Genomic DNA, 143371 nt, shown 5'->3' with positions numbered 1-143371 from the left:
TGGGCCCAGGCCTCGGGGCTCCTTGGGTTCATCTGCCCGCCGGCGCTGGGAGAGCAAGGCTGGGCTGAGTCGGGCACTTGGAGGAAAGTGGACAATCAGAGCAGAGTAGGTGATTTTCCCTCTCCTTCCAGAATCCTCAGACGTGCTGGGTGCAGGGGTGTGTGTGGTTTACCAGGTAGAGGTGTGCCCTGTCCCGTTCCAGGGGACACCTCCTCCAGGCTGAGCAGAGGGCTGAGGGCGGACTCAGCCCCACCAGGGCTGCAGGGAGCAGCCCCAGCCCCGCCCTGTGCTCTGGGCCCTGCCCCTCGGCCCCGAGGTTCTGCTGGTGGGGGGCGGGGGTACGGGGTTCAGGGCTTCGCTCTTCCCCGCCCGCCTTGGGCTCAGGCCCGGTGGTGATGGGAAGCAGACCTCCGGCACGTGTGTTCCGAGATGCTGTCCCTGGAGGGGAGTTTCCTCCTCCTCCGGCTGCGGCTCCGCCCTCAGCGGGAAGGCCTGCGCGGCAGGTTAAGCTTGGCCCTGAGCCCCTGCCCCGAGCAGCTGAGGTCTAGCAGTGGCCCGAGCCTGCCCCCGTGCGGGACCTGTCACCCGAGCCCCTGCGGCGGCCGCAGCCTGGCCCCTGGGCTCCTGCAGCCCAGGCCGCTTGGTGGCGGTGGGCCACGGGGAGCCCCGGCCGAGGAGACTGGGCTGGGGGGCCGGGCGGGCGCCCGGGGTCGCGGGTGGGCGTGGCTGGCGGGTTTGCTCCGCAGCCCCGGTGACCTCATGTGTCTCAGCAGGTTTTTTATCGGCACCTCGGTCTCCACGTTCTCTTTTCGAATTCACGAGGAGAGAGAGATCCTGGGGTTGGACCCCAAGACGACATACAACCGGTTCTGTGGGGATGAGGAGAAGGCGTGCGAGCAGCCCACGCACTGGAGAATTGCGTACTGAGCCGGCCCACGGGCGCCCCAGACGCGGGCTCGCAGCCGCCCTCAGGACAGCAGCAGCTGGCTGGGCAGCAGGCTGTCCCCTCTCCGGTCTCAGGCCCGGGAGCCCTGCGGAGCCGCGCTGCGTCTGTCCTGCCTTCCCCAGGCCCACCTGTCTGCCGTGACCCAGCGCCGCCGCTTCCCCGGGTGCGGGCTGTTGGCTCCAGATCCGGAACCGTGTGTCCGCGGCCAGCGAGGCCCCCGTGCTGCCTCGGAGGTGCCGGCTTGTCCTTGTTGACCTTGGTCTGGAGGGTCTCCCACAGCGCCGGGCAGGCCTGGCGCCTGGGCTGCTCCTGTCCCGGGCGGCGGACACAGTGTTGACGCTCCCTGTGCCACAGAGCAGGGCCCTTGGTCCTGCCCTTCTCCCCACGTGGGACCCCGTGCCAGCTGGACGGCGGGCGAACCACCACATCACAGGGCCGGTCTGAGGCCTTTGGGGGCCTGTGATGCCCTCGCCCCGTCCGCCCCGCACTGCCTGGGTCAGAGCATCAGAACGTTCCTTGGCGAGTCCCGGTGCTTTGTGTGCTCACGGGGACAGGGGGCCCCCGCCGGTGGTCTGCAGGGTCCGTCCAGCTGTCCAGGCTGTCTGGTCTGTGACGGCCACAGCAGTACGAGGGGTGGCCAGATGCTCGTCCTCGGAGCCCCTGTGGTCCCCGCGCGAGGGCAGGGTGCAGCTGAGTGGAGCAGGGTCACTCCAGCCTCGGAAGGCACCTTGGGGACCAGCTGCTGCGGGGCAGAGGCCGGGCTGCAGAGCCCTGTGTGGGGACTTCACGGCCGCCACGAGGGAGCTGCTGTGACGGCACTGCTGGGGCCCCGCCCCGTCCCCTCCAACTAGGCGCCCAACTTCCCACGACACCTGGGGTGACTGGCGACCCTGCAGAACCCATGAGTCTGGGCTGCAGCCGCCCCGTGTCTCCTTCCTGAGCTCTAGAGAGGCCCTGATCATACGGCGGGGTCCTGCGGTGTCACCGCCGTGCCGGGTGAAACCGCGAGATATTTATTCTTTGTCTGTTTGTACATCAAGTATTAATAAAATACATTTTCTAGAAACGGTGCTTTTTCCCACCCTGCGTTCTCTTTCGGCCGAGCGCTGGTCCAAGCATCTGGACTCGGCCGTTACCTTCCTCTTTAAGAAAAGCTGCGTTGTCGTCGTCTGTGTGTACGGGTGTGCGCATCGTGGAGGCACCGGCCGGCCACCGCCTGCCCCGCCGGCTCTTCGTTCCTTGCACGTTGGCCGCCAGGCTTGGTTGGAAAGAGCCCGCGGTTCTGCAGGTTTGAGAACTGCTGTCGTCTGGGTGCCGAGGGGGCAGCAGTAGAGCCTCCCTGGGGGCTGCATCCTGCTGGGAAAGACCAGCCAGCGAAACCCCACCCTAGAGGGCAGGGCGCGCGGCAGGAAGGCAGGGAGCTCCGGGAGGGGGTGCGGGCCACGCCGCGGAGGGGGCGCGGTGAGCCTCAGGGGGCAGTGAGGGTAGGGGCCGCTGGCGGTCTGCGGAGAAGCGGGGGACAGCCTGGAAGCTGGGCTCCAGGTGACGCTGTCAGGGCCGCCGGACGTGGGGCGGGTGGTCGGGAGGTGGTGTCTCAGCTGCTGGACGGACGTGGCCCGGGGCCTGTGGTCTTGGCCGTGTGAAAGGGCTGAGGGGGAGGGGCCGCAGGTGGGGACCGTGACGGCGGGCAGGGCCGGAGGAGGAGGAGGCATCTGGGCATCGCCGGGCATCGCACCCCTGTCCTGACGGGGAGACACGGGAGGAGCCGCGGCCTCGTGGGCCTCCCTGGCCCCAGGCCTCCCTGCGCTCTCGGCTCTGCCGTGTCTGACGGGGCGCCGGGCAGGCCACAGGAGGGCCATCGTCAGAGCCTGTCTGGAGCGTGTCGTGCCATCGTTGGAATTTCAGAAACACATCGAGGGTGAAGGAAGGTGAGCCGGGGGGTGTGGGGTGGGGTCTCTGTCCGCCTCAGTGGGGGCACGCGTGATAAGTGTCCCCCGAGGGCTCCGGAGGCAGCCCCCAGGAACAGCAGCCGTCCTCTGCAGGCCGGGGGGCCCGGACGCGGGACCACCTCCCTACATCTGGGGCCGCCCCCACCCTGCACCCTGATTTAGTGCCTGACTCTGAGGTCACAGGGTCAGCGCTGCACCAGGGCTTATACGTAAACCGCCTGGTCACAGCGGGCGTCCCTGCATTACTGGGCTGGACAGTCCTGCTAGATCAGGGCATCAGGTCCTGCAGAGAGTGGGGGAGCCTTGCCATTGCGGCTCCCTGGGGACCCCAGCTGTGCGGGGCCGGTTACCCTGCACCACGGGCCAGGCTCCGGGCTCCGAGGGGAATCACTGCGAGGTGGCACCTTTGTCCCCATCCCTGGGCGAGGAGTGTGTCGTGGGAGATTGTTTTCTTATGATGATCAGTCTGCTGCTTTCAAAGCCCAGGGGCCTCCAGAGACCCCATTTCAGCAGATAACCCTCCCTGTGAGCTGAAGGAGAACGGAAATCATCCCTCTGTGAAACGATGATTCTTAAAATTGTCTTTTGCTTCCTGTGGGCAGCAGGCTCTCATCGGGTGGGTCTGTTGTAACTCCAGCAGTCAGGGGGTCAGGGCGGTGGTTCTCCGCTCGCAGGACAGCCTGGACAGGGACGGGAACATGGATGGGGAAAGGCAAGCCTGGCTGACCTCGAGCCAGAAGGCCCACGCAGGCCCTGCGTCTCGGCCGGGCCCTCCCAGGACGGAGGGTGGGGTGGACGCGGGCAGCCTGCAGCCTGGGGGCCTGGCCTTCCAGCACGAGGCCCTTCACCCGTCCAGGTGGGGGCGCCATCACGATGCAGTCTAGGTTAGGAAAGCGGTCACAGAAATTGCCAGCTTCACCTGGGGACTGATTCTCTGGGTGGTGGTGGTGCTGTCATCCTGCTTTTCTACTTCACAGAGGGGTCACTGACGTAAGACCACCCACGTGATCCCGAGGTGCCCTCTGGGCCGCAGGCGGACCCCTCATTCACCCCGTGGGCACTGAGTACCCCCCAACCCCCCGCCCCAGGGCTGGGTGTCCTGATGGAGTCGGGAGAGTGGGCGCTGGGGAGGCCTCTGCTCGAGGGCAGACCAGGGCCTTAGGTGATGGTCAGGGAGCGCGTCCAGCGCACAGGGCCAGCCAGTGCCCGGCCTGGTGGGAGAGCCTTGGAGGAGGGCGGCAGTGCTAGGCCTGGAGTTTGGAGGGGCACCCGCCTAGCTTGTTGGAGAAGCAGGGGCAGGTCCCAGCCCGCTCCCAAGGTCTCAGAGCCCCGAGGCCATCAGCAAAGATTCCTGCTGTGGAGTGGGCTCGGACGGCTGTGTGTGGGTGGGGGCAGGAAGGACCCCCCGCACGGGCCGGGCCAGGCTGGGTGCCCCAAGACAGACCTTCGCAGGTGGAGGGCGAGGGAGACCCAGATGCCAGAGGTGCCTGGTCAGAACGTGGGGAGGAGCAGCTGGGAGATGACCAGGGCTGACGGCTGCCCTGCGCTGCTCCAGCCCACGGCCGCCTCTCCTGGCGGGACTTGTGGGCTGTCACACGGTGAGGAGGGGCCTCAGCAAAACCCCTCCCAGCTCTCCTCTGGACCCCTCAGGCCTGTTCCAGCTGACCTCTGACAAACCCACTCATAACTCATCGTTAACCTTTTATAAACAAAGGGGAAGTGTCGAACCCGGACGTTTGAACTTTCAGGGACTCGTCTCCTCATCTGCAGAGAAGGTCAGGGAGGCAGGCGCGTGGGCAGGAGACAGCGGCTGACGCTCTAAAATTGTTCCCCTGACCTCGAAGGCAGGCGGCAGCTCAACCAAGCAGCAAGGCCCGGCCCCAGACAAATATTCACGTCCCTCCCCGCCTGCCTGTCATCTCTGTGACTAAGCCAGGTCCTTGTTCAGTGAGGCGATGACACAGCCAATGAACTCTTGCAGCACCGTCACCAGTGCTCAGAGAAACCCAGGACAGTCACTTGGTCCTTCCCAACCAAGCAAGGAAGGTAGGGGACTGGAAAATTCAAAGATGTTATTTATTTAAAGACTGACTTCCAGAGCAGATTGGCTCAAGATGGCGGAGTAGAAGGACGTGCACTCACTCCCTCTTGCGAGAGCACCAGAATCACAACTGCTGAACAGTCACCCACAGGAAGACACTGGAACTCACCAAAAAAGAGACCCCACCTCCAAAGACCAAGGAGAAGCCACAATGAGATAGTAGGAGGGGCGCAATCACAGCAAAATCAAATCCCATAGCTGCTGGGTGGGTGACTCACAAACTGGAGAACACTTACACCACAGAAGTCCACCCACTGGAGGGAAGGTTCTGAGTCCCATGTCAGGCTTCCCAAGCTGGGGGTCCGGCAATGAGAGGAAGAATTCCCAGAGAATCAGACGTTGAAGGCTAGCGGGATTGGATTACAGGACTTCGACAGGACTGGGGGAAACAGAGACTCCACTCTTGGAGGGCACACACAAAGTAGTGTGCGCATCAGGACCCAGGGGAAGGAGCAGTGACCCCATGGGAGACTGAACCAGACCTACCTGCTAGTGTTGGAGGGTCTCCTGCAGAGGCGAGGGGTGGCTGTGTCTCACCATGAGGACAAGGACACTGGCAGCAGAAGTTCTGGGAAGTACTCCTTGGCGTGAGCCCTCCCAGAGTCCATTAGCCCCACCAAAGAGCCCAGGTAGGCTCTGGTGTTGGGTCACCTCAGGCCAAACAACCAACAGGAAGGGAACCCAGTCCCACCCATCAGCAGACAAGCGGATTAAAGTTTTACTGAGCTCTGCCCACCAGAGCAACAGCCAGCTCTACCCACCACCAGTCCCTCCCATCAGGAAACTGGCACAAGCCTCTTACATAGCCTCATCCACCAGAGGGCAGACAGCAGAAGCAAGAAGAACTACAATCCTGCAGCCTGTGGAACTAAAACCACGTTCACAGGAAGATAGACAAGATGAAAAGGCAGAAGGCTACGTACCAGATGAAGGAACAAGATAAAACCCCAGAAGAACAACTAAATGAAGTGGAGACAGGCAGCCTTCCAGAAAAAGAATTCAGAATAATGATAGTGAAGATGATCCAGGACCTCGGAAAAAGAATGCAGGCAAAGATCGAGAAGATGCAAGAAGTGTTTAACAAAGACCTAGAAGAATTAAAGAACAAACAAACAGAGATGAACAATACAATAACTGAAATGAAAACTACACTAGAAGGAATCAATAGCAGAAGAATTGAGGCAGAAGAACGGATATGTGACCTGGAAGACAGAATGGTGGAATTCACTGCTGCGGAACAGAATAAAGAAAAAAGATGAAAAGAAATGAAGACAGCCTAAGAGGCCTCTGGGACAACATTAAACACAACAACATTCACATTATATGGGTCCCAGAAGAGAGAGGAAGGACCCGAGAAAATATTCGAAGAGATTATAGTTGAAAACTTCCCTAACATGGGAAAGGAAACAGCCACCCAAGTCCATGAAGCGCAGAGAGTCCCATACAGGATAAACCCAAGGAGAAACACGCTGAGACACAAAGTAATCAAATTGGCCAAAATTAAAGACAAAAAAAAAATTATTGAAAACAGCAAGGGAAAGACAACAAATAACATACAACGGAACTCCCATAAGGTTAACAGCTGATTTCTCGGCAGAAACTCTACAAGCCAGAAGGGAGTGGCATGACATATTTAAGGTGATGAAAGGGAAGAACCTACAACCAAGATTACTATACCCGGCAAGGATCTCATTCAGATTCGATGGAGAAATCAAAAGCTTTACAGACAAGCTAAAAGCTAAGAGAATTGAGCACCACTAAACCATCTCTACAACAAATGCTAAAGGAACTTCTCTAAGTGGAAAACACAAGAGAAGAAAAAGACCTACAAAAACAAACCCAAAAGAATTAAGGAAATGGTAATAGGAACATACATATCGATAATTACCTTAAACCTGAATGGATTAAATGCTCCAACAAAAAGACACAGACTGGCTGATTGGATAAAAAAACAAGACCGATATATATGCTGTCTACAAGAGACCCACTTCAGACCAAGGGATATATACAGACCGAAAGTGAGGGGATGGAAAAAGATATTCCATGCAAATGGAAATCAAAAGAAAGCTGGAGTAGCAATTCTCATATCAGATAAAATAGACTTTAAAATAAAGAACGTTACAAGAGACAAGGAAGGACACTACATAATGATCAAGGGATCAATCCAAGAAGAAGATATAACAATTATAAATATATATGCACCCAACATAGGAGCACCTCAATACATAAGGCAACTGTTAACATCTCTAAAAGAGGAAATCGACAGTAACACAATAATAATGGGGGACTTTAACACCCCACTAACACCAATGGACAGATCATCCAAACAGAAAATTAATAAGGAAACACAAGCTTTAAGTGACACAACAGACCAGATAGATTTAATTGATATTTATAGGACATTCCATCCCAAAACAGCAGATTACACTTTTTTCTCAAGTGCGCATGGAACATTCTCCAGGATAGATAGCATCTTGGGTCACAAATCAAGCCTCAGTAAATTTAAGAAAATTGAAATCATATCAAGCATCTTTTCTGACCACAACACTATGAGATTAGAAATCAATTACAGGGAAAAAAACACAAACACATGGAGGCTAAACAATAAGTTACCAAATAACAAAACGATCACTGAAGAAACCAAAGAGGAAATCAAAAAATACCTAGAAACAAATGACAATGAAAACACGACAATCCACAACCTATGGGATGCAGCAAAAGCAGTTCTAAGAGGGAAGTTTATAGCAATACAATCCTACCTCAAGAAACAACAAACATCTCAAACAAACAATCTAACCTTACACCTAAAGCAACTAGAGAAAGAAGAAGAAACAAAACCTGAAGTTAATAGAAGAAAAGAAATCATAAAGATCAGAGCAGAAATAAATGAAATAGAAACAAAGAAAACAATAGCAAAGATTGATAAAACTAAAATCTGGTTCTTTGAGAAGATAAACAAAATTGATAAACCATTAGCCAGACTCATCAAGAAAAAGAAGGAGAGGACTCAAATCAATAAAATTAGAAATGAAAAAGGAGAAGTTACAACAGACACTGCAGAAATACAAAACATCCTAAGAGACTACTACAAGCAACTCTATGCCAATAAAATGGACAACCTGGAAGAAATGGACAAATTCTCCCAAGACTGAACCAGGATGAAATAGAAAATATGAACAGACCAATCACAAGAAATGAAATTGAAACTGTGACTAAAAATCTTCCAACAAACAAAAGCCCAGGACCAGATGGCTTCACAGGTGAATTCTATCAAACATTTAGAGAAGAGCTAACACGCATCATTCTCAAACTCTTCCAAAAAATCGGAACACTCCCAAACTCATTCTATGAGGCCACCATCACCCTGATACCAAAACCAGACAAAGATACTGCAAGAAAAGAAAATTACAGACCAATATCACTGATGAATATAGATGCAAAAATCCTTGACAAAATACTAGCAAACAGAATCTAACAACACATTAAAAGGATCATACACCATGATCAAGTGGGATTTATCCCAGGGATGCAAGGATTCTTCAATATATGCAAATCAGTCAATGTGATACACCATATTAACAAATTGAAACAGAAAAACCAGATGATCATCTCAATAGATGCAGGAAAAGTATTTGAAAAAATTCAACACCCATTTATGATAAAAACTCTCCAGAAAGTGGGCATAGAGGGAACCTACCTCAACACAATAAAGGCTGTATACGACAAACCCACAGCAAACATCATTCTCAATGGTGAAAAGCTGAAAGCATTTCCTCTAAGATCAGGAACAAGACAAGGATGTCCACTCTCACCACTATTATTCAACATAGTTTTGGAAACCCTAGCCACAGCAATCAGAGAAGAAAAAGAAATAAAAGGAATACAAATTGGAAAAGAAGAAGTAAAACTATCACTGTTTGCAGATGACATGATACTATACATAGAAAATCCCAAAGATGCCACCAGAAAGCAACTAGAGCTAATCACTGAATTTGGTAAAGTTGCAGGATACAAAATTAATGCACAGAAATCTCTTGCATTCCTATAGACTCATGATGAAAAATCTGAAAGAGAAATTAAGGAAACACTCCCATTTACCATTGCAACAAAAAGAATAAAATACCTAGGAATAAACCTACCTAGGGAGACAAAAGACCTGTATGCTGAAAACTATAAGACACTGATGAAAGAAATTAAAGATGATACAAACAGATGGGAAGATATATCATGTTCTTGGATTGGAAAAATCAGTCTTGTGAAAATGACTATACTACCCAAAGCAATCTACAGATTCAATGCAATCCCTATCAAATTACCAGTGGCATTTTTTACGGAACTAGAACAAAAATCTTAAAATTTGTATGGAGACACAAAAGACCCCGAATAGCTAAAGCAGTCTTGAGGGAAAAAAAACAGAGCTGGAGGAATCAGACGCCCTGACTTCAGACTATACTACAAAGCTACAGTAATCAAGACAATACGGTACTAGCACAAAAACGGAAATATAGATCAATGGAACAGGATAGAAAGCCCAGAGATAAACCTACGCACCTATGGTCAACTAATCTATGACAAAGGAGGCAAGGATATACAATGGAGAAAAGACAGTCTCTTCAATAAGTGGTGCTGGGAAAACTAGACAGCTACATGTAAAAGAATGAAATTAGAACACTCCCTAACACCCTACACAAAAATAAACTCAAAATGGATTAGAGACCTAGATGTAAGACCGGACACTATAAAACTCTTAGAGGAAAACATAGGAAGAACACTCTTTGACATAAATCACAGCAAGATCTTTTTTGATACACCTCCTAGAGTAATGGAAATAAAATCAAAAATAAACAAATGGGACCTAATGAAACTTAAAAGCTTTTGCACAGCAAAGGAAACTACAAACAAGATGAAAAGACAACTCTCAGATTGGGAGAAAATATTTGCAAACGAATCAACAGACAAAGGATTAATCTCCAAAATATATAAACAGCTCATGTAGCTCAATATTAAAAAAACAAACAACCCAATCCAAAAATGGGCAGAAGACCTAAATAGACATTTCTCCACAGAAGATACACAGATGGCCAAGAAGCACATGAAAAGCTGCTCAACATCACTAATCATTAGAGAAATGCAAATCAAAACTACAACATGGTATCACCTCACACCAGTCAAAATGGGCATCATCAGAAAATCTACAAAAAACAAATGCTGGAGACGGTGTGGAGAAAAGGGAATCCTCTTGCACTGTTGGTGGGAATGTAAATTGATACAGCCACTATGGAGAACAGTATGGAGGTTCCTTAAAAAACTAAAACTAGAATTACCATATGACCCAGCAATCCCACTACTGGGCTTATACCCAGAGAAAACCATAATTCAAAAAGACACATGCACCCCAATGTTCATTGCAGCACTATTTACAATAGCCAGGACATGGAAGCAACCTAAATGCCCATCGACAGACGAATGGATAAAGAAGATGTGGTCCATATATACAATGGGATACTACTCGGCCATAAAAAGGAATGAAATTGGGTCATTTGTAGAGATGTGGTTGGATCTAAAGACTGTCATACAGAGTGAAGTAAGTCAGAAAGAGAAAAACAAATATCGAATATTAACGCATATATGAGGAACCTAGAAAAATGGTACAGATGAACCGGTTTGCAGGGCAGAAATTGAGACACAGATGTAGAGAACAAACGTATGGACGCTAAGGGGGGGAAATGGCAGGGGTGTGGTGTGGTGGTGGGATGAATTGGGAGATTGGGATTGACATGTATACATTAATATGTATAAAATAGATAACTAATAAGATAGATAACTAATAACTGCTGTATAAAAAAATAAAAAATAATAATAAATTAAAGAAAAGAAAAAAGACTGACTTCCAGAAAATCTTCCGTCTCAGCTCGTGTACGTCCTTCTGGCCGTGGATGTCCTGGAGGTCAACACTGGTGATGTGCTGGTGTGGATTTGGGGAGAGTAGGAGCCCCTCTGTGTGGACCGAGAGCTGGAGACAGGGAACTCCCATCCAGGCATCCCACCCTGGGTGACATATTTGGGAGAAAGAACCAGGGACTGAGCTTGTCCCGGAGGGAACAGATCTCTGCTGAAGGAGTGTGTCTCTTGGCCCTGAAGACGTCCCAGGGGAGGGTAGCAGACAGCTGTGGCTGGGCCCTCTCCAGATGGGATTCTCTTCTCAAGGCCGGGCATCAATCAGGAGATCAGAAACCCAGCCAGACTTCTTAATACATAAGAAGTATTAAAAGTACGTAAAACGCCCACCACTCAAAAGGCCAGGGGTGACTGCCCTCAGGCACAGCTGGATCCAGGGGCCTGAACAGCCTCGCTGGGCTCTGGTCCATTCCTGCTCCCCCTTCTGCTGTCTACTGGTGACCCCAGTCTCCGCAGGGCCCCCACCACAGTGACGAGATGGACAACGTCTCATGTCCCATTTCCACCTCCAGCGGGTGAGAGTGTTACCTTCTAGATGCCCCACAAGCATCCGTCACACCTGACCCCAAACATGACCTGTGTGGGGGTCAGCCCAGCCCCCACAGGTGGGTGGAGCCCCTCCCAGCCCAGCTAGGAGTGGGGAGGGGAGGCCAGCCCCCTCTACCTGAGCAGGTGGGCTCTGCACCTCGGGACTCGGCACTTAGTCCTGCAAATGGTCCCGGGCGATAATCCGGGAAGCCCTTTTCATGCCCCCCAATGCCACACATACGCACATGCACACACACACATGCACACACACACACGTACACACTTGGGCAGGAGTCCTCAGGACACAAGCTGCCCCCTCTGCCCTGGGCACCTGGGGTGGGGGCCTCAGGCGTTCCCCTGGGTCCAGCACCCTCCCTGCCCAGGTGCCCAGTCCAGGTGTGGCTGCCCAGGCCCTGCTTGTGGGACCCAGGGAGACTGCTGCCACCAGGACCACTGACACTGACGGCTGGCTGAGCGGGACCTATAATGCCCACTAGCTAATGGCCACACCGTCGCCCTGCCGCTGTTACACCCTGACCCCTTGGGTTTGCTGTGAGCCCAGGAGGGTCCCAGAGTGGCCGAGGTCCATGCTGCCATCAGCTCTTTCCACCTCCCCCAGGGCCTGTATATGTGAGATCACTTTCTGCACCAAAGTTCAGAACTGTTTCCTAGAACCTGGCTGGCCTCCCCTCCCCCACCCTAACTGACCAGCCCTGGTCGTCAGGCACCTGTTTACCTTGGAGAGGGAACACTCCCCAGGGTTCTGAGCAGTCAGTCATGGCCACGGGACACTGGCGCTCGGAGGCAGAGGTGTGGCACCCTCACAGCCACGGAGGGCCTGCCACCTGCCCCGGGCCCACGTTCCAGCTGATCCTGGAACGGTTGTGGGGCGCTCTGCTGTGGTCTCGGAAAGCTGACCCGAATGGGGTCCTCATTTGTGCTGCGGTGCTGCTTTTGGGAGTAAGCAGAGGGCACAGTGTCCAGAGTAGGAAGGTGCCCGGCAAGAGGTGTCCTGCCCGTGATGAGGTCTGTGGGAAACGTAGTGAGATGACCGGCCCCCAGCGACACAGGCCACCGGAGGTCTGGGGCCGCCCGGCAGGGAGGCCAGTCTGCCAGCGCGCCAAACCTTGTGTGTGCCTGTCGGCACTGAAAGCTCATCGTGTCAAGACAGTGTGGACTTTCTGGAAAAGGCACAGGAGAGCCGGCCCCCTCCACTGCCCCACGTGACCGATGAGAGACCCGTCCCCAAAGCATCAGAGAACAGCGGGGAGCAGCCTCAGCAGAGAGCAGGGGCTGATTTGAATGGAAACACTCTTGTTCCAGAAAGTCCAGAGCTGCTGGCCCAGGAGATTGCGAGATGGAAGCAGAAGGAGGAGAAGAAAGCAAGGTGGGGGGAGGCGAACGCCCGAGGGAGCAGGACCTGGAAGCCGAGGTCGGCCATGTGGAGTCCCTGGCTGAGCACCTGCTGGGGTTTTGCCCGGTCCCAGGCCTCCCTGGGGGCCGTGGGGGTGACGGGGACGTCGATCTGTCCTGCCATCCGCCTGTCCACGGGCCAGAAGGTGACCTGAAGGGGGTGAGGGGTGACGCGGACTTCAACGTGTCCCTCCCGGGCCCCGAGCTGGAGCCTCAGGGAACAGCCAGACAACCACGGGAAGAGAAGCAAAGGATCGTGTGGGACAACAGCCCGTCTGCAGAGGGAAGAGGCGGCTGTGCAGGGCGTGGCCTCCCGGCTGCTGAAGCAGAAGCTGCAGGTGCTGCTGAGGCTGCACGGGCGTCACTTGGCGCGGCCGCAGGAGATGCTGCAGGAGAGGCACTGCTTAGAGCTGGAGAGGAGGCTGCCCGCCGCATGCGGGGACCCGGCCTCCGCGCAGCACACCCGCAGCCTCTACCGGGAGATGGCCAAGCACCTGGAAGCAGCTGGGCCAGGAGATGGAGGCCAACGCCTCCTTCCGTCGGAAGGAGACCCTCTTCCAGGAGACAAGGGTCCGGGAGAGCTGGATGGCAGCCGTGCTGATGGAAAGGAAGCTCCAGGAGCTCAGGAGAGAAAACGCCGTCCGCAGGCAGGTGCTGGCCGGTGACCCGGCCCCCTCCCGGCCCTGTGCCCCTCCCCACCCCGGAGCCCCCGCCGCTCCGCCCACAGCTCCCCCCCGCCCCCTGCTCCTCGGGCCCCGCCGGGGAGGAGGAGGCTCGGGGGTCCCGGGTGACCTGCAGGGGTGACACAGCTCCCAGCAGCCGGGCCCAACCCCCCACACCACACACAACACCCGCGTGTGGGTCTGTGACGGAAATGTGCATCGCGCTCTCTGCGGAGCTCCTGGGACTGAGTCGACGCCTCAGTGACTCCGGCTCGTGTAGCGTGATAACTCGAGGGTCGTGGGACTGAGGTATGGATTCGTTCGTAGAGTTCTCGTGATGACATAACTTCCCACTGAAGCCTTTAGAGATGTAGTCTAGAGTCTTGTTTTCTGGTTTCAATGAGATGTCCACTATGAGTTAAGAGTTCTCTAAGTTTGGCCTGAATAGAGAGAGGGGTTTCAGACGATGAGAACTCTTCTGCGCACTGTGGCTGGTACTAAAATTGACCTGAATAAATTTTGGTGGGTTTAAAAACCAAAGCAAAAAACAAAAAGCCAAACTTAAGGAAAACAAACCCCATGGAAACGACTTAATATTTGCATTAGTGTAGCCTTAGTTCATAGTTTAGTCCTAGATTTATAGACTAGAGAAAGTGAGGGTTTTGCAACCACTGTTTCATGGTTTGTAATTTTTTGTTAACTTTTGTTGTTTAAGATACTGTTTTTGTTGTTTTTCTGAAGATATGCAGTCAAAATTAAAGTTTTCTGGGCTTCCTTGGTGGCGCAGTGGTTGAGAGTCCGTCTGCCGATGCAGGGGACAAGAGTTCGTGCCCCGGTCCAGGAAGATCCCACATGCCGCGGAGCGGCTGGGCCCGTGAGCCATGGCCGCTGAGCCTGCGCGTCCGGAGCCTGTGCTCCGCAACGGGAGAGGCCACGACAGTGAGAGGCCCGCGTACCACAGAAAAAAAAATTAAATAAAAAAAATAAAGTTTTCTTTTGATGCCACACACACACACACACACACACACACACACCCACCCACCGGCAGATATGAGACCCTTTAAGTTGTTTCGTGTACCTGAAAAATGGAAAATACGCGTCGCAAGTTTCAAAGAAATTTTAAAATAAATATGTGTATGGGAAGAAACAATTGTGTGCATGTAATTTTATAGAGATACGTCTCCTCTCTGATATGTAGAGGGGGAGGGTTCCCTGTGACCTGATACCAAATGGAGACACTTCCCCCCAAATGGTGCAGTTGGAGACACTGAACTGAAGGCCCTGTCCCGAGCAGTGTCAGGAAGAAGGGAAGGACCAAGGACGGGGCCCCAGCTGCCAGCAACAGGGCGGCTGCCCCCTTCCCTGGGCCTGGAGGGAGGAGGGGAAGAGGTGTCCTCTGAGCCACAGAGGGACTTCTCAGGAGCAGGGCAGGTGCCCCACCCTGGGGGCTGTCCCCGCATTGACGCAGGAGCAGCGGGCAGCCCCTGAGGTCTGGGTACTGCCGGCAGAGGGAGCCTTGGGGACAGAGCTGGCCCAAAAAGGACCCCTACATGATGCGGGGAATGACCAGCACCCTTGACTCTCTTGGATCCAAAGTGTGTGAGTGTGTGTGTGAGTGTGTGTGTGAGTGTGTGTGCACGCGTGCCTGTGCGGTTTCTTGCCTTTGTTTCCGTTCGTTTAGTTGACATCCATGGGCTCCTACGATGTCCTCAGCACTGCTCTGGCTGCATGTTTGGATCCAGAGATGGAAGAAGCATCATCTAAGCTGAAGAGTCCTGGGGACACAGAGGTCATGCCCCAGTGAAGGTCAAGGTCAGGTCATAGGACCTTTACAAGCCTTAAAGACGGTCATATCTGCTCTGCAGACAATTCCAGCAGGGTGACGGCTGGGGTGACAGGCTCACACCAGGAGGGACATTTGTGCTGCTGAGGTCGGAGGAGTTTGCCTGGAAAGTCGGGGCACAGTATGCCGGGCAAGAGAGCACAGGCAGTAGGAATTCCTAAGATCCAGTGTCAGGGGCGGAAATGGGGCAAAGATGACCCGGAGGGAGGGGGTGGGGCAGGGCCTCTGCACAGATGTCCCTCTATTGCGGTGACCGACACCATGGAGGGTGCAGACCCGGAGGGAGGGGGGTGGGGGGAGGCGGGGTGATGGGTGTTCTTTGCAGGTCCCCCTGGCTGTGGGCAGAGTGGAATGTGTGGGGGAGGGGCCGCTCAGGGGTCTTCGGGGGGCTCTGGGGCAACCCTGGGGTGGTTGTCTGGATGGAGGAAGAGGAAGGGTGGGCTGTTTGGGGCGGCTGTGGGGTCAGAGAAGAGGGGAAATGACTCAGAGCTCTCAATGACCCTGTCGTCATCGGGCCCTAACCTGTGGTGACATCTCTGCAGGAGAGCCTGGGGAAGCCCAGGGAGGAGTGTGACCCCGCGAGAGCCGCTTCCCCGGGGCAGGCGTGGGGCAGGACGCATCCGTCTGGACTCCACGTGGTCCCTCCCGCCCTGCATCCCTAGCATAAGGGTCTCCCCTCCCAGGAGCTTCCACCACAGGGGCCTCCCAGGGCAGGAAGGAGGGGCTGGAGTGCAGGGTGAGGACCCCCGCGGTGATGCCCTTGCCCCCCGAGTGTAGTGGGTGACGCTCCTCGTGGGGACACAAGATGGGCCAGGTGTCCTCCAGCACGTGCACAGCCACGGGAGAGACAGACTCAGGGACCACAGGTGCCCACGAGCAGGGCCTGTACCCTCATTGCTGGGCCTACCCATCTCTCCACCTGTCCCTGCAGCAGGCTGGGCCAGGCAGGAGGTCAGGAAGGGCTCCCTGGGGGAGGCAGCCCTGAGCTGAGCACTGAAGGAGAAGCAGGAGTTCTCTGCAGTGCTTTTCACCCCTTAGGGGCACAGGGATCGCCTGGAGAACCTGCTACCAAGCAGCTCCTGATTCACAGGTTCTGGGCTGGGCCTGACCCTGCACTGCTCCCTGCTGACACCCAGGCTGGTGCCAGGCAGGAATGACAAGGATCTTAGGGGATGACGGGCCAGAAGGGGGAAGTGGAGGGGCTGGGACATTTCTGTCCGAGGGCGGCCCGGGCACAGGCTCGAGGCAGCAGTAGCCTGGCAGACCAGGTGTGCAACATGTGCAGGTCAGCCCCTCCAGTCATCCTCCCAGGAGCTCCCCTCTACCCTGGGCCAACATGGTCCTGAGGACACGGCCTGTCTCAGAGCAGCTCAATGAACCTCAGACCCCTGGTCATCCCTGGGGAAGCCGGCCATGGATGCCCACTTCCCTCCGGATCCCCGTGGTCGGCAGATGGACCAGGTTCACTGGCTCGCTCAGCCCAGTCCCCCAGGACCCCTCCTGACCTGTCCTTGTCCCTCCCCCTCCATCTGACCCATCACCCAGTCCATAGATTATCCTTCCAACTCCCCATTTTCTCTCATCTCAGCCACCAGCCTCCAGGTCAGACCATCCCCTCCGTCCTCTGGGTCCCTGTCCCCCTGTGACCGACCCTCCTACTGACCCCACTTCACCAGGCTTCCTCCCATCCATCTCCTCCTGGCAGCCAGAGAGGACGCTGTGTCCCACGACCTAACCAAGGCAAGAAGGAAACCTGGGCCTGGGCACGCTTGGGGTGAAGGTCAGTTGACCCCTGCCCTCGGCCACGGTGTCCTGGCTCTGGGTCAGCAACAGCAAGAGTTAGCATCGCCCCTGTGGGCCCAGGACACTCTGGTGGTGCCTGGTGTGAGCCTGTTACTCATGGTCCCTTTTCACTCAAAAAATTGTTCAAGTTAGGGCAATATATGGTCACAAAATTAATGGGCCACCTGTGTTCACAATTCCCAGAGAAAATGCAGCATTAAAAATATATATACGCTCCTAACAAGAATGAAAACACGAGGTATTGAATCGTAAGTGCAGCCTCGGACAGTGGAAGACACACCTCACCGTTGCCAATTTAACCAACGTGAGGACAGTACTTTTTCGGTTGAGATGATCCACATTCTTTTTTTTTGCATTTTTTTTGGCAGGGGGTGGTAGTACGTGGGCCTCTCACTGTTGTGGCCCCTCCCGTTGTGGAGCACAGGCTCCGGACGCGCAGGCTCAGCGGCCATGGCTCACGGGCCCAGCTGCTCCACGGCATATGGGATCTTCCCAGACCGGGGCACGGACCCGTGTCCCCTGCATCGGCAGGCGGACTCTCAACCACTGCGCCACCAGGGAAGCCCCGCCATTCATTTTTTACCGTCCACTGTCCTCCATCCTCCAACCACCTTCCATCTCCCACCACCCACATTTTACAACTCACTGCCCACTGTGCCCCATCCCCCAGTCACCATCCGACACTCAGTGTACACCATTCCCCATCTTCTATCCACCTGGTACCATCCACCTGCCACCTTCCACTTTTCACCTTCCATGGCTCACGTTCCACCTTCTCAAACCCATCTTTCACCATCAATCACACAACAGTCACCATTCACCATCCACACACCACCTTCCTTTCAAGCATCAGAATCCACCTTCCACTAACCACCTGTGATCACTCATTATCCACCTTCCCCCATCCTCCTCGACTATCCACAACCCGCCATCCACCCGCCACGTTCTACCCTCCATCTGCCTCCTGCCACCTTCCACCAAACACCATTTATCTTACATCATCCAGCCCAACCGTCCACCATCCACTTCCTACCACACACCATCCACCATCCACCATGTACCTCTTACATTCCATCCACCATCTACTTCCCACCATTCACCAGCCACTGTCACCATCCATTATCCATTTCCACCTTCCACCATCCACCCTCCTCCACCCCAACTATCCACCACCCACCCTCCACCCGCCACCTTCTACTTTCCACCATCCAGCATCTTTCATTCTCCTTCACTTATCCTTCCTTTTCATACCCTCTGTGACCAACAGACTTTACTTGTTAACAATATCTCCTGGATTGTTATTTTTTTCAAATACTCTCAGTTCACAATTATTCAAACAACATAAATATATAACAACATTGATAGGTAACTATTACACACAAAAGCAACATTTTAGTGAAAATGCTTCTCCTAAGGAGATGAGGAAGCCTGTTCTTGCAACCAGACGGTTCCCACATGCAAGGATCAGGGAGAGTCTGCTGCAACGAGACCAGCTTCATCTTAGTTATGTTTCTAGTCTTTTTAAAATAGAGGTACATCCAGGACACACTGTTTGCAGAATACATAGGTAAGGAGGTATATTGTAGCAATGTCCCTCAATTGTTTATTGAACTCCTACATAATACCCTTTAATCAGAAGGTGATCTGTAATAAAAATTATAAAAATTTTAAAATGTTTTATCAACTGTCAACAATATTACACTTTCATTCAAATTTTTCTGAAAGCAAAGGATTAGAAACTATGTACTTAGAGGAGGACGTGTTATCCTGTCACTCGCAATTTCTGGGACATTACTGGAGAGGCCTCACATCGACTTATCAAGGGACTATGATTTACCCCCGCTTCTCCGTCACCTAGCGGTACCTTGTTGAACCTGATATATTCTGAGAGGGTTGGGAAAGTTGAAATGTTCATTCCATTGCTTTTTAGCCCCTTCAGTCTTTTTCAGTAAAATGCTTTTGTCATACTGTGTTTTAAAATATATTTTCATCAAAGCTTGGAGCTGCAGGTCGAGTTCATTCCACTTATGGCCAGTGTGTCCTTCACGCAGCCTGACCCTCCTTCTCAAACCAGTGAAGAAATGAGACTTATTTTCTGCCAGACAAGGTCTGACCCACTTTTCCATTGAAATAAAAGTGTTAACATGATTTTCCAGGGATTTTCAGAAAGAAAATCGTGAGAAATAAAATTATAGGACACACCTTATAAGATAAATGGCTGAAGGCAGTGAAGTCAAGATTGAAAACATATAGATTTAATTAACTGACCCACTGTATAATATGCCGGTAAAAGTAAATGCGTCTATACACTGCTTTTCTAACTTAATTTGTAACAGTTTAATGAAGTATGTAGGCAAATGTTCAGGTTATATACTGAGTGCGGAGAATGATGATAAAAAAGCGTGTGCGTATGCATGCAATGATCACTGTTCCCAGGAGCTAAGATTAAATAAGAATTAAGTATGGGGCTTCCCTGGCGGCGCAGTGGTTGAGAGTCCGCCTGCCTATGCAGAGGATGCGGGTTCGTGCCCCGGTCCGGGAGGATCCCACATGCCGCCGAGAGGCTGGGCCCGTGAGCCATGGCCGCTGAGCCTGCGCATCCGGAGCCTGTGCTCCGCAACGGGAGAGGCCACAACAGTGAGAGGCCCGCGTACCGCAAAAAAAAGAAAAAAAAAAGAATTAAGTATAAAAATCATTTGAAAAAGCTCTTCCTCACTAATTCTGGCAAGCATCATGATCAAAGCCTCCTTTGTGTTTAATGAAAAAGAAAGGTCGGAAAGGTATGAAGGCTTAATGAAAAGAAAGGCAAAAAACGAAATCAGTCTCATAGCTGACACTTTGCAATGTGTGTTTGCAGTATTATTTAAGAATATTCAATTCCTCCATATAAAACAAGAAATGAGTAGAGAAACAAGTGGTCTATTTAACTCGTGAAACTGTTTACAGGTCAGCCGGACGTGGGGAGGTACCGGTATTCGTAAGACACTCGTCTTCAAGAGGCCAGACATTACCCACCCATAGCTGGCTTCCAGTTCAGCCCCAGCATTTCCTGCCCAAGGCAAGCAGATAAAAGGCCAAACACATTGCATCCAGCAGCGTAACTCAAACTCCCAGTGGAATCGGGTTTAACGTCTTATTAGTCTTGTCACTAACTAGAGTTAACTAAAGTCTTTGACATGTGTTCATATAAAGATAATGGACTCTCGTATTCCAGCCCAGTAAGACAAAGACCTAAATGTATTCTCACACCCTCTACCCTTCCCATCACTCCAGGCTTCGCCACGTTGGCACAAACCAGACCTCAAACTCTGGGTTTTCAGGGCTATGTGTTCTCTTACTTTCAGCTTAGCTTTAACAACCACCATAGACTTACCACCGTACTGATGATTTTTACGTTGTAGGCCTCTTGCGAGATTTCTCAAATGTTGTTTCTCTATTTAAGCACTTCATCAAAACTGCTTTCAGTGCCGATTTTTCTGTGTCAAAGCTCTGAGGCACCATTTTTAACAATTAATCATTTGCTTTTGTTAATTCAGTGGGTATTTATCGTCTGCAGCAGGGCAGGGCTGTCCTAAGTGACGGGGAACAGCCGTGAACTGATGCCTCTGACCTACAGTGTCAACGTTTCGCTGGGGACAGATAAACAAACCCAAGTTACATCAGAGCAGTATGTGTCAGGAAGGAAACTCAGGCAGGGTGAGCGGTGTCAGAAGATTCAGCAGATGCAGGAAGTCCTTATTTCCATGAAGATACCCTTAAAACGGCTCTCCAAGGAAGTAAATGATGGCGATTTAAAAACTGTTCTATGCCCCGCCTCCATTTTTAAAACTTGGAAAGTTCACATTTTACGGTGGTAAAGTTTTTTGTGTATGAGTTACCTGCTTTTGTGTAAAAAATCCCAGAGCACTTGGAGTACCATCAAATGGTAGCTTTAAAAGTCTATGTTTGAACTTTTAAAATTCCTTATGAAAAATTTTAAAGACATAGAAATAGCGAGAAGAGTATCCTGCATTCCTGTGTGCTGGCGCCAACAGTCGCCTCCACTCGGCAATACTGTTCCAACTAGACCTTTTCTCCATTGACAGTCCTCTTGTTTTGTTTTCGTTTTTTCTTTTAAGGAAGCCCCAGACTTCCCATTTCATCTGCAAGGGCTTCACGGTGCCTCCTAACGACGCCCTTGCAAGGTAACAAGTGGCACAGACGCCCCATTCGCCAGATGGGACACTTTACTGCTAGCGTCCAGGCATTTTAGGTTTTCTTTTTGTCTCTTCCTCTTTCCATCTGGTTTTCTATTATTTAGCCTGTCTATTGTGTTCACTGTTTCAAATTCTGCTTGGTTTCATTTTGTCTCTTTGAGAATGTTCATTAAGCTAATTTTAAATTCTTGGGCTCTCTGTTCTAAAATGTTAGCATATATTCTGACGGAATCTCTAATTCAAGATTCTAACTGTCAAATAGCTGTACTCTTCAGACGTCTTCTTTCTCCTCAGGAGGTCATTTTCTGCGGGCTGTTAGCTACTTGGTCAGCTGGCCTCAGAGGCCTCAGTCCCAGGGAGCTGAGGGGCGGGGAGAGGCGGGGAGCCCCGGCCCCTGTAGCCCTGCCGCTCTGGGCTGTGGGCAGACGCTCCGAGAACAGGGCCTTTGCCCGCCCGGAGCTGCCCTACAGACCCAGGCCAGTGGTGCCGGTCGATGCTTAGCCACGCGCCCCCTCCCCGTCCTGTGTGCATGTGTGTCCATGAGCTGACGGTCAATTTTGTGGCTGTGAGGACTGCAGCCCACGCTGCATACAATAGATAACAATAAAACACATGATACTCCGGCAAGTCCCAGGGCCCACTGCCCCTGCAGACGCCCGGTGGGTCCATCGCTGCGCCCTCGCACCCACAGCCCGTCCAGAGCGGGGTCGCCATCGCCCATGTGTCTGGCGCGGGAAGCAATGGCGATGCCTCTCGTCATGGGCGTGACAGTTCTCAGAGGCTGCACCAACACGTTCTCAACTTCTGGCGCCCTCACAACCTGGCAGGCGCGTTTCAGGTACCATCTGCACAGCCTGCGCCCCTTTCTCGGGCCTGGGGACAGCAGGGCAGCAGAGGGGGCCGGAGCGGGGGCGTCCAGCGTGCACAATTCCCCCGCGGGCCGACGCCCGGGCCCAGAACAACACACACGGCGAGTGAGGGGCTCTGGGGATCCAGTACCTTGATCTCGATGACCGTGAGCTCATACGGTGTGATTTTAACTAACGGCTGGGTTCGACCTCTCCCCAAATTCCCGCACCTTCACGGCTGGGCCAGTGCCCCGACTCGCCAGGTTCCCTCGGCCGGTCCCTCTGCCTTTACTAAAGAAATTATTAATAATATGACTAACTAAATGTTAATTAATATTAACAACTGAATGACGGCAATTTACGAAGTAGCTGCTTCCCTGCGCCCCCCGGCTGCAGCCCGCCTGCCCCCTTCCCTCCTCCTCTCTCCACCAGGACACCCACCCCAACACCCCTCCCATCCCAGGAATGGATCTGTAGTCTCTGCTGCAGGAGAACAAGAGCTCCGTGTCACGTCAGCCCCGTCGCGGAACACGGGGTCTTGCCCGCCCCCTCCATGGAGCCACAGGAAGACCCCACGAGGAAAAGCCCTTCTACAGACTGAACTCGTAAAGAGGAGACTGTCCCCAACCTTTTCTCTGAAGCTTAATCTGCCCTTTTTGATGACACATGTTTTCATCTGAATGTTGCTTTTATTGTGGGGAAAAAAATGAAAACGGAATCAAAATGGATGCAAAGGACAGTAAATTACTTGTCTATAACTGTGCTGCTTTTTGTTTGTATGGGACTTTTGACTTTTCTAAAGGTTGTCCTGTTTGCTTTTCATGTTGATATAGAAATGTTGGACAAAGAGATAAAATTTTTAAAAAGGAAACTAAAATTAAAATGACTCCCAATCCCATCATTCACACACGGTGACCAGACTCGGCCTCTTCCAGATTGTTCCGTGTGTGCTTGTACCCTTCTCACATAAAGCATCCGAACTTCTCTACAACCGCGAACTTCAATACTGCCTTGCAGCCAGGTTTCCACTTTACTGTGAACGGCCCTCCAAAACGCCAGCCCTGAACACTGCCGCTCTACCCCGTAACCAGGTAGCTGCCTCACTGTGGCCGACACCCAGAGAGTCCGGCCAGCGACGAGCTGGTGTGGGCTCCCCCTCTGCTGTCCCGTCCACGGTGCTCCACACGCCTCACGCCACGTGGGCTCACGTCATTCTCCCTCTCTATAGCCGGGCAGGAGCAGGGCCAGCTACGCAAGTTCCACTCCTCCGCCTAACGTGTGGGAGTGGCCGGCGTGTGCCAGGAACCCACGTGGGGGGGGAGTGGCCGGCGTGTGTCAGGAACCCACGTGGGGGGGGAGTGGCCGGCGCGTGCCAGGAACCCACGTGGGGGGGGAGTGGCCGGCGTGTGCCAGGAACCCACGTGGGGGGGGGAGTGGCCGGCGTGTGCCAGGAACCCACGTGGGGGGGGAGTGGCCGGCGTGTGCCAGGAACCCACGTGGGGGGGGAGTGGCCGGCGTGTGTCAGGAACCCACGTGGGGGGGGAGTGGCCGGCGTGTGCCAGGAACCCACGTGCGGGGGGTGGGGGGGAAATCAGAGGGCCCAAGCCCCAGGGGAGGCGCTCAGAGCCACGCACAGATGACAGGAGTGGAGTGTCGGCCCAGTGCCCTCGGCTGGCGCCCACCCACACCTTCCCAAACACTACTCTGGACCAAGGTGGGAAATAACCAGGGAGGAGAGAGAATCTCAGCGAGGCTGTGGTAGTGAAACATGGTTTTATTGAGAACGTCTCAAGTCCTCTGTCTGAGTCACAGGGTCTCATGCTCGGTGCTGGCTGGTCTCAGTGCAGGAGGAAGCTCATGCAGGGGGTCACGTGTGGCCTGCACATCAGTGGACACACAGGGGGCACCGAGGAGTGCGCCTGGGTGACAGCGCTCTCGGCGGGATTACATTCATATGAAGTGTCCGAATTCTAGAATAAAATTAACAGCATATAACCCAAAGTTGGAGAAGCAAACAGCTTTCGGGGCTCATTCCACGAACATTCCACAGACCGCCTTTAACTGTTCACGACTGGGTCCGCAATGCAACAGCAGCCCAAGCCGTGGCCAAGATGAGAGTCCTCGGGGCTGGGGGCGTGCACCTCCAGACACTGAACGAGGAAGCGCACACGCGCTGCCGGAAACAGGAGCTCAGAGTCCAGATCGCCAGAGCCTCCCCCTCCCAGCCATGTGGACACAGAACCCCAGTGCCCTGGGCCGGCCTCTGGCCAGGGAGAGACAGTCACAGGACACGCCGAGGAAAAGGACACGCGAAGCTGGACTCACACTCTGCTCTTTCCATTCATATAGTTTTGATAAAAAGAAAACCTTCTGAGAGATTCACTAATTTCACAGAATTTAGAGATGGGATTTTACTTCTCATGCTGGATCAAATTTATAGTCGGGGCAGACCTTACATTTTGGTGTAAAATATTTTGGAAATGGAAAAATCCCATCTGTCTTTATTTGTTCCTGGAGAAAAGGGGCAGGGCGTGCTCCCCCTCCCAGCACCCACCAATTCCATTCTGGGACCTGGCTACCCCAGGAGACTGGGAGGCTCGGCCACGTGAAATTACAAGGAAAGCAGGGATTCTAGAGTCTGGAAAGCAACAAAATTATTCAAAAAAAATAAATTCCAGAGAAGTTAATACCTTGTGAAATGTGGGCTTGTACATTTTAAAATAAAATAACTGTTTTTGATTATAATAAAAATCTCCAAATAGAAAAAGATGACGAAAAGCCCCATTAAGACTCAGAGTCAAACTGCAGGGAGGAGGCGAGGCCTCCCGACCCCGAGCAGGGGTGAGGGCTGAGGAACCAGCGATCACGGCCCCCACCTCGGCCACCCTCTCCACAAGCCCTGGCTCGGGTCACAAAATGAGACTTCTCTATGGCGGACCTTCCCGCCAGCAGGACAGCTGCCCAGTGGCCCCAGGCACCGCAGCAGGGCCAGTGTCTTTGCAGAATACATACTACAGGCTTGGCTGCCGAGACAGAACAGAAACCCTCCCAAACCCCACCGGCCAAAATGTCCTCAAAGTTTAAGATTTTTCTCAAAAGATCAAGGGCTTGGTTGTGTCAGATTTCCAAAGTTTCTAAAACCCAGATTAAGGACCCTGGATGCAAAACGACACCTCAAGGAAATGCCTACGTGGTGATGCACGGCGGGCTGCGCGCCCTGATTTGTCTTTTGGGGGGTGTGCATTTCCTCCTTTTTCCTGCTTACAGAGGAGTGTGCCAGCTGCCCTGTCCCAGGAGCTGTGCAGGCCTCCTGCCCCAGCCCGACTCCCCGCAGCCCCGCCTGGCCCTGCCGCCCAGCGGTCCCCGACCCCCTCGCCCGCAATCCTTGGCTACCTTCCTCCCCGGGCCTGGGTGCCCTCGGGGCAGGAGCCCCGCGTCAGGTCTGTCCTGGACGGTCGCACAGATGTGAACCGGGAGAGGCAGCGGGGCACAGCCACGCGGCACGGACCCACACAGTAAGGCATTCGTTTACCTGGGCTGGGGCATGGTGGGGGCATCGTGCTCAGGTCCACAGTCGGCTGACAGAGGGGGAGCCGGGCGTCCTGGCCTGCTTGTGTGCACGTGCAGTATCATTCCTCTGGACTTTGTAACCAAAATCCACATATTTTTTAAAAACTAAGTCCATCTCCCAATCCCCATTAGAAAAAATACCATTTATAGAGAGAAGAATAAAAATGCAGGGACTCACAGATGTCTTTTCTGAGTGTGCAGGAGACTGCTGTGGTCGGGGGGCGCCGCCAGACACCTTTCTTTTCTCGGGTGAAACCACAGCAGGCCCCGTGGGCCACGCGGGCCCGAGCCCTGTGCCGACGGGGTCGGGACAAGAAAACGCCCTGCAGAGATGGTGGCACGGGCAACCCTCGTCCTCTGACCCGGCCAGGCCCCGGCAGTGTGGCCCCCTCCCCCCCTGCCCTGCACGCGCCCACGGGGCGCAGCACCTCAAGTCTCCATGCAGACGCGGAGACACCTGGAGACGTGACCTTCTGGGACCACGTCTCCCACTCTGAGCGCCCGGGCTCTGGGCCAAAGTGCCAGTGGCCGTCCTGTTCCTGCTCTGAGTTTTCTGAGCCCATAAAGGACACGGGACACCCAGGCACACAGCTTGGCGCCTGGACTTGGCTGGAGGGCCCTCTCTGCCTATGGTACCCCCAAGACCCCCCGGAACCAGGAACTGGTGCTGACTCAGCAAAGGGCACAAGCTCCTCTCCGACCCTCCATGGAAGCGGGAGGAGCGTGCTGTGACCTTTGCGTCAGGGCGGGGCGGCCTCCCGGGGTCCCCACCTGCCCGCCTGCCCTGACCCCCGGCTCGCTCGGCCCGCCTGGGACTGGCCTGTGTGCTGTGGGGTGCCGAGCAGTGTCCCGGGCACCCCCAACTCCAGACCACCCCCCTTCCCTGCCGTGACACCAACATCCCAACCTGGTCGAGACCCCACCAGCAACACTTTGTCTTGCCAGCTCTCAGCCTGAACACTTGTACTTCAAACATGTCCTTGATAAAGCTGGAAAGATTAGAAAATATGCCTTACGTGGCATTTTCCAAGAATGAATACCTACTTCCTTAGCTCTATTTCCATCCTGTGAAGATCTTGGGACAGTCATTCACATCCAGGAGGTTCAGAGGAAGGACCAGAGGGAATTCTAGGTGATTTACTGTGCAGTAGCCCCTGTGGATCCCTTCTAGTCCCTAAAAGTTAAATACTGCTTAAAAAACCCAAATGAATGGCCAGGCCTACTGACCATGTTTGACCTCTGATTATTTAGAAGTCAACCGGGAGACGATTTTCCATGATATGGTCCTACGAGGAGCACAGAAACTTCTAGAGGACACTGGAGGCTGCAGGGACCTGGCTGCGACACCATGCGCCCCACCACGGGTCGCTGCGCTGTGGACGTGGGCTCCGTGCGGGGAGTCCTCTCCCAGGGAGGCGCCTACGGGGAACAGGGACCTACATGTGGACAGGGGTACAGTTTCTTTAGGTTACTGCCTCCTATCTATTTCCTCACTCCCTCCGTATATAAATGCTTCTTTGCAATCAAAGTAATGTGGCGTAAGAGTGACCTGACATAGTTACTTCTTATTTATAAACCATATTCCTAGTTCTGAATAAATTAATTATTCAAGAATTTCACACAAAGTAATTCCTATTTTTCCTAAACTTCAGGAAGCCCTACTCAGTAGAACTCAACTTCTAAATGTAAACTGAGGTTGAAAGCAGTCACTGGATGATTCAAAAGGGGGAACACTGCTGTAGAGAGATGCCAGGTGGTGACACGGGACCCAGACGCCAGACCCCGCGCCCCGCGCGCCTGCCCCGGGGACGGTGCCGCGCGCCCAGCTCCCACACATCCCACACCTGCCCCGGCTCAGCTGCGAGGTTTGGGGCCGCGCTGCACACCCGTCAGGGTGTGAGTGAGAACTGGTCCTGTTCCGTGGGCTTCTCCACCCAGGCGCCCAGCCCGGCCTTGATGAAGGCTCTGAACAGACAGGCCTTGGCGGCCTGGTACTCCTTGGCCACCAGCTTGGACTCGTGGTACACGTTGGGTTTAGTGATCTTGGACCGCAGTAAGTTGGAGGGAACCTGTAGAAAGATTTAAAAAAAAACAAGTGCAACTGTTTAAGCAATAACGGTAGAAAATGAAACTCAGTATGATGTTCAAAAAACGGCGTTTCAAACAGTGCTGCTTCTGGGGGGGCCAAGGGACAGTGCCGTCCCCAGGGACCGTGTCACACGAGCCACGCTGGACACCCCGAGGGTCTGCGTCCTCAGCCCCAAGTGACCCCAAGGTCGCGTTTCACACCTGCATGTCTTTAACAAACAACACCTCTGCCGTTTGGTCACAGGGAGAACTCGAGCCCCCCCCCCCCATCTCCTCCAAATTTTTTGCGCAGATCTTAGAATCAGCAGGGCAGCTACCCAAGGCCCCCTGCGCGGGTGAGGGTCCCGCCACGGGGACGCAGCAACCTCTGCCCATCACAAATAAAAGCTACTGACCCGACTTACAAGTAAATGGAAGCTGGTAACGTACTGACTCACTAGAGGGCAGTTTGTGTGGGGAAGAAGGGCCGTGCTGCTGCAAAGCCCCAACCCCCAACCAAAGCCCTCCAAACACACGGGGGGGCCCAGGGCGCCCCGAGCTGCGGGCCCCGAGGAGGACTCCGCGGGAGTGCCGAGCCCCAGGCTCCAGCGGGCTGGGGTGGGAGTCTGGGGTGGGGGGGCTGAGCCTGCTTTGAATCTGAGGAGCCAGGGCCAGACTGTCAGCCAAGAGCACCCAGAAGAGACCAGGCGTGGGGCGGCCGCCCGGGCAGGCTGGTGGGGAAGGGCGCCTCAGTACCTTGCCGTGCACACGCATCCAGCGACAGTACAACGCGTGCTTACACAGGCGAGAGGCGCGGCCCAGCTCGTCCTTCCCTGTGGTGGCGTTGATGACCTCGATGGCCGAGTCGCCCACCGTCCAGTTGACACTGAAGTTGGGGGCCTTCCCCGGCTGCCGCGCCTCCGCGTTGCTGATGCCTAGAACGAGATGGGGGCGGGTGACGCGGGGCCCGGCGTGCGTGCTGCGGGGACGCGGCCCGACAGCGGTTGGCCAGGCGCGCCTGCCCTCCCAGCAGCCCGCCCCAGTCCCTGCCGCCCAGAAACACACCTGTCTGTGCAGGGAGGCGGGTGGGCCCGTAGAAACCCCCAACCCCGAGACTCCATGCGCTCCCGAGCTCACTCGGGGCCAAACCCCTAGACACCTGGGTGGAGGGGGCCCCACTTCCAGGAGTGACTCAGGGGCCCACACGGCTGTGCTCCTGTTGTTAGCGCGCCTGGCGCTCAGATGCTGGCCGCCGGGGCCAGGCGAGTTCAGCCCCCGCCTCACACGCAAGACACGAGCGATCCAGGAAACCCGGCTCTCGAGGGGCGTGTACGAGCGAGACAGTGCCTCCTCAGCAGGGTTCAACCCTCCTGTCTTGACCAACCGAGGCTCACGTCCTGGGGCTGAAAGTGGGACACGCTCAGGTCGCCGCCGGGGACTGAATGCACACTCCCCGCCCCCCCTGCGTGTAGAGCCCGGTCATTCAACCCCGCAGACGGCAGACACAAGGCCACAGCGCCTACGACAGCAGCTGGCCTGCACCTGGACCCTCCAGGGGGCTTCAGCCCGGCCCTCGCTCTTGGTGGCCATCTACTCCTCCCTCGCACAGAACGTTACAGCCAGGACAGCAGGTCCAGGCAGCCCCCAGTTGGCGCCCAGGCCTCGCTCAGAAGCCTCACTTCCTCAGGGCAAAACAGCAGCTCCTCTGAAAGCGGCAGGAAGAGACAATAAAGAAAATTCATGTTTACAGCCACCAGCCTCGGGGAGATTCATTTAAAGGGACGACGCACGCTTAACGGGATGTCCATGCTCCCCTCCCCTAGGGCGTGCGGGGGAGGGAGTGGGCACCCGCTCTGTCCGGCCTCCCCTTTACCCCGTCGCTGGCTGGTCGCAGGAGGAGGGGGTGGTTGGTTCTGAACTAACATCCGGACACGACGGAGAAGCTTCTTGTTAGCAGCACTGGCCGGGGCTTCTTAAAGGGTCCTGACATTCAACACAGACCCCACCCCCACGGACACGGCGGGGAGCTGCTGCCCCACGGGGGCACCTGCGGAGGGTCGCCCAGGGCTTCTTCCAGGGGCAGGCGGAGGTGGGGGGCCCCCACGCAGGCGAAAAGCCTCAGGCACCGAGCGGAGCTCGCTCGGGCCGGGGGGACCACACGCTGGATGACCTGCTCTAGCGCAGCTCCTGAAGGGAATCACAGGGTGACTTCGGGCCACTAAATGGACACTTTAAAAATGATGATTTAGGGCTTCCCTGGTGGCGCAGTGGTTGGGAGTCCGCCTGCCAATGCAGGGGACACGGGTTCGCGCCCCGGTCCGGGAGGATCCCACATGCCGCGGAGCGGCTGGGCCCGTGAGCCATGGCCGCTGAGCCTGTGCGTCCGGAGCCTGTGCTCCGCAACGGGAGAGGCCACAGCAGTGAGAGGCCCGTGTACCGCAAAAAAAAAAAAAAAAGATGATTTGTCCACAGGAGGAGTGCAGATTAAGAGATACATTCTTCCCTGGTGTCGCGGTGGTTAAGAATCCACCTGCCAATGCAGGGGACACGGGTTCGAGCCCTGGTCCAGGAAGATCCCACGTGCCATGGAGCAACTAAGCCCGTGCACCACAACTACTGAGCCTGCGCGTTGCATCTACTGAAGCCCACACGCTCTAGAGCCCATGCTCGCAACAAGAGAAGCCACTGCAACAAGAAGCCCGTGCACCACAACGAAGAGGACACCCTGCTCGCCGCAACTAGAGAAAGACAGCGCGCAGCGACGAAGACCCAACGCAGCCAAAAATAATAAATAAAAATAAACTAAATGTATAAAAAAGAAAAAGAGGTGCCCTGCCTTCTACTCGTTCAACCACAGAACTGCCTAGCCCCTACTAATCTTTTGTTCGGACACCTAAGTCCTCCTGGCCACAGTGGCCTCCTCTGAGGTCTTCTTCCGAGCCCCACGGAGGGGGTCCAGCTGGCAGCCAGCTACCGACTGGCTTCACACCATCCCCCGAAAGACAGAGAAGAGTCTGAAGGTGGAAGGGGTCGGAGGCCCCCCAGTGAGGCTGGGTGGAAAGCACACCCCGTGGACAGAGCAGGGAGTGCAGGTCCCCCCCGCCAGTGCCGACCTCTGGCTGACCTCTGCTCCGGACTCCAGGCCCGGCCATCCGCCTGCCCTCTCAGATGTACACGACGCCCGCCCACGGGAATCCTCCTCAGAGCAAAGCCAGCACCCAGGGCAGCCCCTCTATCCGTGCCCCAGGCCTGCCCCTTCCCCAGCAGCCAGCCTCGGGGCTCAGCGCAGGGACTTTAGAAACTACCCCTAGGGAGACAGACCCAGTTCTGAGAAAAGCTTCAGGGTTCCTTCCAGGTTTCTGCCTTCTCCATTAAACTGCTGAATCATTTTTTCATTCCAAGACGTGAGCGCTGAGTGATTTCACCTTCCGTGAATGTTTTAACTGAAGTATAACAAAGTGTGCAACTTTTCACAGAGCGAGCAACCCGCAGTCAGCATCTGCTCAGTAAACTGAGCCTCCAGCCCCAGAGGGGCCCCCCCGCGCCCTCTCCTTGTCACTGCCCCTCCCCCGTGGCAGCCACCGTGCCGCCCCCCCGCCCCCACAGCACTGACCGGTGCTGCCTCCCTCGATATTCATTAAATGAGTATTTCTCAGACCCTCAAATTAATATTTGATTTCTATACTTGCTAAGTACTCTCCCCAAGTTAGTGAGGTTTATTCTTTCTATCCTCTTCTGTTTTCGGAATCACTTCCTCTTAGTTGTTCTATTTTCTTACATAGATCCCCTCCTTTGTGTTTACTTTCCTCAAAAGCTTGACAGCGGCTGTTCATTCGTGTTTTGTGAGTAAACAGCTTGGGGGCTGAACAGAGGCAGTCGGCATGGCCTCTTGTGCCTCCTTCTGGGATGGGCCTCCAATTCCAGGGAGAGCCTGGAGGAAAAGCCAGGACCCAAGTCCCTTCTGGACCGAGAGCCCAGAGCCCAGCCTGGCCCTTGCCTGGGGGCCTCACCACGGGCCGGACTCCAGTGGAGGAAGCTCCGGCCTCCTCCTAGATGTCCCCAGGGCATGGGACAGCCAGCCTGTTAGGAGTTCAATGCAGTCCTGGTTTCAGCATCTCCTCGTTTCACTCTGCTGCCAGGATACGCCTGCTCTGAGCTCTGGGGTTTTCCCCCCCGGCAGTTCTGTCAGGTGTCTGGGTCGTGGGTGGCTGTCACTAGCCCACCTGCCTGGTGTGCAGTCGGTTCCTGCAGGTCACCAAGCTGCCACTGAGCTTATTCAAGGCCACAGCCTTTCAAGTACGGAGTCAGGGAGGGGTGTGGGGGGAAGGGGGGGAATCTGTTTAGGTACAACTGGTGGGGGAATCTTCATGAATAAATGGATAATGCTCATATTACATTATTTTCCTTTGCAATTCCATTACTTTTCTACAACAGGGTCAAAATCAAGGGTTACTGTTGAATGATACTTAAACCTTGGAATTACAACATTTTGCATTAAAACTAGAAACGGTCAATTAATTGTTCAAGTTTTTAAAATTTATTTTAAGCTGAGTAAACTACCATCTTTAACAAGAATGGAGAAAATAAGGCAAAGAGAAAACAGCTAGCCCAAGGTTCCAACACTAACCATACATTTTTCCTGGAGCAGAGAGCCCCAGATGGGCCCAAGAGCTTATCTCTATGAGCCTCCGGGGCCAACACTGCTGTAGTACGGACACCAAGAAGAGCTTATCTTTCCCGGGCTGCAAAGCAAGAACCAGGGTAGTAAGTTAATCACAGACCATGGTGCAGAAAACACTAAAAGAAGAACAACTTTGTCTGGTAATGAGAGCCCCTCTGTTGCTGTAAATTAAGTGTGCTGAATCAGAACTTTTCGAGCAGAAGTACAGAGAAACTGTGAATTGGCCTAATAACTGATACAAGTAAACACTTAGGAAACTCAGCGGGCACTCATATTTTTCTTACTTCCCTTGTAAAGATACTTCCTACATTCCTCACACAGTAACATGTAATCAAATGCATTACACACAGAACGAAGAGTAACAGACATCCAGGGCGACTATGGGTTCCCGTTACAGGAACTGCTACACGGTCAGGAAAATGTGCAGTTACAGTCTGGACTGAAAGTGGTCTTTGCTCTGCACATACACAAAGACCTGAGTCGAGCTGAAGCGGAAGGAAACCGAGTACACAGCACCCGACAGCGATGGTGACACGGGCCGTGGAGCCGGGGCCGTGAGCCCCGAGCCTGCAGCCCCTGGAGCAGAGCACCTTCGAGACTTCCATTCTGATTTTCGTTCAAAAAGGCCCCCTGAGCTGACGGAGCGGGGGTGGAACCAGCGGGCAGCACGAGCCTGTGAGGGCGAGGTGGCCACACACACCTGTCCTGCTGTCCTCCCCAGTCCCAGATGGGGCCACGGCTCCGCGCAGAGGACCTCGGGCCGAATCAGACTCCCTTCTTACACGAGCCCAGGGTGGGGTGGCTAAACACCCACTCCGGGAAGGAGCCCAGGCACTCTGGTCCAGAAGGTGACGTGTGTGCTGCTGGCGAGCCGGCCGGAAGGCGGGCCCATCGCACGGACAGGGGGTCAAGCCGGGGCACCGCACAGGGCTGGTGCGCGAAAGGGAAAGTCCCTTCCCCACCAACGCGCCTGGGGGGCCAGACAGGGACTCCACCTGCTGGTGCAGACGCAGGGAAAGGGGGACACCTGGGCGGCATGGGGGCGGCAGACGCCTGGAGGGACACGCGGCGCTTGCGCCCTGCGGGCGGCACTTTGGGCCAGGTTCATGTTCTGAGCGGCGCGTGACCTTCCGGGGGCCCTGCTGCAGCAGCACCTGGAAGGGGGTGGGCAGCGGTGACGGGGAACACACCGCACAGGGTGGGGAGGATCCAAGGGCAGGTGTGAGGGGTCGGGTTCCATGACAGGAAGGAGCACGTGCCTGCCCCCGAGATACGATTTGAAGACGGTGCTCAGTGAAGCTTAGCAATTATTTTTGAAAAATCCTCAAAAGTGTCATCAGTGAAATAGGTAAAGACACCCACACAGAGAGAATTTTAAAAAGCAACAGGCCAATCACATCCCATAGGCGCTCAAGTGTTTAGAACACACTTTGAGGTCACGTGTATCCACAACAGGCAGTGGCCATCCACTCCACCTGGGACACCTCGTCCTTCTCAGGAAGCGTCCCTAGACAGTACAGTTACCAGAAGGTTTCTCTCTTTGGCCACCAACTGAAAACCTAATTGGAGACGTGGCGCCTTCTCTCAGAATGGGGATCAGAGCCAGGAGAAGGCGACTGTGAGTGAACAGCTGTGACAACGCCCGGTGGGTCCCGGGGCACCGGCCTCCACACGGTCTCGACAGCTCCCCCCATCAAAGGCTGGTCCCTCAGAGCGCGAGGCCCCTGGCACGGCCGTGAGCGAGCAAATCGGGGCGTCTCTAGCAGGGCAGACCAAAGGACACAGTGAAGCAGGAGGCTCGGGACGAGACCTGTGAGCTCTGCCCCAGGAGAGGATGGAGAAAAAGGCAAAGGATAAAACGGAAGAAAATCTCTCTGACCTGAAGACTCCATTACCCAGATCAAAGTGTTCACAGTCGTCAGCAGGAAAAAGGAAAACCGGCCGCACACCTAGGCTTTATCTGTTGAAACCTGTGAATTTTAGGGGAAAGCGATAAATTTAATGCTCCAAGGGTAAAACAAAAGGGGGTCCCAGGACGGAAAGAAAATCGAGGTGGCTCAGCGACACAGGAGACAGGAGGACGGCTGGGGTTCTCAGCGCAGGGCCAGGCTCGAGGTGTCTGCGGTCCTCAGACAAGCGATTGAAGGCACGTTCCGATGCAGAGCACCGCACGCGCAGGCATTTTCCCAAAAATCAAACAGGAAGCAATCAACAAACAACTCTACTCTGTCCACTAAATTAAGGACATATTTCAGCAAAATGAAAAATAAACCTGAGTGTGGAACTGAAGAGAGGGGAGTCCACGGGTACAGGAAACAGTGATTAGAGGAGGACGTGTGCCGCTTCTCCTGCTGTCCAAACAACTGTTGATAATAGGTCTGGAAGGCTTATTAGGAAGGGCTTTTTGAAAGTTCCTAAAATTCAAGATGACATCAGAATCTAGAAGGATGAGGGTGAGAAGAATGTGGACTGAAAACAACCCTGAGGTTGTAGTTCTTCTCCAGCTGTGACCTTTACAAATACTGATTAATTTTTCATGCTAAATTTTAATCAAATATATTTAAACCACTTTAAAAAATTTAAGGGTGGGCTTCCCTGGTGGCGCAGTGGTTAAGAATCCGCGTGCCAATGCAGGGGACACGGGCTCTAGCTAGCCCTGGTCCGGGAAGATCCCACATGCCGCAGAGCAACTAAGTCCGTGCACCACAACTACTGAGCCCACGCACCTAGAGCCAATGCTCTGCAACAGGAGAAGCCACCGCAATGAGAAGCACCGCAGCAAAGAGTAGCCCCCCACTCACCGCAACTAGAGAAAGCCCGCGTGCAGCAACAAAGACCCAATGCAGCCAAAAATAAAAAAATAAAATTTAAAAAGATAAAAATTTAAGGGTTATCACTGGGGAAAACAAAATAAGATTTAAAACTTCCAAACCACAAGCACAAAAAAAGAGAAAAAGACAATTTAATCAACTCAGCAAAAGTAAGGGGAAGAAAATAATAGTGAGAAGGTATAATGGCCAGAAAGTATAAGAGACAAAAGGAAGAATGAAGAATTCACACCCTGGGTCCAAACCTGGTCCCTCCTGCTTCCTCGGGGGTCATTCTGTCCTAGAATGATGCGTACATAGCATGCAGACCCCTATTCTAGACACCGGGGCAAGGAGAAAAACACCCACGCCTATTCCTGCCTGGAAAACACATACACACGCATTCTTATTCACATTTATATTCTCTCTCTCATTTAAGGCTTCACTGTCTTGACACAAAAGCAGCTCTTTTCACCAATTATCAACAGTCACGTGCTTTCCCCTGGCAGGCGGTACAGCTTTCTGTCCTGGTCTGACAGCACCACACCCCGCAACCCGACTCCCATACCATCTCCCCAGAGACCCTCGGAACTCAGACCAGATCCGTCAGGATTCGCTCCCCGACGCTGCCTTGTTTGTTACTGTTTTTTTAAAAACATGTATTTGGTTTATTTAAGAAAGATGTCGGCTCTTATTTTTAACTCTAAAAAGTTTTTTATAGATTACTTTTATTTATTAAATTGAAGCATAGTTTATTTACAATATTATGTTAGTTTCAGGTGTACAGCATAGTGATTTGGCATTTTTGCAGATTATACTCCATTACAGGTTACTGCAAGATATTGGGTATAACTCCCTGTGCTGTGCAGTAAATCCTTGTTGTTCATCTATTTAACACGTAGTAGTATGCATCTGTTAATCCCATACTCCTAATTTATCTCCCCATCCCTTCCCCCTTTGGTAACCATAAGTTTGTTAGCTATGTCTGTGAGTCTATTTCTGTTTGTGTACAGATTCATTTGTATTATTTTTTAGAGTTCACATATAAGTGATATCATATAATATTTGTCTTTGACTTACTTCACTTAGTGTGATAATCTCCAGGTCCATCCATGTTGCTGCAAAAGGCATTATTTCATTCTTTTTCATGGCTGAGTAATATTCCATTGTGTGTGTGTGTGTGTATAGACATATATGTGTATATACAGCACATCTTGTTTATTCATTCATCTGTCAATGGACATTTAGGTTGCTTCCATGTCTTGGCTACTGTAAATAGTGCCGCTATGAACACTGGGGTGTATATATCTTTTTGAATTGGTGTTTTGGGTTTTTTTAATATATACCCAGGAGTGGAATTGCTGAATCGTATGGTAGTTCTATTTTTTTTAGTTTTTTGAGGAACCTCCATACTGCTCTCCATAGTGGCTGCACCAATTTACATTCCCACCAGCAGTGCAGGAGGGTTCCCTTTTCTCCACATCCTTGCCAACATTCGGTATGTGTAGACTTTGATAACAGCCATTCTGACAGGTGTGACGTGATACCTCATTATGGTTTTGATTTGCATTTCTCTAAAACCTAGTGATGCTGAGCATTTTTTCCTGTTAGCCATCTGTATGTCTTCTTTGGGAAAATGTCTATTCAGGTCTTCTGGCCATTTTTTGACTGGGTTGTTTGTTTTTTTGATATTGAGTTGTATGAGCTGTTTATATATTTTGGCTATTAGCCCCCTGTCAGTCATATCATTTGCAAATACTTTCTCCCAGTCCATAGGCTGTCTTTTCACTTTGTTGATGGTTTCCTTTGCTATACAAAAGCTTTTAAGTTTAATTAGGTAACATTATGTATTTTTGCATTTATTTCTTTTGCCTTAGGAGACTGATCCAAGAAAATACCATATAATTTATGTCAAAGAGTGTTCCACCGGGCTTCCCTGGTGGCGTGGTGGTTAAGAATCTGCCTGCCAATGCAGGGGACACAGGTTCGAGCCCTGGCCCAGGAAGATCCCACATGCCACGGAGCAACTAAGCCTGTGCACCACAACTACTGAGCCTGCACTCTAGAGCCCACGAGCCACAACTACTGAGTCCATGTGCTGCAACTACTGAAGCCTGCGCGCCTAGAGCCTGTGCTCCACAGCAAAAGAAGCCACCGCCATGAGAAGCCCACGCACTGCAACGAAGAGTAGCCCCTGCTTGCCGCAACTAGAGAAAGCCCACGCACAGCAACGAACACCCAACACAGCCACTAATAAATAAAATAAATAAATTTATTAAAAAAAAAAAAGAGTGTTCCACCTATGTTCTCTTCCAGGAGTTTTTTGGTTTCAGGCCTTACATTTAGGTCCTTAAACCATTTTGAGTTTATTCTTGTGTATGGTGTGAGGGTGTGTTCTAACTTCATTGATTTACATGCGGCTGCCCAGCTTTTCCAACACCACTTGCTGTAGAGACTGTCTTTTCTCCATTGTATACTCTTGCCTCCTTTGTTGAAGATTAATTAACTGTAGGTGTGTGGGTTAATTTCTGGGCTCTCTATTCTGTTCCACTGATCTATGTACCTGTTTTTTGCACCAATACCACACTGTTTTGATTGCTGTAGCTTTGAAATATAGTCTGAAGTCAGGGAGGATGATTCCTCCAGCTTTGTTCTTTTTTCTCAGGATTGCTTTGGCAATTCAGGGTCTTTTGTGGTTCCATAAGAATTTTAGGACTATTTGATCTAGTTCTGTGAAAAAATGTCATGGGTATTTTGATAGAGATTGCATTATATCTGTAGATTTCTTTGGGTAGAATAGCCATTTTAACAATATTAATTCTTCCAATCCAAAAGCATGGGGTATCGTTCCATTTCTTTGTATCACCTTCAATTTCCTTCATCAATATTTTATAGTTTTCAGGTCTTTCACCTCCTTGGTTAAGTATATTCCTAGGTATTTTATTCTTTTTGAGATGATTTTTAAATGGTATTATTTTTTAAAATGTTCTCTTTCTGATATTTCATTATTAGTGTACAGAAACACAAATGATTTCGGTATAGTAATCTTGTATCCTGCAACCTTACTGAATTCACTTATTAGTTCTAATAGGATTTGGGTGGAGACTTTAGGGTTCTCTATAAAAATTATCACATCATCTGCAAATACTGACAGTTTTACCTCTTCCCTTCCAATCTGGATATCTTTTATTCCTTTTTCTTGTCTGATTGCTGTGGCTAGGACTTCCAATACTATATTAAATAGAAATGGCAAGAGTGGGCATCATTGTCTTGTTTCTGCATTTAGCAGGAAGGTTTTTAGCTTTTCACCACTGAGTATTATGTTGTCTGTGGGCTTGTCATAAATGGCCTTTATTATGTTGAGGTATATTCCCTCTATACCTACTTTAATGAGAGTTTTTGTCATGATGGATGGTGAATTTTGTCAAATGCTTTTTCCTGCATCTACTGAGATGATCATGTGATTTTTATCCTTCATTTTGTTGATGTGGTGTGTGGTGTATCACACTGATTGACTTGTGACCTTTAAACCATCCTTGTGACCCTGGAATAAATCCAACTTGATCATGGTACATGATCCTTTTTATGTATCGTTGGATTTGGTTTGCTAATATTTTGTTGGGGATACTTGCATCTATATTCATCAAAGATATTGGCCCATAATTTTCTTTTCTTGTGGTGTCTTGTCTGGTTTTGGTATCAGGTAATGGTGGCCTCGTAGAATGAATTTGGGAACATTCTGTCCTCTTCCACTTTTAGGAATAGTTTAAGAAGGATAGGTGTATGTTCTTTGTATGTTTGGTAGAATTCCCCTGTGAAGCTGTCCAGTCTTAGACTTTTGTTTTCTGGGAGGTTTTTGTTTTGTTTTGTTTTGTTTTTTTTGTGTGTGTGGTACACGGGCCTCTCACTGTTGTGGCCTCTCCCACTGCGGAGCACAGGCTCCGGACACGCAGGCTCAGCGGCCATGGCTCACGGGCCCAGCCGCTCCGCGGCATGTGGGATCTTCCTGGACTGGGGCACAAACCCGTCCCCTGCATCGGCAGGCGGACTCTCAACCACTGCGCCACCAGGGAAGCCCTTTTTTTTTTTTTTTTTAATTACAAATTCAATTTCACTTCTAGTGATTGCTCTGCTCAAATTATCTGTTTCTTCTTGACTCCGTCTTGCCAGGCTGTATGTTTCTAGAAATCTGTCCATTTCTCACTAGATTGTCCAATTTGTTGGCATACCATCTCTCATTAGATTGTCCAATTTTTTGGCATATAACTATACATAGTACTCTCTTATGTTTTTTTTTGTATTTCTGTGGTATCAGTTGGTATTTCTCCTCTTTCATTTCTTAATTTGTTTATTTGGATCCTCTCTCTTTTTTTATTCTTGATAAGCTTGGCTAAAAGTTTATCAATTTTGTTTATCTGTACAAATAAACCAGCTCTTGGTTTCATTTACCTTTTCAATTTTTTTTTAAATCTCTTTTTTATTTATTTCTTCTCTGATCTTTATTATTTCCTTTCTTCTGCTGACTTTGGGTTTTGTTTGTTCTTCTTTTTGTAATTTTTTTAGATGGTAGCCTAGGTTGTTTACTTCAAATTTTTCTTGTTACCTGAGGAAGGCCTGTATTGCCATGAACTTCCCTCTCAAATCACTTCTGCTGCATTCCATAGGTTTTGGGAAGTTGTGTTTCCATGTTCATCTGTCTTGAAGTATTTTCTGATTTCCTCATTGATCCACTATTTTTTAGTAGCATGTTGTTTAGTCTCCACGTGTTTCTTCTTTTCCTGTTTTTCTTTCAACAGTTGATTTCAGAAACAACATTGTGGTCAGAAACAACTCTTGGTATAATTTCTATCCTCTTAAATTTGTTAAGGCTTTTCTTGTGACCTAGTATGTAATCTATCCTGGAGAACATTCTATGTGCACTTGAGAAGAATGTGTATTCTGCTGGTTTTGGATGTAATGTCCTATAGATATCAATCAAATCCAAGACCAAGTCTGGTCTACTGTGTCATTTGAGACCACTGCTGCCTTACTGATTTCTGTCTGATCTGTCCATTGATGTGAGGGGAGTGTTAAAGCCCCCTACTGTTATTGTATTATTGTCAATTTGTCCCTTTATGTCTGTTAGTATTTCCTTTATCCATTTAGGTGCTCCTGTATTGGGTGTGTATATGTTAAGGAACAGTATATCCTTTTCTTGTATTGATTCCCTTTATCACTATATAATGCCCTTCTTTGTCTTTGTTATAGCCTTCGTTCTAGTCTATTTTGTCTGATATGAGTATTGCTATCTCCTCTTTCTTGTCGTTTCTGTTTGCATGGAATATCTTTTTCCATCTCCTCACTTTCAGTCTGTGTGTGTCTTTTACCCTGAAGTGAGTCTCTTCTTGGCAGCATACTGAAGGGTCTTGTTTAGTATCCAATCAGCCACCCTATGTCCTTTGATCAGAGCATTCAGTCCACTGACATTTAAACTATAAATATTGATAGGTATGTACTTATTGCCATCTTATTGTTTTCCAGTTGTTTTTGTAGTTCTTCTCTGTTCATTTCTTCTTTTCATTTCCCTTGTGTGGTTTGATGATTTTCTTTAGTAGTATGCTTGGGTTCCTTTCTTTTTGGTTTTTGTGTACCTGTTGTAGGTTTTAGATTTGTGGTTACCTTGGGGTTCCTATATGTTGACCCATGATCATAACTACTTGATTTAAACTGAGTCATTTAAGTTCAAATGCATTCTAAAAGCTACATTTTTTACTCTCCTCCCCCACATTTTGTATTTTTGATATATTTTACATCTTCACGTTTATCCCTTTACTGTATATTGTAGTCACAGCTGCTTTCACGTTTGTCTTTTAATTACATACTGGATTATTTAAGTGATCTTCAATCCTTGCTATATATTTGCCTTTCCTGTTGGGATCTTCTCTTCCTACATATTCTTACTTCTTTTCCATTTAGAGAAGACCCTTCAACATTTCTTTTAGGGTAAGTTTAGTATTGTCAAATTCTTTTAGTTTTGGCTTGTCTAAGAAATCCTTTATCTCTTCTTCTATTCTAAATGATAACCTTTTTGGTTAGAGTATCCCAGGTTTCAGCACTTTGAATATATCATGCCCCTCGCTTCTGGCCTGCAAAGTTTCTGCAGAGAAATCAGCTGACAGACCTATCAGGGTTCCCACGTAACTGACTCCTTGTTTTTCTCTTGCTGCCTTTAGAATTCATTACCTGGAACTTTTGCCATTTTAATTATATATCTTGGTGTGGGTCTGATTGGGTTCATTTTGTTTGGGACCCTCTGTACTTCCTGTACCTGGATATCTGTTTCCTTCCTTAGGTTTAGGAAGTTTCAGCCATAATTTCGATACCCTTCTCTCTCTCTCCTCCTTCTAGAACCCCTAAAATGTGAGTGTTGGCATGTTTGATGTTATCCCAGAGATCTCGTATGTTCCTCATTTTTTGGTTTTGTTTTCATTTGTCTTTCTGTCTACTGTTCTGACTGGGTGATTTCCATTCTTCTATCTTCCAGATCACTTATGTGTTCTTCTGTGGCATTTAGCCTATTACTCGTGGCTTCTAGAATGCTTTTTAATCTCAGATATTGAATTATCTATTTTTGACTGGGTCTTTGTTATATTTTCTAGTTCCTTATTAAGAAGATCTGTGTTTAGAGCAATCCTCTTCCCTAACTCAGTTAGGATTTTTGTTACCAATGTTTTGAATTCTTTGGTAAATTGCTTATTTCTGTTACATTATTTTTTCTGGGGTTTTCTCTTTTTTCCAATGGAGAGTAGTTCCTCTGCCTTTCATTTCATTTAACGTTCCCTGTCTCTGTGCATTTACCTGAAGCAGTTACCTATGGTGGTCCTCAAGGGATGATCCCACGTGGGGGCATCACTATGCAGACTGTTTGCCCAGTGTCTTTGCCGTGAGGGCTGGATTTGACGTGGACACCAGTCACATCCTTCCTCAGGGTATGCTGGCCACTGTCACCTTGGGAGGGGATGTGGCTGGAGATGGAGGGGCTAGAGCCTGTGCGGGGCAGGGTATGAGGTGGGACTTCCTCTCTGCTCAGTGGCCATCGCCACCCTGTCAGGGGTGAGGTCAGCAAACAAGCTGCTGGAGCGGAAGCCCTGAGGGTTGGGCTCGAGTTGGCTCTGTGCCCTTGAAGTGTGTGTTTTTCCGTCTCCTGCACTGAGTACTTTGCCCCAAGGGAGGGGAGTGCTGAAGCCAAAGGGGCTTGTGTGCTTACAGAGGTCTGATGCTGCCTGTGTAGGCGTCTGCAGCTCTGCTCAGATGCAGCCCATGGTCACATCTTTTCCCCTGTCTAGTGCTGTGCTGTGGAGTGGAGTAGGCAGGGCTGGGGTGTTCACTCAGCTTGGGCTGGGACATGTGCCGAGGCAGTTATGGGAATTCAGGTGGCCACCTGAGTAAGCACCAACAGTGGCTGACATCACCCCACCCAGACCACACCCCAGGCCTCTGGGTCACCTCTGCATCCTCAGATCAAGTCTTTTCCCAGGTCCTGGCTGCCCTAGGTCCAGTGCCGAGGTGTGGGGTGGGGTGGGCAGGGCCAGGGTGGTCACTTCGCTCAGGCTGGGGAGAGCAGAACAGAAGCATCACTAAGGCAGACCTCTCCCCTCCCTACGTGGGGTCAGCCAGCACCCGTGCTCCTCAACAGCGGGGAGTCCAGGCTTCTCTAGCCCTTCCATCTGTCCCAGCGGCTCTCCGAGGAACAAGAGGCTTGTCTCCTACATGTAGGACCCCAGGACTAGGATGCCCTGTCTGTGGCTCTCACGACTCACTCCCCAGGGCTGGTGTCGGCCCTGCGATCTCCCTTTTCCTCTGAGTCTCCTCCCGGGGGCACAGGTCGTGACCCGCCGCTCTGCTTCCCGTCCCACCCAATTACGTGTGTCTCGTTCTTGCAGCCTTGGTTGTACAGCCATCCTCCTGCCAGTTTGCAGCTAGTGTTCAGTGAGGAGTGCTCCGTGTGGAGGTATCTTTGTGGAGCTCACGGGGAGGTGAGCTCACACCCTTGCTTCCCCATCTTGGCCTCTTCCTCTGCGTGCTCCTGTTTTGTGGCATCGCTGGCAGTAAAACCAGCACTGGGGGGAGTCTCATCCCGTGACCCCAGGCAGCCTGGCTGTGACCACGGCCCCTGGAGCTGGGGCACTGGGCCAGTCCAGCACCTTGGTCTTTCTTCTTGAGTTCTCCCAGTGCACATGGACAGCAGACTGGGCCAGTCGAGAAGCTCAGACTCAGGGGTCCAGTGGAGAAGCCAGAGCTGTCCTGAAACGTGCAGGTGCTGGATTTGAAACTAATCTGAAAAGGATAAACGAGAGAGCTCAGGAGGCCGGGGAAGAGCATCACGTGAGCGTCCAAGGCAAAGGCTCACCACCAGGAAATTCTTTCCGAAAGTAAACGCATGCTGTTTATGCTGAAATTAAAATAAAATTCTCATTTTAACCTCGACAGCATCTTCAAAAACAGCTCACTGCTAAGTCTTTAAATCAGTCCACCGAGAGTTGCTCTGGTTTCCAGGAAACCTTGTTTAGTTACGTCAGCCTCTCTCTGCACGGCGTTCAGGTCCGTTTTCCTTGCTCCCTTCCAACACTATGGTTCTCTCGCTGCTGTCACATTTCATTCTCTTTTCAACGTGGGAATGATCTGTGATAAACCGTGAAGTGAAAAAGGAACGACAAACACGACGCGAACTGTTAAACACACAGATGCGCACCACGTGTGCACGGCCAGAGGACGAGAACGGGGCAACTCACATGTGCTGGGTGCTCCCCTGTCCCGGGCACTTACTAACTGTGGGACCCACTGTGAGAAAGTGCTGAGGGCTTTGCTGTGGGACCCATTTCAAAGGAGTGTGACCTCCCAAGACCTTAAGACACTGACACCCCCCCACCTCCAGACTTCTGCTGTTCGAATCCTTTCGTCTGTGACGACACCCGCAGTGGTACCTGTGGGCCCCAGGCTTTGGGGTCAGAGATGATACCGGGGAGGAAGAAGGAAGAGCAGATTCTTTCCTTATTTATAATTTCACGTTTTTAACAAACATATGTGGTGCAGCGCCAACTGAAACACTATTTTTCCACGTTTTCACAGATACAGATGCACTTCATATACCTATGATGTGGTGAAACACATCTGACTTTCACAGGTGAGCTACCCTTTCAACACCTTGGAATAGTCCTTTAGCGAAATGGTCCTGTCTTCTTAGGTCGCAGTGGTGGAGCAACCCCGCTTAGTAAGCACCACGCAACAGGGCACTAGTCAGCAACGACTGCTGAGCGCCTCCTGCATGCCGCGTGTTTCACACACGATGCTTTCGGTGGCTATGAACGTAAGAGACAAGCGACGGCTGTGATGAAACAAAGCACTCTCTCCTCAAATGTAGAACACGGACTAAGCAGGGAAAATTATTTTCTGACTCGTGAGAAATTTACACACCAACACACACCAAAGTACACTTACGTCGTATCTACCAGTGGAAGTTCAATGGGTGTGGATGCTACAATTTCAACCACCAAATTTTATCAGTTTTTTTTTTTTCTTAAAAGACAACGGTTAAAGTTAGAGAGCTGTAAAATTTGATCCAAAACAACTTTTGTTTTTCTCGTTCCTGTGTAATTCATGTGCTCTAAGAGATAAGCTTTCAAATAAAGTTCCACGTTGCTTTGCTTAGTTAGAGATGGGCTAGTAGCAAGACCACAGACCACGGCAAAACACTCGCACACCAAGAGGCATTCTACTTCAGGGTTACGGTTTTAGTTCTAGCTTAAAAGAGTAGGTAAAGCGATATTTCCAAAAGCATAAAAATACCTTAACTGTGTCCTTTTAAATAAAGGTGACCTGAGCAGTTAGGACCCTTGAATTCAAAAGCTCTTGTTCACTTTACTGTTAGCCACTGACATTCTAAAAGAGAAACAACAAACAACTGGTAGCACAGGGCACGCTGGGTAGGGGCAAGTCCCCACTGAGAGACACCACTGCTCGTCATGGGCACACACACCCCATCGCCAACCTCTGCGAGCAGGCCTGGGAGTGTGGCGCCGGCCGCCTGCAGGGCTCATCACTGTGCTGACGTCACCCGCCGGGCCCGGCCCAGCTGCATCGCGGGCGGCCGCTGCCTGCGGGATCTTCACAACATCTGTGAGCCTCTGCTACTGACACAGGACTTGCACACACCAGTACGGGTGAAAGAAAAGCACACAGGTGCCGAGCCTGGGCTCTAGTTTCCCCATAAATGGCAATTTCAATCAGCTAGAGAGAGTAATCTCGAGGGACTCACTCAAATGACCCATCCCTTCCGCTCTGGCCCGGGCTCCCCCATAGCCTCAGGGCAGCCTCCCTCTGGTGCTTCCCTCCTAAGACTCAGGCTGCAAACTCAGGTGCTGGGACAGAGGAAGGAGACCGCCCCCGAAATACTTGCCGCTGAGCAGAGGCTTGTTGAGGGTGTACAGGGCAGGCAGGTCCTCTATGTTGGAGATGCGCTGGTACATGGCCCTGGAGAGGTGGTCCCCGTGGTACAGGCTGCCCAGGATGATGCTGGAGAAGTAGATCGGCTCCACAAAGACGCTGAGCAGGGACCCCTGGATGCCCACCACGTTCCACCTGAAGGCAGAGGGACAGGCTCCTCAGTGCGGCCCCCCCGGCCCGCGCCCTCCACAGCGGTGTGCTTATGCGGCACCGCTCACCCTGTGCAAGTGTCAGCCAACTGCAAGAGGGCAGCGGTTAAAAAGAACCCACTTCGCAGTTTGAAACTTTAAAAAATCTGCTTAAAAATTATCTTCTGCAGGCACGACCTTTGCCTTTATGTTTCCCACGATGACACATTTACTTAAGATTATTTAGCTCGGAAAAGGTATCAACGAGCCACGTTTCTGGTGAGAAAAATCAAAAGGAAAAATAAATCTTTATTTTATTACTTCTAATAAATACGGAGGTAGCTGTAGACGAGCCCCCGGAGACCGGGAACGGATTCCTTCCTGCTCCCCGGCAGCGGGGCCGACCGCCCTGACCCTGCGTTTGGCTGGCGTGTGTGAGGGTCCCCCACCCCGTCACACCACCGACCCTCCAGGGCTTCGCTCTCCACACCACCAGACACGCCGCTGCCCGATCCCTACACACAGCAGGGGGGCCGCTCTCTGGGCCTTGGGAGCCCACGTCCAAGCACCCGCACCGCCGGGTGCTGAGTCTGGGCAGCGGAGGGGCACAGCCCACGCGCCCCTGGAGCCAGCGGGCCGTCCTACGGGCGCAAGCGGCAACAAGGCAGACATGTGAACCAAGAATTAAAACTCAGGGAAATCAACCTGAGGGAAGGCAGAGTCCCCGAGGAAGAAGGTGGTGCCGACCTCAGGGAGGGTCCCGGAGGGGACGCGGCCAGGCAGGCAGGGAGCAAGCGGTGGGGAGGCCGGCCGGTCCTGGGGGAGGGGCAGCGGGGGCTCTTCCAGCTCAGGCGGGGAGCCCAGCACAGGACCCACCGGGTCCGCACCCCAGAGCGCGGGTAGGAGGCCGCAGGGGAGCTGCCCCCGCACAGCACGTGGGGACAGGGCTGGGGCCTGGGGGCCGGCAGACCCTGAGAGGACTGGGGACGTGAAGGCAAGGCCCAGGCTCCGCCCTCAGAGCCCCGGCCCGGCCCTGCCCGGCTCCACTCTCACCAGCTGCACCGCGGCGCCAGTAAGCAGGGCGGGCGGCCCAAACTCCTGAGCTGCCCAGCCCGTGCTCCGTGGCTCAGGCCAAACCCCTGTCAACGGCCCGCGGCCAGCAAACCTGTGCGACCTCCTCTCGGAATAGATCAGGGGCCGCCGCCACGGCCTCTGCTGGACCCGGGTCAGGTCACCTCCCTGCCCCCCTCGCCGCCCCCTCCCACGGGGAGCCCAGCAAACACGCCCCCACCCCCGGGGCCCCTCCCGGACAGTCGCGCGTGACCCTGTGGAAACCCAGGCCAGGCCACTCCTCAGCGCAAGCCCTCCCACCCACCCCATCTTTTCCCCAGGAAGCACCACCCTTCCGGTGCCCGCCAGCCTGTCTGGCCTGGTACGTCCGCCCCCACCCCACCCCGTGCTGGGCTGCGCGGCCTTAGTGCCCCCACCTCGGTCTCTGCAGACAGCCCCTCTCGCGGCGGACCTCCCTCAGCCGCCTGGGCCCCCCGCCCGCCCCCCGGACCTCCTGCAGCACTTACCGTGCGCCACCACCCGCCCTCCCGTACATACACTCCACGTGGAGGGGGACTGGAATGTTTAGTTCACTGGAAATACCCCAGCACTTAACCTACACGCCTGGCATACACAGATCGATAGGAGCTGAATGGACAAATCCTCAAATTGCTACATCCCATCCCTCCCCCGCTCTAAAGAGGAAATTAAAACACACGTTTTCCCATCTAGGGAGGAAAAGCAAGAAACATTCGGTGCTTACGAAAACCACAGGGCACCCTTTCTAATGTAAATCAGAAGATTCTTTGTGGGTTTAGGCCTTACTAAGCTGCATTCAGACCCCTGGGGCAAACTTGAAAACAGCGATCCTGCAGAAACCTATACTCCTTACAAGCCGTTAGCTCTGAACACATGCTTCGCGAACTCTAGGCACGATTGCTCTGCGGAGGCCCTGGTGGGCAATGGTCTGGCACACCAGCCACTCCACTGCATCTCCCGCCAGTGAGCCTTCCGGGGAACAGCGAGGATGTGCACACTTAGGGTGTGCGCTGCAGCCCGCCGCCCCAGGGCAGCCCTCTGTGAAGACTGGAAACTGGCCCCACCCCACGACCCCGCCTCACAGGGGCTGCAGTGCTGGCGCCCCAGCACACAGGCGTCTGCACACAGGCGTCCCTCCTGCTCTGTCACTTCTCAGAGGATGGGCTTCAGAGCGTGGCCGTGCTGTCACGCACGTCCCCAGCCCAGCTCCCCTGTGCCGACCTACAGCCTTCCCCCCGATCCCAGGGGGCACAGCCAAAACCCCCCTTCGCCCTCCTGGCCCACCTCTGAGTCTGCGCCCACACGGTGAAGGTGGCGGCCCCCCAGCGCTCTGAACAGTCAAGCTGCTGCCCTCCGGCAGGTGGTCTCTGCTCCCCTCACCTCCGGGCTCAGCAGTGCCGAGAACTCCCTCCCTCCCTCCCTCCCACGCCCGGCGCAGCCAACAGAACTCACCCAGAGGCGGGGAGCCCCCCGCGGGCCCCTCCCACCCCGCGCCCCACGCCGCTCCCAGGACTGCCCTCCAGATGGACCCCGGCAGCAGGGCTCACCTCCCCCACCCCAGCCCACCGTGGCCTCACTCCAAAGCCGGCCCACTGCCCTTGTCCCCATCTGGAACCATCTGTGGGAGGTGGCCCTGCCTCTCTCTAAGACCCAGGTCAGCCCTCCCCGTACCTGCTGTGGGCCTTCCGTAGGGACGGGACGGCCCAGGGGACCTTCACTCCCCCACGGCAGGGGCGGGAGGGGCTTGTGAGGAGCTGGCCGCCTCGTGGCACCATCCGGCCATTTGCTGGTGTGATACGGAGCGACTAGCCGCTTTCAACCATGCCGGATTCATGCTGACCAGGTGACTCGGGAGGAAGGGGCTGGTGGCCAGGGGAACCAACCACAAGATTAGAGGGTGGTTCTGGGAGGACCAAGGATTCAATCCGTCTGCACAGAGACCCCTGAGGACAGGGCTGGAAGCGCCCCAGGCTGAGGGGTGGGCCCCTCCTCCCACGTACCCCTTCCATCTGGCCGACCGGTGAGCCTTCCTAGCGACCTACTGAACCCACGGATGGTCGACCTGGGACCCTCGATTTGCAGTCAAGTCAGGCGTGTGTGGGAACCTGACCCCCAATCCCAGCCCCCGTGTCTGAGTGGGGGCAGCTTCACGGGCCGAGCGCTAGCCCTGGGTGGTGGAGCCACAGGGCTGGGAAGGGGGCAGGCCAGGGCGCTTGTCCCCACGCTGTCCCCTTCCTCCTGCCTTGCGTCTGCTTATTTGAGATGACGACCATTGTACACGGTGAAAGGCACAGATCTTAAGGGTTTGCGTCCCTGAGCTTTGACTTTTCTGTGCATGGGTGGAGCCCCACTTCAGGAAGATGGAGTGTTCCCAGCGCCCCAGCAAAGGCCCTTCCAGTCCATGCCTCTGACTTGCTGAGCTGTGGGAATTCTCTTTATAAACCTTTTGCTGGTTATGTGAGTCAGATCTCTTTTCCCAGCGTGTGGCTTTTCTTTCCAATAGATCTATGGGGGTTTTGGTAAATAAGTTTTAAATTTTCAATATGGTCAAACTGATTCATGGTTCTCTTTCTCATTTGGGCTTTCTGTGCCCTGCTGAAGAAGCCTCCTGAGGTGGAGGCCCGCCAGCAGTGCCGGGCACCTCGGTGCAGCCCCGGGTCTCCATCTGTCGGCAGGTGCCTCTGCGCACATGGCCCTGGCTCAGGATGGACGCCGGCAGGGTCACCTCGTCCACGAGGCCCCCACGTGGCACAGACTGCAGCTGCAGCCCCGCGTCCCTTCCCTTCTGAGCAACAGGGCCTCCATCCCCCTCCAGACGGCAGCTAACCCAGGCTCCTCCGCAACGAGATGCGGCCGCACACCAGGTCCCCGGTGGTGAAACGCAGCTGCCCTGCCAGCCCGAGCCGCTGGAGGCCTGCCCATCTGGCCCTCCTGCTGCTGGGGATTTGGCCAGCTCTGGGCACTGGGGAGACCCTGAGGACAGGCGACACAGTGGCAGTGCAGGAGGATGGAACCTGGCCTCAGGGTGACCAGCCGACCACAGCAGCTCCGGGTGACCTGTTCCCAAACTTGATTTCCATGAGAGATCAATAAACTTCTATCCAGTTACGTTTCCTCCTCAGTGTAGGCGAACCTGCTCACAACTGGTGCACCATGTACCCGGATGTCCCTCTCCAGGTCTGTGCTCTATGACACCTCCCTGCTGCCTTTACCACTCAGCTTGACGCGGTTACTTTTCCACTTGAGTGTCAAGTGCTATGAAAAACGAGATTTTGATTGAAGTTATAGATTTGGAAAAAACCGATCAAGCTATTAAAAGTACGATTGGAGCTTCCCTGGTGGCGCAGTGGTTGAGAGTCCGCCTGCCGATGCAGGGGACACGGGTTTGTGCCCCGGTCCAGGAAGATCCCACGTGCCGCGTAGTGGCTGGGCCCGTGAGCCGTGGCCGCTGAGCCTGCGTGTCTGGAGCCTGTGCTCCGCAACGGGAGAGGCCACAACAGTGAGAGGCCCGCGTACAGCAAAAAAAAAATTACGATTGGATTCAGTGTAAATGTGAACGTTTTTATAATTGAGGATGGCTTGTCACTTTGTTTTCCTTCCTGGTCTGGTTTGGGATAAGGTGGCAGGCAGCCCACAAAATGAGCTGCGGTTCCTTCCCTACTTTCCTATTCTGTAGAAATGATTATATAAACAGGAATTGCTGCCCCCCCGGCCCCCAAATGCAGAGCCTCTCACAGAAAAGCCTCCTGGGAGACCTGCGTCCTCTTTCTCCACAGCCACCTCTTTGACTTGCTTCCATTTACCTGTTTCTTGGGAGTGGGGGCGACTGGTTAATTAATGGCTAGAATTCCATTCAAATTTTCCACCTACGCTTGGGTCAATTTCACAAATGTACACTTTTCTAAAAAGTTTTTATTTCATCTCAGTCTAAAAAGATATTGGTAACGCAGTGTCCGTAATTCTCACCGTAACTACCTGAGCACGTTTCCGTTCCTCTGAATCCCTGACCACCCGCTTTTCCTCCCCTCATCTGGCCTGGCTGGGCCTTCTATCTTGGTCAGACTTGCCCAAGTTCTGCCGATTTCATTACCTTTTTCAAAGAAGCAGCACTTGGTCTCGGTGCTCCTCGCTGCTCATCTCTGTTGCGTCTAATAATAATTTCCGGTCTTTATCGTTTTCTTTTTCAACTTATTTGGATTTGCTCTACTGTTCTCTTCCTGACTCAGTAGCTGTGGGGCTTTCTGTCACTTACTTACAACCATTTCCTAACTTCTGTGAGCTGCTGAGGGGCAGACAGGGAATCACACAGTAAGCACTCCTCTGGTTTCCCGTACTCTGCATAGCTATTTCGTGATGTGCCCATGTTGCACTGACTGTACGTCACTGTTTATTCTGTCCCTTGCCTGAGCAGTGCCCCGTGGCACAGACACACCCCCTGCTTACCCCTGTTTATAGACTGACAGCAGTTCGGGCTGCTTCCAGCTTTTGACTTGTACAGGGAAGCTGCTGTGAGCACTCCTATGTGAGTCTCTGGGGACACTGCTTCCCTTTCCCTCGGGAAACAGGAGTAGAATGGCTGCGGCACACGGCTGCCAAGCTGTCCTCAGAGTGGCTGCAGCATCGGTCCCCAGCCTGGGAGGCTGGCGCTCCAGCTCCTGGGGTCCCCGCCGCGCCGGGCAGGGGTCTAGCCTTAGAGCCAACACGTGCCTTCACAGCCCTCCTGCACGCCCCGTGATTAACGGTGTGGAGCGTCTTCTCGTGTGCTAATTTGACATCTTTTTTGGTGAAGTGTCCATTAAAATATTTTGCCCATTTTAAAAATTGTTTTTCCCCCTTGTTGGGTTTAGAGGGTCTTTATATATTGTGGATACAGGCCCTTTATCAGATATATGATTTGTAAATATTTTCTTCCAGTCGGTGACTTTATTTCTCATTCTTTTAACAGTGTCTTTCAAAGAAGTAATTTTTAATTTGATGAGGTCCAACTTGTCCCTTTTTCCTTTCATGGACAGTGCTTCTGGTATCGGGTCTAGGAAACTGCCTATCCCAGTTGCCAGGATTTTCTCCTGTTTTCTTCTAGAACTTTTACACATTTAGGTCTGTGACACATCTTCAGTTAATGTTTGTATATGGTGCAAAATATCAGGTTCATTTCTTTTGTTTCTCCATAGGGATGTCCAATTGTCCCAGCACCATTTGTTAAAAAGACTGTTCTTTCTCTACTGAATTGGCTTTGAACCTTGGTCAAAAATCATTTGTGACCGACAATGAACATGTAGAACTTGAAATTAAAAACATAATACCATTTACATTAACACCTCCCAAAATCAAATATTTAGGTACAAATCTAACAAAACGTATTCAAGACCTATATGAGGAAAACTATAAAACTGACAAAAGAATCAGAGAACTAAGTAAATGGAGAGATATTCCATGTTCATGGATAGGAAGACTCAATATTGTCAAGATGTCAGTTCTTCCCAACCTGATCTATAGATTCAACACAAACCCAATCAAAATCCCAGCACAGGATTTTGTGGATGTTGACAAACTGATTCTAAAGTTTATATGAAGGAGCAAAAGACCCAGAACAGCCAATACAACACTGGAGAACAAAGTTGGAGAACTGAGACTATCTGACCTCAAGACTTACTATGAAGCTACAGTAATTGTGATATTGTGATTCATCAGAAGAGTATACTCGGTCATTCAGATGACCAAAAATATTTTTTTCTTATATGTATTTGGTCTTCTTCTGGGGTTCCTGGCTCATAGCTCCCAAACCCTTGGAATTTCCTAAGTGATTAGAGCCATAAAGGTGTCTTATGTTAACGAGGTGAATTCTGTCACCCACCTAAGGATGGGGGCTGGTTGTCTGTGGAGCCAACTATGTGATTATAGAAGGTGGGAACTTTCAGTCCTGCCCCCTGATCTCCTGGGAGGGGAGGGGGCTGGAGGTTGAGTTCAAATACCAATTGCCCATGATTTTAATCCACAGTGCCTTTGTAGTGATGCCTCCCAGGGCTCAAGAGCCTCTGCCCACAGAGACCCCACCTTTACCCCCTCAAGGTGACCCCCGAAGCACCTGTTTGGAACCTTAGTCCTTCAGAGAATCTGTGGAACACATGAGGTGGGAAATGGGGGCGAAGCACCGGTGTTTCTGGAAACGGCAGCACGCCCCCCAGGTACTCGGCGGGGTGGGGGGTGCTTACCGCGCCATCTTGTCACTGCAGGACATGGTGAGCAGCCGCTCCCCTTGCAGCACCCCGTCCCACGTCTGGATGCTGGCGTTCGAGCGGACTGGGATCGTCCCCTCACCAGACTCTATTTTCGTCCGCAGCTGTCCTCGGGCTTTACGATTCGGATGTCTGTCTGCTGGTTCTAGGACAGAAACATAAGATCCTCCTGAGAGGGTCCACCGGTAGTTGACCATATACTTAACTCACTGAAAAGCACGTCTAACAACACCCTATCGATTCAAAACACACTTTACACTTATGTGTGCGTATGTTTACGCTACATACACATAAGATATGTGTGTACCATGTAAGTACATAAAATCTGACAGGAGGGTATACTGCAAACCAAGTTCAAGAAGGTGGTCTCCTTAGTGGCTGGGAGAAAAGAGGGCTTCCATTTTGATCAAAATGATTTATTTCTATCATTAGAAACGAGCTGGAGCAGACAGGACAGGATGCTAACATTTGCTAATTCTAGGTGATGGATATTTGGGTATTTGCTGTATTTCTTTGCTGTGTATTTAAATTTTCAAAAATAAATCTATAATGATGCAGAAATACATTCACAGGAAGCATTCACACACATCCAGAGTGATTATCTCCAGGTTATATGAATATGGAGTGATTTAAATTTTCTTTTTTATGTTTTAAAAATATTTAGCAACTTTCTACAGTGGGTATATGTTGCTTTTATAATCAAATGTTCTATTTGGAATAAATAATGCTTACGCTTGTGAAGGGATGTGGGTACAAACTCCTGTGAAACAAGAGCCCTAACAAACGTGAGAACGAGGGAGGATGGGGGCACGTGGTGGCCACCAGCCTGCACCTGCTTTTCTAATTCGATTACACACTCATTACACTACGACTCCCCAGAAACATGGCTGATGACGTACACTTCCAATTCAGAGACAGGTATTACCCACATTTAAAAACTGATAGCAATTTTGATCTAATATCCTCACTCTATTCTAATTTCTCATTAGAATCCACATTTTCCTTCATTAAAATTTCAACTTACTGAGAAGAAAAACCTCGTGTTTCTATATGTTCCTACCAGGTCCACATCCAAGGTTGAAGTTTTTAAAGAAGAAAGGATATTAATGTAGGTTTATCCTTTTCTCTGTTCTACACAGTCATGAATTTTCTCGAGACACTGTGGCCGTGGACGAGCCTGGTGCCGTACCTTCCAGGACGGGCTCGTGTGGCGAGAAGATCCTGGCATCTCCACAGGGGGAGGTGCTGATGTACAGATGGAACCGGACCTTCTCCTTCAGCTTAAATCCTCCCCGCTCGGACTTCTCAAAGATGGATCTTTTTTGATCATCTTTGCTACTGAAAGGAAACAAGTTGCAAAGATAAACTTGAAAGCTGAATACAATCAAAATTTAGTCTGTCATAGCTTACGATGATTTGCAAAGGCCAGTGTTTTCAACGGGGTATGATAAGCTTGGACTGGGGTATTTATTTTATATGTTAATGATAATTAGCACAGTTCCTGTCTGCTCACCAATGGGACAGGCCATCAATACGCAAGTAACCTCTCCTCCTCATTCATGACCTCAGAACAGAAAGGAAGCGTGTCCGATGTGGCCTGTGGCGAGAAGCAGTCAGGTCCACGGTCAGCTGTTCCGGGCACAGTGACTGGGGCAGCACTGCCCACCTCCCCAGCACTTACTTCTGCATAAAATGAAAGCTCGAGGTCTGAAACACAGACATGGCCCCCCTGACCACACGTGAGGCGTGTATGTACATGCAAGTGTGTGTGTTATAATTCAGCTTCACGGGGAAATGGGATCCAACCTCACTGTTACCCAGAAAGTTACTAGGTTGAGAATTTTTCAGTGCTTACAGAAGCAGTGGAAAGTGTTGCAAAATATTCTGATGAGAGGACAATTAAAAAAAAAAAAACAGCTTCCTTTACTTATTTACTTGCTAAACTTACTTTAAGTAAAGCTCAAGTTGTGCGTAAAGAAATCTAAGCAAGGATCTTCGAGATATGATTTCTGCGTGGCAGTCGTTCAGCGCAAGGCCACGATCACTCATGTACTCGCCGTTAATACACTTTGTTCCTGTGGAAACACTGATCACCTTGGCATCCTTCACATCTGTGCCTGAAAAACAGAAGAGAAATCGTTCCTCGCTATTCCTTGCCACGCCCGGGCTGGACCCGCATTCCCAGGGACTGACCCGGGAGACGTCAGCTCGTTTTCACACCCTGCCACTGACCCTCACCTGGGCGCTGCTAACGGGCCCCCCGAGCCTTGCTTTGCACATTCTGGGAGGGTGACCCTCCCCACTCTTGCGTGTAAAGATTCTACTTGGAAAGTTACTTCACCTGGAACACACTAGTCTCTTCTTCAACACTCCCCAGTGGACACGGGGGAGCACTGTGTAGAGGTAGACAGACTGGCCTGGTAATGAATCCTGGGAGTAACATCAAAGCACTGCAGAGCCTGGGAGGACTGCCTGACACTCACCCCGGGGGCCCAGGAGTCATGCAGGGGGCTGTCTGGCGGTCTGGCCCCGTTTAACTGCACGGGGAGTGAGTGCAGCCGTCAGCACTGGGGAACCTCGGGAGCCACCACTCTGATGTGCAGGTGTCGACAGACAGACCACGTACGACGGGTGCAGGTCCTGCGCGTGGCCTGTCGGGGAAGGTACCTCACTTCCGTCCCATGTCCTCCGAGGCCCATCCCACCACTGTCTCCATTTGCAGGTGTGGGGACTGAGGCACAGGGCCATCAAAGTCGGCCTGGGGATTTGAACCAGGTCCCCTGACGTCAGGACCACATGCCACGCGCAGTGTGGTGCTGCCTTCAGGCGTAAACCGTGGCTTCGAGCGGAGGGTCCCAAGTGCAACACACACTATGGGGCAAAATGCCCCCACGAGGTAACGTGCCCCTTCTGAGGCGGTTAAAACACCTGGATGAAAAACCACAGGCTCGCTCGCTCCCGTCACCGGGAAGGGCAGCGCCTTGCTTAGGAAGCTACGTCATCCAGCGGCACACGCATTCACCTCTACGTGTGTACAGGATGACAGCAAGGAGATGGAGGGAGCAGAGGGACAAAATACAGGCAGCTCACATCGGAACAAACACTGAAACCCAAGTTACTGCTCAGAGCATTCATCCTACCCGTCAGACAGCTCTCAGCCGTGCCAAGGTAAAGACACAGCAAGAAAATGAGATCCTGTCCTCTAGGGCACAGAGCGTGGTCAGCGCTGAGGGTCACAGAATCGGGTCCTGTCCACGATCAGAGGTGAACCACGTCTCAGGAGACAGGGACGGGCAGTCGCCCCATGGGAGCTGGGGTTGCCCCTGCCCGCCGGGTGTAGACAGATAACCACCCCCGCCGCCCCCTCTCTGGCCTCTGGCTGGCTTCCTACACACGGCAGGCCAGGCTTGGCCAGCTGGGCTGAGCAGATGCCCCGAGAAGAAAGGGACAGCCCCAGACTCAGCCCCAAGGAGCAGAGGGTCCTCCGGCCACCCAAAGATGCAGGCACTGGCCGAGGCCGTGCTTTCCCGTTCCCAGGAGGGATCCACGGAGACGCTGCCCGGCGGGCTCACTCCTGGGATGTGGCAAGAGAACTCAGGGAGGGTTCCCTTCGCTGCTGGGGACTTAGACACAAATTTAACAGGGCTTCTTCTGCTACCCCAAAGCGTGCTTTACCCCCACAGATCTTCTATTCTTGCCAGGGCTTCCTCTCTCCCCCGTAAAAGTCACACACAAACTTATCTGGCAGCGTTAACATTAACGGATAAATCAGATTAAGTCCTACTTCCAAGTGAAGTAAGAACTAACAGCTCTCCTGCAGGTTTCCAGGGTCGATCAAGGCCATTCACATAAGATTACAGGGATTAAATATTAATACAGGACTCTTTCTCCAGATGAAAACCTTAGGTTAAAAAGATGAACCTGTAGGGGAAGAATATAAGCACAGTTCCTCTATTTGCACATGGTAAACATTCTGAAGGAGAATGAAAAAGTGACCTCCTGCTGGTGTCACAGAGATTTTTCTAGACTGAAAGCATTTCACCTTTATTAAGCATGAAAACAGGCAGGTGGACACACCGCCAACATGGTTACCTGTTGTCATGACGATTCCAGCAAGAACTTTCCTGCGTGCGTGGGGGGCGGCGAAGTTGTCCGTCAGGTCCCCAAACTTCTCCAGAACCAGGCGCGCCACGGCATCGGCTAAGACCTGCGGACCAAGCAGGGGTTTAGTGCTCCCCTTGGGGCCACGTTCCGGGGCCTCTCCTCTGGAACCACAAAGGTAAGTCTGGCAAACGAGTGTGTGTGTGTGTGTGTGTGTGTGTGTGTGTGTATGCACGCGCACACAATTTTTCCTCCCAGACATTCCTTGGAAACAGACGCCCAAGGGGCGTGCGAGGGTCTCTGCAGAAGGACAGTCTGGAGCCCGACCGCATGGGAGCCAGCACCTGAGCAGGTGAGGCCTCCTCACAACAGTCCTGCCCCGGGGGAGGGACCCAGGCCCAGAGGCGAGAGCGCCCGCCTGGTCACCCCCCTCCCACCCTCTGCGGCTCCGAGTCCCGCGGCCACAGCCCCCGAGGGGCAGGGCTTCGGGAAGAAGTGAGATCACAGGAGGTGCGGCCCAGTCAGCTCAGGGCTGGCGAGGCCCCATGGGGGACACGTGGGAAGAGAAAGGGGAGGTCTGAAGGGCGGTCACATTGCAGGATCACTAAGCTCACAGCACCTCCCTCCCAAAGGCGCCCAGTCCATGTGTGTCTCAGTGATTTCAACATCTAAAACTAATTACCGTGGCCCAGTCACTCAGAAACCAGCACCGCTTAGAGCCCGTAAGGGCATTTGTCACTTAGATCGAGTGACACCAGAATGCACCAGAGGCTACACTCGTACAGGGCAAGTGTAACGTGATTTTAGAAGACTTCTCGCGGTGCATTTCCAGGCCAGGGAGCCACTGGACCGAAGGGAGTGCTTCTCAGAAGCGAACACATCGGTGAGATTTCGGACACGGTCCTACTTCACAGCTTATGATTCATCTTGGATAGAACGGACCCTCGGTGTTCTGGGAAACGATGCCTGATGGGAGGTGTGTGCCAGGAGCCACGCGGGACCCACATCCCACCAGCTCACGCTGGTCTGGAGTCCCCAGCTGGGCCCTCAATTAAATACTCCCAAATGAACAGATAAGCCACCTGTCCTAAACGGTGGCCTCTCTGGGAAGAAGAGTCATCAGGATGCTTTCACCTGCCACTGCACCAGCAACAAGCCCCCGGAGGCGGTGCTCAAGGCCAAGGGCACAGAGTGTGGCCAGAAGAGCAGGGACGGGGCCCCACTCTGCACCCTAGACAGAGGCACAGAGGGCGGAGGTGTGCAGGCAGGAGAGGCAGCGAGGCCACGGACAGAAAGTCAGGACGTGCAATCACACGATGGGACGACGCCCTCCGGTGGGAAAAGAGCAGCAGGAGGGAAGGGGAAGCCAGAGGAAACAGAGGCCGCTCCATGCAGGGTGAGGCGGGGCTCCGAACTCAGAGCAAAGCAGGAAAGCGTGGAGTCGGGCACTTGCACCGACATCTCCCTCTAGATTCGGGGCAGATATGATAACAAGGCACATGCGCTCAAAGTCAGCTCGAGGCTGGGCCCCGCGGGACAGCTCGGCCCAGCCACGTCCACCAAGTTCACTGACAGACCGCCCTGCACACACCATGCGGGCAACGCTGTCTGATTTTAAACCCTCTGATGCCGCCGTGAACGCCATGGAGGCAAAAAGTCCTGAGACCAGGGATGGCCAACCCACGCCCTTCCAGGATTCCACCCGCAAGACAGCACGACGTTTCACCCCCTCTAGACCATACGTCTGGAAATTCCCAGGGGAAGAGTAAGGACTGACCCTCTGGAGGCCGGCACAGGTCCTGCGACGAGGACACGACTACTTCCTGAGGTACCGCTCGGGGGCTGGCAGCCACCTGGGGGCCCTGTGAGCGGGGCGGGCTCGGGCGGGGGGAGAGACGGTTCCACCTTCCCAGACCTGGCTGGCCTGGGCCACAGAGGCCACCTGGGCAGGGCGGAGACGGCCCCTCCCGGGCAAGGCTCCACCAGCCAGGGCTCTGGTCACTGCTCCCCACTGACATAACAGCCCGGGTAGAGGTAGGCTGCCAGCGCACGCGCACACACCCACGCACACGCACACGCAGACCTCCGCCCGCCTCCCCGCCCCCCCCGGGGTGTCACCCACGCAGAACCAAGCAGCGGGGGTCACGGCATTTGACGAGTCCAGTCTCTTCACATGACTGCCAATGGGAAGGGAAGACAGGGCCACCGTGGCTCGGGCTGAAATACTCTAACAAACAGTAAACCTGAAAATAAAAATCCCTTGGGAACTAGTGCCACCGATGTGTAAAACGGTAAATGGACTAATGGTTCTTATGAATAATATTAACAAGGAGTTAATACACGGGAAGCGGTTACTTGGCTCAAAGAGTAGAAAAAATCAGCGAAATCCTTTGAATATGTTACTTTATACTGATGCTGTATTCGGTTGCTTTAAGCGAAAGAAAATAAATTTCGTTTTTTTAAAACCGAGAACTACTGGTCCTCTCGGGTGACAACTGCACAAGGTCACAGAAAGGCAAGACGGAAGCCGAGCTTCCTGAGGGAATGTGGGCTGTCCTGTCAATTCGGAGTCCTTCATTTTTTCTCCTCAGATCAGTGTTTATCTTCAAAGTGAATAATATTTTGACAGAAAGAAATAGAGAAGAGGGTCAGACTTTCTCCCTGAAAGAAACATTTTTACAATAGACCGGAATAATTTTGGATTTCCAGGAAAAGAAGCAATAAATAACCGAAGAGTTCTAGGGTGTTGAGATGACAACTAAACATCATTTCCTCCTTCCTTCTCCTCAGAGCCCACCCTGAAATTTCACCCTGATATTCCCCCTTCTCGCCCTGTCCAAGACCAGACTAGGAGGGGTGCCCGCCTCCGGCTGAGCAGGGGAGCCACAGGGACCCCTTGGGGAACTCCAGGTGCCGAGACCCCCAGGCACCCGGCGGGCTCTGGAGCGCTTGCAGAGGCCCTGACGCCCCGGCCCTTCTGACGTGTGCTCGCCGCCGCTGCAGCTCGGCCTCTGCCTGGACAGGATCCGCGAGGCGCTGGTATTGACCCAGACTTGGGTTTCAGCTGCTGACCCGCCAGCCTCACCTGTCCTGTACCTGGGTCCCAGGTGAGACACGGAGGGGGGACCCCACTGAGCTGGGGCAAGATGCCAGGGCTCCGGCCCTCCCCTCCCCTCCCGTCTCCTCCGCGACAGGCCGCCGTGGGCTGTGGTCGCCACAGGGGCAGGCGGCAAGGGAGGGCACCTCGGCCCACCCGCCGTGGGCGGCACTGACCACACCGCACCTGACGGCCCTGGCTGGGCTTCACCTGACGGCCCTGGCTGGGCTTCACAGCGGCCACACAGCCGGCACAGGCACGGGAAGGCCGCCCGGCAGCCGGACTTACCAGGACCTCCCCGTGCTGAGGACAGAGCGACGAGAAGACACCAGTGACCACGGCAACCGCACCCCGTCTAAAAGCGTGAGCAACACGCAGCCGCGCTCGGGCGGCTTTCCTCACCTGTGGCGAGTGCAGCTGGAGGCCCTCGCTGGGGACAGGCTGGCGAGACGGGGTCTGGTCCAGGCGCAAGTTAAAGACAGTAGCCAGGGCGGACTGCGCGGCCCGGGCCTTGGCGAGCTTTTTGCTCCTCCCCGAGCCCTCGAAGAACTGCCCGTCCACGACCACAGACAGGACGAAGTTTTTGGCGTGGCTCTCCCCGCTCTCCGAGAGGAAGTCGTACTTCAGTCCCGGGCGCAGCTCGTTCAAGATCATCACGGGGTTCTTCCCGCTCGGGGGTGGGAACGGCGGGGGCACGGGGAGGGGTGGCTGGGCCAGGCCGGCAGGCACGGGAGACGCAGCCAGGCTGAGGTCCCCACTCGAGCTGAAGGAGTCGTCGCCATTGGCGCCCAGGTAGAAGGGCACATCCGGCCTGTCCGGGGTCTCGAAGCCGTTGAAGAGCGCGTCGGGGAAGTCGGCCTGGTCGGACGTGAAGTCTGCATTGGCGGACAGGCTCCGGCCCATGGCCAGGTGGGCCTCAGAGGCGTTGGGAAACTGGACGAAGGAGCGCAAGGCCTTCTCGGCCGCGTGCAGCTTGGCCTTCTTCTTCGTGGGGCCGGAGCCCTCGAAGACCTGCCCGTTGACCTCGACAGACATGACGAAGAGGGGGGCGTGCACGGGTCCCGTCTGCGACAGCAGCGTGTACTGCAGGCCAGGCTTGATCTCGTTGAGCTGCATCAGCGCGTTCTTGGGCAGCGCGGGCCCCGGCGCCCTCCTCCGCTTCTTCAGGCGGAACTTGGAGTGGCCATTGCTGCTCTCGTCCAGGGCCCGCTTCCTGCCGGCGCCCCCGCCACCCCCGTTGGAGAGCGGGGCGCCCTCGCCAGGCCCCGGGGCGCTGCCGTCCTTGGGGGGCGCGCCGTCCAGACTGCAGTTTTCCTTAACATCTGTGCTGCTCGAACCTGCGGTGCCCAGAAAGAGTAACTTACAACGCCTTCGTTGCAGGATCTTGTAAATGCAAAATTTATAGATTCCTTTATCGCCCTTTGTAACTGGTTAAGTGATGTGTGCTTATACAGTCTGTTCCTGGCTGCATACGTGTGGAGCTGTGCGTTTAGCCACAGAGCTACCCACCTAAACTGGCATAACTGGAGGAATTTGACGTTCTGAGAAATAATAACTAATCTTGTTTCTATTTAGTATCACGGACTGCTTTTGCATTAAAAGGTGAATTTTTAAGTCATCTTTTTCTACGAGAATATTCCGAAGCATCTAGAGGAATTTTATTCAAGTTTATCAAAATGTGGGATGATAAACTAACCCAGAAAGACCTTACATTAATAAATCTAATATCAGTATCGACCAATGGACACTTTATTTTGGCATTTTCTTCCTTTTCAATGCCATCTACTCTCATACTAGACTCATGTTGGGCTTTCAATTGCAGCCTTTCCCAGAAAAGAAGACATTATTTAAAACACGCATCCACAAGTTACTTAGTTCTTCAGGTTTAAAGTATGCAATTAATACGTGCAGTTATTTGGTTCTGGTTCGTGGATCTTAGAAAACTGCTTGTGTGAAGTATTCTGGCCTTTTAGAAATTCTTTTGAAGGATACAGCTTCACTTCTAGTTTCATTTAACATTTTCTCATTATGTATGGGGACTGATCTGCCTCTGAATCCTTAATACCTCCCATGATAGAAAAAAATATGCAAGGCAAGACAGGAAGACTGACACTGCAGACGGCCACCGCTCTCTTAACTTCCCAACTGAAGGTGGCATCTTTGTCTTTTTTAGAAAAACAAATATTTGATGGATTTACAGAATAATTTAGCAATCCTACCATTTAAAGGTAGTTTACTTTTACAATTAATAAAGATAATTTTAGAACTCTAAAAGTTCATGGCAAAGTAAATATGATTTTAATTGTAAAAAGGGGAATAAAAACGCATTCATTCTCCCCTTTAAGTTGATCAGATAAAGCTTTTTTAAAAACAGAAAAAGAAGTAACTCCTTGTTTTCCTGGTTAGTTTGCACACGCTGTTGGCCGCAGGAAGCTCAGGGGTAACTATCACAGGACCTCACAATACTGTTGACATGAATGTACTTGAAGACCTACCACTAATTTTTGAGGATCCACGTAAGCCTTTTAAGCAACGGAAATATTTTTCACAATTGTAAGCCAGTTTCCAAGTACCCCAATACGGTGGCCCTCGGCCCGTTTCTACTACATAAGGTGAAAGTAGATTCTGACTATGCTAAGGAAACTGAGAAAAACAGTGAAAGCGCTCATCGGCCCTACCCATGGGAGGGGCTTAACGTGGCAGCAAGTCTGGGTCACCGGCTGCCAGTCCCCACAGTTCAAGCTCTCAGATTCCCAGGGCTGTCACCACTCAGCTGAGATGTGAGAACAGCCCTGGTTTAAACACGGGCCACGGGAAGACTGCCACCACACCGTGGCAGAGGTTGGGAGATGGCCACACTTTCCCTACAGACTTCATGCCTCCTACGTACTCCTGACACACACCACTTCTCCCAGTTGACAAAGCTGACGGAATGGACACTAAATTTTCATTTATAACATCCTCCAGCAAAAGCTCAATAGGTTACTCCTTTCGGTGCTCAAGGGAAACAAAAGGTTAGAAAGGGTGGGGCAGGACAGAATTGAGATTGACAAAGCAAGAACATCACACGCTCCATGACTGCTTAGTTCTGACGTTACCGCTGAACAGAAGTCAGATCATGATAAACATATCCTGACATGCGTTTAATCAAATGTTTATAATCTCTGGAACAAACAAATGCTTTCTTTTAAAAAATAAAAATGATCCATATTGATTATAGAAAAATACACTTTCTATCAGACAGTTCACATAGACTCTAAGTTCTTATTTGCTCCAGAAGCATGGAAATACGGTTCATGTTCTACTTTACTAAAAATGCTACTATGTAAAGGAAAATAAAACACTAAAATTGGAGAAAGACCTCCCACTACCATAACTCTTCTTCAATAGATGTTTTCGCTTTCCATATCATGCTACTTTATCTCATAAATGTGAATATTAACCATGATGAAAATTTTTCATCGCTTTCAAAATGATAGAAAATACAGGACTGGCATTTCAAAGTTTCAGCACTAGAACCAACCTTTATCTTTCCAGAAAATGTATTCAGAAGGATTCTTTATCTCGGCAAGAGACTACCGGATCAGTCTGGGGATAGTTATACCCCTACACACACTGTGACATTTCCTCCCATACCTGATGACCAGCGCCGTGGGTGACAACGGGAGTGGGGAGTGGGCTGACCCCTGAGAACACAGGCTGGGTTCTGAAGACCCCAAGAGCAGCTGTGCTGGGGGCGGCACCACGGGCAGCCAGAGGCCCCGGGAGGAGGCGCTGCCACATGGACTGAAACCACGCCTGGTCACGTCTTCTCACACTTGCGTCCCAGGAATGGCCTCCAGCCTGACGGCACACGACTGCGGGGTCACCCAGCAAAGACCCAGCAACTCCACGGCACCCACCACACTCGTGGAGCAGAACCCCTGGCTCCTGCGTGCAGACAAGCCAACTCCGAGGCCTCGGGTGTGGGTTCTGGGTGAGGCCGAGGGAAAGTGGTGGATGTATCCTCATCCTCGGTGACCGTTCGTCACTCACGCCTGTGGGTTCTTCCCGGGACCTCTCAACACGGACAAGTAACAATGCACATTACACACATACCAGAACACTGATGTCTCTGTTGTGATTTCCCTACCGAAAGCTCCCAACTTCTGTGGGAGCATTTAACCTTATGCAAATGCTCTGCTATCCGGGATTAAAGACAAAACAGAATAGAGAAGTATATTCACTGAACTCTTCATCTACGAACATCTATGAACAATGTCGAGAGGGGGAAAGCTGAGGCTCTCTGCCCCTCCGGCCCCTCCATCCCAGAGGGCAGTGTGGAAAGGGGTTTCAGGCCACGCCGGCCCGACGGCCCGTCAAAGTCTTTGGAAACAAGATCAACAGACTCATGCGAGTCCCCTTCCTTCAAAACGCACGGACAACCCACCATATCTGAAGGGAAGATTTTATGCACCGTCACCCCAGATGACCAATCTCAAAGGTTGTCTCAGATTTACACGATGGAAATCGGACCATGATCATGAGAACCATGCGGTGACAGAGCACGAAGCCATGCGGCCTTATGACACGTGCGCCTGGAGGCAAGCCCCCCCTTCCGGGCATGTGCATCAGGACCCCAGGACGACAGCAAGGAATGAAAATCCGGACAAACGCCCACAGCAGACACCGATACCTACTGTAGAGATTACATGAGAATTAAACACATGCCACCGTTAACAGTCTGTATCGAAGGAAAAGAATCACCCTCCCCAAGCGGGTCCCATTCAACAAATTTACAGCACTAAGCTTTTAATAGAAAATCAGCCGCTTGATACTACGTGATAGGCCCAGGTCTTACTCATGTTCTCTTCATCTTCTACATCCATGGCAAAATACTTGTGAGGGTTTCTTGACCGGCGGAGACTGTTCCTGTCTGAAAGAGCAAGAAAATGACACTGAGTGTACCAGTCATACGAGGGACGTCGCCTCTGTGGAAAAAATCGCAGAACAAGGACGGTTAGGTCTGCCCTCTGGACAGAACATTCTCCCACCTCTTCAGCATGGTACAGGACCCCCAGCGTCCCCCCGAGGATCCCGGCCAGGACTCTGCTGTTGGGGGGGGGCGGGCGGCGGGTACCATGGCAGGGAAGATTTCGGGCCACGCTGCGGGAGGACGGCCTGGATTCCAGGGGTCAGGACCATGGAGAGCTCCGAACCAAGGGAAGGGTGACACACTTAATCTCAGAAAGCCATCTCTCCTCAAGACAGACCCCAAACAGAACCCCCGCCCGTCTGCCACCTGATCTCTGTTCTGGGGAGACTTCGGTTTGGGTTCTAAAATAAAGCTGTGGAAGAACACGCCACAGCCTTCGCCCTACTCCTCCCCTTCACCTGGACTGAGCAGCGTCACATGGACGAAACTAAAAAGCACATAATTGTTCAAATCGGATCTAATTTCTTAGCCACGTATAACTTATTATTCTGTTGTCAGGAGAAACCACAAGAAATCCTCAAAGAACAATTATTGCAATTATATAATTATTAACAAATTTACGAGTTTCCTCTTCCTAAATACCTTGGCTGTACTTTGCAGGACTGTACTAACATATGATCTGTAATAAAGAATCCTGTCAAACTGCCACTGAGGAAAAAGATCTGCAAGTTTTGCAGTCACACTTTTTTTATAGAAATTAAATTTATATTATAAATCAGTTAAGAGGCCAATGTATTGCTTTTAAGCAAATGGTGACTAACATGTGCTAACTCGTACTTATACCTTACACATCTCTCTCATATAACATGTATGCAAAATAGTTTCCGTGACAATCATTTGTTAATGACATTAACTCTCACTGTATATCTGGTGAACATACAGTTAAATGAGTTAAAAGTTAAATGAGTTTTTATTTAGACTCGTTTATTTAAGAAAGTGTTCCAGACAGTGTTTACAGCATTAACATTTTATATTGATGAATTACTTCAACATAAATTTCTGAAAGTTTATTATATGAAAAGCACAGTACTGGATATTACAAGAACCTAAAATGAATCAGACTGACTCTGCAATTGAGAAATTTCAATTAAAATATTGTCTGGATAGCTGATTGTATTGAGGAATAGCTTTCAGTCATTTTAGGTGTGGAAACAGTGCTTAACTTTTAGTGATGTATACTGAAATATTCACAGACGAAATGATATCCGGGATTTACTATTATAAGATGATCCCACGTGGTGGGTAGAAGTAGATACGGGTGAAACCGAGGGGCCACGGCTGGTGAGCCTGGCGCTGCCTGTGGGCACTCAGGCTCACCACACTGTTCTGTATCGGTGTGTGTTTTAATATGTCCACTAGGGAACAGTTTCAATGAAAGTAATTTCCTTGAGGTCTGGAATGGGCACGAGTGCCAGGCCGCCCCATGCCCTCAGTGAGATGCAGGTGCTCCAAGGGTCCTCTCGGTCACGGTCAGGGCGTGTGATGGTTAAGCTGGTCCTGGAGGAGAGGGGGTGGGACACACCGTGAAGACCATGCACAGGTACAGCACGCGGGAAGCACAGAGGCTGTGTGAGAAAGGCACTCGGAAGGCGCTTCTGAGAAGCTCAGTTATCAGTTCTGGAAGCAACCACTCAAGCTGTCCAGAGCACCCTGTTCTTGCTGGCTGAGAGCTGGCTTCAGAGCAGGCGAAGGGGCTCGTGTGGCGGGAAGACAGAGGGAACGTCCCCCGTTTAGCCCAACTGAAAACCCCGGGTGGCACAGACACGCAAGCACGAGGAGGCTCGGGAGGCGGAGGGGAGGCGGCAGAACAGCAGGGGACCCGGGGACGGTGTGGCGGTGAGTCCCTTACGCCTTCTTTTTGCATCATTATCCCAGGCTTGGAGTTGAAGAAGCCGGCAGCCTGGAAACACCAATGGGCAGACCAAAACACCCAACGAGAACTGTCTCTCTGGCCAAGGGACCAGGAGAGGACCTCCCAGCAGGACAGGAACCTGACAGACCAAACTGCCCTATTCAGCCAGACCCCAGCCTCCCATCCAGCAAGGACAGGGGGTGGGGGAGCCTCGCGTCTCATTCCCTCTGGGCTGTGACGACCCCCTCCCCGCCCCCAGCAATGCAGAGTCAGGGAGAACAGGCGGAGAGCCTGGACTTCCACCCCACCTGGCGGTACCCAGGCGCCTGCCCCCTCCCCACTGCGGGTGTCACAGGAGGCCACCACCCAGCAGTGCCAGTGGAGGCCAGGGAACCTGGACATGCACCCCCGTCCGGCAGCGATGAGGCGGCGTCTCCCCTCCCCAACAGAGGGCTGTAAGAGAAAGCCAGCTGAAGTAGAGGTCCAAGTAAGACTCAGGTTCTTGTAACATAATATGTCCAGGTTTCAATCAAAAATCACTCATCACGCTGAGAGCCAGGAAGATCTCAAACCGAATGGAAAAAGACAACTGACGCCGACCCAGAGACATCAGCATCACCTGAGAAAATTTTAAAGCAGCCATCATAAAAACGAAGTGGGAGGAGTCAGTGACTGATCTCAACACTGCCTATGAAGTCCGAGTCATCAAGACAGACAGGCAGACCACGCAGAACGAAACAGAGGACCCAGAGACAGGCCCCCACAGAACACCCGCTCATTGCTGACAAGGGTGCACAAGCAACGCAATGAAGGAAGGACAGCCTTGTCAACAGACAGTGCTGGGCAGCCGGGCACCTAGAGCTCACACCCCATGCACACATTCACCTGGAATGGACCATGGGCTTATTAACGTAAAGCATGAAACTACAAGGCGTTTACAAGGATCGTAGGAGGACACCCGTGGGACCAGCACTCGGCAAAGAGCGTGCGGACTAGCCACTAAAAGCACAGTCCACAAAAGGGAAAAATGATGAACTGGAGCCCATCGGAATTAGAAACCTCTTGCTCTGCTGAAGACCCTGTTACGAAGATGAGAAGACAAGCTATGGACTGTGAGCAAATATCTGAAAACCACATCACAAACAAAACATACAAGAAACTCAACCATAAAACACACGCTCCCGTTAGAGAGAGACATTTCACCAAAGAACGCACACAGATGGATGTTCCCGCGGGAAAGGATGGTCATCCTCATTAGCCACTAGGGAAATGGGACTTAAAGCCACGTGAGATTCCACCACACACCTACGAGAATGGCTAAAATAATGACAACCCAAGGGCCAGCGAGGATGGGGAGAAACTGGATCACTCACACGCCGCTGGTGGGGACGTAAAATGGTGCAGCCACTCTGGGAAGCAGTCTGGTGGTTTCTTAAAACTAAACATGGGCATTTATTCCAGAGAAATGAAGACTTACGTTCACATAGAAAACGTATACAGGAACGTTGATAGCAACTTTATTCACAACAGCCCCAAACCAGAGACAACCCAGTGCCCTTCAGCAGGTGACACACTGTGGACCGTCCACACCATGGAGCACCATGCGACAATGAGAAGCAACAAACTATTGACACACGCAGTAACCTGGATGGATCTCCAGAGACTCGGGCTGAGTGAAAAAGCCAAGCCCAAAGGTTACATACGTTACAGCCCACGTATACAAAGGTGATCCTTGAGCAACGGGTTTGAACTGCGTGGGTCACTGAGACACAGATTTTTTTTCACTGAGCACGACCTACCCCACTGCATGGCCTGAGGTTGGCGGAGTCCAAGGATGAGGATACAGTGGGCCGACTACCAGTTACACGGGTTTCCGACTGCTCCTCGCGTCGGCACTCCAACCCCCGTGCTGTTCAAGGGTCAACTGTGTAACATTCTTGAAACGAGAAAACTGTAGAAATGGAGAGCAGAGTAGCGGCTGCGGGTGGGGAGGCACCCCGGCTGTGACAGTGCGCTGTGTAAAGGGAACACCGCTCTCCCCGTGTTGCTTCTTACAGCTACACGTGAATGTACGTTCTCTCAAAATAAAAAGGTCAATTTAAAAGCAGGCAGAAGGCACACAATATAGTGGCTGGTGCGCTGAGAGGCTGGCTTCCCTGAAGGTCTGGGACGAGCAGGCCATGCCTGCCGTGACAGTGACAAGGAGTCTGGGCACAGGAGAACCCTGCGCCACCAGAGCTCACCTGGTTTGTAGGACATGCCTCGTTTTCCTGCTCTTTCATATTTAAGTTCTAAAAAAGGACAGGGAAAATGTCTCACGGTAGAAAATAATCAGGCTGTGCACAGTGTGGGTGGGTTCGTGTACATTAAAAGTGGAAGCCAGACACAGATATACAATGGAATATTACTCAGCCATAAAAAGAAACGAAACTGAGCTATTTGTAATGAGGTGGATGGACCTAGAGTCTGTCATACAGAGTGAGGTAAGTCAGAAAGAGAAAGACAAATACCGTATGCTAACACATATATATGGAATTTAAGAAAAAAAATGTCATGAAGAACCTAGGGGTAAGACAGGAATAAAGACACAGACCTACTAGAGAATGGACTTGAGGATATGGGGAGGGGGAAGGGTGAGCTGTGACAAAGCAAGAGAGAGTGGCACGGACATATATACACTACCAAACGTAAAATAGATAGCTAGTGGGAAGCAGCCGCTTAGCACAGGGAGATCAGCTCGCTGCTTTGTGACCACCTAGAGGGGTGGGATAGGGAGGGTGGGAGGGAGGGAGACGCAAGAGGGAAGAGATATGGGAACATATGTATATGTATAACTGATTCACTTTGTTATAAAGCAGAAAATAACACACCATTGTAAAGCAATTATACTCCAATAAAGATGTTAAAAAAAAAAAGAAGAAAAGTGGAAGGCAGGAATCTCTTGCAGAGCAGAAGCCAGTATTTTCAGCTCCTACAAGTGCCAACTCTCGTACCGAAGGTTATAAAACACAGCAAAAGAGCAAATGCAAGCACTTCAGAGCATTTTATGTAACCATTTTTCTTTCATTCTGAAACGTACCTCATATGGCCTGGACTACAAACACATAAGAATGAAAACCCCATCCAAAATCCCATATGGAACAAAATTCCAGGAACGGCCAGGTAAAGGAAAGCTTTACTTGACAGCAGTATTCAAATGCCGTCTTCATTTTCAGGGTCCCGTAAGCATTAAGAAGTAAGCGGAACTGGGGGGGCAGGGAGGCGTGAAAAGACCATTAAACCTGGCATCGAAAGACCTGGGACTTAAGTTTAACTTGATTCCAGTTATAATTTCAACTTTTCTTTTTTAAAATAGAACTAGAAAAGCTGATCTTATGTGGAAAAATCATCAGGTTTGAATAGTCAAGAAACTCTGAACTCAGGAGCAGTTAGGTGGGGCTGGTCCTCCCAGACTGGAAAGAATGGGGCACCAGCATGCAAAGCATGCCCGCGGCTCATGGACTGTGGAGCAGGGAGACAGACTCAGGACAGAGCAGCTTCCCACACCACTGACCAAAGCGCTTTCTAACACGTGGGCCTGGAAAGGGGTAAACCCCGGAGGAAGAGGAAGCTGGACCCACCAGTGCCACTCGGTCAGTGTCTGTTTTGGTTCCCCACGGGTTCCCGTCTGACTTCCAATGACATGACCCGATTGGCAATGCTTTATTTTCTAAGTGGTGGTGGGTAAATGGTCATCTGTTGTTTGATTCCTTACACACTGTAGATGTTCATGACGTAAGCCAAGGTGTAGATATACATGTAAAATACAACATCCTATCCGCTTCCGACAGCACCCTCATCCTCACCGTGAAAACGTCAACCTGCACACGGTCCTCCCCTTCCCTTGGTGAAAAAAAGGTTTTCTGGAATAAAATACAGAGGACATAACTTATTAATATTCAGGATGCATCAGAACATGAATTCTCTGTTGTGCTGGTGAAAAACGCTATCTTTAGGAATTCACTAAAAATTTATAGATTAAAAAATGTTTAAGACAAGCAGTAACTTGACAAAAATTCCTGGCTATTATTACTGGGTTTTATCCATGTTACTCTCCGAACAGGATGGTTTTGAGAAAAGTTTTACATATTCTTAATGACTGTTAAGGGTTTCAGTTTTAATAGCCATACACTACAAATTTTTAAAGAGCGAAGTGTTAAAATGAAGATTCTTCATGTTAATTCTCTACTATAAATCAAGCAACTTGCTAAAGGCGAGACTAATTTCGCAGCTATAGCAAAAAACTCAATGATGATTTTATTATTTATTTAACAAAGGTAACTGAAGTATAAAATTCTTACATAATCTGAAAAAAAATAACCTGAAATTCAACAACTTAATCGTGCGTGTTTAGAGAATGCATTCATGATTTGTATTTTGCTTCCAATATTTTGCTTTCTAAACAAACTAATATTAAAATATTCAAAACATTCAATTTATAATATTTTACAAAGAAAGAGTTTCCTTCCTAGGAAACCATCCAAATAATAGATGTTCAGTTATCCTTTAGAGATTTTGTACACACTGAACTAGATACAGCAGACTGTGCACAGCAAATAAGGTTCAAACATTACTTTTAAAACACATGTTTTTTTCTAGTGAAATGCAACATGGAATAATTAAAATAACCATAGTAATCGACAAAAAAACTCTTGGAACTAATAAGCAATTATAGAAAGGTTGCAGAATACAAGGCTAATATACAAAAGTCAATTGCTTTCCTACATGCAAGCAATGAACTGGAATTTGACATAAAAAACACAACACCATTTACATTAGTACCCCCCCAAATGAAATACTTAGGTATAAATTTAACAAAATAGGTACAAGATGTATATGAGGAAAAGTGCAAAACTCTGACGAAAGAAATCAAAGAACTAAATAAATGGAGAGAAAATCCATGTACATGGATAGAAAGACTCCATAATGCTGATTTGGGCTCTTCCCAACTCGACCTACAGATTCAATGCAATCCCAATCAAAATCCCAGCAAGGTATTCTGTGGAAATCAACTAACTGATTCCAGTGTTTATATGAAGAGGCCACGACCCAGAGCAGCCGACACAGTATTGAAGGAGAAGAACAAATTTGGAGGACTGACAGTACCTGACTTCAAGACTTACTATAAGGCTGTGGTCATCAGGACAGTGTGGTACTGGCGAAAGAAGAGCTAAATAGATCAGCGGGACAGAACAGAGGGACCAGAAGCACAGCCACGTGAATACCGTCAACTGTTCCTTGACAAAGGAGCAAAGGCAATATAACAGGGCAAAGATAGTCTCTTCAACAAATGGTGCTGGAACAACTGGTCACCCACATGCAAAAAAGTGAGTCTAGACACAGATCTTACAAACTACACAAAAATTAACTCAAAATGGATCACAGACCTAAATGTAAAATGTAAAACTCCTAGAAGATACCATAGGAGAAAACCTAGATGACCTTGGGTTTGGCAATGACTTTTTAGACACAACATCATAGGCACGATCAACGAAAAAAAGAATTGCTGAGCTGGACTTTAGTAAAATTAAAAACTTCTGTTCTGTGAAAAACAAGGTCAAGAGAACAAGAAGACGAGCCAGAGACAGGGAGAAAATGTTTGCAAAAGAAATAGCTGATAAAGGACTGTTATCCAAAACATACAAAGAACTCTTAAAACTCAACAATGAGAAGACAACAACTTGATTAGAAAATAGGCCAAAGACCTGAACGGACACCACACCAAAGAAGATACACACGTGGCAGATAAGGTGCTTCACCTCAGCTGTCATCAGGGAAACGAAACTTCAAACAACAGTCAGATGCCCCTACACACCTATTAGAACGGTGAAAATCTAGAACACAGACAACAGCAAACGCTGGCAAGACTGCAGAGCAACAGGGACCCTCATCACTGCTGGTGGGAACGCAGATGGCGTGGCTACTTGGGAAGACAGTCTGGCGGTTTCTTACAAAACTAAACAGACTCTTACCATAGGATCCAGCAATCGCTTTCCTTGGTATTTACCTAAAGGAGCTGAAGACTTACGTCCACACAGAAACCTGCCTGTGGGTATTTATAGCAGCTTTATCCACAGCTGACAAAACCTGGAAGCAACCACGCTGTCCTTCAGCAGGTGAACACACAGACTGTGGCCCATCCAGACAACGGAACGGTGTTCAGAGCTAAAGAGAAGTGAGCTATCAAGTCAAGAAAAGCCATGCAGGAAACTTGAATGCATGTTCCTAAGTGAAAGAGCCAATCTGAAAAGGCTACAGGCTGCATGATTCCAGCCGTATGACGTTCCGGAAAAGGCACAACTGTGGAGACAGTAAAAAGATCAGTGGCCGCCAGGGGGTGGGAAGAGGGGAGGGATGCATAGGTGGGGCGCAGACGTCGTTTAGAGCAGTAGGACGTTATTGTGAAGATTAATAAACAGAAACCCCATTATTTTTATAACCACACTCTGTCCTTCGAGATGAATGAAGAGAAACAACACATTTGAAATACGGTCCATGCTTGCTCTGTTCATCACGGCCTAATTAAAATCCGTTTATTTGAAAATTATACTTTATTTTCTGGGATGAAAGGGAAAAAAGAGAATACTGTGAGCTGTGCTTTCAATATGAACACTAGTAATCACGCTAAGAACAGGCGCCGTTAAGACCTGAGCCAATCCCCACAGTATTTCAAGCACATTCCACAAGCCTAACACCACACATTTTCTTAAGAATCTCAACTGTCAAACTCGGGTGACCCTGCCCATCCCTGGAACACACCCCCAGCTGAAGGAGCTCCTTCCCAGGGAGCATGGCCCCCACTTGTGCTGGGAAGCCCATCTGTACAAGTGCAATGAAACGTACCCACACATCTGTCACAAGAGATTCTGGGAGCCCTGGGCCTTCCATCCGTAACTGCTGTCCACCAGGGGTCAGCAACTTCCCTCACTTGCGCCCTCTCCTGGCAGACACAGTGTCTCCCACTCTTGCCAGAGATTGGTTAAGATCCCTTCCTTCCTAGTATACACAGCACAGCAGCAGTGCATCCCAGAAAGCCCCCTCCTCACCCACCAAATGGCGCTGCAGGTGGCCCATTCCAGAGTGAGCTCCAGGCCTGAAAGCTGAAGCTACCCCTCTGCCACTGCCACCCTGTCACCCACACCTGTCCCACGGGTGCCCAAATCCCTGGTGCTGGCACACGGAAGGCTCTAATGGCTACTTGTTGCATGAATGGATGGATGGGTGGGTGGGTGGATTGGATGAATGAGTGAATGGGTGGGTGAATGAATGGATGGGTGGATGGGTGGGTAGATGGGTGGGTGGGTGGATAAACAGATGAATGGGTGGGTGAATGGCTAGGGGGATGGATGGATGGATGGGTGAGCAGATGGGTGGGTGGGTGGATGAACAGATGAATGGGTGGGTGGGCAAATGGCTACGGGGATGGATGCGTAGCTGGGTGAATGGCTAGGTGGATGGATGGATGGGTGGATGGGTGGGTAGATGGGTGGGTGGGTGGATGAACAGATGAATGGGTGGGTGGGTGAATGGATAGGGGGATGGATGGGTGGGTGGGTAGGTAGGCAGGTGGATGAACAGATGGATGGGTGGGTGGGTGAATGGCTAGGTGGGTGGACGAATGCCGCCCCGCCCTAGGCCCCCAGCCGCCACAGCCCTCTGCCCCTCACCAAGAGGCGTCTCCCAGCGAGGTGGAGGCCTGGCATGGCAGCTGCCTGCTCCCTCAGGTGTGTCTGCATCTCCTCGAGGGCACAGGGTGTCCGTGCCCCGTCCTCCAGCACTATCGGAGGTGGCTCACCTCTACAGGTCCGGGCCTCCGTTTCTGTAAAAGGTCCCCACACCCCATTCACTTCTCCATCCTGGAAACGTGGGGCAGCCCAGCTGGACTGCAGCACATGCACAGTGACAGTGGCCGTCACAGGGTGTGCATATGACTGGGCACAGACAAGGGTGCCGTCACACTCAGGACAAAGTACTCACTGAGAAAGCCCTTAATCGCAAAATACAGGAGGACATTCATAAAGTGGGGGGCAGGGGGGTGAAGGAGCCTTCTGGGTTCCCCATCCCGCCCCCCCACTGTCCCGCAACTCCGCAGCAGTGCCGTGAGTGGAGAGAAGGCGACAGCGTCTGCACTGGTCGGGCCCGGGGAGGGCTGGTCTAACAGTCCCCGGGAGTGTGACCTGGGCTCCAGACCCACCTTGGGCCTCAGGGGGCAGCACCTACCAAGACAGCAGTGTCTGCTGTCTGGGGGTCCCAGTCAGTATTAAAATTGCACATTGCTCTCTTCTAACCGTAATTTTCTGACGACGAAGCTAAGCCACGTGCCTCTCACCCAGAGTAAACAGCCAATACCCTGCCTCGCGGGAGGGAGTGACCCTTCCACAGGAGCAGCGAAGAATCACTGCAATCGCATTGCTACCGAAACCAAGGAACCTGCCGCTACACTGTACTGACACATAACTCCATTCCAAAAGGCACACGTCATACCAGTCTTTACACAGGATTTGGAGCACTTTAAAATTATACAATACTAAGAGACTACATTTCACATCTTGTAAAACTGTCCCAGTTTGGTATAGATGGGATGGCCAGTTCTAACAATACTCATAATTTTTAAAGGCATTATTATTAGTTTCAAATATAGGGCATGTTATAAATAGGAACGTGTATTAACACATACCTAACGCTGTTTACAGCGTCCACAGTGAATCTACAGACACAGGAGCGTCCCGTGAACAGGGCTCACTTAACACACGGGGCTGCATCGCTACATCTCGTAACAGCTAATTTCTCAAGATGTTGGTCTGAAACCGCAACATACTTGGGAATGATTTTCCTACTGAAGAGTAAGATTCTAGAATATGTGAAGACACTTAGAATTTGTATACAGTGGGACTAATACACACCATGTGAATTACGATAAGTTCCGACAGAATGATGACAGAATCGTTCGTTCACTTCTCAAAATTTTCCTGAACTTATGTGTAGTGATGAGAAGCCATGGAGGAAAAACAGTGGCGAGTCTAAATTCAGCGTATTTGGATGAAAATTTCTTGCAGTTTTGGCTTTTGCCTTTGTCTTGATTTCCTACCGCTTGTCTTAATGCCACCTTGCTCTTTCATGCCTGACTGAGGAGAGCAAACACACCGACGCTGTAACCAGGTGCAGGTCGGGAGCAGCGGGGACGCGCCGAGAAGGCTACGCCCGCGTGCCCTGGGGACAGTGCCTCTGTCCTGGACACACACGGTGGGCATGGGGCCCACAGAGGTCACACATCACAAGGCCCCGCCGCTCCTAGACACAGAGCTCCATTAGGACCAGCGTCTGTGTTACAGTGAGCAACGTGCTCTTATCACAGATTGCTGACTCCAGAATGAATTTCTTCTTCCTCTTCTTGGGAAGCCACACTAGAGAACCGTGGCTCATTTTCTTTCCTGGAGAGATGACTGTCTCCTGTCGCAGCAGACCCCAAAGATGCGGTGCTGGAGAAAGACCCCGTTCCAGCCCTGTCAGCTGCTGGGTAACGAGGGGGCACCCGGAAAGCAACCGGCTATCGCCTCAGCAGGAGCATTTCTGCACCTCAGACATTTTCTGTTGGTTAACGCATGGTACGTGGAGACAGCAAACTCTCAACACCTCCTAAAGCGACAATTCACCCCAAAGCCAGTAGTTTGTGATTTCTATAGTCACAGGCAACTTTTAAACCTGGTGTTAAGAAAAAAATATTGATCTTAACACATCAGGTTGAATTAAAGACTGAAATCATCTGGAGTGTTGAACGGAAGGAATTTGCTCTCCGTGTCTTTAAAAGGAAAACACCGTAACAGCGGCAGCCACAGTCTTACCACAGCATGAAGAGTAGTTTTGACGTTAGAAAAGTCAGTCAGTAAGGAAGAGTGGCAGCAAAGGAGAAATTACAAAGCATCTGTCTCTAGAGGGAAAGTCTCCTGAGACTCAAAGCTACACACTTCAAAGATTTCATAAATGTCTTCCTCAAAAATACATTAAACCTTGACGCTAACGTGATTTCTAGACATGTTTAGAGACATGTTTGTAAAATCTACCTCTGTGAGTCCCTAGCTAAAACTCTACGAAATGCCAACAGAAGAAAAGAGAGGCGCTCTAGAGGGAAAGCAGAAGCAAACAACCTAAGTGCCCATCATCGGATGAATGGATAAAGGAGATGTGGCACATGTATACAATGGAATATTACTCAGCCATAAAAAGAAACGAAATTGAGCTACTTGTAATGAAGGGGATGGACCTGGAGTCTGTCATACAGAGTGAAGTAAGTCAGAAAGAGAAAGACAAATACCGTATGCTAACACATATATATGGAATTTAAGAAAAAAAAATGTCGTGAAGAACCTAGGGGCAGGACAGGAATAAAGACACAGACCTACTAGAGAATGGACGTGAGGATATGGGGAGGGGGAAGGGTAAGCTGGGACGAAGTGAGAGAGAGGCATGGACATATATACACTACCAAACGTAAGGTAGATAGCTAGTGGGAAGCAGCCGCATAGCACAGGGAGATCAGCTGGGTGGTTTGTGACCACCTAGAGGGGTGGGATAGGGAGGGCGGGAGGGAGGGAGATGCAAGAGGGAAGAGATATGGGAACACATGTATATGTATAACTGATTCGCTTTGTTATAAAGCAGAAACTAACACACCACTGTAAAGCAATTATACTCCAACAAAGATGTAAAAAAAAAAAACCAAGAAGTAACCGGCATCAACAAGATAAACTCACAGGCAGGTCAGAACACGTTCCCACACCGCACTGCGTTGGAAGCCCAGTATTTGCACTTCAGGATGAAAGACAAAGGAGTTACCTTTCCTCTCAGAGCGTCTCTTGCGCCTCCTTTCACACCGGTGGATGCTGAGGACAGTCCCCATGGCCACCGTCCCCGCGATGAGCGGGGCCAGCCCTGGCCAGCCCGGCCCCGTCCCAGCCCCCGGCCACTGGGGTGGGCGCTCAGCCAGGCATCGAGCTGCGCGCGGCCGCGATGGCCCGCGTGGACACGTGGGAGGGCGGCTCCTCCCCCGTCCCAGGCTCACTCTTCAAAGCGCAGGTGGAGGGGCCCTCAGTCCTTCAAAGGGGCAGGGACATGACTCCGGGGGCGGGGTGTGTGTGTGTGTGTGACACCATCTCCCCATCAGACAGAGTCCTGCCTAAAAAACCCAACGTCTCCAGAATATACACAGTTCTTCAAATAATGAAGTAGAACCACCAAGAGTCCAGTTCACAAAATAACACCCCCCAAAGTAACGCTCCCACGCAGCACTGCTCAGGCCCAGGACCCCGCGGCTTGGGGACGCCGCTGGCCCCACCTGCACGTGGGCTCCTGGTGCCAGGCAGGCACGACGCTCCCCTTCCCACCCAGCCTGGCTCGCTGGGGGGTGCAGAGCAGGGCACACACACACACGCATACACACACACACACGCGTGCACGCACCCATGCACGCACACACACAGACACACGTACGCACACAGACACACGCACGCACACACATCTCAGGGCGCGGGACCCACACTTGGACTGGCCCAGCACAGCCCACAGCCCTCAGCCCCCCTCGTCCAGACACACTGTGTAGATGCTCTCCCACATCTTGGGGTCTCTGCCCTTGGAACAAAAGGCAACTGCATCCGAGAGCCCTGAGGTCGGGGGTGTCTTGCGGGGGAGTCAGTGTGCAGGGAGGATGTGAGTAGCAGAGCCCTTCAGCAAAAGAAAAGTTAATCGACGCGTCAAAATCTTTCTCTCCACACAACTGCCCGTGTCTTGCATAAAAAGCGTTCCTTTCCTGGTAATGCCAGCATCACTTTTCCAACTTATTATTCCAAGGGTGCACACGAATTAACGCCGGCTTCACCACGACTGCACGTGGCGCCTGAGCCACGTTTTGTCACATCGAGCAGCTCCTATGACTCTTAGATTTGTGTGTGCCCGTCCGACGTGCTCCACAGAAGACGTGGCCCCGCACAACCCCTCCCCAGGGCTCCAGGCAGTGGGCACTGGTGGGACAGAGCCCACCGCTCGCCCTGGGGAGGGGCCAGAGTGCAACCCTGAGAGCACGCCCTCCGACCCGTCCCCAGCTGCAGGTGCAGCTCAGCTCCTAGCGGCAGTCGTTCGAACTCTGCTCCCCTGGGTTCTGTACAGTAGCTGTCTATGTGGCATCCATAGACACACCATACATCACACTGCAAAGTAGTTTAACTATATTCTCTCTTTGTTGATGCTCTGGCATTTGGGGGCCTTGCAGACCCTGGGAAGGAGAGACTGCCCCTCCCGGATGAGCTGATCTGCAGAGACAACAGAGGGCTCGGCAGGAGCAACGCAAGCCACAGCCCACACTGAGATCTAACCTCCCGCCAGGCCCCTGCTGCCCCGCCCCCGCCCCAGATCACTCGGGCAGGGACCAGGCAACCAGAAACCACCGCTATAGCCCAGAGCCTGCCAGGGTCACTCAAACTGGCCAATCCTAAGTGGTTTACTCTGCCCTGCCTTGCTGTTCTCATGGAAACCCCCAAAGGCCTCCTCACTCCCTCCTCCCTCCTGTGACCCAAACGGGTGTCCGTGTCCTGCGGGGTGGGCCACGTGGCCCGGCGTCTCCGCGGCACCTGCGGCACGCACTCACGACTACCCCGCGGGTGCAGGAGGGACAGCCGCACGGTTCTCAAGACGCCTGGTTTGACAACATCGAGTCTGTTTAGGTTCCTTTTAACTAAAGAGCACCGAACAGTCCATGAAACACAAGGACAAGCTGGCTTCCTACTATCGCATCGTACAGCCCAATTTCACATCCGCTCTACATTCGTATAAAGACTCAGGTAAACGTGGCAGCTACGTGCATATAGCCTTCACTTCATAAAGGGATCATTTGTTTTTTCTCATCAGATGACACGACCGAATGCACAGTTAATCTTCCTCACCTAATAAATGTCGTGTTTTCCGCTTTCTTGACAATCGTAGTGAGTCAGAGCCCACCGGGACGACAAGGCAAGTGGCGCCCTGGTGCAGCGCCTGTGGCCGTGGATGGGAGGGGCCTAACGGAGCACCGCCTTTCTCAGCGCGTCTTATCTTACAGCCATTCCACGAGAAGTTCCCACACGTGAAATAACATCCTCTCTCTGCATCTATCGTGTTCTTCTTTTTTCTTCCCATTTCTTTCTGCTACCTTTAGGATTACTTAAGAGGAGCATAAAAATAGAATACCTGTATTCGTGGGAATCAAGAAATTCACAGCAGAATGACAATGATTTGCTGCATCAGATATGGTTTCTAGAACCACTAAATTGACAGTTAGTAATCTAAAAGAAAACTTTATTTAAAGGTACACCAATTTCGGACTTCAGCTGTCACATCTATGCAAGTTAATAACTACTGAATTCCAGGAGAATGTCAGAAACAGTTGTACACCATTTAGCATCTGACATTCCTGGTACCTAATTAATTCTATTTATCTATGTCCTAGAGTAAAGACTCCAACATTTAATGTTCCTGGACTATTAATTTAGGATAAGACTCTTGAAAACTGTTTTTCTACTCTTTCAAGAAGGAAACAAGGAGTTTATTCCATCAGAATTCTACAGTCTCTAAATGAGTCAGTTCTTCATTAGTTATTCACATATAATCCACACACAGGAAACTGTAATGGTACTTGATTTAATACCATGGTGCCTCCGAAAGATCTCTTAATAAGAAACACAGCAAACATTCACTCACTCATCCAACTGGGAGCAAGCACCTACTATGGGCCGGGCCCATCCTCGGGGCCAGGGCTCTGTCGGTGAACAGAGGACGTTCACAGGCTCGCGTGGGGCTCACGTCCAACAGGAAAAGAAACCCAGTCAGCAGTGAGCGTCACCGCAGTTAAAGGACTGGCGTGGCAGAGGACAGCGCACGGCTCCAGGAAGACGGTAACGAAGCCAAGCGCAAGGCGCTGAGGAGGCTGACGTGAGGCCCCGGGGAAGAGCGTCCCAAGGAGACAGAGGGCGAAGATACCGAGGCAGAGCCCAGCGCGGCCCAGGAACCGCCAGGAGGCCAGAAGTGCTGCAGGGTCGGCTCACTCTGCCCGTGAGTTTTCATGGGGCCTGGCCTCTGGCCTCTGGGGAAGGACAGGTGTGGGGCAGGGCTGACGCGGGGAGACAGGTTAGGAGACCACTGTAAACAGATCCAATGGTCAGAGCCTGATGGCCGTGGACAAGGTAAGACATAACCAGACTCGATGCGCCCTAGTGGCACAGTAGGCAGGTTCTCCTGATAGCTCGGATCTGGGGCAGAAGGGAAAGGACAGCCCCGGCTTTTGGCCTGAGAGCCCGGAAGGACAGAGCTGCTGAGATTGGAGGCCTGTGGACGGGTGGGGGGGGGGGCACCAGGAGGTCAATCTGATGTCCCAAGTTGGAGATGAGGTGATTCCCCAGAAGATGCTGGGGGACCCGGGGTCTGAGCCTAGAGAGCAGGAGAAGGTCTGGGCTGGAGACTCAGGTGTGGGACTCACCTGCACAGAGGTTAGAGTGGGTGAGTCCTGAGTATTGAGTGTAGACAGAGCTGGGAAAGGCACTGCAGCTGGGCAGCTGGGGGAGGGAACAGCCACTGAGGCGGCATGCACAGGACGAGTGTACTGAGTGACCATCGCCCGCTGGTCACTCCAGTTAAATGTCACCAAATCTTAGTAAAGGAGACTCTGCAATGACCGCACGAGGGGCGGCCTGGACACAACCCCCACTTGTTTCACAACCGGCAGGGATGCCATTCAAGCGTTTTTGTGCAGTGTGAAACCTGCACGGCCGTACAGCATGGCCATGGTTACAGCACAGGGGTCAGCAGCACAAAGCCCGGAGCAGGTCTCCCTGCTGAAGCCCTGCTCTACCTCCTTCTAGCCTGGGGCCACGGCAAGTTCTCACCCTCTCGGCTCCGAGGTGACAGCGATGGTTGCCCCCAGGCTTGCTGGGGGGACCAAGTGAGGACAGAGTGCAGGCCACAGTAGGGCCACCTTGGCTTCAGCTGCTGCCGTATCATCAGGACCTCCACCTTCTGAAGAGAAGCAGCCAGCTGCAGAGGCTAGGTGATCTGTCCAAGGTCACACTGGGCAGGCGGCAGGGCACTGTTCCGAACCCAGGACACTCCCCGCTCGGGACCCAAGCTCTTCACCCTCCACAAGGCCGCCATCGCAGCAAAAGCACGGCCACTCAAGTTTACTTTTTTAATCTGTTAAGATTTCTCACAATATCAGGTCAAAGTAACACGCACGTATTTCCTCAACTAAGCACATTTCTACTTTCTACAGCAAGACAGTTCCGAGCAGATTAGGGTGAGTGTAGTTTGCAGGGCGCCTGCAAGTTTCCTCCACTCAATTAAGATCACGAACTAAAGTAAGCTTTTTCCATTTTCTTTTGAAGTGACTTTACCAAGGAACTTTGGATTAAAATAAAAATTTACATTGATCAGGTAAGTACAGCAGGTGTTGGATTTGAAAAAAAGGGCGGGGAGACACTTGAATTGAAGGCCCTAAAATTAGTTCCAGTAGCCTAAGGCCACCCAAAACAAGGAGAGCCACGCAGACACCTCAGGCGGCCCACGGAGGCTTAAGGTGACCCACAGATGGCTCAGGTGGCCCACGTATGACTAAGGTGGCCCACGAATGGCTGGGGTGACCCACGGATGACAAAATAGCCCCAGATGGCCTAGGCGGCCCATGGAGCAATGCCGGCAGCAGAGGCCATCTCAAATCTGAGAGGCCTGGGCTGCGCACAGAGAGCTCGGATTCCTAGTTACAGACTGAAGGAAAGTTTGAAACAAACAGTGTCATCAAGTCTGAACGTAAATTTGAAACTGAACTGGGTATGCAATTGATAGCCATGGTTTAGACAGGTATTTCTTTAAAGACTATTTTTGAACCAAACTTTAAAAACAATGTTTTCTGTTACTGATTATTAAAAACAAATGAGAACATATACTTTTTGAAGTATCAAGTAAATCTGGCTGGGCCTTCAAAGAAGACAGTGATTTTGCTCAGTCTAGAGCAGAAAAACCTCTGACCCAGGAACCTACGTATACTTGATCCTAGGGTTGGTTTTTTTTTTTAAACCGGGTATGTGTACATGAAAGAACCAACATAAACGTGCCGATGTAGAAGCAATGTACAAAAGGACAAAAATGGTCAGATCTGACTAAAAACTCAAACAAGACTGCATGGAAGAGAAAAAACTTAAAAAGAGATCAGAGGCATCTCAGCCTGGATCTGCAGGGTGGAGAGCCAAAGGCACAGCACTCGTGCGTCTAAGGACCAGACCCACGACCAGGGAACACACCAGAGCTGCGAGAGAAGAGAACGCCCCAGAAATGAAGGTCTGAATCTGCCACCAAACGGACACCGTGTGCACAGAGAAGGTGATGAAAAGCAACGAAAACTCACATTTTTCTCAGCAATATCACTGAAACTCACGACTAGAGAATTCAAAGGAAGTCTAGCCCAGAGCAAACTGGTTACTGAGGCGATGAAGCCGGGCCGGAGGGCGGCGACGGGATATCCCCCAGTCTGAGAGGGGAGTACGATCCCAGCTCGGGTCCCATCAAGCTGGTCAACTATGAAGGTGGGGGGCCCACAAAATCCCGAGTCCCGGTGCAGGGCAGCCCCCAGGCCTCACCTCCACAGACCCGAGGGCACAGGGGCTGGAGGATACACCCCCACCCCAGATCTGTGTCCCCAAACTGCTGGGAGGCTCCCAGGAGAGGTGGGTGCTATCCTGGGCAGATGCTCAGAGGGACGTGTGGGGGCAGGTCCCTCACTCTACCCGGGCCCCAGAGAACCCCGCTGGCCAAAGTCTACCCTCACTCTAGAAGTCTAGCTCTCTGGGACCCTGTGGGCAGAGTTTGAGCCAGGGCTGTCAGCCCCTGGATTCCATCACTGATCCCGGCCGCTGCCTGGCCAGACCCACCCCCTGCCCCGGGACCCTGTCCCAGCACACACTGCTGCACAGTCAGCCTGGGGACAGCAAGTGGCGGCAGGGACAGGACACTAGAGTGGGCGTGTGGGCCAACATGGCCGTAGGGATGAGCAGCTGCAAGACAAGGGCTCACGGGAGAGAAATTTTAAACCTTAAACATTCACATTATTTATCCACTTTATGCTGGCAACTCTTCACTAAAGATCAAACACACATATACAACTTCGGGTGAATTTAGTCTTATTAAAATTAGCCATCTGTCACCACACATTCAGAACTTGAGAGTATAGACTATTTGGGGTTTTGTTGCTTTTGTATTTTATCTTAATTATAAAACCTATTTGAAATATTAAGCTAAAATAATGAAACTGTAAAATTATATTACACATAAATAAGCAAAGCAATAATTTTTTTAAAGACTGGAACAGATGTATGAAACTGTGCTTTCCAATTCCATACCAGGAGCTCAACTTATTAGAATTAAGTTTATAAATTATTTGATAAAATTTAATTTACAAATAAGGTCACTCACTGAACTAAACCAGCTCTAAGTATTCCATACCACTGCCTCACGGGTCCTTGAAAATGGCTAAAGCAGAGCCAGTGAACAGAAACTTTTCTGCAGGAAGTTGCTACCTGGGCTCGGGGTAGGAACGCAGGACAACCGTGCTCAGGATGTGAGACAGGCTTTTTCTTGCCATCTCAGCGTGACCTCACAGCGCGACCTACCCCCGTCCGCCCGGGGCTCGCGGCACGCTTGACGTGTGGGCGCCCCGTGGCCTGCCCTCACCCCTCACCGCTGCGTCCTGGTGTCCTGTCCAAAGTACGCAATGACACAGAACGCCAACGCCGGACAGGGCCACTCTGTGGTCAGGATGGATCAGGACACCTGAGTGGGCAAGAGGGAACCTTTGGGACGAAGGACACGGGGGTGGTGCTGTGCTAACTGAGCACACTGTCAGAGCACATCTAACTGAACACATACAAAGGGCGATCTTTACTGCATGTAAACTATACCTCAATAAAAGCAGCTTTAAAAAATCGCAGAAAAAACCCCACAAATAGTAGGAGAAAGTCATGGTCTCAATTTGAAATAAGATGGAAAATACATAGATTTCAAGAAGAAGGAATGAATGGATTCCAAACACAGAATGAATCAGCTGGAAAAGACTAGAACACACACGGGTCTCTCAACAGGACTGCAGAGGAAGGCTTACAGCCGCTCTTGCTGCCGCCGGCTGACTCCTGAGGAGACCGGAGCGGGGAAGCGAGCAAACTGCCCCACACTCAGCTGCAGCCACCTCTCCCCACCCCGCCCTACCACCCCAGGCAATGCAAGAATGCAGGAAGAAGACGGCACTGAGCAAAAAAGACACGACCCAACTATAAAGCAGGTTCAAACGTGGCATGACTTTCGGCACTTAGTGTAGTGTCCTAAAAGAGAAATCACTTAAAAATCTTCCTCTGCACGCACAGTGTGATGGAGGAGGGACTACCACCTGCATCTTACCTGGCTCTGTAGTGAACACCGTCTGCTAATCATAATAACATAAATGCCATGTACGGATTTGAAACTGAGTGAACCATGGTTACGAAACAGAAAATAAAATTTTCTACTTTGGTAACATTAAGAAACCCAGAACACCAGACCTGACAGAAGCTGAACAGCGGAGAGTGAGGAGGAGGTGACGGGCAGGGTAGGGTAAGTGGCCAGGTCCACCTGACACGTGGGGAGCCAGGAGACGTCCGAGGTCCAAGAAACTGCCTAAGAATCCGCAGTTCCTAAGACAACCAGCAGGGAACGTGGCTGCCAACCTGGCGGCTGACCCAGTGCTCCTCCCCAAGTCCCCTTTCTCCTGCCCCCTCTCGCAGAGATGTTACAAGAGTTAAATACTCGCTTTCTCAGTCTCCTTTGTGACTACAGCTGGCCACACGACATTGTTCTGGCCAACGAGACATAAATGAAAAGATGCAGAGGCTTCTGGAATGCCCCTGATGAAAACGACAGAAATGGGCTGCACTGCTTGCTCCTTCCTTCCCAGGTGTTATTGCCTTGAACACAGATGTGATGGCCGGAGCTGCAGCAGCCACACTGCAGACATGAATGGTTAGGAGAACTGCAGAGACACCGAACCAGACTCCTGACGTGGTCGTGCTCTGAGCCAGCTCTAGCAAAAACCTACCTTTGCTTTACTTATGAAATAAGTAAATGAATAAACCCCCAGTTGTTTAAGATACCACAGGTCATGTTTTCTGTTACTTTCAGCCAAAAGCACTCCTAAATGACACGGGAAAAGAAGGGAAGGCAGAAGTGCAAGTGAGCTAAATCCTCCCGTATCTAAACTGAAAGTCAACAGATACTGTCCAAAATTAACAAATCAAATAGCTGCACATGTATTATTAAGAAACAGGAAGCACGGCAGTGACTGCCATCCGCACCAACAGCAGAGCACCCGCCCAGCCAGCCCCGGAGAACGACCTTTCCAGCCCTCCTGCTATTGGTCACGGCCACGTGGCGACAGCTCTACCCACTGGGATGGAAACAGAAGCATCACGAGGCAGCTTCTGGGAACCTCTCCAAGAGACAGCACACAGGTGCCCTATATCACACCCCCTCCAGCACCTGCCCCAGCTATGGGTGGTTCACACACAGCAGACCGAACACCAGGACAGACGGACACCAGGACAGACGGTCTGGGCCTGGACGGGCGCTGCTGCTTCACCTTCCTCCTGGTGAAGCTCCTCACGCGGCGCCTCTGTCCCCGCAGCCAGTCCTCACACTGGCCAATCCAGAAACACAGGTATCTACAACTCCTTAGAACAATCAGGGCTGCCTCTGGGGAGGGCGAGGACCGCGGACCGCTGCTTTCCACCAAAAGCCCTTCTAAATTACGTGACTTGTCTGACTTCGGAAGACATCGCTGGTAAAAACTGAAAAACAGAACCCAAGCAGGCCTGGTCTCCTCTCCCGCACCCCCACGTGCCTCCGCCCAGCCGGCCTCGGCCCTGCCCCTGCATGCCCCCACCCACCACAGTCGCAGCCCCTATTGGGCCCACCAGGCTGCTGGGGTCCTCTCCTGCCCCTGCCCCCCCGCCCCCTGCCCCCCTCCCCATGCCATCTGCCTGGAAAATACACACCTTTCAAGACTCCTCCCGCCTCCACGAAGCCTGCGGCCCCTACCGCAGGGGGGAGAACAAGCCACCTGCCTCTGGCCCCTACTTCTGTCACAGCAGCAGTAGACACACCACTGTCGTCACCTGCTCACTTCCCTTCCCCCCAGCCATGTCCCCGCCCCAGTGCCCGCCTGGGCAGCGCTGCAGAGGCCTGAGTTCCACCATGATCCAAGAGACCCACCCCTTCCTCTAAGCAGCTCTGGGCTTTGTTCTTCCAGAACGGGCCCCACGGAGCTCTCATCGCCGCTGCCAGCTGCTGCCCCACAAACTTGAGGGAGTGATGGAGAGACCACATCGAATGCCCTAGCCCACGTCCAGAACGTCATCCGTAGACCGTAAGACCAGCAAGGGCCCGCAGCATCCTGGTAATAAGGCGGTCAGGAGACGGCCTTCCAGAATTCTCCATCTGCACAGGAGGGGCAGGGGTTCTCTGATAAATTCAGCATTTCGAATTTTACAGAGGGGTGACTACACAACGAATCTGTCCACAAGAGGGCACTGCTGTATTTCTACAAGTCCCTCCACGAGGAAACAAGGAAAGCATACCAGATTTTTCCTGTATCTGTTGCTTTTTACACGTTAGTCTGAAGTATCTGGAGCCATTATTTGGCATTTAGTCGTGACCAGAGCACAAAACAGCTACAAGAAAGTCAGCAAGCAGCTACTAAGAGCAGCAGGTACCACTCTGCACCCAACACTGCAAAGGCAACTGAAGTTTTATTCACTAGAGTCAGACTTTTGAGGTTAACTGTGCACCATTTTGCTTACAGCCACCCTCAGGCGGGGGTGTGGAGAGAAGGCGTGTCAGGGTCCCTCCTGGGTCCTCTCTGCGACACCACCCCCTGGGAGAGGTCCCTACCCCTGCCCTGAGCGTCTCCCTCACGGCCGACGCCGCCTGGAGCGACAATGACTCTTCTCCGTTCGCACCAGCATCAGCGGGTGATGTCCGGCCCGTCCCACCCTGGTCCCGAGGGCCTCGGTCAGTGCCTGCCCACAGATGCAAGGCACCTATCTGCTGGGTGAATGAAAGAGTGGGGGACGCAATACACATCTTTCTTGAACACTGCAGCAGACCCGTGACCTCACAACCGGGGCGCATCTTCCTGGACGCGCTTTGTGGAGCTAACGCTGATGAGTCAGTCCAGATGACACAAGGACACTTTCTCAGTGGCAGTGACTCATGCCAGAAACTCACTGAGAATCACTCTTCGTTCTCAGCCAAATGTTGTTTTATTTCACTGACCTTCAGGAACGTTTATAAACTGAAGTGTCATCTGTGTTAAATAGGTTATGTTAGCCAGTAAATCACATTAAAGGGGAAAAATGTCAAGTATTTGCCCCCATGTAAGGAGTCCGCCCCCTGCATAGCGCTGGGTGTCCCTGCAGCGATGCCTCTCCCCACCTCGGGCACTAGGAGCCCTGGAGTCGCCTGCACTCGCGGGGGCCCACGCCTCACGCCGCGGGGGGCTCCTCCCCGGCCCACAGCTGCTCCAGCCTTCAGGACACCCTGCAGGCCTGTGAGGACCTCGACGCCACCCTGTCCCCGACAGCCCCTCCCTGCCACACTCTCCTCTCGGCCAAGCCTTCTGTCAGTGACCGCTGGGGGTGGCGGTGATGGCCACGTGTGGACGTGGTCTGGTCGTCGCAGGTCTGGGGCACTCTGGCACCGTGCAGGGAGAGGGAGTGTGTGGGACAGCAGGACTGTCCCAGAAACAAAGAACTGTCCTGCCTGAAGCACTACCATGCAGGTGACGAAGAGGTTCATGGTTACTCAAGCCCCGTTTCATATATAATCAACTTCCAACACACCCAACCATCCAGAATCGTAACTGCCAAGCGAAAAGCAGGGAGAGCTGCGTCGCGCTTCTCCAAGAATGAATCCACGAGCTGAACGCCATCCCACTCATCTACACCCTCGGTCTGTGCCACCCTTGCAGCGCCTGCGTCTCTGCATTTACAGGCGTGCGTGCACAGGGTCCTCCCGAGAGCGGCGGTGCCCGGCGTTCACATGTCAACACGAGAACTATTTCGTGGTACGTTCTTAATTTCTCTTTTATTACATTTGAATACGGTTGTAACTATATAAAGTGGTACCTTCTATGATTTCATTTCAGAATAAAAAGGGGAGTTAATCAATATTTGTTACAAGCAGAATGCTGGGGTTGGCGGCAGTGAGACACACCGAGGAAAAGCCTCGGCGTCTGAGCAGACTCAGGGCTTCCCTGGGCCTCCCTCAGATGTGTGCAGCTGCGTAAGTGCTGCAGAGTTCCACAGCGCAACCCCCGAGACGCCCCAACCTCGGAAGATGTTCTCACCTGTAAGACACAAGAAGCAACTTCAATCTTTTTAAGGAGCAAGAGAGGCAAAGGCAGCAACTGTGCCTGAAACTAAAAATACAGGCTCCCTCCAGCGTCACCGTCAGATGGCAAATGAGGCTACTGACAGGAGCGCTTCCACCAGTGGAGACTTTTTCTGGCCACTTCCATGGGTTTTTTTTTCTTTTTCAAATCACTCTGAAAAAAAGACTAATACATCAGATTATTGTTGCCAGAATTAGCTCTCATTTTATGAAACAAATACAAAATGTCTGTTCTGCAACTAACATCTGTCAGCACAGAATCAGCAGGAGGCGTGATTCACGACGTTGTAGTGTCTGATCATTCCCAGCCCTCCGTCCTGCTTCAGATGCCACCTTTTGTCCTTGGTTATTTCTTCTATGCCCTCAAGGACAATTTACTTGTGCAAAGGAACATAAATAACTCGCTTCTCCGGTACATGCTTACATTACATAGAAAACACTTTCTATTTCACTTAAACAGTATAATTAATGAGGCAGTTTACGTCTATGGCACCTTGGACGTAGGTGGCCATAAATCACACTTCACTCGCAGCACTAAAGCACGTCTCACTCTGGGATTCTCGCCGTCTCTCAACAAACTCCAGCTACAGAGAAACTGATTCAAGATCACTAATCGAGCTGAAAGATGAGCTGTGGTTGAACGTAAGACTCCACCCCTCTGGCACAAGCAGCGGTAAAAGTAACCTTGGTTTTGCCCTCGCCATGTGCCAAAAAAAAAAAGCAAGAAAAAAAAAGCATCAGTCGAAGAGTAAGCAAAACCTCTTTTAAAGGCCTCCCTGGGAACCAGGTGCCTGACATTCTTGACGTCGACAGACACAGAAATGGCAGGGGGGGCCTTTCCAGGCGCACCTCTCCTCCCCCACCCGACCCCGTGGGCTCCACGTCTGCCCCGTCCAACGTGCCCCGGCCCAGAGGGTGCTGTGATGCTGCAGACGCTCCCCAGCCCCCAGCGAGGGAGCGAACGTACACAGAACGCGCGCCTGCACTCAGCAGCCTCTGGCGGCCACTTCCGTCCACTTCTTCCCCGTGAAAAAACCTCCGTGAAAGTTCGACGCTAGACCTTCTGCAGGCTGCAAATTAACCTGACGTCACACTACCGCGATTTTAACACCTGTCTCAACTCCTCTCAAAAGCAGACGCTGAATCATGTAACAGTCACAAAAATAAGTGCTAACGAAATGTCCTTTTAATCACCTCAAGGAAAAGAATTTGCGGCAAAGGCTTCCCAGCAAGTCCAGCGTGGCGTCCCCTCTGCAGGGACCGCGCCGGCCGCTGGGGGGCAGCAGAGCACCGGCCGAGAGACCGCAGGGACCGTAACAAACCGTCTCTGCTGGAAGCGAGCCCATCACACGCATTTTAAATGGCAAGCCAAAGGCTTAACTAATCATCTACGGCAAGCCAGAGGCACTCTTGTTAGTCAAATGTTAGCAGAGATGTACGCGTGTTTGCTCTTACCTCGCACTCAACGTGTTTCTGTTTCCTCGGCCCTTCGGTGCAGGTGGGGCGGAGAAGACCTAAGTGCGGCGTCTGGTTGGCGAGCTTCCTTCAGGCCCCTCTCCAGCTCTCTGTGCCCAGCCTGAAAGCCTTCCCTCTGTAACAGAAGCATTCCATTACTTTGCATTAATTTAACTCAATAGTAAAGCTTTTTCACCAGTGCAGGAGCTAACTCTAATAATAAATATTGTTAATTAAAAGTCCTCTCCTTGGGAGATGATCCTGCAGGCCACACAGCACAGGCAAAAAAAAAAAAAAAAAAAAAAAGAGTCCTCTCCTAAACATGTTTCACTTACTTTTACTGTACGCTTACGATTTTTAAAGCAGATACCCGATGATCAGTCACGCCTTCACCCCCGCGACGACAGGCAGACAGACGCGCACGTGACAGGCGCCACCGGATCTCTGCTGGCGGACGTGCCAGCGCAAACGAGCACCGACCCAGGCGCTAAGGAGGGGGGTCTCAGGCAAAGTCCTGTATGGACCTATCTTCCGAAAAAGGGAACGTCACACGCACGGGCCTGCGCACGTGCGTGAGTGCAGACAGACCCAGAGCTGCACGTTCGGCATCCTCCCTGCCCCTTCCCACCCAGGCTCAGGAGCTGAGGCCAGCCCTGCGTCTGCATCTCCATGTTATCTCCCCGCCGACCAGCAGCACGACCGCAACACGCTAAAACACCTACAGAACCTGAACATGGGACGTCTCTATTTTCTTTCTGAAAAACAAACTGATATCCAAATGACGTCTGTGCTGGGCTCCTCCCGTCACCCACCCACAGCGTCACCCACCCCATCACCACCCGGCGGCCCACCTCCACGCCCGGGGGGAGACAGTAAAGGGGCGCTGCCTCGGTGCCCACTTCCGCGGCAGGTGGGAGTGGGTCGCAGCAGCCGGGACACGACCCCCCGCACTCCAAGGAGAAAGAGGAAGGACCAAGTGCGAGCCACTAGGGGTGAAGTGTCATTGCAGGAGCTTCACCAAGTGAAAGTCCACAGACTAAAACACAGCGAGGAGAACACGGCAGGAGCGTCACGACAAGAGGTGCGGAGCTGCACTCGGACACACAGAGGAGGCTGTAAACCGAGACCTTTAAAGTACTGGAACGGGGAGATGGAGGCTGCCATGCTCCCAGGGGGACTGCAGGGCCGCAAGGGCGGGCTTTGGAGCAGGGCCCTGGGCGGACACCCTGGCTCTGCGAGCGGTGACTCGGCCTCTCCAGCTCCTGGGACAACACGCTCCAGACCCACGGCCCCCTCCAGCCATCTGGGTGACCCCAGCTGCGGTCCCAGTCACCGTGGAGCACAGGCAGGCCGTTCCCTCACACCCGACCCACGACATCACGAGCACAACCAAACGGTGGCTCTTCTCAGCCCCCGAGTTTTGGGGTGGGTAAGTCAGGCAGCAAGAGACCACCGAAATGGAGCTATCACTGCAAACCCCGACAGCACTAACAGAGAGTAAGAGGGTACTAGGAGCTTATTCCAAAACTCTGGTAAACTGAGGCAGAATGAGCAAATTCCAAGAAAAACGCAACTCATCAGCGCTGACTCAGGAAGAAACAGAAAACCTGACTAAACTACCAACATTAAAGAATTAGAATCGAGAAAGAAAACTCAATGTACAAAGAACACTCCACGCCTAGATGGCTTCTCCAGAAAGTCCCACCCAGCATTCAGCAGGAACACATCTGTGAAGCACATGAAGAAAACGTATGGGCCAAACTCACTCCTGAAGACGGATGTAAAAATCCTCAACAAAACGTCAGCAAACGCAATCCAACAATGTTTTTAAAGGCTGATACAGCATGATCAAGTTGGATTTGTGCTGGGAACACGAAAATGACTGCGTGCGTGAAAATCAACTGATGTAATCCACCACGTTAGTAAGTCAAGAGGGACATAAGAGAATATACCCACGACTCCATACGTGAAGCTCAATCACAGGCACAGCTAAGCTGGATTCTGAGGGGTGCACGCTCCGTGGTAAACTAAAAAGAACGGCAAGGACAGGGTGACTCTGAAACACAGGACAGCGGCCATATGGACAGGGAGGGAGGGGCAGTGGTCAAGGAGACAGAGACACAACGTCTGTTTTTAACTCGGGGGGCGGCTGCACGGACGTGTCATCAGAACTACTCTCTTGGGCTTCCCTGGTGGCGCAGTGGTTGAGAGTCCGCCTGCCGATGCAGGGGACACGGGTTCGTGCCCCGGTCTGGGAAGATCCCACATGCCGCAGAGCGGCTGGGCCCGTGAGCCATGGCCGCTGAGCCTGCGCGTCCGGAGCCTGTGCTCTGCAACGGGAGACGCCACAACAGTGAGAGGCCCGCGTACCGAAAAAATAAAAAATAAAAAAAGAACTACTCTCTTACACCCGCACTCTTCTGCAGGAACCACACAGCTCACAACACAGATGCTTGAGGCAACAACCAGGCACGGAAAGCAATCCACGCCTGCAGTGTCCACGGCGTCCAGGAGCATCGTCGATCGTGACGGAGCCCCGCACAGCCAGCCCGGGAACCACGCGGGCGAGGGCACCGGCCGCCCGCAGTCGGGCTGCTCTGCCGCATCCACACGCGGCCCCTCAGTAGCCGCGGGTCCTCTGCGTCCGCAGGCCGCGCAGCACCGTAGAACCGACGGCTGGTCGAAGTCCGAGCGGGTCACACCCACGTTGTTCCAGGGCCAACTGCAGCCGCCACACAACGGACCAGGTGAAGCCCGTGGCGGCGGCTGCCGGCCAAGCACCTGCAGCAGCAAGAGGGCTGTGGCGGCAGGACCGCGAGGAGAGTCAGGAAAGGCAGCTAGAGGTTTCCTACTTCCTGCAGAAGGCGAGAAGAAAGACCCTGTGGGGAAAGGCGGGGAGCCTGGGGAGCCAGGCTCTGGGGGGAAGAGGCCAGCTGGTGAAGCAGGGCTGAGTCAGAATCCTGCCCCGTCTCGTTCGCCTGGATGCACCATGGGAAACGGGCAGAGCACGGGACACCCTTAAACCCCCAAACGGGGTGGAGGTGGGGTGGGACACACAGAGGAGCCCCGCCAGCTGGTGGCTCCGTGGCCTCCGGCCCTGACACATTCAGGCACCACCGCCTTCTGGAGCCTCCTCCTGGCGACTGCGCCTGGCTCGGGACACCCTCCTCTGACAGCGGCGTGACCCCAAATTAGTTGGGCTGGAGGGGTTTCTACAGCGGGTTCCAGCCACCTCTCTGCTGACAAGAGTTGTTCAGATGCCACAGCAATGATGATAAAACAGGGGTCACGTGAGATTTAGCGCGCCTCGTACTAACTGCAAGTCCAGAACTAGTTGTATTAAGATAAATGCCTCACTCAGCACTTGGTGGATTGCTGTGCCCTGATAATCCCATTGATTAAATGAAGCAATTGCATTTCCTTTTAAAGTGCTATTTATCGGTATAATTTAATGAGACTGGAAATTAGGGCTTAACTGCCACAAAACAAGTGCTCTCATTTTCTACCTTGGAGGTGTGTAAACCTGTTACATGAGCGTGCAGATTCTCCGATGTTCAGAGACACCGATTGTTCAAGATACAAGGCTTGTGTGCTCAAGGCGAGTGAACAGGTGAACGATCACCTGAGGGACGCCGAGACAAGCAGCGGCCTCTCCGCATCGCTGACAGCGGCCACTGCGTTAAGTGCTTAACTAGTCCTATGAACAGGTACCCACCAAAGAAGGATGGCGAGCGGACGGGCACCGGGAAGAGAGGCTGCAGGTGGCGCCCGAGACACGGAGCCAGGGCAGGGAGGGCGCCGATGCCCCTCCGCTGACACAGAAAGCAGGAGGAGTCCATCAGGATGCTTCTGGTGAGAGGGAGAGGGGAGGCCTCTCAGGAGAAGCTGGCATGAGAAAGAGGAATCCAGGCTGTGTTTTCAGAAAGATCACGTTGACAGCTCTGTGGGCAAAGGCCAGAGGGTGAGGCTGGGACAGTTAGGGGACAGAGGGATTACAGAGACGGAAAACGTCAGAGGTATCTCAGAGGTGCAATGGACAGGCCTTGGGAATGAGGCCTGCAGGGGGAGGAATGAAACGAAGCCGGAGTGTCTCCAAGGATGCTGGTTCCTTCAAAGGGGCAGAGAGGCTTTTCAATAACCAGTGTGAGAAAATCAAAAGAAAACAGGAAATTTTAGAAGGTGGGTGTTTTTCAACTGTTCTGAACTATGAAAACCTCTGCAGTACATTAACTGGGCTCGTTGATATTTCAGCTTCAACAAGGACAAAACCTTTCCTGGCTGAGATTCCATAAGAATAAAGTCAATTCTAGTATGTGAACTACTATGGAGAGAAGTGAAAGCTTCACGTGGTAAAACTGCAATGAACACTTAACTACAAGAACGTTCAACTAATCAGTACAAATCCCAAGGAAGGGGGACCGCCATTAGACAATATCACGCAGTCAGGGCTTGATAAACGGGGCAGGGAGGGGGGCACTGGCCCTCAGTTCCTCTGATACTTCTATGAAGAAAGAAATGCCCAAGGAGATGGTAGTCTAGTCCAGAGGTCTTGGTTTGATTTAATCTTTTTTTTTAATTTATTTATTTATTTTTGGCTGTGTTGGGTCTTCGTTGCGGTGCGTGGGCTTCTCACTGCGGTGGCTTCTCTTGCTGCGGAGCACGGGCTCTGGGCGTGCGGGCTTCAGTAGCTGTGGTTCGCAGGCTCAGTAGTTGTGGCACATGGGCTTAGGTGCTCCGCGGCATGTGGGATCTTTCCGGACCAGGGCTCGAACCCGCGTTGCCTGCATTGGCAGGCGGATTCTTAACCACGGCGCCACCAGGGAAGCCCCTGATTTCATCTTTTTTGTACAATTTAAACTCCATTTGGAATTCCCTGGCAGGCCAGTGATTAGGACTTGGTGCGTTCACTGCCAGGGCCCGGGTTCAAACCCCGGTTGGGGAACCAAGATGCCGCAAGCCGCGCGGCGCAGCCTACATAAATAGAGTCCATTTGGGCACATTTTGTTCCGTGACGTCCGAGAACCACACTTGTCCCTGCTCCCGCGCAGGGCCCACTTTGGTCTGAGTCAAGGGGACTGGGTCCAGGTCGAGAACACTGGATCCACCTCGTCCTGAAGGCTCAACCAAACACGCTTCTCACATGACCGTGGTACCGCCCAACAGTGCCTCAGTTTACCAACCTTTCATTTCCGCTGCATTTGGGGCTTAACAGACCAACCAAAATGGACTTTGTCATTCGCTCTACTTAGCGAGTTAAATACATTCCAGGTTCTGAGCAAACACGCATAACGTACTTTCCCTCATAAGCAAGATTCCTTTGGGATGAAGCACTGCAACAACGTGGCTGGGTCTCTGAGTCATCACGCCGAGTGAAGCCAGCCAGACCAAAAAGGGACGTGCTGCCTGACCCATCCGCGTCAATTCCAGAAGGTGCAAAGGACCCACTGTGGCAGGAAGTGGGCAAGTGGGGTCGTGTTCATGACCTTCACAGGGCGGCGCTCCCACGGGGTCTCGAGACTCATCCAGTTGTATACGTCACAGGGTACAGGGTCTGGGCACGTGTCAACCGCACCTCAAGAAAAGCTGTTTTTAAAAGAGACTACTTTGGGAGATCAGCTGGGTGCTTTGTGACCACCTAGAGGGGTGGGATGGGGAGGGTGGGAGGGAGGGAGACGCAAAAGGGAGGCGATATGGGGATATATGTACATGTATAGCTGATTCACTTTGTTATACAGCAGAAACTAACACACCATTGTAAAGCAATTAGACTCCAATAAAGATGCTAAAATAAATAAATAAAATTTAAAAGCCTACTTTGTTCTGAATTTTAAAACCCCTCTTCCTATTTTTTGCAGTGAATTGGTAACATGACTGGAAATATTTTTATGACCTGAAGGAAATGTTATTTTTTCAAACTTTCAACAATCAAATACTTCATGGGGAATTAACGCGTGTTGCCAACATTAAAACAATTCATTAAACAGGTGGGAGACTTCTCCCTCTCTCTCTCTATTTTATTGTTTTATGATGTTTTTTAGAGAAACCCAATGTTCCCACCAGTAGGAATGAGCCCTGCGTCTCCACAGGAAGAAAGCAGGGATGGAGTGGGGGAGAGAGAGACAGAGACAGACAAAGAGAGAGGGAGAAACACAGAGAGACACAGAGAGAGAGAGGGACAGAGAGTCACAGAGAGAAGGGGAGCGAGGAACAGAGACAGAGGCGGGAACAGAGCGGGCGAGCAGGGCGCTGTCACCGCAGCGCCCAGAGCACAGCCTCCCCCTGCCTCTCCTGCACTCAGGCCCAGGACGATGCTGACACACAACGAAGGCAGCACCGGCTGCACCCAGCACAGAAAAGGGGCGACTCAGTCCCGGGCTCAGCGGGGACGGCCTGAGTCTCCAGGACGGCAGGTGCAGCAGGTGCGGAGGGACAGGCGCTCGGGGCCTCCCTGTCCTCAGCTCCTGTTCCCTTCAGGACAAACCAGCAAGGCCAGCGGGTGAGCGAAAGAGGGGTCTTTGCAGGGGAGCCCAGAGGCATGCGGCCTAGACTCCCCCATCCCAGCCGACAAAGCACAGGACCAAGAGAAACGTGAGGAGGACCCAGGGCAGCAGGCGAGGGGGGCCTGGCCCAGAGGATGCCCGCCCGCCCTAGGGCCACAGCCGCTGCCCACAGATGCCGGGAAGCCCACCACGACGGCCCCGCCCACCTCCCCCCCAGAAACCTGGACTGGATCATGAAGAGAACAGCCGGAGAAAACGAAAAGCCCTCCAGACTGAAATGCACGAGCCAAGTACACAAAGGAGAGTGAAAGGAAGAATTAAATGCAAAGGAACACTCAGGAGGCTTCCTGTAACCGAGAGAACAGGGACCCGAGACCCGCACAGGCCAGAGCAGGTGAGGCGAGATGTTAGGGGCAGCGGCCCCGGGCGGGGGAGCGCTGAGACCGACCATACACTTCAGGGTCTAAAAACAGCAATAACGTGGACACTTCCCTAGGGACGTGTGTCCCTGGGTGACACAGCGCCAGCTTCTACCGTCACATCCTGCGTTACATAAACTTGGGACATCCACCAGCCACACTCGATCAGATTCATGTCAAACTAACGCGTTCTCATTAGCTCTTAACTAAAATCCAACCAAATGTGGTAGCTCTGTATTTCTCAAGTAATGTTATAACTTTAAAAGTATTCGGTAAGGTTATTTATCAAATACTGACAATTAATATATTCTATAATCCACTGCAAGGAGATGAGCTGTCTAAATAGGAAAAAGCCTTTAATCATTTTTGATAGAAAGTTCTCAAATCTGTCTCCTTGCTCTTACATAAGATGAACTAAATATAAGTTTTTAACCAGAAAATGCCCTTTGGTTAGGGAACAGAGAGGAGAAAAGGGCAGGTCCTTAGAAGGAAGGAACCTCCCGTGGTGGGGAGACCAGCCTCCCTGGGTAAATAAATGAAAGTAACTATTATAAACTTAGACCCCAGAGACCAGGAGGCCGGGGCCCGGGAGGGATGGATGGTAAGACCCCCGCCAGTGGGAGGGGAGGGGGCAGATCCCCTTCCACGGTGAGAAAAGCCAAGACATCTCGAACGGCACCTCGGGCCTCTGCCAGCAGCGCCACACGAGGGTCCATCTCAGAAGGAGGGGGGGGTCGCGGAGAGAGAGTAGCGGGAAAGAAGCAAGGTGGGAACAGGCGGCTGTGAACCTCACAGGCCCTCAGAGGAGGGAAAGGGGGCCATGCTTCCTGACTCTCCTCACAGCCGCTGTGACCTTGGCTGGAAACCCATCAAGGACGTTGCAGGAATTAAAAACTACTGCCAACTTCTGTTACAAACAGAGACACAAAAACCGTAACCAAAGTACGAGCAAATTCAAACCCACGCACGTCTGGAAAAGAGCACGTCACAACCAAGTGCGACGTGTCCACACCAAGAAGCGGTGGCTGGCTGAAGTCTGAAAATAAATCAACACTCCACGTCGCCAGTGACATTTCTACTCAAGACGCTTTCACTCGGACTCCTCAGTAACCCCAACTGGCATCTCCCTCAATGTCCACTGGTGTGATGAACCCGGTACTCTGCTCAAAAACCACACCCCCCTGTGGAAGAGAACTGAAAACAAGGAGAGAAGAAATACAGAAGCTGAGAGGATGAAAAACAGCATTTCTGCCAATCATGAAAATAAAGACCAAGCACATAAAAGCCCCCGCCCCCCGCTTCCTTCCCTGGGGAGGAGGAAGGGCGACAGGGCTCGGTGTCCGTCAGGAAGTAGCAAGAAGAGCCACAGGGTGAGGCAGGGGGGACAGCCAGCCAGCCATGTAGCCTCTGTCCTCTGTTCTCCGCACGTGGGACGGCCTCCCGGTGGGCGCCGGGCAGAGGGCTGCTCCACACTGTTCCTAGAGCAGGGGTGCGGAGGGTTCCCCAAGTCCGTGGAAAGAGTGAAATTAGACACAAAATGGTGTGTCTGTGTGTCCAGGCGCATCTTCCCAGTGAAAACGGACAGGGCTTCAGTCAGATGCCCAAAGAGCCCCTGGCCTGCAACCTGTTTCAGGCGAGGATCTAACCACTGGCTGTGACTGACCCCAAACCCAGTCCTCTCTTTGGCACTTAACCAACAAAACATGAGGGCCTTTCCTTTTCCAATACTAGTTGGTGGTAACCTATGAAGTGTTATTAAGGAGCACGCAAATCTGTAATTCCTAACCCACAGCTGGGGTGTCCCGAGTTTGCAGACAGAAGTGTGGTCCCCACACCCAGCACAGGCGCCCGCAGACGGCCACGCGTCCCACGTTCAGGAAGAACACTTCATTTTCGACGACACCTTTAATTTACCATGGATTTCAATGGCTGCTGTTGTTATTTTTATCGTTATAACTTTAGCTTTGTTTTATCATTTCTCATTAGTTTAATGTGGGTTGTTTGTATACACAGGGATGAAAATTTTGTCAGCTTTCTGGAACGATAATTTTCCAAAAACTAAACTTACCAGCATCATAAATCATCTCCGACTTTACTGCAAAACACAGGCACAGAACCCCTCCGAATCGTAGGGGTACAATGAGGTAAAGATGTCTCATTTATTGGCAATGTGCTGACTCCCAGTATATGAAATTTAACTAACTTGCAACACACTATCAAGGTAAGCGTAACAAAATTACCCAGCTATTTTTAAGTTTATGGGGCACTGTTACATAATACAAAATGACAAGTAAAAGTACAAACCGTTTCTTAAAAGATTTATATATGCTGCTGACAAATTTACTGGAACTGCCTCATTTAATTTCTTCCCAATCCTTTGATAATGTTGAGCAATTTTTCCAGGGGAAAGAAACCCCCGCCCCCCCGTTCAAGATGTTCAAAGGTACAGAACCTTGCCACTAACAGTGATCTAAAGACTTTTAATTGTAAATAGTGGCAAAGTTCACATCTTCCTTCCTTTCTTCCCAAGGCCCTGTTGAAAGGTCAGAAGAGGTACTTCCTGGCCATGAAGGAGTCGTAACAGTGCTGAAAAATTACAAAGGGGGCTTGCAGCCCCGGCAGCTGGGACGGGCGGTCATGGCAGACAGCAGGCGGACCCAGGCTGGCTCGCGGAGTGGAAGGAGCCGTGTGCAAGACAGCGGGGTGCGGCTTCCCAAGAGCCAGGAGCCAAGGGCAGGGCTATGACTCCCGGACCACAACTTGAGAATACTCTGCAAAGACAGTCTGAGGTTTCCAAGGCGGCGGGGCGGGGCGGGGGGGGGTGTCCAAGTATGGTCACTTGGACCTGGAAGAGAAGCGTATCAGGGTGAAGAGTAATTGTAAGTCAAATAATCAGCACTAGAGGCCATGGGCAGGGAGACAAGGAGAGAGCTGGAGACATCTACCTGCAAAAGAACGAGGATCGAGCTGCCATCTGATTTCTCACTGGCAACACCAGACTCCGGAAAACACCAGAGCATACTTTCTGAGCTCCAAGGGAAAACTGTAAGAACCGAGAATTCTAGACCCAGCCAAATTACCAATCAAGTATGCGAACAAATAAACCACATGTTTGAACACGGCACGCAGTAACCCAAGAAGTCTCTGAGCCGTGCATTCCATAAAGAAGTGGATTAAGCTGGGGCGAAGTGAGAGCAGCATTGACATACATACACTACCAAACGGAAAACAGTTGGCTGGTGGGAAACAGCAGCACAGCACAGGGAGATGGGCTCCGTGCTTTGTGACCACCTGGAGGGGTGGGGTAGGGAGGGTGGGAGGGAGGCTCAAGAGGGAGGGGATGTGGGGACACGTGTATGCATATGGCTGATTCGCTTTGTTGTGCAACAGAAACTAACACAGTTTTGTGAAGCAATTATACCCCAATAAAGATCTATTTTTTTTAAAAAAAAAAAGTGGATTAAGGAGGTGCTCCAGCAGAACTACAACGGAATTTAAGAAACAAACATCATGGGACGTGAGAAAGCAGAGCAGCTGGAGCAGCCAGGGGCAGCGCCGAAGCCCGAAAGGAAGTCAGGGGCTACGTCTGCACCTCCTCCTTCCCGGGCAGGAGCTCTGGGACGCAGAATTACGTTTTCTGCCTTCTCCACTCAAGCTATTAGGCTCTGCAGTAAAATATATTTATACCATCATAATACCTTACACTTTGCTTTCCTTACGTTAACATTTCTGGACTAAAGCTGTGGAAAAAGCACAGAAAGCCTAATGATAGATGAGAAACAGGCTACAAATGTTTTAAGTTTTGCCAATAGAAATCTAAAAATATAACCCACAAAAGCCAGGAACTAGAGAGGCACTGCTTGCTGGTTCCCCACGTGAACAGAAGTGAGGCAAAGCGACGGGGTAAAGATAAGAAGGCTGTGAAAGCAGAGGGAGAAGACGCACACCATCACCTGTTCACCTCTGGGGAGAGCAGAGAGGAAGAGGGAACGTGTAACTGCATTCTCGCTCAAAGGAGGGCCGCATGTAAGAAGGTTAACATTTAGTTAAGAATACCTTTAAACACCTGTTAAAGCACCAGTTCTTTTATAAATTGAGTACACTTTTATACCACGTGCAGATATCACTTCAGGTTTCTTTTTAAACAGTTAAACTGAAAGGACACCTTTATCCACCAGGGTGTATTAAACAACTGCAGTGCATCTGTAGGACAGAATAATAAGCCCTCCTCGTAACAAGTAGAGCAGTTATGAGCACTATATTAGTTACATGAAATTGAATGCGTTTACAACTATTTTTTACCGTGAAAGCAAAAAGATAAAATGTGTCAGTCCTCAGAAGAGGAAGGTACCTCTGTACTAACACGTCCATGGTGTAATGACGAAGGTATATGACAGAATGGTGCAGAGACTAAACCAGGATTTCACAGAGAACGTCCACATGTGCATCACACGTATACGGGAAGTATGTACACAGATCTCAGAAATCCCACGTGTGCCACAGAAGTCCCGTGCACACGACGGAAACGCCACATACATAACAAAAATCCCCCACGTCTACGATGGAAGAGTCACACACAGCACAGAAGTCGGTGCTGACGAGCGCTGTTTAGTTGCCTCCTTCCACATTTCTCCTGCGTGTCCCCGCCACACACACTTTCACACACCTGACACGCCGGCCTGGAGGGTAAGCAGTTGTTGCGGGAAGACACCACGGCGCTTGGAGACAACCTCCCTGGAAACTCAAAAGGGCAGTGGGCAGACCGTCCTGGGAGAAGTACGCGGCCAGGAGCAGCCCTGCACCGAGGCCGCGTCCTCTCTGCTGTGCGCCCGTCCTTAGAGGAAGAAAGCCCGGAAGCGTGATGCTGTCCATTCCACATGGGATCATAAGAGCAGGCACGGAAAACATCTTCAGTAAAGTCCCTACTAAATGTTGTTATACACTCAAAACGAAAATATAAGCCATTTCTCCAGTTGCTGCTGTTAATTTGCACCACATCTTGCTCCAGTGATCTAAGAGGCCCGCAGAGATACGCAGAGGAGCGACAGCCTATGAACTGTGTTTAGGGAAAAAATAAAACACACACAAAAGCGGCTCAAAGGACACAGACAAATGTTAGTAGCAACAGCTGCTGTTAGGCGATGGGATTAATGCGCCTCCTTCTTCCTAGTTTTGCATCTCTGCAAAGTACACACAGTCCACAATGAGCATATTTTGTTTTTGAATAAAATATAAAATCTTACGTAAAAGAAACTCAGAAATGCAAGAAGTGTTCTTCAAAGACAGCAGTGGAGGCAAAGGGACAGTGGCTGCCTGAGGGCACAGACACCGGTCCCGCCAGCCTCCACCCTCGGACAAGGCCAAGTCTCAGTCTGACCCTGTTTATACGACAAAACTGGCTCAAACAAGCAGCTGTTCCTGTGCTGAACTGGGAGAAGCCTCGTCCTGGGGACACCCTCACCAGCACCTCTCCCGCCAGTATCCACCCTCACGCAAAAGGGCTGAGTCTCCACAGTAAAAATGCAGAGCAGGGGTCCTCGCGTAAAGAGGTGACGATGGAGAAGTCATTTAGTTGACAGATGCATATCTCCTCAGCTTTTGGCTTTGCAGACAATGACAAAATAAATTCCCTTAATGGATAAGTCTGCGTCCCTAATACTTAGGTCAGGGGATGCCCTTGCCCTGGAGTTCAGGTGAGGCACTAGACACCCCGGACAAGGCCACGGCTCTGGGCTCAGCCCCAAGACATACGTGTTACACAACAGCACTGCAGACCAACACTGGAGTTTCAGAGCGAATGAATCGCCCTCACCTACCAGACAAAGCTGATGACTTCTGCAGGATCCTGACACAAATAAAAAACGATGTCTCAACCCTTAACCACGTGAAGCTCAAAACCCCAGGCTTCGGGAGAAGGGGGATCGTGCTGCAGTCCAAGGCGCGCAGGCACAGCAAGCCAGCACCCTCGTAACAACGGGACTCAGGAAACGCACACATGGCAACGCCCACCGCCCGACCGTGAGCTCCAGCCACGGCACCGCTGCTACTCAGTTTTCACACTCGAGAACGGGCCCAGCTGTCACTCACGCTGTGACCAGCCAGAGGACGAGAGCGGACCACCTCCCCCTGAGCACCAACACATGAGATCGAATATCCAAAAACATGTATTTTCGCATTTCTGGGATGAAGAAATAGAACTCAGTTCAAAATGTTGTTTGTCACCAGATGGCCGGTCACTTTACTTTTCTCCTGAGCCTGCACAGCTGGGTAAGCGACCCGGGAGCTGGAAGAAGCAAACCTCCCAAAGATCCTGCTTTGCTGTGGCTGGACCCTCTCCCCAGCGAGCCAGCACAGGGCCTCTGTGCAGATCAGTGTGACCCGCGTGCCAGGTTAGAAACAGAGCTGGCATCGTGCCTGCTGGAAAATCTAGCTCCCAGCCCTAGAGGCTCCAGGCTTTCGCTCCTGGACGCCCACCTCCCGGGGCTGCACAGGGAGTGAATACGACAATCCAGGCAGAGGACTCCTCAGGGTTCACGCACTGCGGACGGAGTGGGGGACGAGGATGCCCAGGTGAGGACAGAAACTACCTGTTAAGCAACCCCGATATGCTCGTAATCTACAAGAATTAAGTGATGTTGAATAGTTTTAATATTTGATTCAGTACAATCAAACCCAAAAAGAATGTTCAGCTCAAGTACTACCTCCTCCGTGAAAACCTGGCAACTGCAAAGCCCTCCCGCCGCCCAGAGGCCCCTCTGCCCCACGAGGGTGGAAGGCCTCCCCGCTCCAAGCCCCTGAGACGCATCCTGGGGTGATCTGTGGTCTCCAGGGAAAGCGTGCCACATGGATCTCCAACACCTGCCGTACCTGGTGAACCCTGCCTGCCTCCTGTTCGGTCCGTGTTTTATCTGTGTGTCATCTAACAGGCCGGAGCCTTTGAGGGCAGGAACCAAGAAAACCTCCAGGTATTCTCAGGCCCAAGCCACTGCCTAGTAAGAACGTGCTCAGTATTTTTTACTGAGTGTGGTAACCTCTGACTGATACACAGGCGATGTCTACTAACCCTGGGATTCATTAAAGAAAACTTCACACCACTAACCGTGTTAGATCACATGGTTATCCTCAATTTATAAAAGAATTCTGGTGCCTTCACAGGTGTTTAAAGGTATTTTTAACTAAATATTAATCTTCATACATGTGATATGTATATATGACTAATCTTAGCAGTAAAGATTAAGCTCACAAAAGTAAAAGTCAATTGTGACTTCCAACTTGAAATCTTTGAGAAAGTTATAAAGTGGCTAAGCTAAACTGACCTTTGCACTTGTCAAGGAAGGGCTGACTGGGATATAGCTGCGTCAGTGGGAAGGAGTTGTTTCCACAGTGGCTAATATCAAAGAACTCTCAGTAGTTCAGAGGCACCTCCAGGCAGGACCCTCTGAGGTGTCACCCACGGATCACGTTTCAGACGCTCTGTTAGATAAATTCCACTGTCCCAGGCCATTTCCTGGTAGTTTTAAGAGAGGAAGTTCTCCAAGCACTTCATTTCAGTGCCCATCAAAAGTAAACAAGAGGAGCTGAGGGCAAGGTGAACAATTAACATCCCATAAAATATTTTTAAATTTTATTTGCACGTCTTGTCCCCCCAAATAGCCCTGGGAAGCGTTCAAGTGAGGGGAACAGATTTCCCTCTTCACGGATGTAAACTACAGAGTCCAAGGGCGTGCGGCACTCAGACACCCTGGCCTCCAGCCCCGGTGACCTGCCCACGGCCCCTCTGGCCCCCACGACTCCAGTTCACCCTTCATCCTCCGGCAACCCCCTCGGCCTTGCTCTGGGATCTGACCCCATCTGCCCAGGACGCCCAGTCCCCATGCCATCTTCCAGGAGTTACCGACCGCAGGTGTCCCCGTTCTGGCAGTCACTGCCCGGTCAGCACTCTTGACGCAAGCCCCCGTCCCCGGCCGGGAGGTGAGGGGGGTCTGCAGACACCTGCCGGCTGCCCCTCGTTCCCACCGCGCCCAGAGACACGGGCCACGAGGGGGCCGTGTCTCGCTGCGCAGCTCCACACGATGACCAGGGAGAGCGGCTCCCCTCCCCGCAGGCGGCCCGGCGGGTCCCGGGCTACCCAAAGCCTCCATGTGGCTCCTGGGCACCTGCCTCACTTACGGTAAAGTGATGACCAGCTTATGCCTTTGAAAAACTAAATAGGACAGGCAACTCCGGAAAAGACACCCAAGACAGAACTGATGGGGAAAATGATGAGCCAATTTCTACACCTTACACAGGGAAAAAAGTGGTTTTTAGAGCAAAGGGGAAGGTGTGCCATGAGCGGTGTCGGAGCACTGCCCCTCTCCACCACCTCCCCGGGCACTTCCGGAGGAGTCCAACCCCGCCACACGCCTAGCGGAGAGGGAAAATGTAACGAGGCGGGAACAGGAGAGAAGCCAGGCCCGGGGAGCGCGCGGGGACAGGAGAGCCGCCCGGGGCCGCGGGTCAGCACGTCCGCCGCCCTCAGAACAGCCACAGCAGTTTTACTCATAATTGCCCCCAAATGCCTGACTCTCCATCGTCAGTAGAATGGTGGTCAAACGGTGGAATGTTGCATGTGGCAATAAACTCCAACAGCACAGGGAGGCTCACATGTAACGCTGAACAGAAGGAAAGAGACACAAACATGCGTGCTTTGATCGCATCTGTATAAAACAAGCAAGCAAGCAAGCAGACCTGCAGCCCAGAGCCGCGGCAGATGCACCCACGGGGGCCGGGGGGTGCTGCGGGTGTCAGGGCTCCGTTTCCAGCGCTCAGGGTCTTGGCCTGGGTGGAATTCTGCTCGGTAATAACAGCCTGAGCTGCGTATCCGTGGTCTGTGCACGTTCCCGTGTGTGATGCTTCTCAACAACAGTTCAAACACAAACCATTTAAAAAGTCACTGCTGATGAGGTGGAAGAGGAAGGAGGGTAAGAGCACAAAGGCTCCTGAGAGACATGAGCACCCTCATCTCACAAGAGAGTGCGGACAGCAGGGGGAGGAACTGAGGTCCCAGCAGGGCGCCATGGGTGTCCTCCAGGACAGAAATGGGGAGAGACGCTGCATTGCTTCCGGGAAGCAGGACAGGAATCTCTGTTTCCGTAACACGTACCACGAGATTCAACGTGTTTGTTTATTACCTTTTTTTAACAATGGTCCAAAATTTGTCACCTGTGCAAAATAAAATGAATCCTGACGGCAACTGTAAGTAGAAATATCAAAGGTGCAATAAATGCTAGCAACTCCTTCCTTGACTGTTAGAATTTCCGAAGGGATGGCTGAGTGCTTAAGTAGATTAGGATGAGCCCTCAAAGTGCTACGGGCGAGGACTTGAATCAAAATAGATTCTTGCCAGTGACAAGTATGTAGTTCAATTCCTGAAGAACAAATAAATAAAAACCAAATAGTAAACAAATCCCGCGCACTCTCGCCTCATCTGGCTCTTTGACAAAATGGTCCTCACGGGCAGCCACCCCACGTCCCTCTGTCTTGGAAACCTGCCGGACTGTGTGGAAAACACAAGCGCTACTCGGGATGCAAGTGTGCTGTTTTCCAATTTACTGAAAAAAGAATTAATAATTACTTCAAAAAGTAAACAGATCAACATTTTAAAGTTTGTTTCCTGAACGGAAAATGCACACGTCACCCTGAGGTTAATTCCACCACTTTCAGAGACTCTACTGCTGAAAGTGGCTTCTCGTCAAGGAAGAAAATTATGCAGAGAAAAGAATCTCACATTTTCTTCTCAAAATCTGGAAGTGAAAAGGCCAAGTAAAAATAAATACAAAGCAAACTGACTCATTTGAGCTTCTCTTCTCCCTGCACTAGCTAATAGAGCAGAAAGCTAGAGTTTGAAAGAAAAGCGTCTTTCAACGCTTTTTGGAGAAAGGCTGAGGATATAAATACACACTCACATCTGACTCCGGGCTGGGTCGTGAGCCTCGCGTTTCCACCGCGCAGCTCGAAGGAGAAACTCCTCACTGTGTGGCTGGCGAGCAGCTCTGGAATGATCTGCTATAGGACTCTCAAGGAAACCTCGGGAGTAAATTGACTATTTTTGCTGAAACTTAGATTGAGTCGGCTTTTCTATCCTTACAGCTGAAAGTACGCTAAGAGCTACAGCAAAACACTGGTCTGAACAGCAAACCTGGAAACAAGCAAAAGGCGCACGATTGGGTTCAAATACTATGGCCACCTCCCCGCTCTTCAGCAGGAGGCTGGAAGACACCAGGGATGGGAGCTTCCGAACGGCGGTGCCACACAGCCTGTGAAGGACGGCAGGCTGCCCCGCACTGCAGCGGGGAGGACGAGGGGGACGGAGGGGGCACGTGCACACCTGCCAGGCCCCTCATCCACCCAAATCACTGCTTTCTCCCCTGCAAATGCATCGTCCGGGGTCCGGGCTGGGCTCTGGCCAACAGGGGAGGGCTGAGACTGCCCGGTGCCGGGGGGGCGGGAAGGGAGCAAACGTCCAGCAGCTGTCCTCGCAGTGCCACCACGGGGTGGGCCCTGTCGCCCTCTCCCATTGCTGACCCCTGGTATGGCCTCACCGCGTGGGGCAGGGAGGCTGCTGTCCCACTGCTGGAAGCTGCCCAGGGCCAAGCTGGACCCCCAGTGAGAAGCAGGCCTCAGCCCCATGGGCGGCTGGCAGGACGGACACCGCCCCCCATGTCCCCCGTACGGAGAGGGGCGCGGCTCCCGGCCTGGAAGGGACCTTGGCCCGGGACCTTCTCTCCCCACCGCCAGCGCACACCGGGCACAGGACTGGAAGCAGCGCCAGCGCAGCTCAGCATCATCGGACCTGCCAGACTGTCTTCCCTGTGTGAAAAGGCCATGTGTTCTCAGGTCCACAACTGGAACACAAAATCAGTTTTAAAATCAAAACAATTCGGCCTTTAACCAAAACCCAGGAGCAGAGAAGGCAGTCCACTGTCAGCAGCGGGTGTCTGTGGTGAGACGGCGGCTGGAGGGCCGGGCCTGTGGTTCAGGACGCAAGGTTCCAGCCCAGCCCGAGACGAGGTTCTGACCTGCAGACGGGCCTCTCCTCCTCTCCATCTGACTTCTTCAGGTCAAGTTCCTGAGACAGACCAATGCTCTCTTCACTGGCCATCTGAGAAGGCAGGCCCCCTAGGCTGACCCGGCTCGTGGACAGCGGGGGGGCTGCACCGCACAGACAGGGCACCGCCCTTCCGCTGAATCCACGCACCCATCGCGGATGCCCCCCGCCAAGCAGAGTGTGAGATCCACAATGAGCACAGCGCCACCCCAAGGCAAAGGGCAGCAGAGCGCAGCTCCTAAGCTTCAGGACTCCCGAGTGTGGGGATGAGGGAGGACAGTGGCCTGGAGCAACCGACAGCGCCTGTGAGGGGGCCCGGGGGGCCCAGCAGCTCGTGCACACAGCTTCCCAAACGCCCACCCTGTAACGATGAAATCTAGGGGCCGAGTTGTCACTTTCATCATAAAGTCCATTTCAAAGCCAACCGCGGGTTAGCTCAGAATCAACCACCGTGAACTTCAACGCTCTCTGTGAGCCGAAGAGGCCCCTTCACCACCACTAAGCACGAACGTTGTGACAGCTTTCAAAAGGGCTTTGGAATTTCTGCTAATCTGATGTGTGAGAAACGGGACCTCAGTGAAGCTGAAGGGCCATTTTTACACGTGCGTGTGCGTGTGTGTGCGTGTGTGTGCGTGCGTGTGCGTGCGTGTGCGTGTGTGTGCGTGTCTTGTCTGTTCACGCCTTTTGCCTATTTTCCTACAGGATTTTGGCCTTTCACGTCCCACAATTTTAACATATGAATGGCACGCCGTGTAGATTTCTCTCACAAATGACCTTTTGTCACCTGACCTTGCCGACAGTGTCGCTGTTGTTTTGGTTTTGGTCACGCATAGGCTCCTCATCGCTCTAGTATTTTAATGTCATCGGTTTCGCCATCGTTTCTTTTGTGGACCCTGAACTCTGAGCTATACTTTTAACAGCCTTTCCCACACTTAGGTTATACTGACGAATGTGTCTAACACTCGAATGGTTTCCTCTTCACGTTCAGCTCTCGGATCCACTGGTCCATGGTCTAAGGCATAAATCTAATGTTGTCTTTTACAAAATGGTGTCCAATTGTCCCCAAATCACTTTTTCAAAAGTTCATCCCGACCCAGCACTCTTACTCACACACTAGGTCTCCATCCGTACTTGGGCGTCTGGTCCACTGGTCTGTCTGTTCTGTTTGTGTCTGTCCTGCGCCATCACCACATTACCGCACTTAGAGAGGCTTTACGGGACACGTTAATGTCCTTTCCTCAGCCCTTTCTCTTCTGGGTTTTCCAGGTATTCATGCATGCTTCTTTTTCTGTCAATTTTAGAATCAACGTGTCTAGCCCAAGGGGAAAAAAAGGACTCTGGAGTTTGTATTTTTATTGGAATCACATTAAATTCGTAAACTTACTTAGCACCGCCACCTCAGTGACACTGCGACGACCAAAGCAAGAATAAGGTACGTCCTTCCGTCTGCTCAAGGCTACTTTTGTGACTTTGAGGATCTGTGGAATGTTCTCCACTCAGGTTTCGAACATTGCTGCTGTGTATTCAGCAGAACACTGTATTCTGCTGTGGTACAGGGGCTGTCTCCTCCCCAATAACTTCTAAGTGGTTAGCTCTGTGTGTGTGAAAGGCACCGCTCACGTCCGCGCAGTAGCTCTGTGTTCCTGCTACCCGGGCAGATTCCTTTGTTATGTGACTCGCTCTCCTCACTGATCCTCTGGGCCATTCTCTCCGCGTGGCGGCCTCTGCACAAACAGTGCAGGGGTGAGGACCGAGCCCGCCCCAGCGCTGCAGAAGGTCCTGCTGGACAGTACCGCCCGGGTTTGCTGGGGGAGCTGCAAACAGGGACGGCTTACGTCCTCTAGGCCAAACCCCACGCCTTTGTGTCCTCTTGTTCTTTTCTCAGCCTGGCCGGTAGGAACACTGCGATTAGTAGTCACACTGCACACCCGTGTTTCCTGCAGCTTCCGCCTCCCGCCCTCCCTGTGGTCCACCGCCAGCCCCACTCCTCTGTGGGGAGCACAAGTGGAGGTGGGAGGGCCAACGAGCACCTAAAATTTATTTTCAATAAAACCTTCTTTACTTTTCTGGCTCTTATTTAAACCTTTGCTAAGACTTTTTCATAGAGAAAAACAAAACTGCCACGTGGGACAAACTGAATGATATTTGTGGACCCTGAAAAAGAGATTTTTTTAGATTTCTAAATGTTACTTTTATTAGAATTCGAAATAAACAGAAAACACATTTCCGACTCCCATTCCACGACTGCGGTATTCCAGTAATCCTACACCTCGCCAATCCCACACTTAGCCGCGGCGTCACTCTCACGCTCGGGGGACGTGGGATTCCTTCCTCCTGCTGCTCCCCGGCTTGGGACGCCTTCCACTGGGAGCACCCGAGTCCACCGCAGACACAGTAACCCAGTCTGCAAAAGTGAAGTGGGCTGAACTTTTTTATGTTGCTGGGAAAATTCGTTTTTTATTAATTTGTTGTTCTAATTGCCAAGTCACTCATTATTAGAAGAATAAGAGAAAAGGGGTCAGCAAACACGCCAAAGGTCCATGGCCTCCCGGGTGCTCTCCGAGGGTTACCATGGAGACCACACCCAGGAAGCTTAATCTAGGCACCGCATCGGTCTGGGCTATGCAAGATCACGCATCAGGATGGCTGTAGAGAAATGATCGTGAAAACACTTAGAATGATGAGTTAACTGACAGACTACATGTGTACTTAATATACTAGTCTAGGCTGCAACATGAAACAGGCCCAAAACCCGCCCTGAACACAGAGAGCTTTGTTAAACCCCAGAAAAGGCCTTTAAACTCAGCAGGCATCATAGGCAAGTGGAGAAAGGGACCTACAAAAAAAAACCTCCCAAGGAATTTAATAAGCCTGTTTTCACAGGATACAATTGCAATTAAGACAAAGAAAGGAATTAATACTGCTGTGAAAAAGAAAAAAAAAAAAGCAACCAGCTTTGAAAGCTTGAAACCCTATTGACAACGGTTGAAAATCTAAGAACAACTTTGTCAGCAAGTTGAGAAGTAAAGAATCTTAAAACGTGAGATGGCACGTAGCTTTCTCCTCAGGAAAGAATGGACACCAGACTGTTGACATTCCCCCGCAGCTGTTCTACAGAACAAAAGCACCAGTATCACTAGCAAAACAGACTGAAAAAGCAAAGAAGCTGATTTCAGCCACATTTCTAGACAGGGCCTACTGTGAAGAGAGAACGCACCCGACAGGTCCAGAAAGCCCGGCCAGGGCAAGGGTCTCAGCACTTCCGAGGCAGGCGAATCCCACCGTCGTCGGTCCCGCATCCTCCCGCAGGCCCCAGGAGGTCTTCATAGAGGTGGCCAGTTACTGAACTACGCCCATTTACGCAGCTTCCTGTAAAGCTGGTGCACCAGAGAGCACAGGACCCACACAACGTTCGGGCGCTTGATTCTGCACAACGTTCAAAACGCTTCCCTGTCTCCTTAGGGCTAACTCTCAGGGCTTCCCTCGTTTAGAATGTATTCACTTAACTGTCCTCTGAGAGCCTCGAGGTGACCAGCATGAGAGAGCTGGCCTTCCACCTTAGGTTATCACACTTTAAAGGGCCAAAATGAAACCGAACGTTCCTCGAAAAACACAAACGACAGTCAAAAGTTGAAAATCGAAGGCTCAATGATGCATCTGAGGCAGCAGAAAAACCACACAGGAGGCGACCCGGCGAGCTCACGGACATCGCCCGCGCCGGCACTTCACCCTGAGCTGGGAGGCGAGTTTCCTCCACTCCACCCTGCCCGCTGACCCTACACTTAGAATTCGTGTCCTTCATTTGGGAGGATGTCCCCCTGGGGGAAATGCAGCCTGCGTGTTAAGGTCATCAAACCCGAGACCCCTCGAGACTGGCAGTCACCCCAGAAAGCCTCTCGGGGGAGCGTGTGTGGAGGTGAAGCTCCGAGCAGAGCCCCTGGGCCGCTGTCAGGATGCTCGCCAGGGCCGCGTGTGGCATCTGCGCCCCACGGGCTTCCCGCCCGGCGAGGCAGAGCCTCCTTGTCCCTCCGACACTCCTGTGCTTCCAGACCCTCACAGTGTCCCACTTGGCAAAACGGACACCTCGCCTTTGCTGGAGACCACTGCCGGCAAGCAGGACAGGGTTTCAGCTCCCAGCTCCGGGAACCCTGTCCTCCAACACCTCCCCCTCCTGCCCCAGCCTCCACGCTCCCGTCCTCTCCAAGCCGCAGTCAAGCGGTGCCTGCCCAGACCCCAGCTGGACCTCCACTGCCCCCACCTGTCCTCTCCTTTCTGGGGTCCTGAGGTCACTGGGTGCAGTGGGCACCTGCCCCTTCCACTGGCCCTGGTCCTTCACACCCTGAGCTGCACAGAACGACTCCAACATCCAAGCTGACGGCCCATGGACGCCCCTAACCTCTCACAGAAGCCACCAGCCCCACATACCTGTGTCCCATTAAATCCAACCACACGCACCCCCAGCGTGGCTTCCTCTGGGCGGATTCACAACAGATGCCCAAGGCCATCCAAGGCCTCCCAGCACAGGAGTGGGGAGGGGGGAGCCAGTGGAAGGGGCTGGCCGCAGTCCTAACTGACTAACAGTCTCACTTTTGAAAAATGTATAAACCTGTGTGACTTAGTGAAAACACTGCCGGAGGGACGCCTGCAAGGGAAGTCCCTGGAAACCCACAGTCACTAAGACCCTGGCCTCGCCCAGGAGTCCTCGCTGGCGACCTGACCCTTCCCTGCTGAGCGCAGTTTGCACTGGCAAAACCACAAGTTACACTGTCCAGGGCAACAAACAAAGGTAATGAATCTACGAGAAAACCAAGCGGACAGTTGCCACGGAAGTCGGGCTGAGGGACTTTCCTGGTGGTCCAGTGGTAAAGAATCCGCCTTCCAACGCAGGGGATGCGGGTTCGAGCCCTGCTCGGGGAGCTAAGATCCCACATGCCGCGGGGCGACTAAGCTCGCAGGCCTCAACTAGAGAGAAGCCCCCGTGCCGCACCAAAGACCCAGTACAGCCACAAAGAAAAAGAAAAAAAGGTTGGGCTGATACTCAGGGCAGAAGGTGAGGACACAAAAGGAGTTTCTACAGAATTATTCGCTTTTTTAAAAAACACTTTTTAAAGACTTAATTTTGAGAACAATTTTAAAGAAAAGCTAAGAAGACAACACAGTGATTTCCCACATACCCACCGCGTTTTCCCCTATTATTAACATCTTACATTAGTATGTTGTATTTGTTACATTTAATGAACCAATATTAATAAACTATTATTGATGAAACTAATAAGTCGTAGTTTATTCAGACTTCCTCAGTTTTCCTTGGTGTCCTTCTGCCGTCCCAGGACCCCATCCAGGTCCCCACGTGACGTGTAGTCGTCATGTCCCCTCAGAGCTCCTCTGGGCTGTGACAGTCTCTCAGACCTCTTGCCTTTAACGACCTTGACAGTTTTGAGGACCAGTCAGGCATTTTTCAGGACGTCCCTCAGTGAAGACCACAGAGGGGAAGGGCCCGTCTCATCACGTCCCCTCCGGGGTGCGCGCTGTCACGTAACCTGCACCGTGGACGCTGACCTTGGTCACCTGGCGCAGGTGTGTCTGTCAGGTCTCTCCGCTGTGCAGCTGCTCCCCCCTTCCCCACTGTCCTCTGGAAGGAGGTCGCTGTGCACACCCCACACCCAAGGAGGCGGGACGCTCCCCTCCCCTCCCCGAGGACGGAGTGTCTGCAGAACCACGTGGATTCTCCCGCAGAGCAGATTCCCTCTTCCCCCGTTTCCTTATCAATCACTCATTTACGTCCCTTTGGACCCGTGGGTATTTATTTTATACTTCGGGCCATGAACCAATACGACTTTGTTCTGTTGCTGAACTGGCTCCAGCTCTGGCCCCTGGGAGCTCCCTCAGTTGGCTCCACTGTCCCCCTGCTACACCCATCCATGGGGGCTGGTATTTTTTTGCACTTCCATACTTCCTGGCACTATCAGGGGCTCCAGGATCATGTTGGGTATTTCCTGCACAGTCTTAGAAAGGAAATCTCACTATTTTTTTATATGCTCGTTTATGGAGCATGCAGTTACACATTAAAAAGTGCCCTTGTGAGGCTTCCCTGGTGGCGCAGTGGTTGAGAGTCCGCCTGCCGATGCAGGGGACGCGGGTTCGTGCCCCGGTCCGGGAAGATCCCACATGCCGCGGAGCGGCTGGGCCTGTGAGCCCATGGCCGCTGAGCCTGCGCGTCCGGAGCATGTGCTCTGCAACGGGAGAGGCCACAACAGTGAGAGGCCTGCGTACCGCAAAAAAAAAAAAAAATACACTTGTGGCAGACAGCTAGCTGAGCCTACCTTGAATCCATCTTCCTCCTTCTGGTAACAGCACCCCAACTCTGTTCTGGGGGAATGGCTTTCTCCCACTGGACACTGACTGGGTGGTCCTGTGGCAAGGGCTGCCTGCAGGGAGCGAGATGGGGGAGGAAGCCTAAACTTTTCATTTTAAACTGCCTGCATAATTATTTCCAAGGATGTGTATTATTTCCACAATTTTTAAAAATGTAAAAAAATTTAAACCCTTGCGTTGTCAACAAGTGGAGACCAAATCTAAGTAAGAAGAAGAACACTGACAATTCTGATTTAAACTAAAAATAAACACAAAGCATGCTTGCTCTGCAGCGGACCGAGACATCCCACTGTGTCTGCTCGGTTTCTCTTCCACAACTTTAAGTTGCTCTTTTCCCATTGAACCAGCGGCAGAGACTCTGGTCTGCTAACTTGACGAGCATCCAAACATCCAAACGTCTCTGTGGAAAGCACGGCATTCGGAAGGTTTCACAACACGCGGTGCTTGGGGAGAGAAGGTTCACAGCTGGAAAGATGGTGGGGCTCACCGGCACTCCCCAGGGCGAAAAGGATCCCTGATTTACTTGAGAAATGAGTTACCCCTTAAACTCCAGGGCAGGAAGTAAATGTTATACATTAGCAAAACCAAAGCATTAGCCAAAGAATGTCTTAGTTATAGCACAGGCATACTTAAGAAAAAGTATAATCTCAAGGTTTCTAAAACTAAAACCCTGTATACTTTAGGACGTAAGGTTTTCCGGTATCCCCTAAAAATATCTGAACCGGGGTTTCTGAGGAACCGGGCGGGGGCGGTGCGGGTGGGAGGGGGCCTGGAGCGGGCGGCTTGCTAAGCCCCTGACCCAGGGCCGGGCGCGCGGGGCACAGTGCGGCGCGCGCACAGCGGCTCTGGAGTGCAAGGGCGAGGGCGCGCGGCCGCCGCGGGGCAGGCCGTTAACAGCAGGCAGCGCGAGTTCGCCAGGTGAAGCGGCCTAGACCTCGCCCGACAGGACCCCCAAAAAGTCGCAGCCGCGCGCCGGCCGCGACCGCCCCACCGGACCAGACCGGGGACGCGCCAAAGAGCACGGCCATGGCAGCGCCGCCCGCGCCAGTGCTGCTACTGCTGGTGGCCCTGCTCCTGCCCACGCAGACCTGCACGGAGCCCACGGACAGTGCAACCACCCCGACGCCGGAGGGCAACACCTCGGAGAGCCGGGCCCTGCCCGGCGTCAAGCTCAAAGCCCACGGCCCGAGCCCAGCGCCCGGCCCGCTCACACTGCTGGCCCCGCTGGGACCACTCGCTCTGCGGCTGGTCCTCGGGTAGGGGCACCACGTCAGGGCCTGCCCAGCGTGGACACAGCACCCGCGCCTCGCCGGCCTCCACGCCTCGACCTCACGGACAGAAACGGACTCATAAAGCAGAACCCCACGGTGTGCAGCACATGGACGCCATGGTCACACCTCCCTCCACTCCAGGACCAGACTGAGAGGGGATGGGACAATCCCAGCAAACTGAAGATGTGGCTCAGGAAATCTGCACACCTGGGAATCAAAAGATACTTTACCTTCACTTTGGTTCATTAAATTATAAAGTCAAAAAACAACTGGGTGGTGTGCAAAGCCTTTCTCTGTACTGTGGGTGATGGGCAGTGGCCAGGTCTCCCACCAACAGAGCTCTTGTAACTTGCAAGTTCTCTTAGGAGCTGGTGGCCACATTTGACTTGGGGACAGTAAGTGACAGGGGCCAACACAGTGACGGCAGATCATCCCCAAATCCAGGCCCAGTGAGTAAGTCCGCTTGTGCACTCTGCTTTCCTACACACCCCACGAGTGACCCAGAGATCAGACATACATAATCTCATAGAACCTTCAAATGCTGCTGCTTTATTTCTGTATGTTGAATAATTTTTACAATTTAAAGGTGAGTTTTTTAACATATTTTAAAACCCTGAACATAAGGTTTGGGGAAAAAGGTAAATTAAGTGTTTCTAGCAACTGAGGGTGTTGTGACATTCACTGGGAGGAAAAAGGGTAGAAAATTTAGGAAAATAAAGTGATTGGTTCCAAATGTTCCGTTTGGGCCGCCTGTGAAACGTCAACCTGGAGAGGGAGGTGCAAAATGCTGCCTGTCAGGCCGGGGCCCAGAGCACCGGGGGGAGCTGGAGGGGGAAAAGCAAAACCGCCTGAGCATCCGAGCTGCGTGTCCAGAACAGACCTGCTGCTCCGGCCCTCCCGCCACCAAAGCTGGCTCCCTGCAAGCTCTGTCCAGGCAGAGGCACCCCCCTCTCACCCTGCGCAGCCGCAAACGTGCCCGAGCTCTCCACCTGCCCTAATCCACCACCCCCCTCCGGGCAGGCCACCTCCCCGCCCCACCCACACTGGTTCTCCAGCCTGCACCATCGAAACTTCCACACCGCAACGCTGGGCGCAGGCCCCCGCCACAGTGGCTCACCCACTTCTCAGAACAGACACCACTACCCGCGGTGGCCCACACACCCTCCGCCGGACTCCTGCACCCCAGACTTCCAGCAAAGCTCCCACGCCCACCTCCACTTTTCCAGCAACGCTATGCTTTCGCCATCGACTAACAAAGAGAAGGTACTGGGACCACCTGGCGGTGAACTACACTCTCTCTGAAGAACTGAAGGGGCCTGTCCCCCCGCTCTTGCCCACCTCTGGGGGCTGCAGTCCTCCAGCCCCTTCCCTGCAGGAAACACAGCAGGGGGGACTCCTCCCAAATGCCAGACGAGTGTCCCCAGAGGCTCCCCTCGGCTCTCTTGACTGTCCTGGAATCGACCCTGGGTGGGTTTCTCCTCAGAAGCCGAGAGCGAGGCAGCAAGAAGGGGGCGAGGGTCAGCAGGTCCCCCGGGGGGGCTCGCAGAGGTACAAGGGGGGCTGCCTCAGGGGCTGCACGAGGACAGGGCCGGGCCGCCGTCCCCAAGGCTGCCCCGCATCCAGGCTTCCCCCACGGGAGACGGCAAAGTCCACAGGGGACAAGGGGGCCACATTCCTGCTCCCGTCACCCTGTGAGGAGAAGCCAGCTCGTCCCCGAAGAGCGAGGCGTGGGCAACCATGGTCTGGAGGGAGGGCGGCCCACCCCAGGGACTGTGCCCTCGGGTTGCTGTGCAGAAGGGGCTCGTCCCTGCCGAGGGCACCTGCACTTGCCCCCACCATGCTCGTCACCAGGTGGGTCAGTCTGTCGAATCTGAGATGAAAGATGAGTGCCCCATCCTCTATTTCCCATAAAGTCGGCCCATCTATGGGGTGTGGGGCTCTCTCCTGGCCGGAACCTGTGCCGGGAAGTGATGGGTGCGGACGACAGGAGCTCACACTCTAAAGCCCCTGCCAGGCAGGCCCTGGCCTCCCCGGCACCGTCTCACCCCTCCTCGCAGAGCCTGATTCTGGGGAGCGCGGTCTGTGCCGGCGAGGCGGCGGCAGGGCCCCTGAACTGCTGCCCTGAAAGAGACCCCGTCCCCCTGCTTCCCCTCGGAACAGCCGCCTCAAGGCCAAGCAGCCACGCATGGCGATGGGACCGCAGAGTGGCGAGACGGAGGGTCCCAGCCCCAACGGGAGGCCCAGGAGTCGGAAGCCACGGCAGCCAGGCGGTCTGCTACCTGCTGCCAAAGCAACCACGAGCCAAACCCGGGCCCGGGCCCGACGGCCTGCTACACCAGTGGCCAGAGCGCCTCGGGCTTCCAGAAGCTCACACACCAGGGCAGGAGACAGACAGCACACGTGCAAACAGACAGACAGGGCATGTCGAGTGCTCACACATGGGGCACAGACAAGAACGGCACGGGGGAGGCCAGGGAGCGACTAGGGGACGGCTCAACGGGGAGCCCCGGCAGCCCCGTGAACACCTGGGGAACGACTGTCGCCGCGGGAGGAACAGCAGACGCTCGGGCCCCGGGGTGGGGCTGGGTTTGCCCAGAGCAGCGGGGCTGCTTCACCCGGCGGAGGTGGTGTCCCGACTGGCGACCGCTCCAGCCCAGACAGCAGTGAGGGCGCCTGGTGGTGGTGTAGCCAAAACACCCAAAGGACATTTCCCACCAGATCCACATCAAAAGCACCCTAGGGAACGAATCCAAGACTTTCCAAATGCTGCTTAAAGATTTCCCAACGTAAAGGTAATTTCGGACAACAAACTATCGATAGCATTAGGTGCAAAGTGGGCTCACAGCCCTTGGGAAGCCCTGCCCTCGATAAAAAGACAGGCAAGCAACCTGCCATTAGCTGATCTTCTGGGTCTTCAATGAGACTCGACATACACACTAAAGACTGTGCTTTAAACCCAGCTGTTCACAGAGCTGTGAAATCGACTTCTGGACGTTTCTGAACAAATAATTTGATTTATTCCATATCTGAAAAGAGCCTCACTTTTCACACACAGAATCACCAGAGACCCATCTTTTCAAAGAGGACATTATACATAACATTAAAAACAAGAAACCACCTCTTAAAACGCTTTGAATAAGAAGGTTACAATCACCTAGAGCCACACAAATCATCAGAGGGCTCGCAAGTGGAGACGGCAACTAAACAAACCACCCTGAATATGAAACGCCTGAAGCAGGTTATTCGATTCGATTTTATTGAACCTCTTCTGAGCTTCCCATTTGCGGGGACACGAAGCCCAGCCCCAAGGTGCTTTGCGGGGGGGGGGGGGGGGGGAGGGGGAGGGACGCGGAGGAAGGGGGTTCTGGACTATGACTGAGAAATCCAGGAGGCCCGCCGGCAGCGCCCGCACCCCCAGCCCCCCAGCCCCGCAGCGCGGCCTGTGCCTCCCCAGGCCCTGGGCCCCGCGGTCTCCTCCCGGGAGAGGCTCCTCTCAGACACAGCTGTGCACCCACAGTGACAGACCGCAGCCCCAGTCGTGCACAGCAGAGCCTCACCGAGGGGGACGAGGTAGTTCCAGGGCCGCGGAGTCAGAGGACAGCGGCAGGGCGGCTCCCAGGGCGGCGCCCACAGCATCCCCGCTTCCCTCTTCGGATGACCGATGATCTCCAGGGATGCCGCGGGTGCTTCTGGAAAGCGGCCAACGGGAGTGTAAGCTGGGCTGGGACAGCGGTGCCCAGGGCATGAGAGGGACCCCATGGCCCGGATCCAGTTCCGGAGCCGGCCGGGAAGTGCGAAGGAAGCCAGCATCCGGCAGCTACTCCGCACCTCGGGGCCCAGTGCCTGCCAGCCGGGGTCCCGCCAGGCCCCTCCTGGCCAGAGTCACGTGCAGGCGGGTGTGACCCCACAGTGTGTCAGTAGCCAAGCTGCTTCCGTCCTCCCAAGACTCTGCTTATCTCAGAGCCTGGGTTTCCTGGTTTTCATTGTACCGACTGTGTAAGTGGGGGGGGGGGGAGGGGATGACCTGAGACTCCCCAAAAGGGGTTCAATGGCCTAGTAACAGATTACCTTGCTGGCTCCAGAAAACAGGTTAAAGATTTCCTTGGCTTCAGAAAACCAGATGTGATACTAGTTTTGATATCTTTAGGGCCCAGGATCTATCTCCAAGACAAAGAACTAAAAATACAAACGTGTGAGGATGAATTACTCCTATTTTTATAGGACTGAAAGGCTTTACTTACTAAAAGTTTTTAAATAATTACTCAAGAGTTAGATTTAAGCCATTAAGAGCTTCACTGATTTCCTCCACATCATCTGCTGTGTTCTTGTACAATCCCTAATTTGCTCATTACTTTAATATTTATAGAAAGATGTTTTGTTTTTCCTATTCTGTGATACTATTAGTATTAGTCTGACATACATTTAAGTACAAATAAATAAGACGTATCCATTTTTAAAAATCCAGTAGGAGCACAACAACGGAAAATTACTTTTGACAAGGGTTCCTGAATTCTGATTCTAAGATTTAAAGGTAATGTATGAGGGGCTTCCCCGGTGGCACAGTGGTTGGGAGTCCGCCTGCCGATGCAGGGCACACGGGTTCGTGCCCCGGTCCGGGAGGATCCCACATGCCGCGGAGCGGCTGGGTCCGTGAGCCATGGCCGCTGAGCCTGCGCGTCCGGAGCCTGTGCTCCGCAATGGGAGAGGCCACAGCAGTGAGAGGCCCGCGTACCGCAAAACAAAAAGAAAAACAAGAAAGGTAATCTATGAGGATTCAACCTTCACATTAAGACTTGATCCCCATTAACTGTTACTTTCAAAGACTAAATTCCAAGATATAACTATACCCCCCCGAATAGGTATTCCCATGAAAAATGTTTTCTTTGACATCCATTTTTAAATCGGCCTCATAAGCCAGCTGCAAGATGGTCAAAAGAGAAAGGAGGGCCAGCCCGGTCAGCATTCCCGAGAGGTCACAAGTCACCCCAGAGTTTCTGTCCATCCTCAGCGGAGGCCCCAGAGGGTGAAGGTGTCAAGCGGGATGGGGCGAGGAACGAGAACGGGTGCTGGCTTTGGATCTCGACCGAGGGCCAGGCCACACGTTCTGCGCCAACGGCCCCAGCAGCACAGGGACCCGTCCTTCCCTGGAAGGTTCTTCCCTGCAGACGGCTGCCCGGGGCCAGGAGCAAGACCCGCCCAAGCTGCGCTTTCACACCCTGACTGCTCCCCCAGCATCTCCAGAGCAAGGAGGGAAGTTGATCTCTGAGGTGTTGTAAGTTGCTTGAATAAATAAACTAGAACTATTTTTTCTTATCAAAATAAAATACTGACTTTTAAATTAAAAACAAACTAATTTTGCAAAGGATTAAAAAGGCAGAACTCCCAATCAGTGTGGCAGAACTACGGGCAGGTGAACTTCTCGGGCCCACCGGCCTGCATCCCGATTCCCCAGCCTGCCCTCCACGCCAGCTACCCCGGATCGAGGTCCTCGAGCTCTTCCTCCCCAGGGAGGCCTGCCACTCTCCCTGGACTGCAGCCCACAGGGGCACAGGGTCCCCCCCTCCACCCCACATGGTTCCAAGGCATGCAGCAGACACGGAAGAGCACTCGGTGACCAGGCTCCCCCCCCTGGAGCGCCCAGCTACCAGAAGCACAGCCCCACACACCCTAACGCCATCGGGAGCTAGAAGAGACCATGCTGGTGGGCAGCAGCCCTCGGACGGACGCCCCAGAACTGCAGCGGAAGATGTCAGCTCGTCCCCGGCTCCTCCTCGGACGACAGGCCACACACCATAAAGAGCGTCACCTCACTAAACTTCTCCAGTGAGTCTACTGTCGCAACCCTTTTAAAACACCGACCTTTGCTAATGTCAAAATCACCTTGGCCTTTTCATTGTGAAAATTTGGTAAAAGCAGAAATAATTATATAAATAGTTAAGCTAAACGTCAACTAGCATCGAAGCAGGGAGTTTCAAAACTGAAGCAGTGGAAGGAATCAGATTAATTCAGGGTTGATTTAAGGTAACACCAGGGGCAAAGACAAGTAGGTGTCTGAGCAAGGAGAAAACGGGCAAGGATGGTAAGATTAGAAAGACACACAACTTAAAGGTATATCAGAACCTGTGCTCCACGAGGGAAGACACTGGGTTCTCTACCCACTGCTATACCTTTGGAATCCAAATGCCTGACACACAGTAGACGCTCAAAAGCTGCCTGCTGAATGACGACACAGATCAGTGAATGAAAAAAGCCTGAATCTAGACTAAGGAAGATGAAAAGTTACACGATTATAATGATGCTAGCAGCCCCTCAGATGTAAGGAGAGTTACTATCACAGAAGCCACACTGTCTTCTAATAAAGTTAGTGCCACAACAGGAATCATGAGTCAGATGCTCAAGTTTTCAATAAAACTCACTGGGAGCTCGATATTTCACTACCTTTAAACAAGGTGGCCGAGGCCGTTCTCAGGGGGGACTATGTGCTATGAATGGACAGGACAGAACGCTAGGTCTCAAGACGGGGTGAGGACGCAGCAGGACCAAGGTCAGACCCCAGGGAGGTGCGGTGTTGATGCAGGTGGGCAGGGGAAGCCACAGAGGACATCTGAGATGGTCACAGGCACGGCCATCACCAGGCTGCCCAGTAGGCTCTCAGCAGCTGGGCCAGCTCCTACCACCTCAGGAGAGGACTGTTACATCTCAGGAATTCTGTGGACCACCGGCCAACAGCTCATCAGTAGCTTGAAATAGGTAATGGTGAGAACATTTATGCCACGGAAATTGGCAAATGCTACAAATCAGGGCTTTTTACAGCCCCCCCCACCAAAAAAAGCCATTTGTTAAGCACTTGTCAGCACCCCGCTGCAGTAACTTACAGCACGTAAACTATGCCTCAAAAAAAGCACGTGGGAGGAGGGGGAGAGGAGGGACTCGTTTTGAAAAAGAGAAAACATGAAAATAAAGAGCAAATTTAATTGTCAGTGTCAAAAGTAAAGTAAGGTTTTTCCTGCAAATGAAGAATATTTAACATCAGGAAATCTATGAATGAAATTTACTATATTAACAGATAGGAGGGGAAACCATACAACCATCTCAACAGATGCAGAGCAAGCAAGCAATAAAATTCTACTGCTGGAAATGATAAAGTTTATTTTTAATAAAACTCTCAGCGAAGTGGGACAGCGACTTGCTTAACTACATGAAGGGCATGTACAAAGCGACTACAGTGAACGTCACCCTCAGTGAGGAAGCATGGGAGGCGTCCACAGTAAAGCTGGAACCAGAGAAGCGACTGCCGGTCGCCACCACTGTCCCAATACCCCACTCGGCCTGGCACCACGAGTTCCAGCCAGTGAACAAGGGGAAGGTGCAAAAATTAGAAAGGAAGAGGCATTGCTTGCACGACGTGATCCTCTCCCCAGGACGAGGTGGGGACACAATCCACACGCAAAACTCCACAGCTGGTACCCGACAATGACAAGCAAGAGGAAACGACACCTTCTGAAGGAGGAATTTAGGCAAGGATACAAGTGGCATTTCTGGTCGCTGAGCAAAGGGCAGACCAGACCGTGCAGTGACCGAGGCAACTGTCTAGCCAACAGGAAAAAATATTAGATCCTGGCCTCAAACTGTATAGAAACAGACTTCACACAGATTAATAGGCTAAATGTGGAAAACAGAATATAAAACTGCTGAAAGAAATTAAGGAGGAATGACTCCCGACATAGGAAAGTGTTCTTAGACAGGACTCAAAACCCAAGTCGTAAAGGAAAAGACTGATAAATCTGAATATATAAAAATTTTAAATTTCTCTCTGGAAAAAAATAATAACATCAAAAGACCAAGGACACCTAGGAAAGCCCCCGTAGCCATGTGCGAGGTCCTGCGCCTCTGGTCACAGCGCCTCTTCCCACCGGGTCCAGGAGATTCTCATGCCCTTTGGAAGAACCGTGCCCTCCGCGCCACGGGTGCAGGACGCCTGTCTCCAGAATGCTCCACACCGGGGCTCGAGATGGCCAGAATTCCAGTGAGAAGGCAAGAGAGTGCTTCTCCCTGGAACGCTGAACCCTCCCTCCGAGGCAGAGTCCAGGAGAGCTCAGACGGCGGCGGCGGGGTGGGGACAGTGGACAGCGGCGCAGAATTGCCACGTAGCCCCCACCCAGCTTCTCCTAAGGGTCACATCTTTTTTTTTTTTTTTTAACATCTTTATTGGGGTATAATTGCTTTACAATGGTGTGTTAGTTTCTGCTTTATAACAGAGTGAATCAGTTATACATATACATATGTCCCCATATCTCCTCCCTCTTGCGCCTCCCTCCCTCCCACCCTCCCTATCCCACCCCTCCAGGCGGTCACAAAGCACCCAGCTGACATCCCTGGGCTATGCGGCTGCTTCCCACTAGCTATCTACCTGTGGCATCACTGAACAATGATCAAAGTCAGGACAATACCATGAGCTCCACTACCGCAATCTCACCAGTTTTCCCACTAACATCCTCTCTGCCCCAGGACCCCCTCGAAAGCCCATACTGCATTTCGCTGGCGTGTCTCCTTAGGCCCCTCCAAGCCCGTCTCTCGGGACGTGGACGGCGAAGAGCCCTGGCCAGGTGTTTTTGGGACACCCTCTCCCGGGGTCTGCCTGCCGCTTCCTCGTGCCTACGCTGTGCCCATGCCCATGTCGGGGAGAAGCTATGAAGCTATGACTGCGACCTGTCTTATCACATCGATCTCCTGGGTGAGGTGGTGTCTGCTGGCTTTCTCCACTCTAAAGTTACTACTTTTCCCTTTTCAATAAATAAGTGACTTGGGGAAGAGATAACTCTGAGACTAGAAAAATATCCTGTTTCTCCTCAAACGTTCATTCACTAACTTAGCGCCAGTCCTGGGTCCCGCCTAAGTAACTATCGCCCTGGGGTCGGCCTCACGGTGATCGCCTATTTCCTCCTTCCTTCGCGTTGAGTAACTGGGATTCTTTGGCTCCCCTTCTCCCTGCTTACTGATCGTTATTCATGTATATCAGCAGAGTGATGGACGTTTACTTTATTCTACGGATTACAAGCCAACAGCATCGTCACCCAAGTCCTTGCTCAGAGCCACCAGCTCCGACCCTCTCCCCGCCCACGTGGCCCCGTCCTTTCTGAGCTCTTCCCTGTACCATGAGGGGGTCCAGTCGCATCTTCTTGGAGGACCCCTTCTTCTCTGCTCAGAGAAAGCACTTGGGTGTCCTCGGGGGACTGGGTAAGGAGCTGTGCGGCCTAAGCACCAACATCTGTGTCTCTGCACCGTCTGGCATATGGACAAATACTCAAAACTTCGGTGCACACTGACACCTGGCTCCAGTCCAGTGCCCGGGCTCCTCTGTCCCCTCCCCTCGTCTGCAACTTCTTCCCACCACACACTCACTGTTCCATCCTTATGAACACGTCCGCAACGCAACCTTACCCCCCGGAGAAACAGACAGTTTCTGGGCAGTACTGTGTGCAGCCCTTTCTGTCTGTGGCTTTACAGAATCTAGAAAAGTACTGTTTTCCAACACCCAGCTGATTCTTCTCTTGCCCACCCCACCCCTGCTGTAGCTCTGTTATTGTTCTGTCCTATACTGAGCTTTGGTTCTGTCTCTATCCCATTCTGGGTCTCCCCAGTCCTGGTTGAGGTTCATGGATTTTGTTCTGGGGTCCACGGTTCCCAGAGTCGGGCTGTACTGAGACGTCCACTCAGAGAAGCCCCACGCCCACCTCTCCAGCCACCTGTGCCCCCCTCTCCTTTCCAGCGCCCCACCACCACCCCTGCAGGGCCCAATCCCTTTCGTCCTTGATCTTCCTTCCTGTTTTCCTTTTGCATGGAGGCACAGATATGCGTGTTTTCTCATGTGAAGGGAGCTCACTCGACACCCTCTGGCACTCAGCCCTGCTCCCTTCCCGCATGTTCTGGAAATCGCCAGAGACCCACCCCTCCACACGGCTCGTTGTGACGTGGTCACCCAGAGTCGATCCACCCGCCCCTGACTGGACATTTAGGTCACTTCCATCTGTGTTTTCATCTTGTTGGAGGCGTGTCCTCAGGCTGAATCCCTAGCAGGGAACTGCAGGGGCAAAGCATTGAGCACATGGAGTTTGCAGGCTGAGTGTGGTTTTTAACACGCCTAATAGTTCTTCGTTGACTTCCTCTGATGAGTGAAAGGAAAAACCAAATACTGGGGAAGAGTTCCTCTGTCCTATACTGAGCACAGAGGGCGTCACCACTAGAAACCCTGGTCGCCTGTGCTGGACCTCAGGTCCACGGTATTTCATCCCGCAAGTAACAGGTCCACACTATTCAAGACATGCAGGGCACGTCGCGGAGACAGACCTGAGAGCGTGCCCAGGGGTCCCACGAGCAGCTGTGCTGTCAGTGTCACACATGCCGTCACTCTAAGCCCCACTCCAAGCTCCTGTCCACAGAGATGTGCTCGCTCACACTCAGAGCAGAACTTGTCACAGAGGCAAAAAGCAGAAACGATCCAAACGCCCGTCCCTGGCGAAGAGCTAAAACAGGCGTGTGACCCCCACTCAACAGAGTCCTAGTCAGCAACTGAAAGGAACAAACTGATAGGGATGGAAGAGGATAATCAAATCGCTCAGAAATGCCATTGGGGGATTGTAGACAGACAGGGAACTTTAGGGGGCTTTGGGAGACAACAGTAAGTTAACGATCAGTCAAGAAAGCAGGTTTGCTCAACCACAAAACCATGTAACAGAAGCGTGAGCCGTGCCTCAAAACAATAAAACAATGGTGGCATGAGACCCACATGCTGCCCAACAAGCTCAGCAAGTTAATGGCCCCAGTAAGCTAATGACCCCTAAGACATGCTCTCTGCACACACAAAAAACAGTAATTTATGGAAAGGTGGCATTTCAGACCCGCATTGTACTGAGACCTGAAACAATTTTTCCATCGCACCATGACAGTCCTGGCTCGACCATGTAGAGACAAGAAAACTCCCCAGTGCCACCTGGAGGAGGAGCTGATGATGGAAGCGTGACGTTTACTCAAGAATGAGGAAGAAGGTGGTCTTTTCCCCCTCCCACTTTTCCTTTGATTATAAAACTGTAGCCCACTAAGTTCTCGGGCCACGGCACCCTCACGCCCACCCGCCTGTGAGACTCACAAGTGTCCTCTTCTAATAAATCGCTTCTTATCTATCACTTTGCCTCTCACTGAATTCTCTCTGCGCTGAGACATAAAGAACTGAAGCTCCTCGGAGCCTCCCCCAAAAACACCACCTAGCGGTTTCAAACCTACGGATCCACCGTACAGCACGGGCGAACCCCAAAAACATCATGCGAGGTGAAAGAAGCCTGACTCAACAGGCTGCATGCTGCACGATTCCATTTACATGAAGTGCCTGGAAAAGGCAACTCCAGAGAAACAGAAAGCAGATCGGCGCTGCCAGTGGCTGGAGGTGGAATGGGAATTTGCCACAAGCACACACAAGGAGCATTTTGGGGTGATGGAAACGTTTAAACCTGGACTGTGGTAACAGCTGCACAGCTTAGAAATGCACGAAAATCGCTGACTTCTCTACTTACTGAGGGTGAATCTCATGGTAGCTTCTTGAGCAAGAGAAAACAAAGCTTCCCCCAGTGCCCGCCCCAGCTGCACTTCCTGCCCACATCTTCCCGGGCACTCGAAGAGGGCGCTCGGACCGCGGGCTGACCGTCCGCACTATCTGTATAGTCTCCCTCCACCACCAGTGAGGCTGGGCAGGCACCTGGGCGGGGGGGTCTCCCTGTGAAAAGCACACGCCTGCCGTGGACAGGGCCGCGGGCACGTAGCACGGCTCCCTCGCAGCAGAGCTCTGCCCCACGAGTCCAAATCCAGCACACCTTTCCCGGGCTGCGGCGTGGCTCAAAGTCTTGACTAACTATAGGCAAAGCCCTCCCGTTCCTATAGCAAGGCTTCCGGTGAGAAACGCTGAAATTCTTCAAGTCCGGCTCCTTCCTACCCGAGCCGCGCACGCCCAGGGCAGATCGCTGAGGGAGAATGTAAGGGGCGCTGGGCTGGTTTACACAATACCTGCCCTTCCTTTGGAAACATCATCAATACCCTCGGTTTCATTAGAGGATAAAATTAAAGAACAGAAAGCGTCGCTGTGCAATGATCAAATACGTCTCTCATTCATGTGCACGTGGGTGAAAACCATCTACTACGTGACACCAGTAAAATACAAAGAGGAAAAACCCCAGAGCAGGCGCCACAAGACGTGGATTTAAGCCTGGTCTGCACGTGGCTGACACCGGACCACTCATTCAGGACCACAAGCCAGCGGTCCTGACACAGAGGAGGTCATCTTACTACTTCTAAAAACCGGCTGACACTTGATGGAAAAGGTTTTTTTCCATAGGATTTCATTGATGGTCAAATCTAAGTTGAACTCTGTGGCCCTAAATTCTCGCAGCTCTGACATCCTACAGGTCATTCCTACAAACTCCGCATCTTCCTGGACTAGGGTGTCAGCCTCAACCCCCGTACCAGCTTCTACCTGCAGCGAGTGAGTCTTCACTATTTGCTGCCTATGCTGCTACTGCCCTGGAACTGTTCATTTAAAACATCACTACACGAGGATCTGTAAACGTTCAGATAGCTTTTTAATGAAAATGAAGTTTTAATGTATTAAGAAAGAAAGGATAATCCTCTAAGGTATCCCGCCAAAAGAACACCGTATCATGACAGGCATGTGACCTAACACAGACGACCAACTCAGAACAGTGACTCCTTTTAACTACTACTCTGGGTAGATTCCTATTCTGAAAAGGAATCAACTTCAAAATGATCAAGACGAATAAATGTGCATTTGATGTAATTAATTTCATTCACACCTAGAAGAGAGCAGACATGACAGGCCACACCACTGCTATTTAAACTGTGGCCCGAGCACCTAAGCCTCTGGACCTACACCTCCATAGACGGACGTCAAGCTGTTCGTGCTCAGGCTACAGCAGGCGAGTGTCTGCGTGAACTACGCTTTCCAGCCTCCTTCACGGAGCGCTCAGGGGTTGCATTTGTGGAGGCCCAGCCGCCACCCGCCCCTTCTTGGGCATATCTCCCTGGGTGAGTTGCCCTTCCTAAGGCAGAAGCCAGAAATCCAGTCCCCTGTCCTCGCGCTGCCACAGCACGCGGACAAGGCAGGCTGTGCCCACCTGACACCTACAAAACCTCACCCCCAAGCAAAGGAGCCTGAGCAGGTGCCAGGACGGCGCTGAGAGAAGGGAGCTGGGCACCGGGAGGCGACGGCGGCCCACCGGGAACTGCGAACCGTGCCGTCTCTCGGCCCCACGCGGGTGATGAGAAGCTGCCCTACGTCCTTGAGCAAACTCCTTCCTCAGGGAGATCACTCACCCTAAGCGAGGGAAGACTTGGAGCGGCAGGGAACTTGGGCTGCTGGCAACCAGAACGAGAAAAGAAACCGGACTTGTGAGCACGGCCCGTGAGAAGAGGCTCAAACACAAAGCAACTTTGAACCGTACTCTCCCACCTGCCCAACGTGTGTGTTAACGCCCTCAGTTTCTAACGCTTCCCGGACACGAGAGGGCTGATGAAATAGTACCTACTACTGCGTTACCTTTACTCGTTTCTGACAAGCTCGAGACCTGCAAACCCAATTTAATTCAGCATTTAACACAGGCTCGTCCCCTAAGAGTAAGAAACCAGAGAAAGGGATCAGTCGGGCTCCCCGGGGTCTGGTGTTTTCTCACTAAGCCAGAGCCCATTACTCTACCCCCTGGCCCCGCCTGCTGGCCCACCTTGCTCCCCTCTTCCGGGAAAGCTGCGGGTCCAGAGGGAGGTGACAGGACACCTTGCGCCGAGGCCAGCCTCTTGTGCACCCAAAGCCGCCGCAGTGACCGGCACCGCGTGCTTTTCACACAGGGCTGCTCGGAGGTTAAATATTTGTTGACATCTGACTGAATGACCCTCGAAGCACTGAGAATTTGTTTTTCGACTCCTATGTACAACAGTCCTCTAGAAATGGAGTGACCTTGGACATCACCAACTAGACCACCCCCTTCACACTCGAGGACCCTGCAGCGGACAGCCCACCAGGTCAGAGTTGGGCTGGGACGAAGGGCCCAGTGCCCCAATTTCCAGCCAACTCTTCTGTTGGCTCCCCTACCAAACAGCTGTGAAGCTACGTTCCTTCCAATGTTTAAATCCTTTTATTGTATTTGGCTGCTTTTCTGACGCCTTCTGGAATTATTCAAAGTATTCTCACTTTCCCCAAGACGTAGTTATGAATATTACTTCTCTGCAACAGGTACTGTTATTTCTTAAGACAACGCGTTTCAATTACATGTCACCTAAAAGCGGTTAACAGAACAGAGCTACCTTTTTTTTTCAACTTGAGGACTCTCTGTTTTCAACAGATTAATTTGCTATACTGCACTTTATAGTTTTAGAGCAATTCTGAATGTTTTGTAAATGTTTCTGTTCTACAGAGAAAAGCACAGAAATCTGGAGATATCGCAGACATATGGGGCGTAAATCTATGACTGATTCACCAAGTACAATAGGGGTGGGGGGAGGGGTGCAGTAGCTCAGGCAGAAAAGACGCATTTTCAGAGGCAAGCAGCCTCAGTTCAGATTCTACTGCCTACATTAAAAGTAAGAAAGAGTTATTCATTCATTCAACAAACAGTGGTAAGTGCCTTCTACCTGCCAGTCGTTGTTCTGGGCCCTGAGGATAAAGACAGAACAAGACCCCTGCCTTCCTGAGGCTTCCACTCTGCCAGGCAGGCTGACGAAAGGGAGGGAGTGGTGGGTACAGAGGGCAGATGAACAGAACGGACAACAGGGCACCCGGTGGGGGGAGGGGAGGGTACGGAGGAGTGCAGCCCGCCAGAAAGCCGGAGGTGAGGCCCCAGGGCTGGGGGGGGGCGCGGCCAGAGGGGCGGCGGCAGAGGACAGCTCTGAGATGAGGGCAGGTGCAGGGCTCTCATCGATCCTCCAGTTAAGGCCTGGGCCTCGACAGACGGCAGCGGGGGGAGGCTGTGGGCAGCCGCTCAGGTGAGCCAGGTAAGAAGGGGGTGAGGATGGCTGCACGAGGCGGAGCCCTAAGGTTGTCATCGTGAACTAGACCAAGCGGATCCCACCACGGCTGGCACGCAGCGAGGTCTTGACCAAGGTCAGCTAGATATCATCCCACTTTCCCAGGAGGTTACTGAACCTCTTCTGTCAGTCCTGATCTGAAAAGCAGGCACAAGGCAGCGTCTGCCGTGAGGACGGCGAGGAATGCCGGACGGAAGCAAATCCCGCCCAACAGAAGCTAAGCACACGCGTGCCCGCGCTTCACAAACGACACACGATGTATCTGACAGACCACACCTAAGTATATAGCAAAATAAATACCCTGCACACCACACGCCGGGGGATAAGGATCCCCACCTCAGATCCCTCTGGTCTCAGCAGCCACAGCTCGAAGAGCCCTTCTTAACCCTCCAGGCCCCCCATCTCCTGGACCCCACCCGTCAGCCCACACCTCTGCTCTCTCCTCCCAGCCGCCCGGCACGGCTCCGACCAGGCTCTGTCCTCCGCCAGGGCCTCCCATCTCACTCCGGGGCCCCTCATCCCCTCGCTGCCAGCCCTTCCTGGGCCCAGGAGAGCCCGCACAGCTGGCATCCCCACGGATGCCCCGACAGAGGCCACTCCAATAAGCGGCCTCCACGTTGGCTCAGTACGTGGGCGCCCCGCCTGGCCGGGCCGCCCTGAGGGAAGGCTGGCTCCCCGGGGCAGAGACCTCTCCCGCCTCCCGCATCCGGCCAGGGAAGGCCCTCAGCCAAACCTGTCCACATCCACGCGGGGCAGGGGCACGTGATCAGGCAGAGCAGTGGGAACCAGCTCCCCCCAGCCCACCGCGCGGCTGGAGCGCAAGGGGTCGGGGGCCCCGTGCGCTTCATCCTGCTGACTCCACTACAGAGAAGGCTGATGGTTCGGAACTCCAAACCCGAAAAAAAAAAACAAATAACCACAAGCAGTATGAACTGGCATGCAGGGCAGATGCTTTACCATTTTACCAGGCAACCAGAAGCCAGCGCCGCGGTCCCCATGGGGCTTAAGCCTGCAGGGCCCAAAGCAACACCGCCCGCCTCCCAGGAGGTGGGGGCAGCCGTCCTGGATGCAAAACTGGCATTTCCCTCCAGAGCTTTAAGACAAGGAAGCACTAACCAGGAGCCAAGTCTGCTTAGTCCTCTGAGTAGCACTAAATTTGGTGAATAAGGGTGCCAACTCCTAGTGAAGCTGATGATACGTCTAGAGACGAGTGAGGTTTTTTTAAATAAAGAAAAACGCTATTTCCACACGCATCTTTCTGTAAGGCTGCCCCAAGGTGTGTTTAGCACCAGAAGCTAATAAGAAACTAGATCCTAAGTCCTACAGCACAATTCCCAAGTTTCCTGGACTGAGCACAAAATTATATTTTATTTTATGCCCTCCTTTCAGAGGGGCAGCATGTCTCTTGGAAATACTTTGGAAGTGCATCGAGGCCCCGTGCACAGAAGTCCTGCCTCGCTCCTGCCTCCGGCCACCCCTCTCACCGTCCCAAGGACTGTGCCCCTGCAACTGTCCCTTCCCAGCGCACTGGAAATCTGTCCTTCTCCACGGGATCATCCCTGTCAGCCCAAAACATATGACAATCACTCTCATTTAAAAATCAAAAATAAAAACTCCCTTGAGTCCACAACCCTCCGGCTTCTGTCCCGTTACCCTGTCCTCCTCCAGAGGATCCTCCACGCTCGATGCTCTCCACCCCTCCCTCCACCCAGCCCTCCCCACCGCAAGGCCACCCGCCTCTTATCAAATCCAGGGCCCTCCCCCTCTTGTGGACCGCCTGCCCAAAGCCCCCGGGCTCAGGCTGCACCCTCCTGCTCTTCTGTGTGGACACCCACAGCCCAGCCTACGGTCTCACACGTCAGCAGTTACACAGATGACCCCCAAATTTACATATCTGGCCCCAACCTCTTCTTGAGCCAAAGGAAGCCCTCTTAAGCACCATTAGAGAAGTACTATTTTAGGCCCTTTACATTAGCTCAGCTATCGACCCACCGACCCCAGAAGACCAGGTCCTGCTCCTCCTCCCAATTTACCGGAGAGAAAACTGAAGCCCGGGAGGATCAAAGCGCGCAAGCTCACACGCCTGGCGCGCACAGGACAGAGACCCACCCGTGGGCCCGCCCACCCGTGGGCCCGCCTCCCCACCTCACAGCCTCGCCAGCCTGCTCCTCAGCCAGCGACCTGGGGGTCGCTCTGGGCTGTCCCATCTTGCAGAGACTACTGGCAATCCCGATGGGCCGCCTGCAAAACACACCGCAGTGCCTCAGTTCTAAGACCTGCGTTTTCCCACATCTTCACGACTCTGAAATCGGGCAGGAGCTCTGAGTAGTCAAACTCAGCTGTCCCTCTAGGAGGCGTGACTGACAGGGCAATGGGACCCATCAACAGGTCGGTCCACAAATCCTTTAAGGACCGGAAACCTCTCCTTAACACCTGCCGGTACGATCAAGAAAGCGTCCAAACTCGCGGATCGTGTATCCACAGCTTGGACGCGTCCCAGAGACAGCAGTGGCGCAGTCGTGAGAAATGCCACCTCGGCAAGGGCAGGTGACAGCATAGCGGACCATGCCATGGGGCTGATTGGGAGGAACCAAATTCTAAAGGTGAAGACATTTTATCATTACTTTATTTCACTCACATTTTCCTTTTTCATGAAAGCACAAGGCTGGCATGATTTTAAAAGTCTATATGCTTAAAGTCTAAGCGCTCTTTCATAAATGACACCTAAGTGAGCGGAAAGCATTGTGTCACAGGCAAACTGGCAACATTTTCCTGTTAACAGTACAAAAACTAATGCTGCAACTTACAGACGAAGCGGGATCTGATCTCCCCACGCCTGCCCTGGTGCCAGGCCTCGGCGGGCCACCGTGGGCCCCTGATGCTCCCCTTCTGCCTAGGGCAGGGGAGGGGGAGAGTCCCTGCGGCGCGGACACTCAGGGCAGTACTCCCTCTGCCACTTATCTGTGGCCTCTCTGCACCTAGCTTTACCCACATATAAGGCAGGAGACTAAGAGTCATGCCTGCCTTATAGACAATCATGAGATTTTAATTAATGTATGTGGAGCACTTAAATGGCCTGGCACACCACGAGCTCCCGACAAACAGTAGCTGCGTAACAGCTGGAGTGATTCTTTTCAAAGAGGAATCAGATCATGTCATTCTGTTGTCCAAAACTCTAAAGTCAACCAGGAAGGCAGGCAGGCAGGTAGGCAGCCCTCGTAAGGCTGAGATCACCATCTAAGTTCCATACCCCAGCAGGCTGCTCCCAAAAGCGGCAGCCCTCCAGCCTCTGGGCTCACTCCCTGCCACCCTCCGTCCCACCCCTAGGCCACACTGGGCTCTGGGCTATTATCAGCCCAGGACAGGAAGCTTGGACCCTGGGCCTGAGGCTGTGACTTTTAATAAAGTCAGGTGGTGCCCAGCTCCCTCAGACCTCCCGACCTTCTAGATTGATTTGCCCCTGCTGGGACTTAGGACTTTTTTTTTTTTTATATTGGAGTATAGTTGAGTACAGCAAAGAGATTCATTCATACATATACACATATCTATTCTGTTTTATATTCTTTTCCCATACAGGTCATTGCAGAATATTGAGGAGAGTTCCCTGTGCTCTACAGTAGGTCCTTGTTGGTTATCTATTTTATCCATAGTAGTGTCTATACATTAATCCCCAAGTCCTAATTTATCCCCCCCCCCCCACCTTTCCCCTTCGGTATCCATAAGTTTGTTTTCTATGTCTATGGGTCTATTTCTGTTTTGGAAATAAGCTCATTTGTATCTTTTTTTTTTTTTTTAGATTCCACATACAAGCAATACCATATGATATTTGTCTTTCTTGGACTTCACTTAGTGTGATAACCTCTAGGTCCGTCCATGTTGCTGCAAATGGCATGATTTCATTCTTTTCATGGCTGAGTGGTATCCCATTGTGCATATGTACCACATCTGCTTTATCCATTCATCTGTCGATGGACACTGGGGTACATGTATCTTTTCAAATTATGGTTTTCTCTGGCCAGCACTTAGGACTTTAGCTGGGGTTTATGATCCTCATCTCCCCCATAACGTGAACCCCCAGAGGGCAGGAACTACCCTGGCTGTGTTCACTCCCGCCTCCAGCACCTAGAACAGTACCTGGCACATGGCAAATACCAATACCTGTGGGGCGACCACATGAGCGAAACAAGTCTGCCCTAGATGCGAGCAGTGTCACTGCACTTCCCATAAAAATACCAGGCCCCTCCGAGCTGCTTCCCCCCCCCAGTCTCTGCCCGTCTTCACATTTTAAATCCACCACAAAGACACACTGAAAAACAAAGTCGTTTTCTGGCGCACTCCTAGGACGCTGTACACACATACAGGAGGGGAGCAGCCGGCAGTACTAATGAGACCACCAAAACACTGCGATAATTTGGTCCTAATGGCCTGGGACCAACTGTTGTCAAGCACGGCAGCAAGGCCAGGTGAATACCTCGGTCCACACTCCAAACGAAGCGTAACTCCAAAGAAAGGCACTCGAGGGACAAGGACATCGAAATGACTTTAACGTACAATCTTTACACGAAAGTCTCCCCGTTTGCCTTTCCTACCTCACGTATTATGAACATACTTTCTAAAAGTGGTTTTTTGTTTTGTTTTGTTTTGTTTTTAAACAGCAGCATTTCTATCACACCAAATTGTAGGTTTGGAAATCTGTGGTTTAGAAAATTGACACAAAAAGATCAAGTTTTCCAATAAAACTGGACCTCTCTAAGCTCTTCAGTTTCATACCAAGATTGACTCTTTTTTTTTTTTTGGCGCACCACGCAGCTTATAGGATCTTAGTTCCCGAACCAGGGATCGAACCCAGGGCCCCAGTAGTGAAAGCATCAAGTCCCAACCACTGGACCACCAGGGAATTCCCCTGACAATTCTTCTTAAACAAGTTTTTTATAGGCTGGTAAATGTATAACTTCACCTATTCATCTCCAAAATGTACTTTCTAACTATCTCCCACCTATTTAAATAAATTCCTTGGTACTAAGTACTTACATAGCTCATCAGAGAATTCAAGAGAATAAAACCCAGCACTTAAATAAAGCTTACAGCTAATGAATTCTGATGAGTAATAAAAAATGATTAGTGGGTTTCGCTTGCACCCATGTAGAAAAAAATATTCACTGCAGCACTGTTTCTTACAGCAAATATTTAAAACTATACTAAAACATATATATAACAGTGTATATATTTTGACTACTGCTGGGACAATACACAGTCAGCTGGTCACAGCAGTTACAGGGAACTGATCAGCTAGGGATGGAGGGACACGAGGTTTTCTTATGCGTTTGTACCTTTTGAACGTACAGGGTGCACGCTTAGACTTTCAAATCTATCAATAAAAATTTCAGTGGTACACGTTTTTAAATTTTATTTTTAAAATGTAATGCTGTAACAGTGTTTAATGAAACACACTGCCAGCTTCTGAACTTCTTTGAACTCTGCCTAATTTGTCCAGCACTGTATCCCAGGAGCCAAAAGCAGGGAGGGCCCAGCACAGCACGACATGGATTAAGTACTTCTGCCAAATGAATTCGTTTGCTTTGTGCATTCACCAGACAAATATAAATTTAAAAAATGTTCTTATTCCAACCTAAAAGCAGTTGAAATGCTTTTAAGACATGTAAATTCACAGAGGACTCAAGTAGCCTACAGCCAAGAAGTTTTTTGTGGAAGCCGTTATTCGCTAATTATCCTTTCTTCACCTCCCAGGACTGACCTCATGAGCACGCTGCATCTCGAGGTACATGTGTCATCAATTTCTCAGAGCTGGACCAATTTTCTTTCCACCACTGCCCCCTGCAGAAAGGCCTCTTTTTTTTTCCCCTTCCAACTACAGCTTCAAATTTTGTTGAAGGTGTAGCTGGATATATTCAGTCCCAGGAACCTTCAGACATCAAACGGGGCACTGCTCACAGACAATGCTTTCCTTGCAGAGCCCGAGTGTGTGTCCCTGCCGTCACCTGGGCAGGGCAGGATCGCCAGACAGCTCAGTGAGTCTCAGCGATACTCATGAGCCCTGCTGTGGGTGACCCTGCGGAGGGGACCCTGTCCCTGGAGGGACCCTGCAAGCAGGGCAGCTAACTCCCACACCCAGGAGGAAGGGTACCAGCCAACCTCTGCATTTTCCTTCTCCCTTTCCCCTCAGGGAATCCCTCAGCAAAAAGGTAAAAGAATCCCAGCCTCAAAGAAAAGATGGCAATCAACAGACACTGCCCAGGACTGCTCTTAACACAACCCAGTGTTTCGGAAACTGCGGCTCTAGGTGACACCTTTCAAAGGAATAAAACATACGGTAAATTTAAGAGAGAACAAAGAGGATTAATTAACTATTTCTAATCGCAAAACTTACTGATCATCAACTGATCAGGGCACTAAGAGTAGAGAAGCAAGTCTGACACCAAGCCACTTTTCCTTATACTTCGAGGGCTGAAAGCGAACCACTATTAGAAAGTAACCTTATCAGAAGTAACAACGCAAACCAGCGGGCTAAAAATACGAAGTGCGAACCAAACACGGCGCCGCGGGTCTCCGACATATAAATAGGAATTAGAACACATTTTAGGTTCCCCAGCATGTCAACTGGGACTCCAACCCGTTTTAGCGTCAACAGCCCACTCTGACACCTTCCTCCAGACCCATTCACTACCCGGTAATTTTCCTACCGCAGATCTGAACACGTCAGAATTCACCTCGAGCCCCCAATCGCCCCAGACTGTTCCGGATCGCTCCAGACGCCCGGCACCCGCGGGAACTTCCCCGCCCCGGGACGCCCGCGGCGAAGAGCATCCCACGCGGACACTGCGCCCTCGGGAAGGGACGCGGGGCCGTCCCTGGCGCAGCCTCACAGTGGGCGCAGCCTCATCCTGGGGGTGCACTCTCCGCAGAGTAGGGCATCCCGCGCGGACACGGTGCCCTCCCGAAGGGGACGGGGGCGGGGGGGCCGTCCTGGGTGCTGCCTCGTGCCGGGGCGCAGCCTTCCCTCCCTAGGGCGCAGCGCATCCGGAGCAGAAGCGGCACTCCCGGGGAGAGGACAGTACTGTCCCCAGCGCAGGCTGCCTTCCCGGGGGCGCAGCCTCATCCCGAGGTGCAGCGTTCCCTCCCGGGGCGCAGCCTCCCCTTCATCCCCGGACTCCCCATACGCGCCCCGGGGCGCAGCTTCATCCCGGGGCGCAGCCTCGCTCTCCCGCGGCGCAGAGCATCCCGCGCAGATGCGCGGGGAGCAGACGCGGGGCCGTCCCGGGCGCAACCTCCCCTCGCCAGGCGGCCCGCAGCCCCTCCGGACAGCCCCTCCGGACAGCACTGGTCCCGCTCGAGCCGCGCGCCCGGCGCGGCCTCACCACCTGCCCGGCGGCGCTTACATAAACGCGGCCACGGCGCTGCCCGGCGCTGCCCCGCGCTGCTGGGCGGCGTGGTCGGGCCGCGGTACCAGAGCCTCGCCGCCCCCGCCACCCCCGCCACCCCCGCCGCCCCCGCCGCCCCTGTCGCCCCGCCTCACCTCAGCTGCGGGCCGCTCCGCTCCGCGCCGCACCGAGCCTCGGACCGCGAGTCCGCGGAGCTTCGCTCGGCCGCCCGGGGCTGCGGCGCGCTGCCCGTGGCCTGGCGCGGCCCCGAGCGCGCCCCCGAGCGCGCCCCCGAGCGCGGCCAGACCGGCCGCCGCCTCAGCCACCGCCTCAGCCTCCACCCTCCGCCCTCGGTGTCGGCTCCGCCCTCCCCTCGCCCCCCGCCGCCGGCCGCGCGCACGCCGGGGAGCGGCGCCGCGACGCAGCACGGGCGCGCGCGCGCACCCTGCGCCGGGCTCTTCCTGCGGTCCGCTGGGGACGGGGAGCGGGGACGTGGATCCGGGACGGGGAGCCGGGGCGCAGAGAGCCATAGGGCGGGGTGGGGGGTACCCGGCGGGGACCGCCCATGAGACCCCGCCGGCCGCCTGGGGCCCGCACAGCCCCCGCGCTGGAGGGCGCGCCGGGAGCGGGACGCGAAGGTGCGTCCGGCCTGTGCGGGGCCAGATCGGGGCGTGTTGGGAGGAGAGGGTGGGGTCACGCCCCCAGGCCCCGAGGGGCGCCCTGGGTGAGAGCAGAAGCGAGTCCAGATGACCGGTTACGGTGCTGGTGGTGGGTCGGTGGGTTTGGTGGTGCAAGCATTCAGAGCCTCTGGGAGCCGTGCAGTAAGCAGACTCCTCTGTCTGTGTTCACTGGCTCTTCAGCGGTTGCACCGAGAACATCTACACACAGGATGAGAAGCGTCTGTGGAAATGCAACATCGAAGCCCAGAATAAGCAACTCGAGGCTGCGGTTCTACTCAGAACAGAAAATGGTTGAGTAGAGAAAACTAGTTCTTGAATGCACTTGGGGCGCTGGTGGTCCACCAGGCGGACTCAGGTGCAGATGGGGGTGACGGGCAGGCCCGGGGGTCCAGCTGCTCAGCGCCGGGGCCCCAAGACTGCTGCTCTCCAAGGTCAAGTGAGGCTGCCGCCCTTCTCAGCTGTGGGGCCTGAGGCCGTCTCTCTGGACCACTGCCTGTTTGCTCCAGTTTAAAATGGGGAAGAAAAGTCAAATAGAGGGGAAAGACCCCAGCCCAGCACTCCTTAATTGTTAGCTACTGCTGTTCTTCCCACAGTCATCGGACAGAATTGAGCATCCCTGAGAGTCCAGTGGCCTGGAGCATAAATAAACCACAGGGGAAAGTGCTGCAGCCGGCCAGTTACGTGCTTCAGGTTGCTATCTGATGGAAAGGAAAAACCCGCCTTTGGGGCCTGCCAGCTACCAGGCAAGCCCAGTGCCCTCCCTGAGGGCTAAATGCCAGTACAGGGTCCAAAGCAGGGCTTGTTGACAACACGGAAAAATCAAAGACTCCTGGGATGCCTTCTAGGGATTCATCCTATTTTTGTTAATAAACAAGAAGCGCCTGAGAACTTTATTTGTGTGTAACAAACCACCCCCGAACTAAGTGGCTTGAAGTTATCGTTTCTTTGCTCGTGATCCAGAAGGCCAGCAGCTGGGACGGCTCATCTCTGTGAACGGGGTGTGGCCATGTTAGCTGGGACTCGCAGGGGCCACTCCCACGGGCTGTGGCCAGGGCTGCTGCTTGCGCTGCCGTGGCTCGGTCAGCAGCGAGAGGGAAGGCACAAAGCTCGGCGCACAGGGCTCTTTCAGCCTCTGAACCGTGTTTACTAATGTCCTGTTGGCCAAAGCAAGGCAGGGGGCCCAGCCCTGAGTCGGTGGAGCGGCCTTGGCCCAGCCTGGTGACCTGCAGGGAAACACACGCCTGCCCTCCAGTTGCAGTGGGCTGTGTGCATCTCGGCAGCGGTGGAGAGAGCGGTGCCGCCGTGACCGTGGCCTTCACGTTGCTCCAGCTGGCTGGCTGGCCTCTTGGCACCTTTGGAGATGGCCAGGAGCCTGGGATTGCCCCTGGCTGTTGTACTCCACCTCCTCAGATGCCATCGTCTCCAGGGACAGGTTTATCGTGGCGTTCTTCTCCCTGACCATTCCCCTGTGCGCCACAGGAACGGCTCACAGAGCGTGCCTCTTCGTACTGATGTGCGAGCCATTTCCAGGCACCCGGGGCCGAGACATGGGACGTACCAGACAGGGAGGGTCATGGAGGCACCTGAGAGCTTAAGGTCCCTGATGCGGGATCCTGCAGCCTGCTGAGGAAAGCCCGTCCTTCCCCCTGTTCACCATCAGGGTCAGACCCATGGACGCCCAGAAGGGGCCCCGGGTCTCCACAGAGGTGCTGGCAGCTGCGACCACACGGTCTTCAGTGCAAAGGGCAGCACGAGGCCTGAGCCCCCGCCCCGCCCCGCAGACCCCGTTCTGTTGTTTACCTCACTCGTGCAAACTGTGAAATTGAAATAGCACTTCGGTGTCCAGGAGAAGATGATGCCCAAAAGCTCAGCTGTAGGGATCTAGCTGGTCCCCTCTCTGCCCCAGGGATGGGGTGATAGAATCTACCTGAGTGCGTGAAACTCCACCTGCCGGGAGCCCTGGCCGCACAGCACCGATCCACCTCTCCCCTTCTTCCTCCAGCTGAACCAGGTGGCGTGACCACGTAGCTGTAGCCCACAGGCAGGAGGACTCACGACAGGCACTGCATCCGGGACAGAATGGTGCAGAAGGGCTTGTAATGGTCTGAGGACGAAGACCTCGCCCACTCAGGAGCGGGGGTGTGAACTGGTTTCAGCCTGCAGCTCGGGCCGTTCGGGAATGGCTGGAAGGAGGGGTGAGGTGCCCAGCCCGACGGCTGAGGGGCTGCTCTGGGCACATTCACACCCTGGCTCCCAGGAAGGCCTTACACGGACGGACGTGCCCAAGGCTTGCAGGTGCAGATCCACTCTTTTATCCAACAGCCCAGCGGAGTGTGGCAGCCGTGCAGCCCCGAGCAGGGACAGGCGTCACAGCCTGGCTTTCTGGCCCTCGTTCCAGGCCTGGGGAGCTGCCCCTTCTGCCCACACAGGGTGACCCGACCCAAGGGATCCCGTCCCTTCCTCTGCCGGCCAGGCACGGTCCTGGCCGGTCCTGCTGAGACTGCTCCCAGGCCACAGTCCTGGTTTACTCAGGCCTGCGATGGTACCACGTGGAGTGTAGATTTCAGTCATTTAATCCTGAGGAGGGACTACCTTTTTCTTGTTCTTTTGGAGTCCCTTTCACTGTAGTCCCTGTGTACAACCAGAAGTGTGTCTGAAGCAGCAATGTGTTGGGCTCTGTTTTCTTTCACTCCGCCCAGTCCGCTTGAGAGGGGACTGGAACCTTTAGATTATCGTCTAAAAGTCGGTTATTGACTCCTTGGTTTCTAAAACAGCCAGGAAGCTACACCTGCTAGTGAGTGGTAACCAGTACACTGTGATACATTTATCTGAGACATATATTTTTAAAAAACATGAAACCGGAGTGATAGAAACCAGATGCGACTAAACTTTCAGTCATTTGCTCCTGGGAGCGGACTTCTGGCTTGGGCTCTGCTCAGCTCGGGACAAGTCTCCTCCTCTGAGTCTCCCAGACCCCACAGTGAAGCCCCCAGGCAGGAGATGGGCCCGGAGCAGCCCCATGTGTGCCCGGGAACACGCACCCACCTCCACGCCCAGCTCCAGGACTGAGGGGGAGTTCTGACTCAGGGGGATTTCGCTGGGAACCCGGGGCCGGCACTGACCGGGCCTGAAGCCCCTCTGTGCGCCTTGGACCTGAAATGTGTAAACCCAGAGGCAGGCAGGATGGTCTTCATCGCCGGCCTTGTATACGTCTCAGGGAAGCCAGCCTGAAGTGAGAACGGCGGCGCGTCAGGCAGAGGCAGGACACTGAG

At 52.4% G+C, this 143371-nt stretch overlaps 2 protein-coding genes across 5 annotated transcripts in view; one reads left to right on the top strand and one right to left on the bottom strand.

Annotated features, from left to right (window-relative positions):
* Positions 1-1059, top strand: part of POFUT2 (protein O-fucosyltransferase 2) — an 11288-nt gene extending 10229 nt beyond the window's left edge. The window contains exon 9 of the mRNA XM_079923039.1: positions 774-1059. Coding sequence (XP_079779165.1) covers positions 774-927 — 154 coding nt within the window. The 3' untranslated portion in view covers positions 928-1059. The remainder of the gene's footprint in view (positions 1-773) is intronic.
* A 22955-nt stretch (positions 1060-24014) lies between these two features.
* Positions 24015-139754, bottom strand: ADARB1 (adenosine deaminase RNA specific B1). Of its 4 annotated transcripts, none has more exons than XM_079922294.1 (12): positions 139575-139754; positions 91309-91444; positions 89810-90019; positions 65346-65420; positions 60908-61842; positions 57400-57514; positions 55256-55424; positions 54497-54645; positions 53284-53452; positions 45808-45989; positions 28641-28819; positions 24015-27886 (listed from the first exon to the last, which is right to left on the bottom strand). In XM_079922294.1, the coding sequence occupies exons 4-12, from the start codon at positions 65371-65373 to the stop codon at positions 27707-27709; spliced, it is 2106 nt and encodes a 701-aa protein (XP_079778420.1). In that variant the 5' UTR covers positions 65374-65420; positions 89810-90019; positions 91309-91444; positions 139575-139754; the 3' UTR covers positions 24015-27706. The 4 variants fall into 4 exon arrangements, with proteins under 4 accessions (XP_079778420.1, XP_079778419.1, XP_079778418.1 ...); XM_079922293.1 differs by having other exon boundaries at positions 89810-90007; XM_079922292.1 differs by lacking the exon at positions 89810-90019.
* Between the last annotated feature and the right edge of the window lie 3617 nt (positions 139755-143371).

The sequence above is a fragment of the Stenella coeruleoalba genome (assembly GCF_951394435.1).
Source record: "Stenella coeruleoalba genome assembly, chromosome: 5".
NCBI lineage: Eukaryota > Metazoa > Chordata > Mammalia > Artiodactyla > Delphinidae > Stenella > Stenella coeruleoalba.
Note: the sequence above shows the minus strand (reverse complement) of the source record. Positions and strands in the feature narration are given on the sequence as shown.

Bases quoted from the DNA above. Each gene is read 5' to 3' on its own strand.
- ADARB1 (XM_079922294.1), bottom strand. From the start codon at position 65,373: ATGGATGTAGAAGATGAAGAGAACATGA. The intron at 61,843-65,345 runs GTAAGACCTGGG...TGGGCACCGCAG, and splicing joins AGAAGATGAAGAGAACATGA to GTTCGAGCAGCACAGATGTT. The intron at 55,425-57,399 runs GTAACCATGTTG...TCTGTTTTTCAG, and splicing joins TGGAATCGTCATGACAACAG to GCACAGATGTGAAGGATGCC.